Source organism: Kogia breviceps, chromosome X, assembly GCF_026419965.1.
Source record: "Kogia breviceps isolate mKogBre1 chromosome X, mKogBre1 haplotype 1, whole genome shotgun sequence".
Lineage (NCBI taxonomy): Eukaryota > Metazoa > Chordata > Mammalia > Artiodactyla > Physeteridae > Kogia > Kogia breviceps.
The window spans coordinates 93419910-93564088 of record NC_081330.1 but is presented as its reverse complement, the minus strand read 5'-3'; the positions used below and the strand labels follow the sequence as shown (position 1 = coordinate 93564088).

General features: G+C 39.2%; 2 protein-coding genes and 1 pseudogene across 2 annotated transcripts; 1 reads left to right on the top strand and 2 right to left on the bottom strand.

The window, feature by feature from the left end:
• The first annotated feature begins 31265 nt into the window (after nt 1–31265).
• ZNF157 (zinc finger protein 157) lies at nt 31266–56911 on the top strand. Its single transcript, XM_067024156.1, has 5 exons — nt 31266–31432; nt 33307–33513; nt 53919–54045; nt 54343–54438; nt 55385–56911. The coding sequence occupies exons 2-5, from the start codon at nt 33442–33444 to the stop codon at nt 56407–56409; spliced, it is 1320 nt and encodes a 439-aa protein (XP_066880257.1). The 5' UTR covers nt 31266–31432; nt 33307–33441; the 3' UTR covers nt 56410–56911.
• On the bottom strand, nt 44952–50822 carry LOC136793450 (UBX domain-containing protein 4 pseudogene; annotated as a pseudogene).
• Nucleotides 56912–75170: 18259 nt separating the features above from the next.
• On the bottom strand, nt 75171–132954 carry ZNF41 (zinc finger protein 41). Its single transcript, XM_059050579.2, is given in 6 exon segments — nt 75171–76490; nt 76492–78541; nt 86358–86453; nt 86718–86838; nt 100884–101127; nt 132782–132954. Coding segments are annotated over 5 exon segments (2415 nt in total). The 5' UTR covers nt 100956–101127; nt 132782–132954; the 3' UTR covers nt 75171–76414.
• Between the last annotated feature and the right edge of the window lie 11225 nt (nt 132955–144179).

Genomic DNA, 144179 nt, shown 5'->3' with positions numbered 1-144179 from the left:
ACACACTGCTGGTGAAAGTACAAATTGGTACAGCAACTATGGAGAACTATTTGGCATTATCTACTAAATTTTAACATATGCATACCCTGTTTCCCAGCTATTCCACTCTTAGGCATCTACCCAGCAGAAATGCATTCATATGCACACCAAAAGTCATGTAGACGAGTGTTTACGAGTGTTCTTTGTTGAAATAAGAACCTGGAAACAACACAAATGTCCGTGATGATACAATGGTTAAATTATGATATATTCACACAATGAAATACTAGACTGTGACTAAAAGAACAAACCATAGGTATATGAAACAACATGGATGAATCTCATAACATGATGTTGAGTGAAAGATGTCAGACACCAAACAGTACATCCAATACGATTCCAATTATTAAAGTTCAAGCACAGACAAAACAAACGTATGATGTAACAAGTCAGGATAGTGGTTACTTTGAGGAGGCAGGAGGATAGTGCTTGGGAAGGCACAAAGGGAGTTTCTGGGGGGTGCTGATAAGGTTCTATTTCTTTTTAAAATTTTTATTTACTTTTAAAATTTTTATTGGAGTATAGTTGATTTACAATGTTGGGTTTCAGGTGTACAACATAGTGATTCAGTTATACATATACATATCTTCATTGTTTTTCAGCTTCTTTTCCCATATAGATTATTACAAAATATTGAGTAGAGTTCCCTGTGCTATACAGTAGGTCCTTGTTGGTTATCTATTTTACATATAGTAGTGTGTGTATGTTAATCCCAAGCTCCTAATTTATCACTCCCTGCCATGTTTCCCCTTTGGTAACCATAAGTTTGGTTTTGAAAGTTGTGAGTCTGCTTCTGTTTTATAAATAAGTTCATCTGCATCATTTAAAACAATTAGATTCCACATATGAGTGATATCATGTGATCTTTGTCTTTCTCTGACTTCATTTAGTAGGATAATCTCTAGGTCCATCCGTGTTGTATAAATGGCATTATTTCATTCTTTTTTATGGCTGAGTAATATTCCATTATGTATTTGTACCACATCTTCTTATCCATTCCTCTGTCGATGGACATTTAGGTTGCTTCCATGTCTTGGCTATCATAAATAGTGCTGCAGTGAACATTGGAGTGCATGTATCTTTTCAAATTATGGTTTTCTCTGGATATGTTCCCAGGAGTGGGATTGCTGGATCATATGGTAGTTCTATTCTTAGTTTTTTAAGGAACCTCCATACTGTTCTCCATAGTGGTTGTACCAAGTTCATTCCCACCAACAATTCAAGAGGGTTCCCTTTTCTCCACACCCTCTCCAGCATTTATTGTTTGTAGATTTTTTGATGATGGCCATTCTGACCGGTGTGAGGTGATACCTCGTTGTAGTTTGTTTGTTTGTTTGTTTGTTTGTTTGCGGTACGCAGGCCTCTCACTGTTGTGGCCTCTCCCGCTGCAGAGCACAGGCTCCGGACACACAGGCTCAGTGGCCATGGCTCATGGGCCTAGCTGCTCCGCAGCACGTGGGATCTTCCCGGACCCAGGCACGAACCCATGTCCCCTGCATCGGCAGGCGGACTCTCAACCACTGTGCCACCAGGGAAGCCCTCGCTGTAGTTTTGATTTGCAATTCTCTGATAATTAGTGATGTTGAGCATCTTTTCATGTGCTTTTTGGCCATCTGTGTGTCTTCTTTGGAGAAATGTCTATTTAGATCTTCTGCCCATTTTTAGATTGGGCTGTTTGTTTTTTTGACATAGAGCTGCATGAGCTGTTTGTATATTTTGTAGATTAATCCCTTGTTGGTTGCTTCATTTGCAAATATTTTCTCCCATTCTGTGGGTTGTCTTTTCGTTTTGTTTATGGTTTCCCTTGCTGTGCAAAATTTTTAAGTTTTATTAGGTCCAATTTGTTTATTTTTATTTTTATTTTCATTACTCTAAGAGGTGGATCAAAAAAGATCTTGCTGCTATTTATGTCAAAGAATGTTCTACCTATGTTTTCCTCTAAGAATTTTATAGTGTCTGGCCTTACATTTAGGTCTTTGATCCATTTTGAGTTTATTTCTGTGTATGGTTTTAGAAAATGTTCTAATCTCATTGTTTTACATGTAGCTGTCCAGTTTTCCCAGCACCACTTATTGAAGAGACTGTCTTTTCTCCATTGTATATTCTTGCCTCCTTTTTCATAGATTAATTGACCGTAGGTGTGTAGGTTTATCTCTGGGCTTTCTATCCTGCTCCATTGATCTATATTTCTGTTTTTGTGCCAGTACTGTGCTATTTTGATGACTGTAGCTTTGAAATATAGTTTGAAGTCAGGGAGCTTGATTCCTCCAGCTCCATTTTTCTTTTTCAGGATAGCTTTGGCTACTCGGGGTATATTGTGTTTCCATACAAATTTAAAATTTTTTTGTTCTAGTTCTGTGAAAAATGCCATTGGTAAATTTGATAGGGATTGTGTTGAATCTGTAGATTGCTTTGGGTAGTATAGTCATTTTCACAATATTGATTCTTCCAATCCAAGAGCAAGGTATATCTTTCCATCAGGGTTCTATTTCTTGACCTGGGCATAATTACTTGTGTGTGTGTATTCATTTTGGAATAATCCAGTCAGCTATATGCTTAGGATGTGTGCATTTTTCTGAGGCGTATAACAATAAAGCTTCAATGAAGGTTTAAAAAAATCAATTGAAAGAATAAAACATGAATAAAATATCATGTCATGGGAAAATACACTTTATTAGTGATAACCTAACCAGACACAAGCTATCACTAATGTTAAATGAAAAAAAAAAAGCACAACCTAAAAGTTGAGAATTATGTTTTATCTAGCAGACTTATTGTGGACTATAGCCTGGCTACAGCAACTCAGATAGCTCCGAGGGACTGGTCCAAAGACGTAAATGAGGACCCAGGATATATGAGTGTTTTGCTGAAAAAAAATGTAGTTGAACATAAAATGATTACTGCAAATCACAAAAAACAGACATCTCCAGTTAATTATTTTGGTGCTTTTCTATATATGGGAAGATACAAGAGTCTGGGTTCATTAAAATCATTCCTTAGATATGTATCTCAACTGTCTAGGACCTGTTTTTCTCCATCCTGAATTCCCCTCAGGGGACACTGCGTGTGTTTGTCTGGGGGGGCCTGCAGTGGCTGATGGCTTGATGGCCACAACACCCTTTGTTTACTGAAATGGCAGGCAACATTCTTTGTCCATGCCAATCCTTCTGGGTGTCCTTTTGAATGCTTTTTCTTTGTCTTCAGGCTTTGTCCTCAATCATCATTTCTTCTCACTCCACATGCTCTGTATTGATGTCACTGTTCCCATGCCTTCAGTTGCCATGTTAACGCAGAGTGCTCTCATGTTGCTATTTCATACTTTTCTCCCTCAAGCTCAAAAGAAGCATTTCAGAAAGGGTTCCTTGGAACATGAGTCCTGCAAGATACTCTGTGGGAAGAAAACCAGGTCCATGGTCAAATGATTTTGGGAAATGCCTTTGCTCTTAGAAATTCACAATATACATTAGCATATTAAAGACTCTGTACTTGTTTAACTTTGTGTAACCAAACGTTCCCCCTAACTTCTTTTACATGGAGTCCCCGCTCTTTCATTTTTCGGTTAACATTTGCTAATGCCCTAGAGAACTATCATTTTTTTAGGGCAACTGCTTTGGGAAATGCTGACGTTAACCCATTTATCCAACTATCTGATGGATGTCTCTATTTGGATGTCACACAGATGCAACAAACTCATCTTGCTCAAAACAGATCTCATACTATCCTTCAGTTCTTAGAGGTAATCAGTCATCAGCTCCCAGGATTATATTCTTCAAATCTCACTCAACATCTCCAATCCTCACTGTTTCTACTTCAGGCCGTTATTACATTTTCTGCCTGGACTATTGCAGTAGTATCCTAAATGTCTCTCTTATCCCATTCTTTCTCTTTCCTTGAATTCATACCTCACACTGCCACCAAACTGATGTCTGAAAACATACAGTGATTATGTTATTCCCACTAGTTAAAACTGAGGATGATTTCTTCCTTTGCTTCAGTGAAAAGCTTGAATTCCATAGTGGGGCCAGCAGGGTGTGCCGTGACTGGCTCTTGCCCTGCTCTAAACCTCTGTTGTCTTCTTTCTCTTCCTCTGTACCGTGTACAGACTGCAGAAGAGGCAACAAATCATTTCCCACCCTCTGCTGCCTCTGCCTAGAAGTTCTTTTTGTTTGTTTGTTTGTTTTTTTTTTGCGGTATGCGGGCCTCTCACTGTTGTGGCCTCTCCCGTTGCGGAGCACAGGCTCTGGACGTGCAGGCTCAGCGGCCATGGCTCACGGGCCCAGCCGCTCCGCGGCACGTGGAATCTTCCTGGACCGGGGCACGAACCCACGTCCCCTGCATCGGCAGGCGGACTCTCAACCACTGCGCCACCAGGGAAGCCCTGCCTAGAAGTTCTTTATCATCCTTACAGATTAGTAGAGTCAGAACTGGGTTCCAATTCCCACTTTACACCTTACTAGCTCTGTGACCTTGCACAAGGTACTTTAACACTATGGGCCTAATTTTCCTCATCTGTAAATTGGGGATCACCATAGGCTCAGTGCTTAGCAAAACCAAACCAAACCAAACCAAACCAAAAACCCCAAAATACACTTCATACATTTTATTTTTATTTATTTTTAAAAAATATTTAATTAATTTATTTATTTGGCTGCGTCAGGTCTTAGTTTGGGCACACAGGATCTTCGTTGCTGCATGCGGGCTCTTGTTGAGGCACACGAGCTTCTCTAGTTGCACTGTGTGGGTTTCTCTCTAGTTGTGGTGCACGGGCTTCAGAGCGCACGGGATCAGTAGTTGTGGTGCACAGCCTTTGTTGCCTCGTGGCATGTGGTATCTTAGTTCCCCAACTAGGGATCAAACCCGCACCGCGTCCCCTGCATTGGAAGGCAGATTCTTAACCACTGGACCACCAGAGAAGTCCCTACTTCATACATTAACAAAAAATAAAGCTGTGACAGATTTATGTTTTAAGACCCAAGTTTTTTTAGTGGCAATTTTGAAGCATCTTTATTCAAGATTGCCTAGCAAGGTGGTATCATTTTACCTTTAGTAGTTACTATCTCTTTTACCTCTCCCAGCTATATTGAGATATAATTGACATAATAGTGTAATAACATCACATAACAATGTGTTATTTGATACATTTATAAATTGCAAAATGATTAGCAACATAGCATTAGCTACTACCACTATTCCCTTACATAATTACCATTTCTTTTTTTGTGATGAGAACATTTAAGGTGTACTCTCTTAGCAACATTCAAGTATATGATATAGTACCATTAGTGGGATACTGTATCATTAGAATCACCATGCTGTATATTAGATCCCAGAACTTGTTCATCTTATAACTGGAAGTTTGTGCCCTTTGACTAATGTCTCCCCATCTCCCCCAACCCCTGATAACCACAACTCTACTCTCTGCTTCTCTGAGTTCAACTTTTTTAGATTTCACATACAAGTGAGATCACGCGGTATTTGCTCTCTCTCTCTAAGACCCAATGTGTTGCATATAGCCTTTATTTTAACTTTGAATCTAGCATTTAACCAGTTGTTATACGCCTCAAGCTAGGCTCACCCATTACACTGCTTCTCCAGCAACCTAATCAGCAGCCCTAAGCCCACTGAGCTTCAAGCTTTTCAAGGAGGCCCAGGCCTTACAAGGGCCTCTCAGCGTGATGATGCCTTAGAGAAGGTGTGTTATGTCACCATAACACCAGTGGTTGCACTCGAGAAGAGGCCATAGTGTGGGTGCCACCATCTTGCTTGAGGGAGGAAGGATGCTGAGTGGTGCACACCAGAGCTGTGGGGACTATTTTGTTAGTTTAAAGCATCTGTCTACAAACTTCAGTCTTCAGTGAGCACTCTAGAAAATTGTCAGCTTCCCGGATGGAGCCTATGGGGATCAGGATTGTTGTGCAAAGTTTAAGAACACGCGGTCTGATTTCCTGTCACCTTACTGACATCCTCTCCTCCAACCTGTCTTCCCACTCACTTCCTTCAAGACATGTTGGCCTCCTTGCCACGTGCCCTTAATACCCAGGGGCACCCAGTAATTTCCCACCTCAAGCTTCTGTGTTTGACTTTCCCTTTGCTTGGCGCACTCTTCCTCTGGTTGCCCACGTGGCTGGCTGCACCCTCATGCTCTGCTTAAAGGTCACCTTTGCAGAGAGACCTTCCTTGACCTTCTTTCTCCAAGTCAGAAAACCACCATCCTGAATTTTAAAATGATAGCTTTTCGTGTGTGTGTGTGTGTGTGTGTGTGTGTGTGTGTGTGTGAATTTTTTTGCCCTTAATTACTTTCTGTCCACCTATTTGTTTACCTGCTTATAGCTTGTCTTTCCCACTCATATATAAGCTTTATGTGGGTAGGGATTTTTCTCTGTTCTCTTTCACTACTGTATAACCAGCTCCTAGCACACAACAAATAAAAAGGTAAAGTACTGGGGGATGGCGTGGAGTTTGTCTTCCCTGGGCCTTAGCAGAATCTTGGGGGGTTCAGAATGGGTTACTAGCCTGGAGTTACCTTCCTGCTGCTGAAGACATTCTCAAGTTCTCCCCCACTGTGCCCCCAGTGTATGTCCAGTCTCACAGATGACAAGTATCAGTGGGCAAGGACACCAAGATCATGATCCTCACCTCCTGAGACTCTTGTTTCTTCTTCAAGGTATTTATGAGGGTCCTGCGTGATGGTGGTGAATGCTGGTCATTCAGGCAGAGGCCCACCCATTCTGTCCTGGATAGGCCATGAGAAGTGTGCGTTCATGTCTAAGAGCTGAAACTTGCGTCCCTCAGGGTCCAGCATGTGAACCACAGCCAGAACAGGTTGGAGAGACCATAGGCCTGCTGGTCCTGCAGGAGTGAGGAGGGCCACCTGGGAGGCTGTGGAGGAGAGACAAGGTGGAAAGGATGGTGTGTGAAGGTGAAGGGGGATATCTGAGACCTAAGGATTTTTGTGCTCTGATACCTATGTCCCTACTATTGTTTTCCCTTCCCCTTCAGTGGGCCCCCAGCTGTCTTCCCCACACCTAACTCTCTGTGCCCACGGGTACCACGTCTCTCCCCTCAATATGCACCATCTGTCTGGGCAGACTGGAGGAGACCACTTCCCACCTCTTGTCCACCAACACCGTGTCTACCTGAGCCTGACACATGGACCCGAGGACAGGAGATGAGGGCTTGGAGCCTCATGACAAAGTTATCCAGCAGTGGGTGAGGGGCCAGCGGGAGGGGGTCAGAAGAAACGCTTCTGCGTCAGGCTGCCTTGCTCTTCACCTCAGAAGCGGGCCAGATGGACACGTGGAGGTTCAGACAGGGTCAAGAGTGACAGATGGAGACTAATTTTTACCAGTCAAGGCAAGGGTGAATCTGAAAGCAGAGTCAGCTGGGAGACTCCCCTTGGTGTGTGGGCACCCAGCCCCTTGAGGGCTGCAAGCTTGGGCTTGGTGATCAGTTTGGGGACTTAACATTGCGCCTAGGCCTGGGATTTGGGGCCTTGCTTGGAATAAAGCAGCTTAAGTCCCCAGACTGGAATTTAGCTAGAGTGAAACGCCTAGCAACAAGCCAGCCCCTTAGCTACAGCAAGGACACTGGCAATGCAGGCCTGGAACCTCCCCTTGGAATCCTTGGCAAGCAGCACTGAGGCCTAGAGATCATGGTCAGAGATGGAAAGCTTAGTGGAGAATGGGTGTCATGGAGACTGGGGCTTGCACCCAGGCCTGGCAGGGTGGGGTGAGGAATATTAGATTCAGTCACAGAGCATTTGGGGGAGAGGGAGTTCACTCACATTTGGGGTGAGTATGGCTAAAAGGAGCCACCTCTCTGAAGGGCTGACAGGAGATGGCTGTGCTCAAGAAGAGGCCTTAGTGTGGGTACCACAAGCTTGCTTGAGGTTTAGGGAAGAAGGATGCTAAACGGTGCACAGCAGAGCTATGAGTACTTCTGTGTTGGTTTAAAGCATTCGTCTACAAACTTCAGTCCTCAGTGAGTACTCTAGAACATTGTCAACTTCCCAGATGGAGCCTACGGGGATCAGGATTGTTGTGCTAAGTTTAAGAACATGGTTAACTTAAAATCTCAATGTCAGACTACACTTTCATTATCTATTAATTTATTTATTAAAATTACTGGACTGAATGTCAACATTATGACATAGTATGAGTGTGTTTCATGTTTGGTAATTGCAATCATTGTTGCTTTTGTTGTGGTCATCCATTTACAATGCTTGGTGTCAGTTTATTTATCTCCTGTAAAAATAAAATACAGCGTGTGTGTGTGTGTGTGTGTGTGTGTGTGTGTGTGTGTGTGTGAAAAAACTAGGAAAAAAAATGTTAAAAAAGAATAAATTGGATTCTTCATTCCCTTCTGGAAAAAGTGTTGGGAAATAATATTTTTTTTTTTTTTTTTTTGCGGTATGTGGGCCTCTCACTGTTGTGGCCTCTCCCATTGCGGAGCACAGGCTCCGGACGCGCAGGCCCAGCGGCCATGGCTCACGGGCTTAGTTGCTCCGCGGCATGTGGGATCTTCCCGGACCAGGGCACGAACCCGTGTCTCCTGCATCGGCAGGCGGACTCTCAACCACTGCGCCACCAGGGAAGCCCCAAGGGAAATAATATTTTTTGAGCACCCGTTAGCATCCATGGTTTGAGCAACCATGCTGGGAATTTTATATATGTTATTGCATTCATTCTTACGGGACAGGGATAAAAGAAAATATATTGAATTCTAAGAGATTGTGGGTGTTTTCCTCCCCAATTTCTAAAGAGGAAAGCTGCTGCCTTGGTTAAGGAACTACCTTTGTAGTGCAGGATCCAGGTGTTCCCAAATGAAAAGAAAATCAAGAGATGGAGAGACTCATCTACATCCTTGGCACATTGATATTTTGTGCCAAATAGTTCTTTGTTTTGGAGGCTGACCTATGCACTGTAGGATGTTTAGCAGCATCCCTGGCTCCCACTTGAGAATCACAGATATACATGTTTAAGGGTTGAGACTTGGAGGTGAGAAAGAAGCTAGACTAGAGAGGTGGTGGAGTGGGCGTTGAGGACAATTTTGGGGGGGGTAGAAAGAGAAAAAGGAGAATTTTTTGAGTCACTACTACAGACTGAGGATGAGAGAATCCCCCAAAGGATTTTTTGATAAGTTATTTATTAAGAGTGAATTTTCCCCTTTATAATTTTCTTGAAAGTTTGGATCAGGATTTGAGCTGCTCTGAACTGTGATTTTTATATGGTTGTTGTTTCTTTGAATATGATTCTGTGTTGAAACTGGACCACATGGTAGGTGTTCGTGTAGATTTTATATGGTTTACACTCATAACAGTCTTTTAAATTCACACTATCCCCATTTTTATAGATGATGCCCTAATCTCTCTGAAAGGTAAGATTTCACCTTGTACCATTCTGCCTTCCTCTTCCCTTTGCCTTCACAGAGAGGACCATGTTTCATTTTCTCAATATTTTAAAAAGAGTAGGTGAAAAAACACCTGTTTTTCCTCTTTTTAAATGATGTCATAGCTTACATTCAGAGGTCATTTAACATCTAACCATCATATGATTCAGAAAGGTATGTCTGCAAGTTTTTTATTGTTGCTATAACAAATAACTACAAATTTAGTGGCTTAAAACAATACAAACATTATCTTACAGTTCTGGAGATCCACAATCAGTCTCAGTGGGCTAAAATCAAAGCGTTGACAAGGCTGCATCCCTTCTGGAGACTCTAAGGGAGAATTCATTTCCTTGCCTTTTCCAGCTTCTAGAGGTTGTGTGCATTCTTGACTCATGACCCTGCATCACTTCAACCTCTGTTTCTTTCATCATATGTACTTTTCTCTTTGACCTGCCTGCCTCCTTCTTAATAAGGACACTTCTGATTACTTTGTGAACCCACCTGAATAATCCAGGACAATCTCTCCATTTCAAGATACTTAATCACATCTGCAAAGTCCCTTCTGCCATGTAAAATAGCGTATTTACAGGTTCCAGAGACTGGGATGTGGGCATCTTTGGGGCCATTATTCTGTCTTCCTCAGCAAGGGTGTAAGACCTCGCAGTATGTATGGTCTCATTCTGACAACGTGCTTTAATTGTTCCATCTTGACTTGATTTTTTTAAAATATGAAATTCTTAGGCTTAGCTGACATTTAATTTTCACATTAGAAAATAGATAAGGATTAATCAAATTATAATAATACTGATGGAGATGCTGATAAGAGTTTTAAATACAAACTCAAGTTCCTCTTTAATTTCATTCCTAGTATCTAGTTACTAGGCCTGTCAAGAAGAAGAAAGTTGTGGCTACAGCACATTCAGTGGTCTTCCTGAAACATACAGCATGTCTAATAGTTAAATAGGTGGGATAAATCCTCTTTCAACACATTCAAAAGTATCACCTGCCCAGCACAGTGCCTGACACAGAGTAGTGGTCCATGAATGTTGCTTAAATAATTAAAAGACCACACAGTCACATCAGGTTTTATTAATGTTGAATATGTTGGTGAGAGATGATACCAAAAGCTGTTATGTCATTTGTTATATATTTGGAGATAATGCAATTTGACCTGCACCGCCTAACTTCTGGTGAAGCTCATGGGTTGGGTATATTAGTGTTACTGTGATTTCATTTCACTTCTTCCTTGTCAATATACTCAAACCAGTTTCTCCGGGGCCTCTTCTCCTTAACTCACTTTTCTGTTGTGCTTGATGAAGTGAATAATCACAGGCTTCAAAACTTGCCTTGAACTTGGAAGTTCCGCCATGGGCTGGAGGTAGAGGATAGTGTAAGAGTTAAGAGCGTGGACTTGGCAGTCAGACTGATGATGTATTTAAATGCTACCTCTGCCATTTGCTGAGAAGCTGCAGGCCCATCCTGAGCCTCAGTTTTCTCACCTGAAAGTGATGATAATAGTGCCTGTTGAATCATAGGGTTGTGGAGAGGATTCAAGGAGAGCCATGTGAAATGCAGAGTCAGTGCCTGGCTCACAATGACCACTTAGTAAAGAAAAGCTAATATTTGTCAGATCGAATTTTTACCTACTAACCAGTAAGATTGTAAAACAGGCGTTCTGTACTTTCCTGTGTCCATGACTATTTTGAGGAGATTTTGGGGGAAGGACCTATCCCTCCTCCTGGAGGAGAGTGGGAGAGCGGATGCTTAATGGTTGTAGGATTTTTTTTTTGACGTGATCAAAATATTTTGTAACTAGATAGAGGTAGTGGTGTACAACATTGTGAATGTATTAAATGCCACTGAATTGTATACTTTAAAATGGTTAAAATGGTGAGTTTAATGGTATGTGTATTTTGCCACAATTAAAAAAAAATCTCAATGTCAGACTACACTTTTATTATTTATTTTAATTAATTAATTAATTTTTGGCTGCATTGGGTCTTTGTTGCTTTGCGTGGGCTTTCTCTAGTTGCAGTGCACGAGAGCTACTCTTCGTTGCTGTGCGTGGGATTCTCACTGTGGTGGCTTATTTTGTTGCAGAGCAAGGGCTCTAGGCATGTGGGCATCAGTAGTTATGGCACACAGGCTCGGTAGTTGTGGCTCACGGACTCCAGAGTGCAGGCTCAGGAGTTGTGGCGCAGAGGCTTAGTTGCTCTGTGGCATGTGGAATCTTCCCAGACCAGGGCTCAAACCTGTGTCCCTTGCATTGGCAGGAGGATTCTTAACCACTGCACCACCAGGGAAGTCCCAGAATGCCACAGACTCTTACTATTCTTACCCAGTTTTACTAGAATTTCTTTTTCTTTCTTTCTTTCTTTCTTTCTTTCTTTCTTTCTTTCTTTCTTTCTTTCTTTCTTTCTTTCTTTCTTTCTTTCTTTCTTCCTTCCTTCCTTCATTCCTTCCTTCCTTTCTTTTCTGCACTGTGTGGCATGCAGGATCTTAGTTCCCACATTGGAAGCATTGGAAGCACAGATTCTTAACCACTGGACCACCAGGAAAGTCCTAGATTTTCTTGAATAAATAGTTCTTCATTTGCTGTATGCTCTTAGGACAATTTGCAGAGACTTTAACTGGTTGCTTTCTTAAAAAAAATTTCACCAACTTTATTAGTTTTGTTTGGAGGGGGTCCATGGAACATCTCACTCTACCACCCTGGAACTCTCCATATATATATTTAACTGACCCAGCTTCAGTAATTGAAAGACTACTATTAACTATGAGTAATACTGTATTGCATATTTGAAAGTTGCTAAGAGAGTAGATTTTAAAAGTTCTCATCACTAGAAAAAATATCTGTAAGTACGTATGATGACAGATGTTAACTAGACTTGTGGCCATCATTTTGTAATATATACAAATATTGAATCATTGTATTGTACACCTGAAACTAATATAATGTATGTCAATTATACCTCAATAAAGTTAAAAAGAAAAAGACCATCCTTTTCCCACTGCACGATACTGTGACTGTGACCTTTGTCATAAATCAGGTGGTGAATTTAAATAAATAAATAAATAAATAAGCAAGTAAGTAAGTAAGTAAATAAATATATTTGTTCTGGACTCTCCATTTTGTTCTGTTGGTCTACCTGTTTATCCTCACACCTATGTCACATTGTCTTAGATGCTGGAGCTTTTTAACAAGGCTTGAAATCAGGTAGTGTAAGTCCTTCAACTTTTTCTTCTTTTTCCTCTTCTCCTCCTCATCTCTCAAGACTGGACTAGCTTTGGTGTTTTTACCATGCACAACTTTTAAACATTTTTATGTCATTGAATATATGTCTTTCTCTTTATGGTTTCTAGATTTTGAGTCACTGTTCAGAAAGTTATCGTCAGTCCCAGGTTATAAAGGAATTCACTGCCTTTCCTTTGTGTATGTGTATGTGTATGTGTGTGTGGTTTTATTTTATACGTTTAGATCTCTGATCCATATAGGATCTGTCTTAATATACAGTGTGAGAAATGGGTCTAGTTTAATTTTCTTTTCCACTTTACTATCTTTTGTCCTAATACCACCTATCAACTGTGTTCATCTTTTTTACCACTGATTTGAGATGACAGCTGTACCATAATTTCCCTTGTGCACTTGGGTGTGTTTCTATATTTTCTATTCAATTTCACTAGTATGTGTGCCAGTACCACATGTTTTAATTATAGAGGCTTTATAGTATGATTTAATATCTGGAAGAGTTTGTCCCTCCTCACTTTTCCTCTCCCCACCCCCAGCTTTGCTGAGATATAATTGACATATAACAGTGTATACATTTAAGGTGTACAACGTGATGATTTGGTATACGTATATATTGCAAAATTATTACCACAATAAGGTTAGCTAAGAAATCCATCACCTCACAGAGTTACCTTTTTTTTGTGGTGAGAATGTTAAGATCTACACTCTTATTAACTTTCAAGTGTTCAGTACAGTATTGTTAACTATACTCACCATGCTGCACAGTAGCTCCCCAGAACTTATTCATCTTATAACTGGAAGTTTATAGCCTTTGACCAACATGTCCCCATTTCCTCCCCAGCCCCAGGTAACCATCCTTCTACTCTCTGTTTCTCTGAGTCTGTCTTTTTTAGATTCCACATATAAGGGATATCATACAGTATTTGTCTTTCTCTGACTTATTTCACTCAGCATAATGCCCTCAAGTTCCATCCAAGTTGTCATAAACAGCAAGATTTCCTTCTTTCTCATGGCAAATATATACACACACATATATATATATATTTTCACCCTCCCTTTATTCCTTTGTCAGTGAACATTTAGGTTGTTTCCATGTCTTCACTACTGTGACTAATGCTATGGAGGTTCCTCAAGAAATTAAAAATAGAACTACCATATGATCTAGCAGTCCTGCTTCTGGGCGTATATCTGAAAGAAATGAAATCACTGTCTTGAAGAGATACCTGCACCCCATGTTCACTGCAGCATTATTCACAATACCCAAGTCATGGTTCCTTTTTTCAGGGGTTTCCTGGATACTCTTACTTCTATATTCTTTCATATTAACTTTATAATCAACCTGTTTAGCTGCAGGATGACATATGATATTTTAATTGGGATCATCTTAAATTTAATATGAACCTAAAGACAATGGAACCTTTATGATGTTACTTATTCTTTCCATTTGTTCATATCTAGTTGTATGTTTTTCAGGAGTATTTTGTAGTTTTCCTATTAAATATATGCCTAGGATTTTATTTTTTTTATTGCTGTTGTTCATTTCACCAAAAAGGATATACAGTTGGAAAATAGCCACAAGAAATATGATCATTAGCCATTAGGGGAATACAAATTGAAACCAAAATGAGAAACCAGTACACACCTATCAGAATGGCTGAAATAAAATATAGTGATAACACTAAATACTGGCAGTACATAGAAACTGGATCAGTCATATATTGCTAGTGGGAATGTAAAATGGTACAGCCTTTCTGGAAAATAGTTTGGCTGTTTCTTATAAAACTAAACATAATCCAGCAATTTCATTATTGGGCATTTATTCCAGAGAAATGAAAATTTATGTTCAACACAAAAACCTGTACATGAATGTACACAGAAGTTTTATTCAGAATATCCCCAAACTGAAAACCACCCAACTATCTTTCGACATTAAGGATGAATGTTTAAACAAACTCTGGTACATCCATACTTTGGAATATTGCTCAGCAATAAAAAGGAACAAACTACTGATACATACAACAACTTGGATGGATTTCAATGCAATTATGCTAAATGAAAAAAGACAATCTTGGGACTTCCCTGGTGGTCCAGTGGCTAAGACTCTGTAGTTCCAATGCAGGGGGCCTGGGTTTGATCCCTGGTGAGGGAACTAGATCCCATATGCTACCACCAAGAGTTTGCATGCTGCAACTGAAGATCCCATACGTAGCAACAAAGATCCTGCCTGCAGCAACTAAGACTCAGAGCAGGCAAATAAAAAAAAAAATAAATATTTTTTTAAAAAGAGAAAGAAAAAAGGCAATCTCAAAGAGTCACATACTGTATGATTATATTTATGCAATAAGCTGGAAATAACATAGAGATTAGGCGTTGCCAGGGCTTCAAGTGGTGGGGAAGGTGGATATTTATTCTGGCTATAAAGGGGTAGTACGGAGAAGCTTTGTGGGAATGGAACACTTTTCTCTCACTCGCTCTCTTTTTTTAATATTTATTTATTTTGGCTGCGCTGGGTCTTAGTTGTGGTATGCAGAATCTTTGCTGAAGCATGCGGGATCTTTAGTTGAGGTATGCAGACTCTTAGTTGCGGCATGCATGCGGGATCTATTTCCCGGACTAGGGATCGAACCTGGGCCCCCTGCAATGGGAACATGGAGTATTACCCACTGGACCACCAGGGAAGTCCCAGAACAGTTCTGTATATTGATTATGGTAGTGGTTACATGCAATAAAATTGAATGGAACTAAACACACAGATGAGTGCACTTAAAGCTGGTGAAATCTGAGTAAGCTCTGTGGATTATACCAATGTCAGTTTCCTGGTTTTGATATTGTACTATAGCTATGCAAGATGTTAGCACTTGGGGAATCTACTGAAGCATCCACAGGACCTCCCTGTACAAGTTTTGTTATCACTTCTTGGGAATCTATCATTATTTTAAAATATAAAAGCTAAAAAATCAAAATAAAATAATGGATTATAACCTATTGAATAAAATAGGAAACTATGCATCCATACCTATATGGATAAATGAATGAATAAATTGAAATTTTGATGAAGAAGGAGATATATACATAGTAACAAACTACCTCCTCACTATATACTCATTAATTACAAAAGGAAAACCAATAACTTTATAGTAGAGGAATCTGGCAGACACCATCTTAATCAAGGAATCAAAATGAACATTCTCAGTATTGATAGGGTGAAATGAAAAGGACATGGTGTTGCCTCTGTGATATTCCTATCCAAGGTACAAAATCTGAATCTAACCATGGGGAAACATCAGACAAATGCAAACTGAGAGACATTCTACAAAATAACTGGCTTGTAATCTTTAAATGTATCAAGGCCATGAAAGTCAAGGAAAGCCTGTGGAAATTGTTTCAGACTGAAAGAGATTAAAGAGACAGGATAACTAAATGCAATATGTGATTCTGAACTGGATGGACCTTTTTGCTAGAAAGGACATTATTGAGACAAGTGGTAAAACTTGAATGGGGTCTGAGGATTAGATGGTAGTAACATATTCATGGCATGTCCTGATTTTGGTGCTGTGTTTTGGTTATATAGGAGAATGTCCTCATTTGTAGGAAATACCCATTAAAGTACCCAGAAGTGATCAAGTATCGAGCCAGCAACTTAATATAAAATGGTCCAGCAAGAAAAGTTCTGTGTACTGTACTTGTAACTTTTCTAAGTTTGAGGTTTTTTTCAAAATAAAATATTTTTAAAACATCAAGCAAGATTGTCTGCAGGCATTTTTTTTTTTTTTTTTTTTTTTTTTTTTTTTTTGTGATATGCGGGCCTCTCACTGTTGTGGCCTCTCCTGTTGCGGGGCACAGGCTCCGGATGCGCAGGCTCAGCGGCCATGGCTCACGGGCCCAGCCGCTCCGCAGCATGTGGGATCTTCCCGGACCGGGGCACGAACCCGTATCCCCTGCATCGGCAGGCGGACTCCCAACCACTGCGCCACCAGGGAAGCCCCAGGCATTTTTTTAATTAGAAAAATTACCTAGTGGAATCTGTAAGATATAGCTAAATCAAAATGGGAGGAAAAATTGTTGCCTTAAAAACTTACTTAAAAAAAAAGACAATTCAAGAAGATGGGGGGAAAAAAGAAAGCAGAAGGAATAAATAGATAAAAGCATAGATGACAGTATAAAATTGAAAAAATGATACACTAAATAAATTTTCTTTTGGATAATAAATATAGATAGACTAGTTTTAACAAAGACAGTGAGTAAAAAGTACAAGAGAAATAACGAGAATTGCAAGTGATATTAAAAGAATCATAGGACATACTTTGTTCAATACCATCCAAATAAACTTGGCAATCTAAATGAAATTTGTTTTTAGGAAGATATAAATGGACAAAACTGACTCTGGGATAGAGAGAAAATCGAATACACCATTTACAATAGAACAAATAGAATGAAAATTCAAAGTTACCCTCCTAAACTGTGCAAAGGAAATCCTAGGGGAATTCTACCAGTGCTCCTTTGACTTTCCCAGAGCTTAGAAAGAAAAGGGAAAACTTTTCAATTCTTTTCATTTATTTATTTTTAATATTTATTTATTTATTTATTTGGCCGCATCAGGTCTTAGTTGCCGCAGGCGGGCTCTTAGTTGCAGCATGCAGGATCTAGTTCCCTGACCAGGGATTGAACCCGGACCCCCTGCATTGGGAGCGCAGTCTTAGCCACTGGATCACCAGGGAAGTCCCTCAATTCTTTTTAAATTGAATGTAACACTGATCCAAACTTAATAAAATTAGGGGAAAAAAGGTGGGAAGGTAACTAACTACAAATTTCATTTATGCATATCAGTTCATAAATCATACATGAAACAATGTGAAAAACACTACAGAACAAAATAATAATCCAGCATAAACAAGTGGGTTTTTTTTTCCCCTAGGGATGCCAGGAGAGTCAGATGGAAGGAAATCTATTACTGTAAATCATTATACTGATTGATATGAGGAGAAAATTGGATCTCCCAGATGTAAAACATATGTGATAAAAAAACCAATGATCAGGACTTCCCTGGTGGTGCAGTGGTTGAGAATCTGCCTGCCAATGCAGGGGACATGGGTTCGAATGCTGGTCTGGGAAGATCCCACATGCCGCGGAGCAACTAAGCCCGTGCACCACAACTACTGAACCTGCGCTCTAGAGCCCGTGAGCCACAACTACTGAGCCCACGAAGCCACAACTACTGAAGCCTGCACACTTAGAGCCCATGCTCTGCAACAAGAGAAGCCACCGCAATTAGAAGCCTGCGCGTTGAAACAAAAAGTAGCCCCGCCCCCGCTTGCCGCAACTAGAGAAAGCCTGCACAGCAGTGAAGACCCAATGCAGCCAAAGATAAATTAAAAAATAAATAAAATAAAACTCAGGGGAAAACATAGAGGTTTTTTTTAAAAAAACGCCAATGATCCTTCCAAATAAAAACTCATAATACACTAAGAATTGTTGGCTATTTCTTTAACTCGATAAAACCAATAATCAGCATCATATTAAGGGTGGGACCACAAAAGCTGTTCTATTAAAGTCAGGAAAAAGATGAAATTGGTCCCTGTCAGGACCTGACATGTCCTAGTTAGCCAATGATGGTTAAGAAATTAGAGACTGAAACTAGAGGAACAAATATTGGAGAGGAAAAAATATATAACTTTTTTGAAAAGATAGGTACCCTGCACATACCAAAACTCTGAAAATGAAGAATGTGAAAAACAATAAACGTAAAAAGCTAAAAGAAAATTTAGAATGATAATTATATAAATTTGGGGACAGGGGGTCTTGCCACGCTATTCTTTATAAAGGAAAAGATAGTCATATCTCAACTAGGAGTACTTATAATATGGCAAAAGAAGCCAAGGAAATAATAAAACTATATCAGTGACCTGACACAATTCCAATCATTCATCCCACAGATCTCTAATCACACACCCCAGAGACCCCCTTCACTAACCTCACATAGTCTCCATCACGCACCCCATAGACTCCATTACTGACCCCACAGATCTCCATAACTTGGCTTACTGAACCCCAACCCCCCATCACTAACCCAAGGGGTCATTCCTGATAAAAGCCAGTATCTAGGTGAGTTCTTGTAACAAAGACCCCTTCTGCTGCTTTTTATCTGTCCCCTTCTCTCAGTCCTCACCTATTTGCCACCATTGTGCATCCTCATTAGCAGCTATGAAGTCAGTTTCCCATGGCCAACAAGGGCGCCTTTGTGACCGCAGGGATTTTGCTCCTGGGGGCTCTTCAGCTCCCACAGGCACTCAGTGGTGCTCCCCACAGCGTTGTGTTCCCAGCAAGTGGCAGATTGGATCTGTCCCTCTGGCAGAGGAGCTGGCCTCTCTCTGGTGGCCTGTCCTTTTACCCTTGGGATGGGACAGCAGGAAGTGGGTCAGCTTTTAGGAGTTCTGGAACTGCCTCTCAGACTGTAAATTTGGAGAAATCTCTCTTCCTGTTTATATAGTTAAATATAGATATAAAAACATAACATTACATAGATTAATCACATAGATATTACATAAAGATGTGTTAGCTATGTGATTTATGTAAGGTGTAAAAATAGTTTTCATGAAAATTGTTGAAACTTGTGCTGGTTATATGACAGGTCACTGTACTTTTTAATTACCTTTTGTCCATGTTTAAGTTTCTATAATAAAATTTTTTTTTAAAAATCAATATTTTGGGACTTCCCTGGTGGTGCAGTGGTTAAGAATCTGCCTGCCAATGCAGGGGACACGGGTTCAAGCCCTGGTCTGGGAAGAACCCACATGCTGTGGAGCAACTAAGCCATGCACCACAACTACTGAGCCTGCTCTCTAGAGCGCGGGAGCTACAACTACTACTGAAACCCTTGTGCCTAGAGCCCATGCTCTGCAACAAGAGAAGTCACCACAATGAGAAGCCCGAGTACCGCATTGAAGAGTAGCCCCCCACCCCCCACTCATCACAACTAGAGAAAGCCTGCGTGCAGCAACAAAGATCCAATGCAGCCATAAATAAATAAATAAAAATCATTATTTTGAGAACTGTAATGATAATAAACATGCCTCTGTTACCCAAAGCAAATTCATGTGCTCTATGCACAGTGAGGCCAAACAAACTGAAAAGTCAGAGTTTGGAGCAGAGAAAGATTTATTACAGGGCCAAGCAAGGAGAATGGGTGGCTCATGATCAAAAAACACAAAGTCCCCAATGATTTTGGGGGAGAAGTTTTTAATAGGCAAAATTTGGGGTGAGGGCTGCAGGGTTTGTGACTTTCTTGTGATTGGTGGGTGGTGAGGTAACAGGGTGGTGCTCCAGGAATGTTGTGCTCAGCTTGAAGTTACCATCCTCCACCTGGTTGCGGACCTTAGTTCCAGAGGAAGAACTCAAAGATATTGTTATATATATTCCTTGAGCAGGAACCAGGACCCTGCTTTAATCACTGCACTATTGTTTCTTGACTGCTCCTTCTTTGTTTCTGCATTCCCTCTGTTCCCTAATTAGAAACTTGAATCTGCCCTTTGGAACTCAGGGAAGGTGTAAGAGGCTGAGTGAAGCCTATTTCCTACAAACAAGAAACTGGGGAAACGGAAAGGATTTGTACCCTGGAGGGTCCCACAGGTTCCTGCTCAGTTTCACCTCTTCTCCCTGCTTTTTAAATTGTACTTTTTAATATGTATTTTTCCCCCTTTTCATCCTTACTTTCAGTCCAACTCCAGGCACACTCCTTAAAGCATTGTGTCCTTTATGTCTAGTGACATATAGAAGTATATATTTCACCATCAGTTAATATTTGTAAGTACATAGGGTGAATTGAAACCACACAACTCAGATGGGATTTGAACCCAGCCAAAACTCAGATTGGGACTCGAACCCACTGTCTCTTAACTGAAATCACTCACCTGGTCTCAGGACTTAATCAAGCTCAGGTTCTTTATGTCTAATCAGAGAAAGAATTCAGTGAGAGGCAAAGCGATAGGTAAGAAGTGGATTTACTTAGAGAGATACACATTCCATAGACAGAATGTGGTCTGTCTCAAAAGGCAAGAACATCCACAAAATATGGGGTGGTTAGTTTTTATGGGCTGGGTAATTTCATAGGCAAATGAGTAGGAGGATTATTCCAACTATTTTGGGGAAGGGGGTGGGGATTTCCAGGATTTGGCCACCACCTACTTTTTGGCCTTTTACTGTCAGCCTTGGAACTGTCATGGTGCTGGTGGGTGTGTTATTTAGCATATGCTAATGTATTACAATGAGTGTATAATGAGGCTCAAGGTCTACTGGAGGTTGACTCTTCTGCTATCTTGGACCTAATCGGTTCTAATTAGTTTATGTTGTACCCTCAATGACTATGTCATTCTTTTAAAGGTTGTGCCTTGCCCCCTTCCCTCCTGTTTCAGAATCAGCCACTATATTTCACCATTATGCAACTAAATCCTCTTATGACCACTAAATGTCTACATCTTAAATATCTATATCTAGATATAAAAGTTATTCTATATATTTCCATATGTGCATATTCATATCTATTTTATTTATAACAAATACATTTATGTTACACACATATATGTATATATATGTGTGTGTGTATATATATATATATATATATATATATATATATATATATATAAAATTGAAACTGAGCAGAATCCTATGGGGCCCTCCTGGGCACAAAAACCTTTCTGTGTTCCCCATTTTCTCATTTGTAGGAAATAGGCTTTATTCCACCACCTCCCTTACCTTCCCTGAGTGTCAGATTGTTACCAAGGCTCTTGCTCCGTAATCATACCCCTGCCCCTCCCTCGAATGGAAACCAATTGCTCTTATCTAAGTTTCAAGAGGAAGCTGCAAAGAGAAAACAACTGGTTAGAATCAACTAGGCCCAAGATGGCAGATTTGACTTCTAGTAGGCCTTGAGCCTCACTATATGTTCATTGTAATACAATAACAGGCTAAATGACAAACCCACCAGTGCCAGGACAGTTGACAATTGCCATGACAAAAACCAGAAAAGCCCATACAAGGACTGGAAAGGAGTATTGCCTCAGTTCCTGTCCAAACCACACCCCTGTTCTCAGATAAGTCACGAATATTCCTCCCTCTTTCCAATTCCCTACCTTTTACCTCAACCCTCCTATATATATGGTGTCTCCACCCAAATTGGGTTGAGAAGTTGATTTGCAAACTAGGTTTCTGCTTCTCCATTCTTTGGCCATTGAATAAAGCTTGTGCTGTTCCAGTCTCAGCATCAGTTTCATGATTGGCTGTGCGAATCTGATCGGAAAAAGAATCTCCTGGGCCCTCTCGGCTGGGGCTAGGACTCTGGTGCGGGTCTAGTCAACCAGTTAGCTAATGAGATCCCACAGGTTAAGGGCTCCGTCCTGCAAGACTACCCTCTCCCCACCCACTTCAGTTGCCATATTGTCACCTATACTTCTGACCAGTTTCCATGAAGCAGAAATTTGATTAATTCACATAACTCAGAGAAACATTTTACTTACTAGATTACAGATTTATTATAAAAGAATATAAGCTAGGAACAGCCAGATGGAAGAGATGCATAGGGCAAGATGTCTGGGAAGGTGGGGCGGAGCTTCCATGCCCTCTCTAGGTGCACCACTCTCCCCACATCTTCACATGTTCACCAAACTGGAAGCTTTTTATTTCCCCTTCTTACCTGAAGGATAGTTTCACTAGATAAAGAATTTGCACTTGACAACTCTTTTCTCTCAGTACTTTAAAAAATATTATGCCACTGGTGAGAAATCTACTGTCATTTTTTTCAGTCTTTTTCTTTTTTGCATTTAAAAAATTGAGATATAATTGACATATAACATTGTGTAAGTTTAAGGTGTACAATGTGTTGATTTGATGTGTTTATATACTGTAGAATGATTATCACCATATATTAGCTAACACCTCTATCCTGTCACAAATTACAGTTTCTTTTTTGTGGTGAGAACAATTAAGATTTGCTCTCTAGGCAACTTTCAAGTATATGATACATTATCACTAGCTATATTCACCATGCTGTGTATTAGATCTCCTTTATTTATCTACTACTTGCAAGTTTGTACCCTTAAACAGTATCTCTCCAATTTCCCCACCCAATCTGCTGTCATTTAAATTGGTGTTCTCCTAGAGATAATGCTTTATTTCTCTCTGGCTGCTAAAAGGGAGCAGATTTTGCCACCCCAAAACATGCCTCTTTGGCATATTATTATTTATTTTTTTAATTAATTAATTAATTTAAAATTTATGTTTGGCTGTGTTGGGTCTTCGTTGCTGTGCACAGGCTTTTCTCTAGTTGCAGCGAGTGGGGGCTACTCTAGTTGTGGTGCGCGGGCTTCTCATTGCAGTAGCTTCTCTTGTTGTGGACCATGGGCTCTAGGTGCACGGGCTTCCATAGTTGTGGCACATGGGCTCAGGAGTTGTGGCTTGAGGCCTCTAGAGCGCAGGCTCAGTAGTTGTGGCACACAGGCTTAGTTGCTCTGCAGCATGTGGGATCTTCCCGGACCAGGGCTCGAACCTGTGTCCGCTGCATTGGCAGGCGGATTTGTAACCACTGAGCAAGCAGGGAAGCCCTGGCATATTATTTTAAGCTGGTTATTTTTAAAAAGACAGCAGCCCTGAGAGAAGCTCTGAAAACTGAGTAGAAGTTACCCTTTTGTAAGAAACCTTTACATTTATAAGGGAAATCTCCATTTGTTAGGTGTCTCCCTTCTGTACTAGGAAGAGAAAGATGATTTTAAATCTCTAGAACTTCTTATCAATGGAGAAGGCAACAACTTAAATGTACATAACAACCTTACCCCTGTTTACTGTGCTTTTCCTGGTCACCTCCCATAACTGACTCCCCTTCCACCCCCTCCAACATTTTCGCTGGAAGATAGTATTTAAGGTGATGGCTTTGGCCATTTCAGAGAGTTACTCAGTTTTCCTGGGTATCTCCCATGTATACAGGAGGTATACATGTTATTAAACTTTTGTTTGTTTTTCTCCTGTTAATCTGTCTTATATCAGTTTAATTATTAGACCAACCAAAGAACCTAGAGGAAAGAAGGGAAAATTAGCCCACCCCTTCACTGTTTTCAAGTTATTTTCATTGTCTTAGTTTTCAAAAGTTTAATTATGATATATACATATTTTAAAATTTATTTATTTATTTGGCTGCATTTGGGTCTTAGTTGTGGCATGTGGGATCTTTCATTGTGGTGAGTGGGCTCCAGAGCCTGCAGGCTCAGTAGTTGCAGCGAGTGGGCTCAGTAATTGTGGCACGTGGGTTTAGTTGCCCCACAACATGTGGGATCTTAGTTCCCCGACCAAGGATCAAACCCATGGCCCCTGCATTGCACGATGAATTCTTAACCACTGGACCACCAGGGAAGTCCCTCTAATTATGATATATTTTGACATGAATTTCTTTGGGTTCATCATATTGAGATTCCCTCAGCGTCTTGGATCTGTAGGTTTGTGTCTTTTGCCAAATTTGGAACATTTCATTAATTATTCAAATACTCATTTTGTCTCAGGGTCTTTCTCTTATCTTCCTGGGAATTCCATGATATGAATGCTGGGCCTTTTGTTATTGTCTTACAGGTCTATGAGACTCTGTTTAATATTTTCTGTCAATTTTCTCTCTGTTGTTCAGATTGGGTAAGTTCTATTGATCTGTATTCAAGTTTACTGATTCTACCTTCTGTCATCTCTACTCTACTAGTGAGCCCATCCAGTGAGGTTTTATTTCTGTCATTGCCCTTTTTGGTTCTATAATATCCATTTGGGGTTTTAAAAAATAACTTCTTTGCTGAGATTCTTCTCATTTTTCATTTGTTCCAAGAGAATTTTTAAAGTTTGTAATTGATTGTTGAAACATGTTTATATTGGGTGTTCTACAATCTTGTCAGATAATTTGAACATCTGAGTCATCTCCGTGTTGGCATCCGTTGATTGTCTTTTCTCATTCAAGTTGTTATTTACTTGGTTCTTGATGTGACAAATGATTTTCTATTGTATTCCAGGCTTTTGTCTATGATGTTAGGAGACTATGGGTCGGTCCTATGAAAATCTTTCATTTTAGCAGCCAGTCACCCTGTTTAGGTTTGGCATGAAAGTTTCAGCCTAATTTTGGTGCTGTGGTTCCAATGGCAGTTTAATTTTCCGAGCCTTTGTGGTGTTATTTTTATCTGCTTGGTCTATCTGGTGCCTCTGTGGCTCTCACTTGCCTTTGCTGGTGCTGCTTAAGGCTGGAAAGGATTTCTACAGGCCAGGCCTCTGGGTGTTCCTCAGTGGTAGAGGGATGTGATGAACTCTACTGACCAGTGCCTTCTGGCTGCCCAGGTGTCTCTGTGCCAGGAAGGGGAATCTCAGGTCAAAGTGGCATCCTGGGTCAGGATGATTGCTGTGGCTAGGTCCCTCTTGCTGTTTCTGCCCCTCTTGCCTGCCTGGTGACTCTGGGCAGGGGAGAGGTTTTCCAAGTCTGACTGACTGGTTGGATCCTTCTTTCTAGTTTCACCCACCAGCGTCATGTTTCCTGTTGGGAGAAGGGAATCTCAGGTCTCTTAGGCCTTCAAGGTAAAAGAAGTTTCCAGTCTGGACTTCTGCTGTGGCTGCATCTCTCCAGCAGTTTCCCCCTGCCTGGTTCTTTCAACTTGACCACCATCAATGGCATATTGCCCAGAATTGTGCCATTTGATACTGGAGACACCAGCCTCGTGTGGCTACTGAGCACTTGAAATGAGGCTAATGAGACTGAGAATTGATTTAAAATTTTATTCATTTTAATTAACTAAAAATTTAAAATAGATACTCAAATGGAAGATCGAGTGCTTCAATAAAATGCAATACAATTTTGGATTAAAAGATCTGAAATGATGTTCTGTCCCCATTGACCACAAACTGAGAGTCACAACTTTTCCCTGGCAAACCTTTCAAATACCTAGCTGCCATCTGAAAGAATAACTGTTCTAAATGTAATGTTATATATTTTGGTAATATTAGACATTTCTTCTGTTAAAAAATACTCAATTCAGTTACTGGAAAACTTTTAAAGTATGTTTGAAACAACCTGTGAATATTAATCTACATTTTATTTTTTAAAAAAGATTACTTACTTATTTATTTATTTATTTATTTGGCTGTGCCAGGTTTTAGTTGTGGCATGTGGGACCTAGTTCCCTGATCAGGGATCGAACCTGGGCCCCTTGCCTTGGGAGTATGGAGTCTTAACCACCAGACCACCAGGAAGTCCCTAATCTACATTTTCATCTGTAAATTTTATGAAGTCTACATATAAATCAAGTATTTCTGATGAAAATTTAGCATTCAAATTGAGATGTGTTGTAAATGTAAAATACACATCTGATTTCACAGGCTTACTACAACAAAAAGAATGCCAAATATCTCATTAATAATTTTAAAAATTGATTACATGTTGAAGTGATAATGTTTTGGATATGTAGTTTAAAAATATTATTAAAGTTAATTTCATTTGTTTCTTTTTCTTTAATGTGTCATCTGTCTGCAGCACCTCATGCTAAGTTTCCTCCTCCTTTTCCACCTGTGTTGGAAATTGAGGCTGATGCTCTGTTTGTTTGTTTTAGTTTGGTTTTTTGGCCACGTTGAGTGGCTTGCAGGATCTTAGTTCCCTGACCAGGAATTGAACCCAGGACACAGCAGTGAAAACACCAAGTCCTAACCGCTGGACCACCAGGGTAATCCCCAGGCTGCTGCTCTGTGTCAAAGTGATTTAGATTCTCCAGGCAGGAGTAAGAAGTTTCATTCTTTTTTTTTAACACCTTTAATGGAGTATAATTGCCTTACAATGGTGTGTTAGTTTCTGCTTTATAACAAAGTGAATCAGCTATACATATACATACAATTTGGAACAGCAAAGTTTTTTCTACATAGTAACAGAGATGTTCACATTTCATTAGTCAGGGAGACTAAAGTCTGCCTCCCACACAGAGCCATTGGCCAGCTGCACCACCTGCCCAAAGCAACCTCAAGCCTTTGCTCCCACCCACTTCCACTTCCCTCATACAGCTGTGTCATCTATCTGCACCCCCGTATGCACTGCCCCCTCCCTGCACTGGACAATGAGGACCTCACTGATTTACAGACCAGGAAGCCTCATATACCTAGGGAGGCCAGAGCCCCATTTTTACTCAGCCATTGGTTAACTGTTCCTTTTGTCTACAGCCTCTCACGTGCCACTTTGGCTGCCTTCTTTCACATGGCCGTGGGGGTTACTACCTAGCATCAGTTTACTATAGGCTGAAGAAGCTAAAGCCCAATTTCTGCAGTCATTGGCTAACTATTTGTCTGTAGCAACTCAGGCTAGACCCTGCCTCTCTCACTGGGCACATAGCAACAGGGGCTTCTCCCTAGTAACAGGCTGCTGCTTCATCCCATTGGCTACCAGAAACTAGATCCCACCTTTCCTACACAGCCATTGGCCAGTTGTGCCATCTGTCTACAACCCCTCAGACTTGGTCTAGACGAGAGAGCTCAAATTGCTGGCTTCCATTAACTCTTCCACCACCACTGCTCATATGGTAGGACCTTGAATTTGGTCTTTTGTTATCTGACCAACCATCAATGACTCTCTTGTCAAAATCTAAAATCCAGGCTCCTGTAATAACATTTCTACTACCTTTGGACCAAATTTCAACCCTATCAGTTTTACTCTAGTCTGACCTGTAATCTACAGCTCTGATAATTCTTCCACCATCAATGCCTTTCTCGTATTTTTTAGCATGCATTCAGCCTTTTATTAACTATTCCTCCATCAGTGTCTCTCTTATCTGGAGCTTGAACCCAGGCCTGTTAATTTTTCCACCAGCAGTGCATACTAGGACTGATCTCAAACTCGACATCTGTGAACCTTCCAACATTAATGACCTTAATAAAGTCCATCTGATAAAGACCACAGGGTCACATCCATAGTTGGACAGAAATGGTTTTTTTTTAAACAAGTTATTTATTTATTTATTTATTTTCGGCTGCGTTGGGTCTTCGTTGCTGCGTGTGGGCTTTCTCTAGTTGCGGCAAGCAGGGGCTACTCTTCATTGCAGTGTGCGAGCTTCACATTGCAGTAGCTTCTCTTGTGGAGCATGGGCTCTAGGTTCACGGGCTTCAGTAGTTGTGGCACGCAGGCTCAGCAGTTTTGGCTTGCGGGCTCTGGAGGGCAGGCTTGGTAGTTGTGGCACACGGGTTTAGTTGCTCCGTGGCATGTGGGATCTTCCCGGACCTGGGCTCGAACCCATGTCCCCTGCATTGGTATGTGGATTCTTAACCACTGTGCCACCAGGGGAGCCCAGAAATGGGTTTCAACTTGCTGCAGCAAGGGAGACCACACACCGTAGGAATTGTGGAGGATCTCACTTAGGGTGGCCAACTTGTTTTAGTTTTGCCTGGGACTTTCCTGATTTTAGCACTGACGTTCCCTTGTTCCAATAAACCCCTCAGTCCTGGGCAAACAGGTATGGTTGATCACCCTAGTCTCACCAAACAAAGGAAGAAATAGGATTATGGTAAGTCCCCTACATACGAACAAGTTCTGTTCTGAGAGCGCGTTTGTAAGTCCAATTTGTTCGTAAGCCCAACAAAGTTAGCCTAGGTACCCAACTAACACAATCGACTATATAGGACAGTACTGTAATAGTTTCATAATACTTTTCACACAAATAATACATAAAAAACAAACACAAAAAATAAAGAAAACATTTTTAATCTTACAGGACAGTACCTTGAAAAGTACCGTAGTACAGTACAACAGCTGGCATCTAGTGAACAGGCAAGAAGATTTACTGACTGGAGGAGGGGGAGGAGGTGGGAGATGGTAGAGCTGAAGGATCGTCAGCAACAGGAGACGGAGGGCAAGCTGAAATTTCACTCACGCCTGACGTTGATGGCACAGGTTCTGGTTCCTTGCTGGATTCAGTTCTATCTAGCCTCTTTTTTCATCATAGATGACATGGTAGCACTGGATTGCATTCTGAACGGCTGCTGCAACCTTCATGTACCATTCTACATTCGGGTCCTGTGCCTCAAAAACTAACAGTGCCTCCTCAAATAAAGAAAATTCCCTTGTCATTTCCTGCATCTTGAATCTCTTCGGTTCTTCAGCAGACCGCTGCATTTACACTTGCTTCTGGACATCCTGGGCTTGAAATAGAGATGATGTACTACTGTACTCTATACAGTATGGTACTGTAAAGTACATAAAAGCACAACCATTTATAGAGAATGCACACACATGACAATGTACACGAGACATGTAAGCTAATTTATGTGATTGGGCATGTGAACGCACGTCAACATCTTCGAAAGTTTGCAACCTGAAGGTTGTATGTAGGGGACTTACTGTACTACAGAATGTGGGGAAGAGTGGAGTTCAGTTAAAATTTAAATGAAGCAGTGTACTGATTAGCCCAAAGCAAAGTAGGTTGGTATGTAAAAGAGTCAATGTCAAGTCTGGACTGTGAGGTGGATCCAGGGTCCTTTTTACTCAGAAACTCTAAATTAAAAAAAGATGTGACATACTGTCTGCTAAGGTTTCCACTACAGATGCAAGAAAAAAGTGTCCTTATGCTTTCTGTCTGTCTGATTGTGGCAACTCAGATTGAATGGGGGAATACAGGGAAAAATTGCAACTGACAAATAACCTTGTGAACAGTAAAAGCCTCCTTTATTTCAAAGAAGAGTTTATAAGAATAGTATTGGAAAATTATTCCCCTACACCCTTGCCTTCTGATTTTACTTTTAAAAGCATAAGGGTTCAGTCTAAGCATGGGGGGGGAGGGATAGTTAGGGAGTTTGGGATTGACATGTATACGCTGCTATATTTAAAATGGATAACCAACAAGGACCTACTGTATAGCACAGGGAACTCTGCTCAATGTTATGTGGCAGCCTGGATGGGAGGGTAGTTTGGGGGAGAACGGATACATGTATATGCAAGGCTGAGTCCCTTTGCTGTGCACCTGAAACTGTCACAACATTGTTAATCGGCTATACTACAATATAAAATAAAAAGTTAGAAAAATAGATGTGACACGTTTGCTTCAGATACCCCTTATTTGAAGCTCTGAACCTTGGTTGGAAATCGAGTCTGCCTCTCTGTGTCAAAGTGACTTGGATCCTCCAGGCAAGAGTGGGACCTTTTATTCTTACTGACGTAATTTCAATTAACAAAGTTTCTGATAGTCTATAATTTTAGAGCACAAGTTTGCTGGGACTAGGGTAAGGCAAGAGAGACACTCACTTCAAAGTGCAAAATTTAAGGGGGCACCAAAAAACTCAGTAATCAAAACAAACAACGTTTTAGTGCAATATTTTCAAAAGTCAAAATACAAGAACATTGATGATTGAATCATTAATAGAGAACATGAAGCCAGATCGGAAAAATGCAACATAGGTGTTGGTAGAGTTAAGAAAGGTTCAGGTTTGAGATCAGCTCAGAGAGGCATTGATGATGGAAGTAAACAGGGTCTAGGATTTGAGAGGTTGACCAGAAGTCACAACAATAATAAGTTTTGGCAATTTATGTCGAGGTGCATGTGTTACAACAATATTCTTCTATTTGCCATTCTGTCTTTCATCCAGTTCATAAATACTGCTGGGGAGACAGAGAAAATGGGATAATCTGAGAGGTTAACATTCTAGCTCTCCAGATTGTTGAGCTGAGGTCCAGAGAAAGGAAATGAATGTCCTCAGGGTACCCAGCAATCCATACTCAAGTTTAGCCAGGTTCTACCTGCTGGGTTGGACACACCTTACGCAGGGAAAAGAGCTCTTTACCTCTTGTCAGAGTAGGCTCCCTGCAGAAGGGTATACTAGGACTAGGTTTTAAAGACTGCATACAGGAGTTCAGAGGTGAAGAACACCCAGAATTCTCTTCTTTCCCAAGAGTCAGTAGCAGCTCCTGAATTTCCATATAAGAGAGGCTAACCTGGTTGACAGCAGCTGTTGGGGGCATGTCTTGGAGATGCATTTTCATCGAAAGTGTGCTTAAAATGTTTTCTAAATATTTTTCTATTGATAATTTGCTGAAAAACATTAGTTGTCTATATCAAAGTCTAGTGTTATTATTCTTACCTACTATCATTTCAGTGGGGTAATGGAGATTGAGGGGGATTAAAGACCCCTCCATATCAGTTCAACAGTCCGTCAAAAGGAGACTGTACCACCTTGACTCCTCCCCTCTCTTCTACAGTGGTATCGCCCAGGAGGGACTTTCCCCCCCTTCCCAGTGGTATCTCCCTTGAAGATCGGGACACATCTCCCCTTCCCCCGTGGTTGGGGTTTGGCACCTCTGCTTCTGTAAACTTTGCACAAACCTATAGAACTCGGTTCCAAAGACCAGCTTCTCCAGGAAGCTTGTCTTCAGAAAGTTTCTACCCATGGACGACACCCCCCTCTGTCGCCTATGGAACAGCCCACTGTACGGAATGGATGCTATGATGGCGGCCCTCATGGTGGAACGCCTTGGCGCAGCCATGTTCCTCGCTCGGCACCGCTGCTCATGGACAAAGTCTCTGCAAATCCATAACTGCACCTTGTTCAGAGTGAGTAGACCACAGTCGCACAGATCTTGTGCGAAATTAACAGCCCCAGAAGGGGCAGGTTCAGAGGTGAGGACAGGAAACGGAAGTGGCCCTCAGAGGCTGTTTAAGTCTTGTTGGCGCGCGGCACTAAAGCGAGTGCATGAGGGTTTGTGGCGTGACAGTCATCAGTGATTTTGAGGTGATGGCTTTGTTGGCTTTTGGGAATGACAGTTTGTGGGGTCAGTTGGTGGGGAATTAAAGAGTCTGGTGAATGGGTGTGCATGCGGGTCGGGGAGGGATGGAGGCTTCTGAGGTAGTCAGTTTTTAGATTCCTTGCTGCATTTTGTTGTCAAGTCCCAATAGTGTGTGTGCGTTTAGATTTTTTCCTCAGTCTCCCCAGAGATTTGCTAATTTTATTAGCCTTTCCAAACAACCAACTTTTGGCTTTGTTGATCCTCTCTGATGTACCTTTGTTTTCTCTTTCCCTAGTTCCTGCTATCTGTGCTATTTTCTCTTTTATCTAACTTCTTAAATTGATTGTTAATTCATTAATGTTCAGGCTTTCTTTGTTAAAAGGCATTTGAAAACACGAAATTCCCTTTAAGAGTCTCTTTAGTTGCATTCCACAAAATGTTATATACACCATCTTATTATTGAGCTTTGTGTTTAATTTTTCTCTTTTATTTATTCTTTACATTACTATAATGTTTTGGGAGGGTTGACATTTTAATTAAATTTTTTTATCCAGGGGTATGGTATGTCTGTGACTATTTTATATTTGTCAATTTTTTTACTTTTAAAATTTATAGGTGCAGCTCCTTAAAGAGTTTATTTTACATATTTTATATTTTTCTTGTTATCATTACTAATGGATTTTTTTTCCGTTTTCATTTGGTCATTATTTTACAGGGAAAAAACTGCTCTTGTAATTTTATCTTGTATCCAGGCCCTTATCAAATTACCCTATGACTTCTGGTAGAGTCTGGGGTAGGTTTTCTATGTATAAAATCATATCACTGGCAAAGAAAGCTACATTTTCATTTCTTTGCAATATTTATTCTGATTATTTTGTCTTCTATTGTGTGAGCTAGAGCCAGAAAAAACAATTTTGAGTTGTATCAGACATCCCTATCTTTTTACTAATTTTAATGGCAGTTACTTCCTTATTTTACTTTTTAGCATAGTATTTCAGGGATATGTTTTGTAAATGATTTTTGTGATATTTAAGTGATTTACTTCCTCCCTAATTTTAGTTTGAGTTTTTATTAGTAATGACTGCTGAATTGTGTCAAATGATTTTTTGGTGTAAGTTAAAAGCAACATGTTTCCTCCCCCCTCTAATTTGTTGATTTAATAAATATTATTAATGTTGAATCATCTTCTGGAAAGAAGAGGCTCAGAGCTTCTCCGCAGAAGAATTTAAGAGGGATTTTTCACCCTAAAATGGTGAAATAATTAAAGTGGGGCTTCCCTGATGGCGCAGTGGTGGAGAGTCCGCCTGCCAATGCAGGGGACACGGGTTCGTGCCCTGATCCGGGAAGATCCCACGTGCCGCGGAGCGGCTGGGCCCGTGAGCCATGGCCGCTGGGCCTGTGCGTCCGGAGCCTGTGCTCCGCAACGGGAGAGACCACAGCGGTGAGAGGCCCGCGTACCACAAAAAAAAAAAAAAAAAAAAAAAAAAAAAAAAATTAAAGTGGACAGAAGAGACCCCTTTCATTAAGATTACCAGGTTTCCAGGTTTTTTGCCTCCACAGTCACTCACCAGGACCCCATGGACAAGTCCTTCCCCTGCCTACCCCATGGGGCTTCAGCACCATTCACTGCCTCGCTTCCACCTTCTCCCCAAACCCAGATCTGCCGTGAACCTGGAATTGAGGGATGAGCTGGTTGGGTAAAGTGTGAAGCACCCCCTGTGGAGCCACCCAAGAGTAATAGACTCTGAGTTCATTAATGTGACTCCAAATATCATGATTGTTTCCACAATCTAACCTCACTAATACTCAGAGTGGGAGTTGCTGAACTTTGTGGGGCAAATGTGGAATGACAGTGATGACATGGATACTGTCCTTTTAGGATTTGTTGGTGTCTCTGTGGAGCTGTTGAACTTTCCGCATATTGGAGGCTGCAGGATCTTCCATTTATTCTGACTGCAGCCCACATACAAAGGCCTCTCCAGCTTTGGAAGCTGGGCTGGTACTCAGAGTCAACATGCCAGCTAATGGGAAATCACCCCAGAGGTTTCCTGCCCTGGTTCCAGGACAAACTGGCAGATCGTTTGAAGTAAGTAAGAGGAGCCTACTTTTTCCCATTAAAAAAAAAAATTAGACAAAAATTTTTATTTTTTAGACAAATTTTAACTTTGAGATAATTGTAGATTCAAATGCAATGTACTGATGTACTGTTTACCCAGTTTCCCTCATCATAGCATCTTGCAAAATCTTGGTATTGATACAGTATCACAACCAGGATATTGACATACAGAACATTTCCTTTACCACAAGGATCTCTCATGTTGCCCTTTAATAGTCACACCCACTTCCCTCCTCCCCCTCTCCCTCCTTAACCCCTGGCAACTAATAATCTGTGCTCCAGTTCTATAATTTTGTTATTTCAAGAGTGTTATATATGTAGAATCATACAGTATGTAACCTTTTGGGACTGGCTTTTTTTACTCAGCATAATTCTCTGGAGATTCATCCAGATTGTTGCATATATGAATAGTTTGTTCCTTTTTACTGCTGAATAGCATTCCATGGTATGGATTTACCACAGTTTGCTTAACCAGTCACTAGTTGAAGGACATCTTGGTTGTTTCCAGTTTTTGACTTTTATGAATAAGGATGCTGTGATTGTTAAGATTTTTGTATCGAAGGAATGCACATGAGTGCAATTGCTGGATTGTATGCTAAGAGCATTAAAACAATTAAGTGACCTAATTTTTAGTAGTTCTAGATTTACAGAATAATTGAGATGGTAGTATTAGTGTGGTACCTTTGTTACAATTAACCAATATTGATAGTTTACAGTAAGGTTTACTCTTTGTGTTACACATTCTATGTGTTTTGACAAATACATAATGACATATATGCACCATTACAGTTCATACAGAACAGTTTCATCTGTGCTTTAGCTATTCATTCATCTTTCCTCTCCCCCTGCCTGAAACTCTGGCAACCACTCTTTTTTACTGTCTCTATAGCTTTGCCGTTTCTAAAATGTCATATAGTTGGAATCATACAGTCTGTGGCCTTTTCAGATAGGCTTCTTTCACTCAGCAATTTGCATTCAAGTTTCCTCCATGTCTTTTTATGGCTTGATAGTGAGTGATAGCTCACTTATGTTTATCATTGAATAATATTCCATTGTATGGATGTACCACAGTTTGCTTATCCATTCACCTATTGAAGGACACCTTGGTTGTTTCCAGTGTGCAGTGATTATGAATAAAGCTGCTATAAACATGTATGTACAGGTTATGGTGTAGACATAAGTTTTCCATTCATTTGGGTAAATGACTAGGAGTACAATTGTGGGTCATATGGTAAGACTTTGTAAGAAACTACCAAACTGTCTTCCACAGTTTTTCATCATTTTCATTTTCACCAGCAATGAATGAACATTCTTGTTGCTTCACATCTTTGCCAGGATTTGGTACTGTCAGTATTTTTGGATTTTAACCATTGTAATAAGTGTGTAGTGGTATCTTATTGTTGTTTTAATTTGAAATTCCATAATGAAAAATGATGTTGGACATGGTTTTACATGCTTATTTCCCATCCGTATATTTTCTTTGGTCAAGTGTCTATTCAGATCTTTTGCCCATTTTGTAATGGGGTTGATTGTTTCCTTATTGTTGATTTTTAAGAGTTCTTTGTACATTTTATTTTATTATTTTAATTTTTTAAAAAAAATTTATTTATTTATTTATTGACTGTGTTGGGTGGGTCTTAGTTGCGGCACGTGGGATCTTCCCTTGCAGTGCGTGGGTTCTCTGTTGGGGTGCATGGGCTTCCCTCTAGTTGTGGTGTGTGGGCTCCAGAGTGCATGGGCTCTGTAGTTGTGGCACACTGGCTCCAGAGCGCATGGGCTCGGTAGTTGCAGCACGTGGGCTTATTTGCCCACGTCGGCAAATAAGATCCCAGCATGTGGGATCTTAGTTCCCTGACCAGGGATCAAACTGGCGTGCCCTGAATTGTAAGATGGATTTTTAACCACTGGACCACGGGGCAAGTCCCTCTTTGTATATTTTTAAATACAAGTCATTTTATCAGATATGTGTTGTGCAAGTATTTTCTCCTGTTCTGGGCTTGTCTCTTTATTCTCTTAATAGTGTCTTTCACAGAGCAGAATTTTAAAATTTTAATAAAGTCCAACTTATCAGTTTTTCTTTCAAGTAACGTACTTTTGGTGTTATATTTTAAAACATTGGCAAACCCAAAGTCACTTAGATTTTCTCCTGTTATTTGCAGAAGTTTTCTTTCTTTCTTTTTTTATTGGCCATGCTGTGCAGCTTGTGGGATTTCAGTTCCCTGACCAAGGATTGAACCTGGGCCATAGTAGTGAAAGTATGGAATCCTAACCACTAGGCCACCAGGGAACTCCCTATTTGCAGAAGTTTTATATTTTTGCATTTTGCCTATAAGTCTAAGATGCATTTAGAGTTAATTTTTGTGAAAGTTGTCAGGACTATGTCTAGATATTTTCTTTTTGCATATGGATATCAAATTGTTTCAACACCATTTATTGAAAAGGCTGTCCTTTCTCCATTGAATCGTTTTTGTTCCTTTGTCAAAGATCAGTTGTCTATATTTGTGTGGGTCTATTTTCTGGCTCTCTATTTGTTGCTTTGATAAATTTGTCTATTTTTTACCAATACCATACTTTTATTTATTTATTTATTTTTAAATTGAGGTATAATTGACATACAATATTATATTTGTTTCAGATATACAACATAGTGATTTGATATTTGTATGTATTGTTAAATGATCACCATGATAAGTCTAGTTGACATCCATCACCATACATAGTTACAGAATTGTTTTTTCTTGTGACGAGAACTTTTAAGATTTACTCTCTTAGCAGCTTTCAGATATGCAATATAATATTATTAACTATAGTCACCATGCCTGTACATTACATCCCCATGACTTATTTATTTATTTATTTATTTATTTTTTTGTGGTACGCAGGCCTCTCACTGTTGTGGCCCCTCCCATTGCGGAGCGCAGGCTCCAGACGCACAGGCTCAGCAGCCATGGCTCATGGGCCCAGCCGCTCCGCGGCACATGGGATCTTCCCGGGCCAGGGCACGAACCCGCGTCCCCTGCATCGACAGGCGGACTCTCAACCACTGCGCCACCAGGGAAGCCCCTATTTATTTTTTAACTGGAAGTTTGTACCTTTTGACTCCCTTCACCCATTTTACCCTCTCCTCTCACCTCTGGCAACCGCCAATCTCTTCTCTATATCTATGAGTTTGTTTTTTTTGTTTGTTTTGTTTTGTTTTAGATTCCACATATAAATGAGATCATACACTATTTGTCTTTCTCTGCCTGATATATTTCACTTAGTCTAATGCCCTCAAGGTCCATCCAAGTTGTTGTAAACAGCAGGATGTCTTTCTTACTCATGGCTGAATAATATTCCATTGTGTATGTGTGTATATCTGTATCTATATCTCTATCTATCTCACATTTTCATTATCCATTCATCCATTGGATGGACACTTAGGTTGCTTCCATATCTTGCCTATTGTAAACAATGCTGCATTGAACATGGGAGTGCACATATCTTTTCAAGTTAGTATTTTCATTTTCTTCAGATAAATACTCAGAAGTGAAATTGCTGTATCATATGGTAGTTCTATTTTTAATTTTTTGAGGAGCTTCCATGCTATTTTCCATGATGGCTGCACCAATTTGCATTCTCACCAACAGTGCACAAGCGTTCTCTTTTCTCTATATCCTCACCAACAATTGTTACTTGTCATCCTTTTGATAATAGGTATTCTAACAGGTGTAAGGTGATAGCTCACTGTGGTTTTGATTCACATTTCACTGATGATTAGTGATGTTGAGCATCTTTTCATATACCTATTAGCCATTGCTATGTCTTCTTTGGAGAAATGTCTATTCAGATCCTCAGTCCATTTTTAAATTGGATTGTTTCTTGCTATTGAGCTGTATGAGTTCTTTATATATTTTGGATATTAACCCTTTATCAGATATATAATTTGCAAATATTTTCTCCCATTCAGTAGGTTGCCTTTTCATTTTGTTGATGGTTTCCTTTGCTGTGCAGAAGCATTTTAGTTTGATGTAGTCCCACTTGTTTATTTTTGCTTTTATTGCCTTTGCTTTTGGAGTCAGATCCAAAAAAATCATTGCTAGGACTGATGTCAAGGAACTTACTGCCTATGCTTTCTATGAGTTTTATGGTTTCAGCTCTTACATTCAACTCTTTAATTCATTTTGAGTTAATTTTTTATATGTGTAAGATAGTAATCCAGTTTCATTTTTTGCATGTGGCTGTCCAGTTTTCCCAACACTATTTTTTGGAGATATTGTCCTTTTCCCATTGTATATTCTTGGATCCTTTGTCATAAATTAATTGACCATATATACATGGGTTTATCTCTGGGCTCTTTATTCTGTTCTGTTGTTGTTTGTGTCTGTTTTTATGCCAATACCATACTGGTTTTTTTTTTTCACTAAATTTATTTATTTATTTTTTAATTGAAGTGTAGTTGATTTAAAATGTTGTATTAGTTTCAGTGTACAGCACAGTGATTCAGTTATATATATGTATATAATTTCTTAGATTCTTTTCCCTTATAAGTTATTACAAAATATTGAGTATAGTTCCCTGTGCTATACAGTAGGTACTTGTTGGTTATCTATTTTATGTAGATAGTAGTGTGTATATGTTAATCCCAAACTCCTAATTTATCCCTTCCCCCTTTCCCCTTTGGTAAAGAGGAGGTAACCATAAGTAACCATAAGGTAACCATAATTTTGTTTCATGTGTCTGTGAGTCTGTTTCTGTTTTGTAAATAAGTTAATTTGTATCTGTCTTTTTTTGTTTTTTGGCTGCGCCACCAGGCTTTCTTCAATCCCCACCAGGGATTGAACCCAGGCCACGGCAGTGAAAGCGGTGAATCCTAACCACTAGGCCACCAGGGAACTCCCTGTATCTTTTTTTAGATTCCACATATAAATGATATCATATGATATTTGTCTTTGTCTGGCTTACTTCACTTAGTATGATAATCTCCAGGTCCATCTGTGTTGCTGCAAATGGCATTATCTGATTCTTTTTATCTGGCTGAGTAATATTCCATTGTATATATATACTACATCTTCTTTATCCATTCTTCTGTCGATGGACATTTAGGTTGCTTCCATGTCTTGGCTATTGTAAATAGTGCTGCAATGAACATTGGTGTGCATGTAACTTTTTGAGTTATAGTTTTTCTCCCATACTGTTTTGATTACTGTAGCTTTGTAATATATAGTTGACCTTTGAACAACACAGGTTTGAACTGTGTGGATCCACTTATATGTGGATTATTTTCAATAGTAAATACTACAGTACTACACGATCTACAGTTGGTTGAATCTGTGGATACAGAGAAACTGGGGATAAGGAGGAACCAAGTATACGGTGGGCCAACTATAAGTTATACATGGACTTCCAACTGCGCAGAGGGTCAATGCCCCTAATCCCTCATTGTTCAAGGGTTTTAAATCAGATAGTGTAATGCCTCCAGCTTTGTTCTTCTTTCTCAAGATTGTTAGTGTGTTGCAGTATTTAACTTACTGCAAGAAGTGAACTTACTGCAAATAAGTAAACAACAATTTAACTTACTGCAACTTTTAGTTTTGTTAGGTTTATGCTTAAGTGTTTCATACTCCTGAGTAATTATCAATGGTTTCATATTTTTTATTTTGGAGTCCATGTTTTCATTGCTAACATATAGAAAAACACTTGGTTTTTGTATGTTTTTCTATGCTTTCTATGACCTTTTCATCTGGAAATAGGGACAGTTTAATTTCTTCCTTTTTATTCTGTATGTCTTTCATTTCCATTTCTTGCCTTGTTGTAATGGTTAGAACTTCCAGCACTATGTTGAATAACAGTCGTGAGAATAGACATCCTTTCCTTGCTCTTGGTCTTCAGTCTTTTATCATGAAGTATAATGTTAGCTGTAGTTTTGTTTTAGATGCTGTTTATCAAATTGAGGGTGTTCCTCTGTATTTCTCTTTCTATTCTGGTTTTTGCAGGAATGAGTGTTGGATTTCTTCAAGTGCTTTTTCTATATTTATTGATACAATCATGTGATTTAAAAAATCCTGTTAACATGGTGGAGTATATGGATTGATTTTTGAATATTGAACCTGTCTTGCATCCCTGGAATAAACCCTAATTGGTCATGGTATATAATTCCTTTAATATATTAATGAATTATAGTTGCTAATATTTTGTCAAGAAATTTTGCTTCTATATTCATGAGTGATATTGGTGTGTAGTTTTCTTTTTTGTACTATATTCATCCAGTTTTTTAATCAGGGAATGTGTTAGTTTCATGTGGTTGCTGCAACAAATTATCACAAACTTAGTGGCTTAAAATAGCAGAAATTGGGCTTCCCTGGTGGCGCAGTGGTTGAGAATCCGCCTGCCGATGCAGGGGATACGGGTTCGTGCCCCGGTCCGGGAAGATCCCACATGCTGCGGAGCAGCTGGGCCCGTGAGCCATGGCCGCTGAGCCTGCACATCCGGAGCCTGTGCCCTGCAACGGGAGAGGCCACAACAGTGAGAGGCCCGCATACCACAAAAAAAAAAAAAAAAAAATAGCAGAAATTTATTCTCTCATAGTTCTAAAGGCCAGAAATCAAAATAAGCATCACTGGGCCAAAATCAAGGTGTTGACAGGGCTTTACTCCCTGCAGAGGCTCCGGGGGAGAATCTGTTTCTTGCCTCTTCCAGCTTTTGGAGGCTGCAGCTATTCCTTGGATTGTGACTTCATCCCTTCATTCTTCATGGCCAGCATCTTCAAATATCTCTCTACTGTCTTCATATCACTGCCTCTGTGTGCATCAAATCTTCTTTTGCCTCCCTCTTTTAAGAATACATGTGATCACATTTAGAACCCACGTGGATAACATAAGATACTCTCCTTATCAGAAGATCCTTAATCACATCTGCAAAGACCTTTTTATTTTTGCCATGTAAGGTGATATTCATAGATTCCAAGGATTAGGATGTGGATATCTTTTGGGGGCCCCCTTTCACCTATCCTAGGAAAATACTAGCTTCATAGAATGAGTTTGAAAGAATTACCTCCTCTTCTGTTTGCTGTAAGAGATTATATAATTGTGTTAATTCTTCGTTAAACGTTTGGTAAAATTCTCCAGGGAAACCATCTGGCCAGAGATATCTTTTTTTTGGGTGAGTTTTATTTTTTATTTTAAAAAACTTTTATTGGCATATAGTTGATTTAAAATGTTGTGTTAGTTTCTGCTGTACAGCAAAGTGAATCAGTTATACATATACATGTATCCATTCTTTTTAGATTCTTTTATGAGTTTTAAATTATGGATACATTTTCCTTAATAGTACAGGGCTACTTAAATTATCTATTTCATATTGGATGACTTGTGGTCATTTGTGTTTTTTGAAGAATTGGTTCATTTCATCTAAGTTATAAGTGTAGAATTGTTCATAGTAATTTCTCTTTTGATGTCTGCTGGGTCTGTAGTGATATTCTTTGTTTCATTCCTGATATTGGTAATTTGTGTCCTCTCTCTTTTTTTTGGTCAGTCTTATTAAAAGTTTATCAATTTTATTGATATTTTCAAAGAACCAGCTCTTCATTTAATCAATTTTTATCTATTGTTTTTCTGCTCAGCTTCATTAATTTCTGTTCTTTTCTATTATTTTCTTCCCTCTGTGTGCTCTATGTTTATTTTGGTCTTTTTTTTTCTTTATTTTTAAATTGAAATATAATTGGCATATAACATTATGTAAGTTTAAAGTGACAATGTGTTAGGAGTTCCCTGGTGGCCTAGTGGTTAGGATTCCAGGCTTTCACTGCTGCAGCCTGGGTTCAGTCCCTGATGGGGGAGCTGAGATCCTGCAAGCTGCCCTGTGCAGCAAAAAAAAAACAAGTGACAATGTGTTGACTTGATACATTTATATACTATAATATGATTACCCGTGTAGCATTAGCAAACACCTCAATCACATCACATAATTATCATTTCTTTTTTGTGGCAGTAACAGTTAAGATCTAGTCTCTTAGCAACTTTGTATAATACAGTATTGTTGACTATAATTGCGATTCTGTTCATTAGTTCTCTTGGACTTATTTATCTACTAGTTCCAAGTTTGTATTCTTAACTTATCCTCAATATGGTCTTTTTTCTAGGTTTTTGGTGTGGGACCTTAAATATTTGATTTGAGACTTTCCTCTTTCAAATGTATGCATTTAGTGCTGTATATTTTCCTCTCAGCAATGCTTTAGATGTTTTCCACAAATTGTAAATATGTATGTTTTTCATTTTCATTCAGTTCAATGTATTTTTTGGATTTCCTTTGAGACTTCCTCTTTGAACCATGGATTATTTAGAAGTGTGTTGTTTCATTTCTAAGTGTATGGAAATTTTCTTGTTATCTTTCTGTTATTGATTTCTAGTTTGATTCCAGTGTAGTCAGAAAAAATACCTTGTATAATTTCAATTCTTCTAAAATTGTTGGGGTTTGTTTTATGGCCCAATATATACTATGTGTTCCATGGACACTTGAAAGAAATGTGTATTCTGCTGTTGTTGGGTGGTGTGTTATGTAAGTGTCAGTTAGATCCTGTTGAGTCATTGTGTTGTTGAGAATGCTCATTTTCTGTTTAGCTGTTCTGTAAATTGTTGAGAGAAGGGGTGTTGAAGTTTCCAACTATAATTTGTCTACTTTCAGTTTTATCAGCTTTTGCTTCTGTGTTTGCTGCATACACATTTAGAATTGCTTTGTTTTTCTTGATGGATTGACTTTTTAATCATTATATATCTCTCTTTGTGTCTGATAATTTTTTTTCTAAATTCTAATTTATCTGATATTAATATAGCTACTCATGCTTCTAGCTTTATTGAGGTATAGTGGACAATACTTCTGCTTTCTTTTAATTAATGTTTGCATGATATATCTTTTTCCATACTTTTTCCTTCAACTGCCTATATTGCTATATTTGAAGTGACTTTCTTTTAGATACTATACAGTTGAGTCATGTTTTTAATCCTTTCTATGAGTCTCTGTCTTTTACTTGGTGTAGTTAGACCATTCACATTTAATGAAATTAATGATATGTTAGGCCTACATTTACTATTTTTCTTTTCTGTTTGTTCTCTCTGCTTTGTCTTCTGTTTTATTTTTCCCTGTCTTCCTATCAGTTTCTTGAGCATATTTTAGAATTCCATTTTGATTTACACATAGTGTTTTTGAGTGTATTTCTTTGTGTAGCTCATTTAATGGTTGCTCTCGATATTACATTATATACACATAACTTATCATTGTCTATTGCTATCATCATTTTGACAGTTTGAGTGAAATGTAGAAACCTTGCCTCCCTTTAATCCCCTTTGCAGTTTCCTGTTTATCATTGTCTTAAATATCTTGTCTACATACATTTAGAACCAGATCAGTGTTAAAATTTTTTCCTTTAATTGTCAAACATAATTTAAAAACTCCAGAGGGGAAGGAAAGTCTATTGCACTTACCCACATTTTCATTTATTGTATTCTTTCTTACTTTGTGGTGTTCCAAGATTCTATATTTTATCTTTCATTTTCTGTGTAGGGAATTTCCTTTAGCCATTCTTTTAAGGTAAGTCTGCTGGTGACAAATTCTATTAGTTTTCCTTCATTTGAGAATGTCTTTATTTCTCCTTCATTCCTGAAGGATATTTTCATTAGATATAGGATTCTGTCTTGACAGTTCTTTTCTTTCAGCGCTTGAAAAATGTTATGCTACCTCCTATGGCATCTGTGGTTTCTGATGTGAAATCTTCTGTCATTCACATTGTTTTGTAAGGTGTTGTTTCTCTCTCATGGCTTTCAGTGCATATATTTTATTTTATTTTTATTATTATTATTTTTTTGCAGAACGCGGGCCTCTCACTGTTGTGGCCTCTCCCGTTGTGTAGCACAGGCTCTGGACGCGCAGGCTCAGTGGCCATGGCCCACGGGCCTAGCTGCTCCACAGCATGTGGGATCTTCCCGGACCGGGGCACGAACCCATGTCCCCTGCATCGGCAGGTGGATTCTTAACCACTGTGCCACCAGGGAAGCCCGGGAAATTGAACTTTTGTGTTACAGGAGAGGGTTCACTAAATTGTAAGGAATTCAGTGGATGACAGTGAAAAATCTTCCTTTTCACAATAAACGGTAATACTGTTTGGAGGCTGATGATTCTGGGCAATGCATGGCAACTTTTTCCTGATCAGTGCTCTACCCCTCTCCAGCTCTTCCTTCCCAGATATTCCAAAAAAGAGTTAGAGATGGCCACATCTCCAGCCAGTTTTTATTTGTTCATTTATTTACTTATTAATTTTGTTTTCCTGTGGTTTTTAGGGAGCTTCTAAGTATAAATAGACAAATATTAGGATAAAAGGACGGGAAATAAAAAGAATAAGATATCAAAATAAGTTTTAGAATGTAGGCATGTTGGTCAACAATCCTACACAATTAGAAACTTCAAAGTCTAGATTTATCTCTGATATTCTGGGACTACATAACAGAGTTAGAAGTCCAATCAAACACATGAATTTCAATGCCCCCACAGAGAAATCGATAATTCCTCTATAGCAAAGATTTCCTGATACTTGAGAGTTAAGAAATCTTTTGATGGATCTTCATATGGATGATGGAAACAGTATCTTCAATTACAACTTTGTCATAAATGCTATTACAGGACTCATATGGCTCTTTCTCTTTTTGAAATTTTTTTTCATTCAGTGTTTAAGTAAGATTAAAACCTATAAGATTTTGCTTACAGTTAATGAGTGATAAGAGAAAGGGTGAACATAAATTATCCTCTGGGTAATTAAAATGCATCTGACCCAAAGTCAAGTTACTCAGTGATATACCAGTTACTTTGTGTGGGCTTAAGAGTTTTTGACCAAAATACTTCTAAACAAAACATGCCATCTGAGAGCATAGGGATACTGGGTACATAAAATACTACATACGAAAGTTGATGGAAGGTAGTTGTGTCAGACCGTTAGATACTTTTTTTTACAATTTAAGTATAGTTGATTTACAATGTTGTGTTAGTTTCTGGTGTACAGCAAAGTGATTCGGTTATATATATATTATATATATTATATATATATGCTTTTTCATTATAGGTTACTACAAGATATTGAATATAGTTCCCTTTGCTATACAGTAGGACCTTATTTATCTATTTTATATATAAGACCTTTAGATTCTTTAGGCTTCTAACAGTTGGTTGCCATATGCAGGGACTTTGCAACCAGTTCGGCGTTATTTTCTCTCTTGACTTTTCTGAGTTAGACAGTTTTAACTCACACCCACTAAGCAGGATTAAAGAGACACTTTAAAATAAAGATTAGTTGGAAAACATAAAGCAATCCTACATCCCAGTAGAATTTTAGTTGAATTAAATTGAAAGAGAAATGCAATGATTATTGCACGTATTGTTCTTGTCTACGTCTGTTGAGTAGAATTTGCATTCCAAGTGTTTTCATCTTCACCATCATTGAGTCCTTAATCTGTCTCCCTTCCTTTTTGAAGTCTTCCCCATGCTTTTCTGACACTCCTTTCTGGCTGGTTCTCTTTTTTTCTGAGTTGCTAGATGGTGCACAATTTGAGAGTTCTGATGATGTTGTTATCAAAGAAGTCTGTGCAGGAGGAGCATTACCAAATAAGAAATTGCTAATCAATGTCCAGATGATGTGGCATGGATAAAGTACCATCCCCAACAGTGTCCAAATGTCTCCACTGGAAGAGTGCACCATGGATGTAGTTGGTCTTTCTGCCTGTGCAGTAAACTGCCATGCTTTTTCTCAAGGAGCATCCAGAGGGAACTGATTTATAAAGGAAGAACCATCAAGAAGACAGAATTGAATTATTACAATAATGTTTCTTTCTCTAGCATAAGAATTCCTCTTGAATTCCACTTTTGCCTGTTGTCAGCAACATTCCATTCATGATGCCCAAAGATATCAAGAGAGTTCCGCTTTTTGCAATTCAGACATAGCTTACTATTTTTCAGGCCCTTAAACAAGTATGGCCTTCTTTTGGGTCATTTTATAGAGAGGAGCTAGAAATGTTTGCAGATGTGGACGATGCATCCTGCAAAATCCACGTAACCCGATCATGGGCTGTGTTTCTTCTTAGTACCAAAGGTAGGCAACAACAGTTCATTTTTTGTTGCCTGTGGAATGTCATGTGTGGCTCCTGCCAAGGGTGTTCCTAAGAATTTCACCATTTGAGTGGGCCCTTAGATTTTTGTTGGATTTATCAACTAGCTTCTGTTGATCTTATGTGTCACTATTGCATTTAAGTCAGTCCTAGCTCGATCTTCAGTTTCCAATATTATGATATCATCAATGTAGTACATTATTATACTTGGGACCTGCATTAAGTCTAAATCCCTTCTAACCAAATTATGACAGTTGAATTATGACAGCTGTTGAATTCAAATAACATTTTGGCAGTACAGTAAATGTAAATTAGGATCTTTCCCACATGAAAGCAAACTGTAGTTGACTCTTCCTATATTGAGATAGGGAAAAAAGCATTTGCAGGATCAGTCACTGAGAACCAGTCTCTTTAGCTTCCTGTATTTTTCCACTGTTGAAACCATATCAGGAAGTACTGATACTATTAGGTGATACTAATTTATTTAAGCCTTGATAATCTGCTGTTAGTCTCCCTGAGCCATCCGCCCTTTTCATGGGCCACTCAGGGCTATTCTAAGAGAATTTGATGGACCAGCACTCCAGCTTCTAACATGTCATTAATTAAAATGGTAACATTTTTTGTCCACCACATTTTCTACACTGCTTCAAAATAAAACTTGTATGAGCTTGGGCAATTATAAAAATTCTCATTTATCATGTGCAATTAATACTGGCCAAGGGATGAACTTATATTCCTCTTGTTTTACAATACTACATAGGAGAAGTATTCCCCAGTCAGACATAAATATCCATCTCAGGAATACATTTAGATGAAGGAGGTGTACTTCACATAAAGTCTATTCAAATATTCCCATTTTCATGCAGATTTTCACCTTAATTCCATCAACTGTTGCATCCCTATATCCTTTTAATCTAACTGTGACCCCGGTTAGGACTTGACCAACAGATTTTGGAATCACAGTGCGTAATTCTTCCATGTCAAAGAGTCCCAGAAAACTTTCTTCTCTGCCCTCTGGCCATTTACCCACATATGTACATATGGCCTTTGGGTACTCAGCTGGGTGTTGAGCCTGGCTGGAGACTAAGATAAACCTTGAGTCCATACTGATAGTAAATGTATGAACGAGGGAGAAAGGAAAGCTCTTCCTTAAGGTCTAATGGCAACTAGTAATGTGGAAAGAATGATGGAGTTAGAAAAATAATCTTTTGCAACCATTCTAGTTAGTAATAATTAAGCCAAGCAAGAATCATTGATGGATGCCAAAGCTATTGGATGAAAGTTTAATGAGGAACAACACATTTACATAGTTTCAAGGTATGTTCCTACACATTGCTCATTAATTACATAGGGAAAATTGGTAACTTTACAATGGAGAAACCTGACAGACACTACCTTAACTAAATGATCAGAAACATAAAAAATTTACTTTGAAGAGTCCTCATAATCTCATCTTCTGGAGATAAACAGTCTTAACAGTTCAGTAAATATCCCTCATGAATTCTGAAGTTTTTCTGGATATGACTGTCTGATTGATTGTTCCAGAGACATTTGTTGAGAAGAGTATCCTTTCCCAACTGAATATTCTTTTTTTAACATCTTTATTGGAGTGTAATTGCTTTACAATGTTGTATTAGTTTCTCCTATATAACAAAGTGAATCAGCAATACGTATACATATATCCCCATATCTCCTCCCTCTTGCGTCTCCCTCCTACCCTCCCTATCCCACCCCTCTAGGTGGTCACAAAGCACCGAGCTGATCTCCCTGTGCGATGTGACTGCTTCCCACTAGCTATCTATTTTACATTTGGTAGTGTATATATGTCAGTGCTACTCTCTCACTTCATCCCACCTTACCCTTCCCCCTCCCCGTGTCCTCAAGTCTATTCTCTACGTCTGTGTCTTTATTCCTGTCCTGCCCCTAGGTTCTTCAGAACCTTTTTTTTTTTAGATTCCATATATATGTGTTAGCATACAGTATTTGTTTTTCTCTTTCTGACTTACTTCACTCTGTATGACAGTCCCTAGGTCCATGCACCTCACTACAAATAACTCAGTTTCATTTCTTTTTATTGCTGAGTAATAGTCCATTGTATATATTTGCCACATCTTCTTTATCCATTCATCTGTCGATGGACACTTAGGTTGCTTCCATGTCCTGGCTACTGTAAATAGTGCTGCAATGAACATTGTGGTACATGACTCTTTTTGAATTATGGTTTTCTCAGGGTATGTGCCCAGTAGTGGGATTGCTGGGTCGTATGGTAGTTCTATTTTTAGTTTTTTAAGGAACCTCCATACTGTTCTCCATAGTGGCTGTATCAATATACATTCCCACCAACAGTGCAGGAGGGTTCCCTTTTCTCCACACCCTCCCCAGCATTTATTGTTTGTAGATCTTTTGATGATGGCCATTCTGACTGGTGTGAGGTGATATCTCATTGTAGTTTTGATTTGCATTTCTCTAATGATTAGTGATGCTGAGCATCCTTTCATATGGTTGTTGGCCATCTGTGTGTCTTCTTTGGATAAATGTCTATTTAGGTCTTCTGCCCATTTTTGGATTGGGTTGTTTGTTTTTTTGATATTGAGCTGCATGAGTTGTTTGTATATTTTGGAGATTAATCCTTTGTCAGTTGCTTCATTTGCAAATATTTTCTCCCATTCTGAGGGTTGTCTTTTCATCTTGTTTATGGTTTACTTTGCTGTGCAAAAGATTTGAAGTTTCATTAGGTCCCATTTATTTATTTTTGTTTTTATTTCCATTTCTCTAGGAGGTCCCCACTGAATATTCTTGACACCTTTGTCAGACATCAATTGATCATATATGTGTGAATCTATTTCTAAACTCTATTTTGTCTCATGGATATCTTTTTTAAAAAATTATTTATTTATTTTGGCTGCACCAGCTCTTAGTTGCAGAATGAGGGATCTTCGTTCTGGCATGCAGGATCTTTTTTTTTTTTTTAGTTGTGGCATGCGGACTTAGTTGCAGCATGCATGCGGGATCTAGTTCCCCAACCAGGAATTGAACCTGGGCCCCCTGCATTGGGAGCATGAAGTCTTACCCACTGGACCACCAGGGAAGTCCCTCTCATGTATATCTTTACAAAAATACTACACTGTTTTGAAAACTGTAGCTTTATAAGCCTTGAAATGAGGTAATGTAAGTCCTCTAAATTTTTTCTTCTTGTTCAAAATTGCTCTGGCTAAGTCTTTTGGTTTTATTTCTATGTTAATTTTAGAATCAGCTTGTCCATTTTTAGTTCTTAAATTTCTTTATTGATTGTGATCAATGTTGCTTGTAATATTTCAATTTTAAGGAATTTACCGAGATTGTTTTCTTTGTGCCCTAGTATGTGATCAAGTTTTGTGAATGTTTCATGTATACCTGAGAAAAAGTATATTCTGTATGATCTGGGTATAGTGTTTCTTTCTTTTGTTCTTCTCTCTCCCTTCCTCCTTCCCTGCCCCCCTCCCTTCTTCCCCCCCCTCCCTCCCTCTGTTTCTCTCTTTCTTTAAAAGTCTCCCATTAGAGAAAGCTTCTATTTCTTCTTGTATCTCTATAGTTTTCAGCTTATGTAGGCTTTTGCTGTGTTACTTTGTGCATAGATATTTATAAATATCTTTATTGTTATATCTTCATTGTGAGCAGGGCTTGTAACATTATGAAGTATCCTACTTTATCTTATATAATTCCTTTTGGAATTCTACTCTGTCTGGTATCAGGATTTCAATCTCTGCTTTTATATTGTTTTCATTTGGTAAATCTTTGCCCATCTTTTTAACTTTAGCCTTTTTGAAAGACCATTTTAAGCATGTCTCTTGTATACAGCATTGTGTTGGGTTCTGCTTTACAAGGCAATGTGAAAACCTTTTTCTTTTAATAGATGAAGTAAGCCCATTCACATTTATTTGTATTACTGTTTGGTAATATAAATAATACAAATATGTTCTCAGTTCTCTCATTTTATCTTATGATGTAATTACTGTGTGTATTTGTTATATTTACTGTGTTTCTTTTTCTATTGAGTGTTTCCTCTAAACTTTTTTTGGTAGTTAGGAAGACTTGTATTTTTATGCTGGTGGTTACCTTTGTGTTAATACTTTTTATAGTATTCTTAGTCAACCCTTTTATCTTTCTTTTTATTTACATATTTATTTATAAAATTATATATATTTAAGGTGTACAGCATGATGATTTGATATACATATGCAAAGTGAAATGATTCCTACAGTTAAGGTAATTAACATATCATCTCCTTACATAGTTACCATTTTTGTGTGTGATGAGTACACCTGAAATTTACTCTCTTAGTATATTTCCATTGTTCAATACAGTGTTAAGTATAGTCATCATGCTTGTATATTAGATCTCTAGACTTTATTTATCCTACATACATGTAACTTTATACTCTTTGACCAACATCTCTCCTCACTTCCCCCATACCCTTGGTAACCACCATTCTACTCTTTGCTTCTGAGTTTGACTTTTCAATTTTTTTTTTTAGATTCCACATATTAGTGAGATCATACAGTATTTGTCTTTCTGTCTGACTTATTTCACTTAGCATAATGTCCTCCAGGTTCATCCATGTTGTTGCAAATGGCAGGATTTCCTTCTTTCTCATGGCTGAATACTACTCCACTACATATATACCAGATCTTTTTTATCCATTCATCCACTGATGGACACTTAGGTTATTTCCATGTACTGGCTATTGCAGATAATGTCACAATGAACATGGGAGTGCAGATACCTATTCGGGATAGTGATTTCATTTCCTTTGGATATATACCCAGAAGCAGGACTGCTGGATCATACAGTAGTTCTAGTTTTAATTACTTGAGTAATTTTCACATTGTTTTCCATAATAGCTTTACCAATTTACCTTTTTAAAATTAATCTTTTACCATCTAATTTGTCTCTCATCTGTTACCTATACAGCAGTAAATGATCTTATTCAGTTTCCCCCTTTTTCTTTTTCTTCTCCTCCCATATTTTAGTTGTATTTTTTCTACTTTGTCAGAACACTTAATGTTTATATATTATCCTTCAACCCATGACCCCAGCCTTATTTTAGTCTTAGCTTTACCGTTAAATATATGAAATGCTTACTGTCAGTCCTTTTGCCAGAATCTTCCCATTCATTGTTTTTGGTTGAAGCTCATTGTTTAGTATAGTGCTATCCAGTAATACTTCCTTTGGTGATGGGAATGTTCTGTATCTGTGCTGTCCAGTACTGTCCAGTACTGTAACCAACCACATGTGGCTACTGAGCACTGGAAATGTGCCTAGTGTGACTGAGGAACTGAATTTTAAATTTTATTCCATTTTAATTCATCAAAATTTAAACTCAAATAGCCACATGTGGTTAGTGGCTACCATATTAAACAGTGCAGCTCTAGCACATTCCTTAGGATGGGCACACATATTCTGGCCTATTCAGAACTTTTTCTGACAGCCTTGATACTTGAAGGGTATCTTGGCTGGATATAATTTCCTTTATTTGTACTTTCTTTCCTTAAGTTTCTTGAATGTGCTGTTCTACTATAGCCTTGCTTTCTATGTTTTTTTTTAGAAATTGATGCTGATCTAATTATTTTGCCTGGAGGCCCTGAGGAATATTTTTCTTTGCCTTTAAATTCTAATAGCTTTAATTAGGATATATCTCAGAGTTGATTGTTCCAAGTCAATTTTACTTGGTACCCAGTGGGCCCTTTGATTGTGTTGAGGTTTGTTTTATGATCCAGGATATGGTCTAACTTGGTGAATATTCCATGTGTACTTAAAGAAACAGTTAATCTCAGTTTTTGAGTGAAATGTTCTACAATTCATTGGATGATTAGTGGTGTTCAGTTTTTCTGTATCCTTGTTGGTTTTCACTCATCACTAAGAGAGGTGATGAAAGTTGGCAGCCATATTTGTGGATTGTCCCATTTCTTCTTTCAGTTTTGCTTCATGTATTTCGAAGCTATATTGTTAGGGCAATCTCCCCCACACCCCTGTTCCCAGGGCTTCCCCATCTTGGTCCTCTACCTGGACAGTTGGGGCTTTCATCTCTATCCTGGCACTCACTTTCTGCAACTAGGTTTGCCCTTGAGGCCAAGTGGTGAGAGGTTAGGAAAAAGGCAATCGGGATCCTTCCCATACCCTTCAGACCACTATTCCTCTGGCCAAAGAAGAGGATTCCTCTCCCTTAGAGTTTGAGGGGCCTGCTGCTGCAAGGTTACATCTTTGGCACTGGGATTTACTTTGGGACAGGACTGCATGAGAAAGAAAAGAGGCTTTCTCTCATTTTCGCTGTCTCACAAGAGCCCCTACCACCCCCTTTTAGTCTTCATGTCATATTGGTGTACCTGCTGACTCTGTATTTGATACCTCTCTCAAGCTCTGTGTTCTCTTAGCCACCCAGTTTATTCTGGTGGCTTCAGCTAGTGCTGAAATGCTACTGCCTCTCCATCCTTCGTCTATCCTAGCCTCCTCTCACAGATCCAGCATCATATATGCACCTTCCAGCTGGACAACTCTATAAGTATGTGACATAAACACTCCAGCTCAGGTCTAAGATCTTTCTAAATTTCCCCTTCTGCCAACCCACTGTCTTTCTTGTTTTGCTAATCTCAATATTGTGGCACCAGCCTCAACCCAGCTGTTCATGCTTTTATCCTGGGAGTAATATTCTCTCCTTTTCTCCTACTTGACAGTACTCCTGTATAACTTATAAATCTAACTATATTGTGAGAAGGTCAGAAAATATTCTGATCATATAAAGAGTCAAGTATTTTGGAGATTGATGATCTATAGAAAAAAAAAAGTGAAAATCCCTCCACTGTCTGCCCCTGAATATCTCTATAGCCCTTTATCTCATGACAGCCCAAAGCACTGTTTTCCTGTCACACTGTGCTATTTGTAGTTCTCTAACTCACCATATGTGTTTCATGTCTTCTTGCCTTTTCTCATACTACTGCCCCATATTCGTGAGGGAGATTATATTCTTGTTTAAGGATTCAAAGCTCTACCTCCCCAATAACACAAGGTGGAATCTTATTCCATCCCTTGTGAAAGCCCATTGTACCCTGTACACATGTCCAGCACAGCTCCTGTAACATCTCATCGCAGGTGTGTGCTCACATATAGGCATACCTCTGAAATATTGGAGGTTTGGTTCCAGACCACTGCAATAAAGAAAATATTGCAAATAAAGTGAGACACATGAATTTTTTGGTTTCCCGGTGCATATAAAAGTTACATTGACATTATACTGTAGTCTATTAAGTGTGCAATAACATTATGTTTAAAAAAACCAATGTACATACGTTAATTTAAAAATACTTTGTTGCTTAGAAATGCTAACCATCCTCTGACAATGCGGAGTTGCCACAAACTTTCAACTTGTAAAAAACGTGATATCTGTGAAGCACAATAAAGTGAAGCACAGTAAAACACAGCATGCCTGTGCAAGTCTCCTTATTGGGGTATGAGCTACTTGAGAGCAGGCACTCTATCTTTGTTTCTCGGGCAATTGGGACAGGTCCAGGCACAGAGTGTTAACTCAGTAGTCAGTGGTCTTTTCTCCATGAATTGAAAAATTAATACACTAGCAGGAGTGTTCTGTGTTTTCCTCCCCCAAAGTATAGTATCAAGCAAGACAGGGTCAGGTTTCCAGTGCCAGCCAAAAATTGTCACTTGCTATCTGCTGCTACAAGGATGAAGTCACTAGCCACTGCAGTCGCTGACTTTCAACATACCCTGAAAGGAGTTCAGGGTGGAGATCAGGAATGAGGCACTCTGTGCTCTGGGAAAAACTGGCAGAGCAGGCCTTCAGATAGTTAGATATTTTCAGGAGAAAATTTTCTGAACTCAATTTCTTGCATCTTCTCATATCTAGCAAAGCACTAAAACCACTAATGGAGACATCTGCTCCTTCTGACTAGCAGCAACCTTCTACCAAGATGTGTGCTTAATTGCATGTACCCCTTTCACCCAAATCACATATATACTGACCTCCCCCCTTGCCTCTTCAGAGCAGTTCCTCAGAGCTATCTGAGAGGCTGTCTCCTGAGCTATAGTCCTCATTTTGCCCCAAATAAAACTAAACTCACAACTCTCAAGTTGTGTTTTTTTTTCAGTTGACACCATTGTAGCTTTTTCTAGTCAACTGTCAAAAGTGCTCTATTGAAAGAATTAGTTCCCACACATCTTTTCCATGTGTCCCATTCTGATCACTGCAGATTGTTGTTACAGGGATCTGTGTCATTTGAAGACGTGGCTGTGGATTTTACACGACAGGAGTGGTACAGACTGGACCCTGCCCAGAGGACCATGCACAAGGATGTGATGCTGGAGAACTACAGCAACCTGGCGTCTGTGGGTGAGGATTATTGTCCATGTAACTCCTGGTAGCATGTGTTTCCTTTCTTGGTTGCTTGCTGTAAACTGGGCAGCCTTTGCAGAGTTCAGTGATACTTTAGTTCTAGATTCAAGGGGTCACAGATGATTTATCAGTTTGGGGCACCAGGAAGAGTGTGTGTGTTCTTACTTCCCCCAATGAAAGGTTTCAATGGGCGCCCTTCCTTGTGCAGCTCATGAAGATGCACTTTTCTCCTCCATCAGAGGCCCTAAAGCTCAGACAACTTGGCCCACGTCCTGTGCCATTTCCCATTAACAGGCCTCTGCGTGGCCAAACCAGAGATGATCTTCAAGTTGGAGCGAGGGGAAGAACTGTGGATATTAGAGGAGGAATCCTCAGGCCATGGTTACCCAGGTGAGTGAGCAAAAACTAGGCATATGGAAAATAGGGGAAATAAGAGCTCAGGAATTCAGGTCAAAGGTTAAGTTTGGGCCATGTTTTTCAGGAATCTCTTTTCAGAGGTCCTTGCTCTTTGAAAATGACCGGAGAAAAAAAGAGAAAAAAAGGTCTATATGCTTTAGATACCTAAATCCTATATCCCAATATCATGCTCACACTTAAGTACTCTCTCCTATTTTATCTCAATTTTTGTAGTCATTTACCACTCTTATCTTTCCCTGCCTGCCTCAGCTTAGACATTTATTCTTAGCTAGTCTGTCTCTCTTTAGTATTCTCAATTGCCTTCCTTCTCTCCATTGCCTTGGATGCCTTCTGTTGTCAAGCAATCATTCATACATTCATTTAGTCATCTACCAAATCTTAAATAAGGTCAACTATATGCTGGTCACATTCTAGGTGTGGGGATCCAGTAGTGAATAAAGTAATATCTCTGTTCTCCTGGAGCTTGCAGTCTAATAAGGGAAAGAAACCAGAAACAAACAAATACACGGTGTTTGGTGGTGAAAAGAAAATCAATTCAAGATAAGAAGAATAGACAGTGATGGAGTTTGTGCTTTTGGGGAATGTGGTCAGAGAAGACTCTTTGGGGAAGTTAACATTAGTGCACCAACATCAGTGAGGTGAGAGAGACAGAGCCATGTGGAATTTTAGTATTCTGAGCAGAGGGAACAGTAAGTGCCAAGCCTAGTCTGAGCAATATATCATAGGAACAGCAAAGATGCTGGTGTGGCTTAAGGGTGGGTGGTGAGAGTGTTAAGAGGTGATATCAGAGAGTTAGCTGGGGGCTAAGTTATGTAGAATTTTTATAGGCTTTGTTAAGCATTTTAATTTTACACTGTGACAAGGGAAAGCCTATGTTGGGTTTTGAGTGAGAATGATATGATCTGATTTGTTTTTAAAGGCTCTCTCTCACTGCTGTGTGCCAACAATTCTGTTGGGAGTAATGCCCTCAGTCATGATAATGACGTTCAGCATCAGAAGATTCAAACTTTGGATCAAACTGTTCAATATGGGAAAGCCTTCTACAAGAGAACAGGCTTTGCTGGACATAAAAGAACACACACAGGAGAGAAAAACTTTGAATGTCATGAATGTGGGAAAACTTACTGCAGGAAATCAAATCTTATTGAACATCTGAGAATACACACAGGCGAGAGACCCTATAAATGTGGTGAATGTGCAAAAACCTTTAGTGCAAGATCATACCTCATTGCTCATCAGAAAACTCACACAGGGGAGAAGCCCTTTGAATGTAATGAATGTGGAAAATCTTTTGGCAGGAAGTCACAACTCATTCTGCATCGGAGAACACACACAGGAGAGAGACCCTATGAATGCACTGAGTGTGGGAAAACCTTTTCTGAGAAGGCAACCCTCATGATTCATCAGAGAACTCACACAGGGGAGAAACCCTATGAATGTGGCGAATGTGGGAAAACATTTCGCGTTAAGATATCCCTTACTCAACACCAGAGAACTCACACAGGGGAGAAACCCTATGAATGTGGTGATTGTGGGAAAAACTTTCGTGCAAAAAAATCCCTAAACCAACATCAAAGAATTCACACAGGAGAGAAACCCTATAAATGTGGTGAATGTGGGAAATTCTTCAGAATGAAGATGACTCTCAATAATCACCAGAGAACTCATACAGGTGAAAAACCCTATCAGTGTAACGAATGTGGGAAATCTTTCAGGGTGCACTCATCTCTCGGAATACATCAGCGAATTCACACAGGAGAGAAACCTTATGAATGTAATAAATGCGGTAATGCCTTCTATGTCAAAGCACGCCTCATTGAACATCAGAGAATGCATTCAGGAGAGAAACCCTATGAATGTAGTGAATGTGGAAAAATCTTCAGTATGAAGAAATCCCTGTGTCAACATCGGAGAACTCACGTAGGAGAGAAACTTGATGAATGAGGTGAATGCAGAAATGCCTTCTATGTGCAAGTATGCCTCATTGACACAGGAGAGAGACCCTTTGAATGTCAAGAATGTGGGAAAGCCTTCTGTCAGAAAGCACACCTCAGAGAACATCAGAGAACTCACTTAGGCCAGCCCTTGCCTTGTACTATGGAGAAAGCTTCTCTAAGAAGATTCCCCTCACCATTTGACCAAGCCCTTTCTGCCATCTGATTACTGGTGCACACAGAGTGCACTTGTAACAATTTGGCTCTTACATTGGTGTGAAAATTGTCCTGATCGCCTTAGGGAGTGGCTCATTGATGTTTTAATTTCATTTGGATTTCCCTAATTAGTGGTGAGGTTGAACATTGGCTTACCTGTTGACTGGCCATTTGTTTTATTTCGTCTGTGCAATGACTGTTCATATCCTTTGCTCATTGTTTTCTAATGGGCTGTTTATCTTTTACTTCTTGGTTTAAATGTTGTATTTCTTGTTTTTTTTAATATATGAAAGTATAAAAATCATTTTTCAGTCATGTGTGTTGCAAATATCTCCTGTGACTGGTTCTTTAATTTTTTTAACTCTTTTTTTCTGCCGAGGTTTTATGTTTTCATATTATTGGTTTCAAGGTGATAATATTCTCCTATACTTTCCTCTAAAGTGAAGGTTTCACTTTCAACATTTAGAATTTTAATCTACCCTAATTTTTTTCTGTGTAATATGAAGTCTACAATGTATAATGCTGTATTTCTTTTAAATACTTTACATCAGTGGTATCACACTATTTTTAAACTTATGCAACTTGCTTTTTTTCACGAAATGTTACATTTCCAAGATCTATACATGTTGATAAATATATTTATTTCTCTCCATTCCCCTAGTGAAAGACAATTGTATAGTTTTTGTGTTTAGTGTTTACATCTAGAAGTGGAAATGATGGGTCTGGGGTGTAGACAGTATGCCAGTTATTAATCTATTGTGCTTCAGCTCCAAACCTACCCTTCTATACTGGGCTTTGTGATGCTGGGGCCATGACTCTACAGAACACATTTCTGTCTTGCCAGCTGCTATTCCCTGTTGGGTCTTACCAGTAAGAGATACTAAATGTAAATATTGAGCCTGCGGAAGGAAGAAGGGACTTGCTCCTTTTTTCCTTCTGGTTGGCTCCCTGTTCATCTGAGTGTCAGCCCAGCATTGCTTCTTCACTTGGGCAGCAGCAGTTCCTCATGATAGCAGCAGTTTAATCTAGTTTGCACTTTTCCAGCACTAACAGCTTTAGGGTACCCCACCCCCTCAGAGACCTGGCAGCATCTGGCTGGTGCCACCTCCTTAGAGGTATGAATCCCAGTCACATGAGACCCCACTTCCAACCTTCTATTTTCAATAATTCCAACTTCTTCCCTTGTTACCCTAGGCCAGCTGCTTTCTGCAGTTGCTACCTCCATGATAATTTTAATGTTCTCTTTTTGTCTTTTAAGTTATGTGGTTAACAACTTCATCAGTAGTTAAAAATTCATTATAAGTTCTCTCTGTTAAAATAATCAGTATGGTTTCTGTCTCCTAACTGGGTTCTGATTGATATAGAAGTTTTTCAACTTGACTAAATTTTAAAGTTAAAAAAATTGCACTAATTTACACTCTCATGAGCAGTTTTAGAAAAAGTTTACATTTTCCCACATATTCACCAGGACTTATCTTTTTTTAAAAAATTGTTGCTGATCTGAATGGTATAAAATGGCTTAAGCCCTCCCATCCATGAATATGGTTTGTCTTTTTATTTAACTCACCTTTTTTATTTTAAATAGTATTGTATGGTTTTCTCTAAGAAATTGTCTTTGAAAGTTAATCTTTTAATAGAAAATTTGCTCATATACATGTATATACATATATATTTTAAAATATTATGTATTATGGGGTATATATATATTTATATGTAATATATATATCTATATATGTATATAAGTGTGTGTGTATACATGTGTGTGTATGTCTCCCCAGAAAACATTTTTTATATATTCATTTTATTTTACCCACATATTTACCACTTTGGTTGCTCTTCATTCTTTTCTGCATTTCCTCCAGGATCATTTTATTCTTTGCCTGAAAAATATCCTTTAGAGTTTTCTTTAGTGGAGGTCTATTAATGATAAACCTCTCAACCTTGTGAATATTTTCTCTTGCACTTTTTTGATAAGCAAAAGTGAATCCTTTACCTTTAATACTTGGTAGCACTATGCCATAGTAAATTGATGCTAAATTAAATACTTTTTTTTTGCTTTTTTCCCTGAGTGTTCCATAATGATTATGACAACCCAGGATATTTGAATCAATCACCAGATGCCCCCCAATACAGCATACACTTGAATATACATATTACACTTTCTTCACTTTGTATATAGCATGCCCTCATCCTCATTTACTAATTATTAAGTTTATCAAGATGATATCTCATCAGTTCTTCCAATCTTCATCTCATCCATTAAAAAATTAAATTTGATGTTTTAAAATTATTATTATTATAGAAAATGTCAAAAATAAAAGTAATCTATAGTGACAGAAAGCAGATCAGTGATTGCCTCTGGGGTAGGAATTAATTCCTATGAGGTAGGAGGGAGCTTCCCAGGGTGATGGAACTATTCTGTATCTTGACTGGAGTGGGTGTTAATGGGGATACACAAGGTCATCAAATGAGTAAACTTAAGATTTGTGCATTTTATTCTACGTAAATTATATCTCAATTAAAAATTTAAAACAACAATAAAGAGTTCCATGTTCCCATATCAGGAGTCAAATGTGGGCTGCTTGGGAGAAAACCAAGAATCTTGACCACTAGATCAGATGAAAGACACTGGCAATGGGAGACTTGGTCCTCCCAAGGCTTTAGAAATGGTTTTGCTCCATGAAAATGACTTTTACTAAGGCCTCATGATGGGTTGTGCTGGCCTTCCATTAGCTACCATCACCTATGTGGTGATCCCTACTGGCCAATACTACTGTGTGTATTTGGCTCCCAATAGCCTGAGCACAGTCTCTCCTAATCCTCCATTAGCATTAGCTACCATGATGTAGTTCTTAGCCCCATCACATGTCTGCACAGTGTCTACTAACACCCACTCCATTAGCTTATAGCAGTTCTTATCACCACCTTTAGTCAAGAGCACAGTGTCTGCTGACCTTCTATTAGCTCACAATAGCTTGTCTTCCCACACTTTTTATTCCAGCAGAGTCTGCTGACCCCCTTTAGCTCATAGCATCATGTCCCGCCACCCCTTTTAGCTGCCATTACAATTTTTACTGACCTTTGCTCACAGCATAGTGTCTTTTCACTCCTTTAGCCTCCAGCTTAGTGACTGATATTCAATTAGCTCAGTATCATGTCTTTTTGCCCTCTTTTAGACTCAACATGGTGACTGCTGACCTCCCATTAGCTCCCAGCGATGTGTCATCACCTTCCTTTATACCTAATGCAGTGGCTGTTGACCCCATGTTGGCTCTCACCACTTTGTTCATTCCCCATTGGCCACTGTACAGTGTATTTAATCCAATGAGTTCTAATTGCAGTATCTGCTCATCCTACATTAGACACCCTCACTATGTCTGCTGGTTTTTTATTAGCCATGAGTACAGTGTCTTTGACCCCCATGAACCCACAACACAGCACAGTTGCACCAATATTTATCTGCTGTTCCCCAATTAGCCACTAATATGATGACTTTGATCCTCTTGAGCCCCAGCACAATGTCTGCAGAACTCATATGACCTGTCACTCTATCTTCTGATACCCCATTTACCAAGTTCCAAGTTTTTTACCTGAGGACCCCTAAATAGCCTCCATCACTATGTCATCCGACCTTACATTATAGCCTATTAGTGTATCTGCTGACCATATGTTAATGTCTTCTGACTTGTCAGACACCCACACAGAGTATGACCTCCTTGAGGACCCATTACCATGTTTTTTGTCCTTACAGTAGCTGAATACCTGTGTCTGCTGCTGAGTCCCTCTCCCTCGCCTTTAACCACGAGTATTGTGTCTTTGACCCCTTGAGGCCTGAGTAGAGTTTGCTGACCTCACATTAGCTCTGATCCCAGTGTCTGTTGATCCTCCATTAGGCAGCAGTACTGTTTCTTCACTATGCATGAGGCTCCAGCAATGTATTTGCTGATTCCAAATTAGCCACAAGATCAGAGACTAACCTCCATGAGCTTCTGGCACAGTATCTGCTGATTCCACAGTAGTCTCATCTTGCTGACCGCCCATTAGCAATGACTACCATGTCTTTGAGCTTCATAAGTCCCAGTCGCAGTGTTGCTGACCCTGCATTAACCATCATCACTGTGCCTGTTGATCCCCCATTAGCCACTAATACAGTGTCTGAATGCAATGATGTCCCAGTACAGTGCATGCTGACCATACATTAGAGCCCATCACCATGTTTGCTAACCCTATACTGGCCTCAACACTGAGACTACTGACTACCAGCTACTAGTTTAGAGCCTTTGCCTCATGTTTTTCAATCACAGTATCTGCTACTGATCCTATATTAATTAGTGTCATCACTGTGTCTTCTAATCTTGGTCATGAGTAGAGTGTCTTTGATCTTCATAAAAAATCTGACTAGTATCTGCTGATCCCACATTAGTACTTTATTACCCTGCTGATTAGCCATTAGCCATCACTAAAGTGATTTTTGTCTCCACCCCAGCATCAGCCCATTTGCTGCCCCTATCCCTGTGGATGCAGGTTACTCATCCTCTAATACAATGTATTGACCTTATGAGCCCCAGCATAATGCCTGGGACTCATTAGCGCCTACCATGCATTAGAGCCCTTCATGGTTTCTGATGATCTTCTATTGGTCGCCAGTACAGTGTCTTTGACTCCCATGAGTCTCCCCCTGCTGGTGCTGTATTAGCTCCCATGATTGTTGAATTCCCACTAGTCATTAATATACTATATTTGATCCCTGTGATTACTCCCCACAGTTTCTGATGACCCTCTATTAGGACCAGTCATTGTTCCCTGATTTCTGTAAATTGGTTTGGTGGCTGTTTCAGTCGCTATAATTGTCCCTTGGACTCTGGTGGTTCCCCAGTCCTGCAGACTGCTTTTTTATTTTTCCTTTCCTAGCACTTCAGAGACTCTTCTTTGATGTTTTTGGCCTGATCCTCTGGATCTAGGCCCTGTTGCTCTCGCTCTTTTGTAGCCCCTCTGACTGTCTTCCAAATACAAGGACTGTTTTGTGGTCTCTTCAGAAGTTTGATGATCCCTCTGTTCCTCAGGTCCAGACACTATCCCCTTGTCCCGTTAGCTGTTTCCTGGTTTCTCTGGCTGTGCCCTCAGCTTGAGATTGTTCCCTTATCTGCCTAGCTGTCTCCTAGGTATTTCTAGCTGTTGCATGACATTTAGGGATGTTTTCTTCTTCCATTTGCCTGTTCTAGAGTCTCTCTGGTTGTCCTCTAACTACAAGGACTGTTTTCTGGTCCTTTGGCCTTTTGATAATTTCTCTGACTGTTCACATCACTGCCATGACTGTTTCCTGGTCCCTATGGCTGTTTTCTAGTGTCCGGGGATGTTTCCTCAGCCCTGACCTATTGTCTGGAACCACAGACTGTTCCTACTGCTTCTGGCAGTTTCCCAATACATGGAATAGGTTACTTTACCCTCCTTGATGTTACCTCAATCCTGGGTATGTTCACATGTCTTATTGCTTATTTTCTGCTTTTGCCAAGTGTTTCTCAACACCAAGGACTGTTGTATACACTGGATGTGGCCGCAGGCATTAAACAGCAATTGGGAGTTGCAGGCTCCAGAGGGAGCACCTTCCAGATGGATCCCTTTAGCTGTGGCTGCTATGGAGAAGCAGACCCTACAGAGAGGCTATTTAGTTCAGAGTCCTGGTGTGAGTCACTACATTTCTTCCCATTACCCTTCTAGAAAATCCATTAAGGTGAGTAAAATGAGTTACCTCGCACCCGCACATTCCATGTGTCTGTGTGTGAATCTCTGCTTGGAAAAGAATCTCTGATGGCTGAGAGGAAGTACGAGGGGTTGGCAGTCCTGTGAGGTGTGCAGCATGGGGTCCAGCTCCATGGGTAGCCTGGGGGCTGGCCCTACCCTCACCCAACCCTCAGTACTTCTCCCTGAAAAAAATGGGTCTCACAGTCCCTACCCAGAATCCTTCTGAGGTCTGTGATAGGGTTGGAAGATGATTTATCGGTGTATTCACCCCTTGGATATTTTTTCTGATCAAAACACAAAACTCTCATAATAATAACTTCATGTGTAATATTACTAACAGTGACAACAGCTAAACAGGCAATGTAGTGTAATGATGAAGAACATGAACACTGAAGCCAAATCTGTTTTCAAATCCTAGGCCTTAATGGTTTCTTAGCTATGACACCAAAAGCACGTACTATAAAACAAAAAGGTAATAAATTGGGTTTCATCAAAATTAAAAATTTGTGTGTGGTAAACAGTACTGTCAAGAAAGTAAAATGTCAACCCATAGAATGGGAAAAATATTTGCAAATCATATATCTGATAAGGGATGTGTATCTCAGATATATAAAGGACTTGTATAACCCAGTAATAAAAAAATAACCCAACTTAAAAATGGGCAAAGGATCTGAATAGATATTTCTCCAAATGAGGTATATGAATGACCTAAGCACATGAAAAGCTGCACAGCATCATTAGGCATTAGGGAAATGGAAATCAAAACCACAATGAGATACTTCACAACCACTAGTAGGCTAGAATAAAAAAGATAGACAATAGCAAGTGTTGATGAGGATGCAGAAAAATTGGATTCATCTTGCATTGCTAATGGGATGTAAAGTGATGCAGCTGTTTTGGAAGAAAGTTTGGAAGTTTCTTAAAATGTTAAACATAGAGTTACCATATGATCTAGGAATTCTACTCCTGGGTATCCACCCAAGAGAAAATAAAACATATATCCATACAAAAACGTACACACAAATGTTCACAGCAGCATTATTCAGAGTAGTCCCAAAGTGGAAACAACCCAAATATCCATCAACTAATGAATGGATGATCAAAATGTGGCATATCCATACAATAAAATATTCAGTAATAAAAAGGGATGATGTACCGATACATGCTACAAAATGGATGAACTTTGAAAACATGTTACTTGAAAGAAGCCAGTCACAAAAGGACCACATATTGTATGATTTCATTTGTATGAAATGTCCAGAATAGGTAAAACTATGGAGTCAGAAAGTAGATTAGTTGTTACCTAGGGCTGGGGTTGGGGGAGGTGGGAGAAGTGGAGGGTGACTGCTAATGGGTTTCTTTTTGGGATGATGAAAATATTCTAAAATTCTATTGTGATGGTTGCACAACTTTGTGAATATACTAAAATTAATTGTCATATTAAATGGGTAAATTTTATTGTATGTGGATTGCATCTCAATACAGTTTTAAGAAATATTATAAAAATAAAAAATATATTAACTAAGTATTTCTTAATTTGATTCCTTATAATATTTTTTAAAGAAAAACAATTAATTAGTTCCCACTTACAACTGATAAAGAAATCCTGCCTTTTCCTAGCTCTCTGTCCTTGGGGAAATCATATTACTTCTCTATGCCTGTTTCTACATCTGTAAAATGGGGATAAAAATAATGCCTAACTCATATGGGCAATGTGAATATTAAATGACATTATATATGTGAAGTGCTTAAAACAGTGCTAGGCATATAGCTCTCTGTACTAGTTATTATTAGTAATAGTAAGGTAAATATATTTTATAACAGTAGTGATAGATCTTAGTAATGACTATTTACATTATTGCAAATATTGTTTTATTAGGAATGATAATGTATAATATTGGAAATGTATAATATTAGTAGTAATAATTGCATGCCCTCTGGCATCTTTAATTTAACTCATGATTTTGACAAACTCAAATATTACAAATATTTAATATACTCATTTGTAATGTTTTTCTTATGGTGATGCTCATACACTAATTTCTAGTGTACAAATCCCCCCCACTGAAAAATACCAACATTTTCAAAGACTTCTGAGGACAGCCACCCCCCAAGTGATAATGTTCCTGCTTCTATTTCCAAGTGAGGTCACATTCTGAAATGGTGGGGGTTATGTATCTTTTTGGAGGACACAATTCAACCCATATCAATTCTCCATTATGCAGTCCTCACTGTGGACAAATCCCCATGTTTATAAATCTCTACTGTTGCCAAGAACAGATGACAAATCCCCAAACCCTGTGTAAATAATTCCCTTGAAAAGTACCCTCTCTTCATTGTGGCATATCCCCTCTTTCACAAATACCCAGCTGGCAAATACTGTATTAGTTTTCTATCGTTTTGTAATGAATTACCACAAACTTAACAGCTTCAAGCAACACCCATTTATTTATTTTTTATTTATTTTTTTATTTTTTTAATTTTTTTATTTTTTGCGGTATGCGGGCCTCTCACTGTTGTGGCCTCTCCCGTTGCGGAGCACAGGCTCCGGTCGCACAGGCTCAGCGGCCATGGCTCACGGGCTTAGTTGCTCCGCGGCATGTGGGATCTTCCCGGACCAGGGCACGAACCCGTGTCTCCTGCATCGGCAGGCGGATTCTCAACCACTGCGCCACCAGGGAAGCCCTGCAACACCCATTTATGATCTCACAGGTCAGAAGTCCAAGTAAGCTTGACTGGGTTCTCTGCTTAATGGTCTCACAAAACCAAAGTCAAAGTGTTGGCCACACTGGACTCTTCTATGGAGGCTCTTAGGAAAAATCCATTTCAATCTTATTCATGTTATTGGCACAACGTAGTTCCTTGCAGTTGTAGTACTGAAGTTCCCATTTCTTTGTTGGCTGTCGGCCAGTGGTGGTTGCTCTCTGCTTCTAAAGGCCAACTGCATGCCTCACAATGTGGGCCTCTTTGTCTTCGAAGTCAATTAGGATGTGCCAAATGCTTCTCATGCTTCCAATTTCTCCAGCATCCTCTTTTGTCACCAGCAGGAGAAAACTGCATTTCTGAAGGGCTAAGGTACTTAACTAGATTAGGCTCACCTGGATAATCTCCCTATTTTATGGCAAACTGATTAGTAACCTTAATTACATTTGCAATTAATTTGCTACATAATGTAATATAATCATGGAATTATATCTCATTACATTCACAGGTTACACGCACAATCAAGAGGAGATGTTTATATAAGGCCTCCTGCAATCACTTTTGCACTATCTTCGTATTCACAAATATTCCACTGGCATATCTCCATTGACAATCCCCAATGGCAAATCTCCCTTCTCATAAATATCTACTCACTGGAAAATCTTTCATTCCTTAACATGTTGGGGAAAAAAAACACCCCATTCCAAAAAAAATACCCTTAAAATATCTCCACTCATGACCCCTCTTGACAAATCTCACTGAGAAATAAAAACTATTGATATATCACCAGTCTGCCACTGAAAAATATTATGCATAAACACCCACTGGCATCTTTCTTATTTATAACCCCTGTTGAAAAATCTCTTTTTATAAATAACCTCAATAATGCATACTCCATTGTTGTTTGTCCATTGAAAAGTCTTTATAAACACCCAGCTGATGGTGTAACCTATTTATAACCTTTGATGACAATGTGCCTTGTTTTTAAACACTTGACTATTGGCATATATCCTATTGCCCAGCTCATTTAAAAAATATACCCATTATAAATACCCTTGTTGACATATACCCCATTGACAATATCTGTTGTATGTCTCTCCATTCATATACACCTATCAATGTATCCCTAAGTGATAGCTCCACATTTACCAGGATCTATATTCATAAAAACCTCTCCCCCTCAACCAGGTATTACTCTATTGTTGATCACTGGTGACAAATCTCTTTATTCTTAAATACTCACCAAAGTCATATCACTCATTGACAACCCAATATACAAATCTTCTGATGTGCAAATACCTGCCCATTGGAATTTTTTTACATTAAAAATCCCAGTTGAACATACATTTTCACCTACTGGAGAATATCTCATTGACAGCCTACATTGACATATCTCCCCTTTCTTAAATACTTCTCAATATATCCCACACTGATGAGTACTTAATAGATAAAAGTTCCTTATTTATAGATACAGGTTCATTGGCATACTTGTCTCAAACCCAGGTTACAATATTCCTCATTCATAAAAATCACAACAACTGGAATATATCTCTTACTGATGATCTCCATGGACAAATCTCCACATTTATAAATTCCTGCCTGTGACTTCTTCTAGCCAAGATGGAGCCCCAGGGCCTGGATTTACCCTCATGCCAGGAACAAACGGAACAAAAACCAGACAAAGCACACTGAGAAAAAAAAATGCGTAGTTGTGGCACACAGGCTCAGTAGTTGTGGCTTGCAGGCTCTAGAACGCAGGCTCAGTAGTTGTGGCACACAGGCTTAGCTGCTCCGTGGCATGTGGGATCTTCCTGGATCAGGGCTCAAACTTGTGTGCCCTGCGTTGGTAGGCGGATTCTTAACCGCTGCGCCACCAGGGAAACCCGGGAAATATTTTAAAAGACCCAATTACACGATTTCCACTTCTGGGAGAATGGAGCAGATGAACTTTTCCCTATTCCTCTTGCTAAGTACAATAAAAAATTTTGGAAATGATATTTATAAAACAAACATAAGCTGACTCAGAAAGGTGGAGTGAAGGAGGCAAGCTGGCTAAGGACCTCAGGACCCAAAAGAAAAGAGCACATTGGGAGTTCCCTGGTGGCCTAGTGGTTAGGACTTGGTGTTTCACTGTCATGACCTGGGTTCAATCCCTGGTCAGGGAATTGAGATCCCACAGCTGTGTGGCACGGGGGTGGGGGGCAGTGAAGAACATTGGTTCCATGGGTTTTCTTTTTGCCTCATATATCTGACAATAGTGGAGAACCTGTCAACCTAGAAATGCCAATGGGCCCAGACAAGAGAAAAGACCCTACAAAAGCCAGTTCTGTCTAGTAAAAGAACCAGGGAATGGGCAGCTTAACAATATGGTAAACTTTCAGAAAATAGTTGCTTTACTGCATCCCGACAGTATAGAAAAAAAATGTGGCCCAAACTCCCATCCATGCTAATAATTGTCAAGTGAAAAGCTTATATTTTCACCCTGAACAGACTGTAAAAGTCATGCCAAACCCCTGCCGATGTGGTGTCAGAAAAAATCGACTATGAAGCCAGGACTTTTGTCTCCACTGGGTGATAATGAGCCCTCACCTATATGATGTCAGTGGAAACCATACAGGGAGCCTAGACTTCCTTTCTCACATATCAGCATCAAGGCTGATATGTGAGAAAGGCCTCCCTTTTCCCCTAGGGTGGTGTCATTGGAGGCCATGTGGAAAACAGTAGGGAGGCACTGCTACCCCTTCCAGCCAGGGAAATAGTGAAGTCCTACTTGGTTGTGGAACTACCAGTCTTGCCCAGCAGTAGCAAGGAGCCTCCCAACTCTGTTATTAACAGAGGCTGAGTGGGGAAACTAGACTTCTCCCCATAGCTGGCATTAACAAACTGGCACCCTCCACTCCTTTTCCCTGCTGGAGTGGTGTCAGAAAAAGCCAGGTTAGAAAGAAGGTTTAGGGAATTCACTGGTGGTCCAGTGGTTAGGACTGAGAACTTTTACTGCCGTGGGCCTGAGTTCAATCCCTGGTTGGAGAACTAAGATCCCACAAGCCCTGTGGTGCAGCCACAAATAAGAACCAGGATCTTACAACATAATATCGAAAATGTTCATCTTCCTTTGTTTTTTTTTTTTTTTGGCTGTGCAGCTTGTGGGATTTTAGTTCCCTGACCAGGGGTTCAACCCAGACCATGGCAGTGAGAAAGTAAAGTCCTAACCACTGGACGACCAGGGAATTCCATGAAAATGTTCATCTTTCAATTGAAAATCACTTGTCACACCAAGAATCAGGAATACATGTGAACACCAAGATGACAGAGATGTTAGAATTATCTGACAAAGATTTTAAAGTAGCCATAATAAAAATGCTTCAATGATCAATTATGAATACACTTGAAACAGATGACAAAATAGAGTCACAGAAAAGAAATAGAAGGTCTCAGCAAAGATATAGAGGATATAAATAAAAACCAAATGGAAATTTAGAACTGAAAAATAGAATAACCATAATAAAAACTCAAAAGATGAGCTCAGTGGAGAAACAGATGAAGAAATCAATGAGTTGGAAGACAGAATAACAGAAATTACCCAGTTTGAACAACAGAGAAAATAAAATTTTTAAATGAATGGGGGACTTCTCTGGTGGAGCAGTGGTTAAGACTCCATACTCTCAATGCAGGGGGCCCGGGTTCTATCTCTGGTCAGGGAACTAGATCCCACATGTATGTACAACCAAGAGTTTGCATGCCACAACTAAGGAGCCTGCATGCCACAACTAAGGAGTCCACCTGCTGCAACTAAGATCTGGTGCAACCAAATAAATAAAGAAACAATTTTTTTTTAATGAATGGATCCTCAGGGACTTGTGGGATTATAACAAAAATATTTAATAGTCCTGGAGGAGAGGAGAAATAGGGCATGACTGAAGAACTACTCAAAGAAATAATTGCTGAAGACTTCCTAAATTTGGTAAAAGACAAACCTACAGATTCAAGAAGCTGAGTGTTTATCTGGGAATGTGTTTATTCTTCCTTCATTTTTAAAAGATATTTTTGCTGGATATGAGATTCTTGGTTGGTAGGTTTTTTCTTTCAGTACTTTGGATATGTCATTCCATTGCCTTCTGACCTCTGTTGTTTTTGAAGAGAAGTCAGTTGTGAATGTTATTGGGGTTCTCTTCTATATGATGAGTCATTTTTCTCTTGCTGTTTTCAAGATTTTCTCTTTGTAGTTGTCCTTCTGCATTTTTATTATGATGAGTCTGGGTAATGATGTTTTTGAATTTATCCTGCTTGGAGTTTGTTGAGCTCTTGGATGTGTAGATTAATGTTTTTCAGCAAATTGGGAGAGGCTACAAATGGGTCCTGACAGGAATAGACACTCTGAACTGAGCTGTGCATACCTGGAGGGAGATGCAAATGCTCAGAGTACTATAAAATGACCAGAACAGAAGATATTGTACCAATTTGGACCACCGAGTTACATTTTTCCGACCAAGGAACACACTTTACAACTGTATTAGTCTTCTTGGGCTACCATAACAAGATACAACAGACTGGGTGACTTAAACAACAGAAATTTATTTCTTCACAGTCTGGAGAATGAGAGTCCAAACTCAAGCTGCCAGTAGGGTTGGTTTCTGGTGAGACCTCTCTTCCCAATTTATAGATGATCACCTTCTCACTGTGTCCTCACATGGCATTTTCTCTGTGCATGTACACCACTGGTGTTGCTTCCTCTTTTTATAAGGACATTAGTCCTTTTGGATTAGGGCTGTACCCTTATGACCTCATTTAACTTTAATTACCTCCTCGAAGGACCCATCTCCAAATATAACCACATTGAGGGTTAGGGCTTCTAAATATAAATTTTGAGGGAACACAATTCAGTCCACAATAACAATCTATAGTGTCCAACAATGAGCAAAGAGATATCCTAGGAGTAGTGCTTTGATAGAGACTTAGAACAGGCAACTGAAATATTTGTTGTCTAAAACTGGGGGAGATAAGGACATGCAGGGCTGACTTACACGTCTTCACAGTGTGTGCTCACACTCAACATGAGGGTGGCCAAGAGAGGTTCTCCAATAGATTCCTTCACTTTTCAGAAGAATCTGGGGAAGAGGAGGTAGGAGAAGATGCTGGTATGACTATACAGTTTCCTCCTACAACACTTCAATGTTCTTTTATTCCTACCTGATTCAGTGGTCCCAGGACCAGGGCTGCAATTGCAGGGGCCAGAAGCAGGGATGATTCCTAGGCAAGAAATTTTAATTGTACTTTCAAACTTTTGCATCAGAATTCCTAAAGGCATAACATGATTGATAGACTGTGCCTTCACCCAAATTGGCAAACTTGGGGTTGACAGTGAATACAGCTGTATTACCTAGTGGTTGAGATAGACCACTAGTTCTGTACTTGTGATGATACCCTATATAAATGGGAGTGGACTGAAGGGGAAGCATTTGCTAGACTGGTATTGCTGCTGGCAATCTGGACCAGCACAGTGGCTGAACCTATTGTCCCTTCCAAAGGTGGTAAAGTTTGGGTCAAATTCAATGATAAATGGAGAGAAGAAGGAATATAGCTGAGAGTAAAAGAATGAATAAATAGGTTATGCAACAAGGGAAATCCATTACATTGGTGCCCAAAAGGCTCAGATTAAGAGGTGATATTGTCTCTTAACTCAATTAAACCAAATGCCAGAAAGAATGAAGCCATATGTTGCCAAGACTACTCCTACTTTTGGAACCTAAGAAGGTCAAATAGAAGTCTGCAAACCTGAGTGATATTGTTCTGGGAGATGAATGTGCCAGTATCTTTTGAGTATTTTATTTTGGAAAGAACACTTAACAAGACATCTACTCTCTTGACAAATTTTAAATGTACAGTATATTATGTTGACTATAGGTACGGTGTTGTATGCAGATTACATCTACTATCATGTTATAATATGGTGTAACACTGCCATTGTTGCTAAGACTATATTTATATTGATGGTCAAATACATGGGGAGGGCTTCCCTGGTGGCGCAGTGGTTGAGAATCCGCCTGCCGATGCAGGGGACACGGGTTCGTGCCCTGGTCCGGGAAGATCCCACATGCCGCGGAGCAACTAAGCCCGTGAGCCATGGCCGCTGAGCCTGTGCGTCCGGAGCCTGTGCTCCGCAACGGGAGAGGCCACAACAGTGAGAGGCCCGCATACCGCAAAAAAAAAAAAAAAAAAAAAAAAAAAACCATGGGGAAATTGAGTTAAAGACTTTTCAGGATATAACACTGATGGAAAATGACTAGCTTGAGGAAGAATTGGATTTAGCTAACCATCAGCTAATCTCTATGCTAAATAGTTCCACACAAGTTTATCATAAGGTATAAATAGAGGTAGATCAGAGAGGAAGAGTAATCAAATTGATACCAAATATGAAAATGCATGTAATGGCTTTACAGGATGGATTTGAATTATTGAAACTGAGGGTGAACCCTTGAACTTGCAATTGGTGTTAGAAGTGAGGGCAGTCTTGTGTGGGGACTGTTCCAACTTCTGCCCAAGATAAGCATACAAACATCAACTGCTTTTCTATATACTAATAATTAACAATAAGTAATTGAAACGAAAAATGAATACTACACAATAAAGTGGAAATAAGACAACACCAAGTAAAATAGCATCAAAATGTGAAATAGTTAGGGAATAATTTGTCAGATGTGAAAGACCTGTACACTGAAAATTACAAAATATTGTTGAGAGAAATTAAACGGAGAGATATACCGTATTTATGGGTCAGAAAACTCAATACTGTTAACATTTCAATTCTCCCCAAATTGATCTATAGATTCAAACCAACCTCAATAAAAATCACAGCAGCTTTTTTTGTTGTTGAAATGAACAAACTTATTCTACAATTTATATGGGAATGTAAAGGACATAGAATAGCCAAAACAACTCTGAAAAAGAAACTTTATTGAGGTATAATTTAGGATCCATATTTAAGTTGTACAGTTCAATGACCTTTTTTTTTTTAAAAAGTTTATTCTTAAATGTACAACAGGCTCCAAGACACCACTTCATTCTAGATATGGGTGGCAACAGATGTTATGGCAGGGAACCCAGATGTTTAAACAGGAATGGAATTAAGGATCACCTCAATGACCTTTATTAAATTTACCTAGTTGTGCAACCATCATCACAATCAAGTTCTATAACATTTTAATCACCCCAATAAGATTCCTTGTACTAATTAAGTTAATGACGATTCCCATTCTCACACCCAGACAACCACTAATCTACAGATCTCTGTAAATTTTACTTTTGCGGACATTTCATATAAATACAATAGGCAAATACAATATTAGATCCTTTGTGTCTCACTTCTTTCACTTAGCATATTTTTGAAGTTCATCCATAGTGAACAGTTCATGCTGTAGTATTTATTAGTATTTGTTCTTTTTTATTGCTGAATATACCACATTTTATTTATCTACTTGCTGGCTGATGGACATTTGGATTGTCTCCACTTTTTGTCTTGTATGAATAATGCTGTTATGAATATTCGAGTGTAAGTGTTTGCATGAAAACATTACATATCTTTTGGGTAGATAATATGAATGGTAGTACTGGGTCCTCTGGTAAATTTACAATCAACTTTTTAAGAAACTGCCAAATTTCTCCAAAATGGCTATACCATTTTAATGCAGTCATATCAGAAATGTAGGAAAGTTCCTGATTCTCCATATCCTTGCCAACATTTGTTATAATTGCTTTTTTAAATTTTAGCCGTTTTAGTAAATATAAAGTGGTATTTCATTGTGGTTTTAGTTAGAAATTCTCTAATGACTAATGATGTTGGGCATCTCTTCACGTGCTTATTTGTGTATATTTTTTGGTGAAATATCTCTTCAAATCTTCAGCCTAATTTTAAACTGGGTTGCTTGTCCTCTTTTTATTGAGTTGTAAGTGTTCTGTATATATTCTGGATACAAGTCCTTTATCAAGTAAATGATTTACAAGTGTTTTCTCCCTGTCTGTGCTTTGTCTTTTCATTTTCTTAATGGTACCTTTTGAAGTTTAAACATTTTTCATTTTGATGAAGTCTAATTTATCATTTTTTCTTTATGGATCATGCTCTTGGTGCCTTACTTAAGAATTCCTTGCCTAGCACAAGGTCATAGAGATTTTTCTCCTATGTTTTTTGCTAAAACTTTTATAGTTTTAGCTTTTATATTTACATATCCAATCCATTTTTTGTTAAGTTTTAGTATGGCGTGAAGTAAGATTTAAATTCATCTTTTTGCAAGTGGATATGTAATTATTCTTGCACCAAATGTTGAAAAGACTTTTCTTTCCCCAATGAATTGCCTTCACACTTTTGTAAAAAGTATTTTTACCGTAAGTATCAGGGTTTATTCCTAGACTCTCTGTTCTGTTCCATTGATCTATGTCTCTATCTCCATGCCAGTACCATACTGTCTTGATTACTGTAGTTTTATAGTTTTGAAATTGGGATGTTACTGTCCTTCCACTTTGCTTTTTGGCAATTTCCTGTTTGCTAATCTTGGTCTTTTCTATTTCTATATAAATATTATGATTAGCTTATCAATTTCTGGGGAACAAAGTCTGCTGGAAATTTGATAAAGTTGTATTTAATTTGTAGATCATGTGATTTTTCTTCATTACCTTGTATATATAATATGGTAGATTGCGTTGACTGATTTTTGAATGTTGAAGCAGCCTTATATCACTGGAATAAATCCCACTTGGTCATGATGCATAATCCTTTTATTTGTTGCTGGATTCATTTTGCTAATATTTTGTTGAAGATTTTTACATCTATGTTCATGAGGAATGTTGGTCTGTAGTTTTATTTTCTTGTGGTGTGTTTGTATGGCTTAAGTATCAGGGTGATACTGGCCTCATAGAGTTGGGGAGTGTTCCTTCCTCCTCTATTTTCTGAAAGATTTTGTGGAGTGTTGGTATTATTTCTCCTCAAATGTTTAATGCAATTAACCAGTTAAACCATCAACCTTTGGGCATTTTTGTGTGGAAAGATTTAAAGTTACTAATTGCTTACTATTGCTGGTGAGATGTAAAATGGTACAGTCACATGAGAGCCATGCCTGGGTTTCAGATCTGAGATATCAGTCAACTGTCTTGGGAAGATGGTGGGATTGCAGGATAAGGAAATAAAAATTAAATCACACTGAGATATCACTATACATCCACCATAACGGCTCCAGTAAAAATGATGGAAAATACCAAGTGTTGACAAGGATGTGGAGCAAATAGAACTCATATACTGTGCTGGTGGGAGTGTACATTGGCGAAGCCACTTTGGAAAACTAGTTTTATAAACTAGCTGAGAATGGACACCATATAGCCTGGCAGTTCAACTCCTAGATATATACCTAACAGAAGTTCATAAATATGTCCACCAATAGATAGGTACTAAAGTATTTATAGTAGCACTATTCCCAATAGCCCCAAGCTGCAAACAACACAAAAGCCCATTAACAATAGAATGGATAAATATATTGTACAGTATTCACAGAATGGAATATAACATGACAATAAGAATGAATTATCCATAACTGCATTTAACAATATGGACAAATATCATATTTACAATGTGAATGAAAGAAGATAGACACTTAAAGAGTATATTACCAAAATATGAAATATAATTGTTTGACTCAATTTATATAAAATACCAAGAAGACAAAGCTATTTAAGTCAGGGTAGTGTTTACCTGGCAGGGTAGGTGGACAGTAAGGCCTGGAAGGGAGCACAGGGTGTTTTTCTGGGGTGCTGGTCATGTTCTGTTTCTTGATCAGTGTTCAGTTTGTGAGAACTCATTAAGCTTTATGTTTATGATATATGCATTTTCTGTATGCATTATACTTTAATAAAAAGGTTTAAAAACCAAATAAAATTACATGCTAGAAAGAAAGCCCCTTTCTTATTAGTATTGCAAAAACGTTTAATTGAAATCAAAAAAGCGTTTATATATCAGTGCTTTAAAAAAAAGCAGTGTTCTTTCTAGAGAAGTCTTCCAGTTATTCAACTATAATAAACTATAATCATATCTTAGGCTAAAAAACTACAATGCAACATGACTTTATCCCATAGCAATCTACACAAAATTACTCTTAATATGCATGTAGAAAATGAATATATCAAATTAACTAAATTGGAAGAAGAACCACCAAAGTTTTATGTATTGAAATCCAATTTCTTTTATTTATTTTTTGCGGTACACAGGCCTCTCACTGTTGTGGCCTCTCCCGTTGCAGAGCTCAGGCTCTGGACACGCAGGCTCAGCGGCCATGGCTCACGTGCCTAGCCGCTGCACGGCATGTGGGATCTTCCCAGACCGGGGCATGAACCCGTGTCCCCTGCATCAGCAGGCGGACTCTCAACCACTGCACCACCAGGGAAGCCCTGAAATTTCTTAACCATTGTTTTTCAAACAGAAATCCCAGAGAAAGCAGAAGCTTCAGTGGATGAGATGGAAAGTCCAGAGTGCTGTGGCTCAGTTTCATTGTCTTAGGGTCAGTTACTAAGGGGATAAGAAGTTTATGGTCTGCAGCTTACATAAATGATAGCTTTTGGGGTACAGGTTAGAAGGTATGCCTACCATTTTCGAGTGCGAATCACCTGCTGCCACAGCATAGAATTAATGAGGGAACAATTTCCACCTTTAGGTGTGTGTAACATTTAATAACTCTATTCCTGTAACATAGGTTAGAGCTATGCTTAATTTGCCAATGCATAAAGTCAGACTTTAAGTTTAAAAATTCTATTTAATTTTTTAAAAATATACCATGGTGACTTCTGAAAGGGAAGAGAAAGAACAGTTCCTCAGGGCAATATTTTCTGTGTCTTAAATGTCAATGATAACAAAAACTTCTGGCTTCTACTCAGAGATCTATTATACATTCCCAAATTGGTTTTTGCCTGTACTTCAGTGCCCCAGAGGTGTTAGAACAATGAATACTCTTCTCCCCACCCTAGAAATTTGAAAAAAATTATTGGCCAGTATTGAGGACTTTTACATCCCAAGGTATGAAGGACAAATCAGTGCTGAATTTATAAAGCCCTTTATCCAAAAAGTGAAACACAGGAGATTACAAGTCATCTCCTGGGGTCTCTATTTCTACCATTTGCAGGAAATTGAGAGTACCTATGTGAATCATAAAACCAAAGAGGGCTATTGCTCAAATGCTTTATCAAAGTGTCTCCCTATGCATATAATTGCATATCAACTTGTATTCCACCTGACTGAAGGATACTTGGCTTTGTTTGCCTTCTGTTCACTTAGGCTGTTTGTAGTTTGTCATATCTACTCCCCCTGCACAATGATTGATGTATCAGGCACTCCTCGTCTCTCCACTATGAGACAGCTGATGCATATCCAGTTGTGATTTCCAGCTGAAGGCATTTTCAGTCACTGGCTTTATAGAGTTTTTCTCCACTATGAGTTTTCTGGTGTTTAATGAGATTTGACCTGTCAGTGAAGGCCTTCTGACATTCTGTACAAGCATAAGGTTTCTTCCCTGTATGAATTATCTGATGCAAACTTAGTGTTGCTTTCTGGATGAAAGCCTTCCCACATTTACTGCATTCATAGTGTCTCTCTCCAGTATGAGATTTCTGATGGATAGTGAGGCGTGACTTCCAGGTGAAGGATTTTCCACAGTCACTGCATTTATAGGGTTTCTCTCTAGTATGGATTTTCTGGTGTGTTATGAGATTTGACCTGTCAGTGAAGGCCTTTCCACATTCAGCACATATATTGGGTTTCTCTCCTGTGTGAATTTTCTGATGCACCCGGAGTTGTGACTTCTTCGTGAAGCATTTCCCACAGTCACTGCATTCATAAGGCTTCTCGCCAGTATGAATTCTATGATGTGCAATGAAGTGTGATTTCTGGATGAAGGCCTTCCCACATTCAGGACAAGCATAGGGTTTCTCTCCTGTATGGATTCTCTGATGCACACTGAGTGTTGATTTCTGGATAAAGGCTTTCCCACATTCATTGCATTCATAGTGTCTCTCTCCAATATGAGATTTCTGATGTATTTTGAGGCGTGACTTCCATATGAAGGCCTTTCCACAGCCATTGCATTTATAGGGTTTCTCTCCAGTATGAGTTTTCTGGTGTTTAATGAGATTTGACTGATCACTGAAAGCCTTTCCACATTCGGCACACATATACGGTTTCTCTCCAGTATGAGTTTTCTGATGTGTAGTGAGATTTGTCCTATGAGTAAAGACCTTTCCACATTCTGTACATATATAAGGTTTTTCTCCTGTATGAATTCTTTGATGCACATGGAGTTGTGATTTCTTAATGAACGATTTCCCACAGTCACTGCATTCGTAAGGTTTCTCTCCAGTATGAATTCTCTGATGTGTATTGAAATGGGATTTCTGGATGAAGGCCTTCCCACATTCAGTGCACACATAAGGTTTCTCTCCTGTGTGAATTCTTTGATGCATCCTGAGTGCTGATTTTCTTGTGAAGGCTTTCCCGCATTCACCGCATGCATAGTGTTTCTCTCCAGTATGAGTTTTCTGATGTATATTGAGGTCAGAATTCTGGGAGAAGCCTCTTCCACATTCACTGCATTCATAAGGTTTTTCTCCTGTATGAATTCTCATATGTCTAAAGAGATATGATCTGTGGAAAAAGGCTTTTCCACATTCACTGCATTTATAGGGTTTCTGCCCAGTATGAATTTTCTGATGTGTAATGAGGTTTGACCTGAGTGTAAAGGCCTTCCCACATTGAGTACATATAAAAGGTTTCTCTCTTGTGTAAACACTTTGAGGTACCTCAGTTTGCGGCTTCTGAGTGAAGATGTTCTCACACTTGGTGCATTCATGGGATTTTTCTCCAGCATGAATTCTCTGATGCTCAAAAAGATGTGACTTTTGGGTGAACGTCTGTACGTATTGAGTACACACATAAAGTTTCTCTTCAGTATGAATTTTCTGACGGTGGGTGAGAACTTGTTTGTGGCCAAGATGTTTTTCACATTGATTATGTTCACAGGAGTTTGCTCCTGTATTAGCATTCTCATTCTTAGTAGAGGAAGAGCTATGGGCAAAATTGTTACCATTTCTAAAAATCTTATCAAAGTTCTTTGTTGCATTGATTTTATTATGATTATGTAAGTTTAAAGTATGCTTCAAACTCTTTCCAAATGTGTCATAGTTATGGAGTCTTTTAATGGAAGGAACAAGCCTGGTACTCACGTGAATTATTTTTTCAATGTTTTCACATTCATAGCCCCTCTCCTTAATCAATACTTTCACATGACTTAAAGGGTTATTTTGGTTTTCTTGATATCTCTCTAGCCGGTCATTATCTTGCCACAGTTCTTCTAAAATGGAACACAATGAATCTTTTCCTATGGACTGACCAAATTTCTCACAGTGTAATGAAACTTCTTCAGAAATTCTCTGTTGTTGCATTTGCCCATTATCCTCATCTAAAAATAAAGAGAAAAAAATGAAAATGACTCCAGAACAATTATCATAGAATAGAGGGTACATGGAGTTTGATCAGGATGAACAGAGAAATGGAAGAGTCCTTATGATAATAATGAAAATAGTAGTAATGTAGTAATATGAAATTCTTCTAGAACACTTACTCTCTGCAAAACAATTATATACCATTTATGATGCACCAGGCACTTCCAAGTGCTTTACACAAATAGCTCATTTAATCTTCACTAAACCCTAAGAGGTAGCTATCATTATCATTCATGTTTCATAGATGAGAAAACAGAAGCACAGAGAAGTTATGTAACTTGCTGAAGATCAAATAGCTAAATAAATAAGAGATGGGATTTGAAACTGGGAATCCATATCCACTATGTAGGAAGTCAGGACAGTGAGTAGAGTAACCAGAAGAAGAAACTGAAGTCTGTTAAAGGTAAGCCTGCATGGAAGAAATATTTCAGAATGTATGTCCTTATTACATATTAGGTCTAAAACATTAATAATCTCTCTGCTTCCTTTTGCTTTTCCCTCTGAACCATTATGAGCATCTACATTAAATTTATAGTCCTCAAATACCAATTCCTCTATATCTCTAGGAAAAATATATGCTTTCAACAAGTGTCAAATAGGAGAGGGCAAACCATCTATGGCAGAAACTGCAAACCATCCACCAAAATCTATTCACCTCTTCTTTTATAGTAATAGAATATAGCTGGGCATTAAGTTTACCAGTCTCACTTTGTCCTCACCAGTGGAATATGAGCAGAAGTGATATGTACCAATCCTAGGCCAGGCTTTAAGACAGTGGGAAAATCTCCCCCATTCCCCCTTCCCCAGCCCAGAGGACTCAACAATGACCCAACATCAACCACCCAGCTGACAACAATACTCTAGGAGATGGCAGAGCAATAACTTGGAACATCGTCCTTGAATGACCCAACAAGATCAGAGTTGATTTGTTGAATGCAACCATTCACCTGAGAATGCTTATGTAAGAGAGGATACAGTTATATTAAGCTTGTTGCTTTGCTCCTCTGTGCATATTCAAAAAGTATTGTCCTTGATATCAGCTCTAATTTTAGTACACCTCTAGGGAGGTTATATCTGCTATGAATGTATAAAGCAGACACAGTACCACTCATATTGATACTAAATTTGGCACAGTTTTGTGTTATAACAGAGAGAATTAACACACAAAGCCTGAAATTATTAACATTTCATGCAATTATCTTCCCTTTCCAAATATAATCTATGGTCTTTTGAATTCCTCTGATCAGATATTTGAAGGATCCTTCTGAAAGAGAGAAAAATATCCTCCTCTGCGTATCTCCCCAAATTCAATAAATTTAAGTTTACTAAATATTTTCCATGCTTGGCTCAGAAAACTGAAGAATAAGTGTTACAGTTATCAATTTTTTGCCTTTCAACCCCCAATTCACCCTTCCTTGCCCGCTCTACAAAAATGGATCTGAGTCTTTTTTCCTTTGGCATCTGGCATGATGTTGAACCTTGCCAATACAGGGTGATGGGGAAACACTGGAGGAAGGGGTTTTGCTTCCTGGTTCTAGTGAGCTCACTCAGCAGGCTCCTCCAGCAAGGGCAGCTTGTATATTACCAGCCTTCAGCAGTGTGGTGGCTTCAGCAGCATCTGGCTCCTAATGCACAGGCAGCTTCTCAGGCACCCAGATCTTGCAGTGCAGGTCATTTCTTTAGCACCCAGCTCCTGCGACTCATATGGCTTCCCAAGGACCCAGCTTCTGCAGTGCAGTGCGGCCAGCAGCACCCAGCACCCAGCAGTTTACCCTGGCACCCCTCTCAGATGACTTGTAGTGGAATATTTCCAATGAGACACTTCCCTATGATCAGCTTTTTCTGGAACCGCAGAGGGTAGATTTCCAGTAAGTTCAACCAGTGTGGCATGACAGCTGCCACGCCATGAGCCATGGATATGCCCTCCCTATAAGGTCTGGATTCATCCCTGGGAAGCAGGGGAGGCACTTCCTTGGGTGTTCCTTCACAGCCTTAGAGATACCTTCCCACACTAATTTGCTATTCCTTTATGCTTTATTAGAGTTCTCTTTATTTTTACTTGTTACCTCAATCCCACAATAGCTAATAATTATTTTTTAAAAAATATATATTTATTTATTTTTGGCTGCATTGGGTCTTCATTGCTGCACGTGGGCTTTCTCTAGTTGCAGCGAGCGGGGGCTACTCTTTGTTGCGATGCGTGGGCTTCTCATTGCAGTGGCACTAATAATTCTTTGTTAAACTTTCCATGTTCAAATTAGTATGTGGTTTCTCTCTCCTGATTAGGTCCCAAGTTACACAATAATAAACAGGCTGTTTTTTTACAGTGTAAGAATGGATCTTTTAAAAAATTCTTTTCCATTATGGTTTATCACAGGATATTGAATATTGTTCCCTGTGCTATACAGTTAGACCTTGTTGTTTATTCATTCTATATATAATAGTTTGCATCTGTTAATCCCAAACTCCCAGTCCACCCCTCCCCCACTTGGTAACCACAAGTATGTTCTCTATGTCTGTGAATCTGAAAAATGGGCTCTTAATTCTGGGGGCTTTCTAAAAAGGTAGAGGTAAAACCTTAGTTACCACATAGTCTAAAATCCTATGTTTTTCTGTGAGTTCCTGTGGGATGGAGGATGAGGAAAAAGAAAGAGCCATATATTCTGGAGTAAGTAAGAGCCATTTCATGAAATAGTGAAATCTGATCACAAGGTGAAAATGTATCATCTAAATAGAGCACAGAATAAAGAGTCAGATAAGGGGAACACCATCAAATATGGCAGACATCAAGAAAACATTAAAAATGCACAGCAAAGGAAACAATCAACAAAATGAAAAGGCAACCTATGGAATGGGAGAAGATATTTACAAATCATATATCTGATAAGGAGTTAATATGCAAAATATATAAAGAACACATACAGCTCAATAGCAAAAAACAAACCAATTAAAAATGGGCAGAAGAATTGAACAGTTTCCCAAAGAAGACATACAAATGGCAAACAGGTACATGAAAAGGTGCTTGATATCAGTAATCCTCAGGGAAATGCAAGTCAAAACCACAACGAGATATCACCTCACACCTGTTAGAATGGCTTTCCTCAACAAGACAAGAGATAACAAATGCTTATGAGGGTGTGGAGAAAAGGGAACACTTGTGCGCTGTGGTGGGAGTGTAAATTGGTGCTGCTACTATGGAAAACAGTATGGAGTTTCCTAAAAAAATTCAAAAGAGACCTATCATATGATCCACCAATTCCACTTCTGGGTATATATCCAAAGGAATTGAAATCAGGATCTCTTACAGATATCTGCACTCCCATGTTCATTGCAGCATTATTCACAATAGCAAGATACGAAAACAACCCGTGTCCATCCACACTGAATGGATAGAGATGTGGTATATATATACAATGGAATATTATTCAGCCATGAGAAAGAAGGACATTGTGCCATTTGCTACAACTTGTCTGAACGTTGAGGGCATCATGCTAAGTGAAATAAGTCAGAGAAAGACAAATACTGCATGGTATTATCACTTGTATGTGGAATCTAAGAAAGCCAAACTCAGAGAAACAGAGAGTAGAGTGGTGGTTCCTGGGGACTGGAGCATGGAGGGAATGGAGAGCTATTGGTCAAAGGGTACAAACTTCCAGTTATAAGATGAACAAGTTCTGGGAATCTAATGTGCAGCATGGTGACTATAGATAATAATACTGTGTCACATACTTGAATGTTGCCTAGAGAGTAGACCTTAAATATTCTCACCACAAAAAAGAAATGGTAACTATGTGATGGGATGGAGGTGTTGGCTAATACTATGGTGGTAATCAGTTTGCAATATATAAATTATCAAATCATTTATATATTTGGATTGGAAGAGTTGATAATATTAAGATGTTAATTCTCTCCAAACTGACTTATAGATTCAATGTAATCACAATCAAAATTCACTTTCATAGAAATTGAAAAATTGACTGTAAAATTCAAATGGATACACAAAGTACTTAGAATAGCCAAAACAATTTGAAAGAGAAGAACAAAGTTGGAGGACTAATATGACATGATTTCAAATTTATTACATAGCTACAGTAATCAAGACAGTGTGGGAATGGTGTAAAGATACATGCATAGATCAATGGAACAGAATGAAGAGTCCAGAAAAAGACCCACATACATATGACAACTGATCTTCAATAAAGATGCAAAGGCAATTCAGTTGAGAGGAGGATAGCTTTTTTAAAAAAATAAATGATGCTGAAATGATTGGATAGCCATGTGCAGAAACGAACAAACACAAAACTCTGATCCATACTTTAAATCCCATATAAAAATTAATGCAAAATGCATCACAGAACTAAATGTAAGACCTAATTTTGGGGGGGACCTTGGATTAGGTAAAGATTTCTTAGATACAACACCAAAAGCACCATCCATAAAATAAGAAAAAAGATAAATTAGACTTTGTCAAAATTTTAAATGCCTTGTGAAAGACACTGATAAGCAAATAAAAAAATTCGCAAAACACATATCTGATAAATAACTTGTGTCCATAATATATAATGAACTTTCAAAACTCAACAATAAGAAAACAATGTTCCCTATAGAAAATTGGGCAAAAGATTTGTACAAACACTTCACCAAAGAAGATATATAGATGTCAAATATTAGATATTATGGAAATGCCAATTAAAACCACAGTAAGATACAACTATCTTACTATTAGAATGGCTAAAAGTTTTTAAAATGGACAATTCCAAGTGCTGGTGAGAATGCAGATCAACTGGAACTCTCATACATAGCTGGTTAGAATTTAAAATTGTATAGCCACTTTGGAAAAGTTTGGCAGTTTCTAATAAAGTTAAACATATACTTACCATACAGCCCAGCAATCTGACTCCTAGGTATTTACCCAAGTGAATGAAATCTTATCATCACACAAAATATGGAAACAAATATATAAACATAGCACCTTTATTCATAAACACCCAAACTGGAAACCATCCAAATATCCTTCAGCTGGTGAATGGATAAACTGTGATACATCCATACTATGGAATACTACTCAGCAATTAAAAAGGGACAAACTATGGAAAACACAACAATAGGAATGAGTTTTGAATGCTTTATGCTAAGTGAAAGAAGCCAGGCTCAAAAAGCTTCATACTGTATGATTCCATTTATATGACATTCTGGCAAAGGCAAAACTATATAGACAGAAAATACATCAGTATTTTCCAGGTCTGAAAGTGGTGGGAAGAAGTGACAATAAAGGGACCTGAGGTAATTTTTGTTCTATATCTTGATTGTGGTGGTGGTTAAATGACTGTATGCATTTGTCAAAACTCATAGAATTATTATTATTATTATTTTGGCCACACCACGTGGCTTACGGGATTTTTGTTCCCCATCCAGGGATCAAACCCAGGCCCCGGCAGTGAAAGCGCTGGGTCCTAACCACTGGACCACCAGGGAATTCACCAAGACTCATAGAACTATCAACATAAATAAAGCTCATAGAATCATAAAATATGTTAAAAATGAACTTGAGCATAGGTTATACAAAATATACAGATACACATTCGAATTGGAAATACATGGCCATGTTGTTTGCCTCTCTGAATGAAGAGTTTAATTGTCACATGCTAAGTCATGGGGAATAATTGTAGGTTTTTTCATAAAGCTAATGTCAAGATAAATAGAACATTTTAGGCAATGAAATTTATCGTTAGCTTTTGAAGTGAACTAATAAAAAAGAATGGAATCAGCAAATACAATCAGTAATACAAAAATTATAATCCAGGCATAAGAAAATATGGAGCTGGTTTTGGGTGATATTACTGGGAACTAAGAAGATGAACTGAGAACTGAAAATGATACTCTCAGAAATGGAAAAGCAGTAGGAACTGTAGAGTGATTAACTTAATAAATGACAGAAAGATTTAAGAAACACTGACAAATGTGAGAAAAGTTGTAAGGTGAGAAGGGTTTCTGATACATGAGGTAATGATTCCAATTTCTGATGTAGTGAGGAGCAAGAGAAACATCTCAATGGAACTTTCTGGGTAGCTAAATGTAGTACTAAAGTACCAGGGAAGAACAGACTGGAGATGTCAAAAACAGTCATCAGAATTTCAGGATGGATGAATCCTTGCATGTATATGAAGAAAAGACTGGTGAACAGTAGACAGGGTCTGTAGGGCAACCTCATTTATGGGGATAATGAGGAGAAGGCTGGAAAAGGGGGCAAATAATAAATTGGATGCAAATCAGTACGAAACAGACAGGAAACAAATCAAAACTAGGGAAACATGAGCAAGGTCACTCATAGGAGAGAAACTCAAAGAGACCACAACAGGTCAATAATGAAATGCTCAAAATAGGTATTGGAGACATGAGAAATAAAAAATGAGATACTACTTTATACCCATAGTTGGCCCCAAAATGAGAAACTCTGGTAATACTAATTGTTGGCAGAAACTCGAGGAAAGCAAGAACCCTGTGCCCTATTGCTGGGAGAGTAGATTAGTGCAGCCAATTCAAGAAGAATATGGTGGTGCTCAAATTCAATATGAGAATATGCAATGATCAGGCAAACCCTCTCTTCTATATACATCCCTGAGAAATTCTCACACTCTGTAAGAGAACATCTGTGTAGAAATTTATTGTAGGGTTGTTTGTCTTAAATGGGAGTTAACGAAAACCTAGGTTCCACCACTGAGTGTATGGTTCAATAAGATGTGGTGCTAGCACACTGTGCAATACTATGCAGCAATTTGAAGGAATGAAGCCAGATGAGCACTGCAATATGGACAGACCTTAGGGGTGAGTAAAAAAAGGAAACATAATTAAGACATGTAGCACAGGGACTTGCCTGGTGGTCCAGTGGTAAAGAACCTTCCTTCCAATGCAGGGGATATGGGTTCGATCCCTGGTCAGGGAACTAAGATCCCACATGCCCATGGAGCAACTAAGCCCACACACCACAACTACTGAGCCTGTGTGCCCTGGACCCCATGTGCCACACTAGAGAGAGAAAACCCAAACGCCACAACTAGAGAGAAGCCCACGAGCCACAGCTAGAAAGAAGCATGAGCGCCACAACAAAGAGACTGTGGGCCATAAAGAAACATCCTGCATGCCTCAATGAAGATCCTGTGTGCTGCAACTAACACCCAACACAGCCAAAAAGGTAAGGAAAATAAATAAATTTTTAAAATGTATAAACAAAATGTTTAAGAAAAAGACATGTAGCACAATATAATTTATATATACTAAAAATACATACTTATAAACCAATACTTCAGGTTTTAAGAGAATATCATGCAAATTCCAAGATCAAACACATTAGATCTGTTGCCTGTGGGAGGAGGCATAAGGGATGGATATGAGGAATTGGAATAAAAGGGAAGGAAATTAAAAATACCTAATGTACAAGGAAAGAACCTAAGATAAGGGGGTGGGAGTGAAGCAGGAAGAATAAAAAGTCCCTAGGTAAGATAGGGTAGTATGTATGTGATCCAGGGTACAGAGATTAGAGACAGCTTTCTTGTCAAAAAGCCAAGCAAAGAAGACAATGGGTATCGGCAAGGGTCATACTTGGAGAAAGCATTCAAATATTGGAGGGGCTCTGTCAACTCTCTCCAAGCAACTCCAAACGCTTCGAGTCTTCAAGATAGGATATCTTCAGAGCCTTTCAAAGGCATCAGCCTCTTCTGGAGAAACTGAGATCTATTTCCATGTCCCCCATCTGCCTAGGTCACACTCACTCACCTGAGCAGCTCTGATGTGGGGTTTCCTCTTCCAACGTCCATGGCCCCTCTCCTTGCTCCAACTTGAAGATGACCTCTGGTTTGGGAACTTGGTACCCTGTTAACAGGACATGATACAGGATTGGGTCCAGCTAATTGGGTTTAGGGGCCTTTCAATGACACTTCCATTTGCTCTTCATAAAGTAATCCCATTTCACTGGGAGTAGAGTAATAATCACAGACGTGAAAAAGGACTGAAGAATCTTGGGCAAATCAAGGATGACACCATTACACAGTTCAGATGCCCCAGAGCATTCAGCAGCTGAGAATGGAAACAGCCTCTCTGAGTCCCCTGGCAGGTGCATAGGGTGGCTGTGCTTACCCACTGAGCGCAGGTGGCTATAGTTCTCCAGTGTCACATCCCGGTACAGGAGCCTCTGAGCAGGGTCCAAGTGCTGCCACTCCTCCCTGCTGAAGTCCACAGTCACATCCTCAAATGACACCTGTAACAACATAGTCCTGTTCAAGGTGACATGGTCAGCGCTGAAGGATGGAGGGAAGAGTAATAGGAAGTTGTTTTTAATGACTTACCATAATGTATCATGTAGGGTTTTCACCCAGCGCCCAGTTTTGTATTTTATTTTGTGAGAGAAAAACACATTGAAGTATCTGGACATTCACTGTGTATTAAATACATTCATTTATTCATTCAGTCCCTCTTTTTTCAAAAATGAGGATTAAAATAGGCTCTCTTTAAGTCCTTGAGTTAATGTAGGAACTACATACAATACATTTACTGGTTGATTATGTGCCAGGCAATGGTAATATAGAATTGACTAAAATGTAAGACAACTTGGACAACCAACATAAGAAGACACAAAGGGGGCTAAAAGGCATTTGGAAGAAATGTACTGGGGGAAAGGCAAAACAATAAAGCCTTTAAAAGATAACATAGAAAAAACATAGTAGAGATGAATATCTTCATCATCTTGGATTATGAAAATAATTCTCAAACAGGATGCAAAAAGCATTAACCATAAAGAAAAAGATTGATGTCTGTCTCCAATGAAGTTTAAAACTTCTATTCATTTAAAAGACAGCATTATAAGAGAAAAAAGAAAAGCCACCAAACAGAAGATATCTGCAACACATTACTGACAAAGGGCTCATATCTAGAGAATGTAAAGAACCCTTACAAACCAATTTTTTTAAAAATGAGAGAGATCACCAGTAGAAAAGTGGGCAAAATGTCTGAACAGGTATTTTACAAAAGAGGAAATCCAAGGCATTAATAAACACAAAAAGGGATTAACTTCCTTAGTAGCCAGGGAATGCACATTCAAACCATAATGAGTTACCATTATACAACCCCTACAATGTCTTCAATGAAAAACACTGGCAATATCAAGGATGTGGAGAAAAAGGTACCCTTGTACACTGTTGTTGGGAATGTAAATTGGTGCAGCACCGTGGTAAACAGTTCCTCAAAACACTAAAAACAGAACTACCATATGATTCAGCAATTCCACCCCTGGGTATATATCCAAAGAAAATGGAAATGCTAATTTGAAAAGATACATGCACCCTACTGTTCAAAGCAGCACTATTTACAATAGCCGAGACATGGAAGCAGCCTAAATGTCAACCAACAGATGAATGGATAAAGAAGATGTATATATATACAATAGAATACTACTCAGCCATAAAAAGAATGGAATTCTGCCATTTGCAACAACATGGGTGGACTTGGAGGGTATTATGCTAAGTGAAATAAGTCAGATGGAGAAAGCCAAATACTATATGATATCACTTATATGTGGAATCTAAAAAATAAAACAAACTACTGAATATAACAAAAAACAGGAACAGACTCACAGACATAGAGAACAAACTAGTGGTTACCAGTGGGGAGAGGAAAGGGGCGAGGGGCAAGGTAGGAGTAGGGGATTAAGAGGTACAAACTACTATGTATAAGATAAATAAGCAACAAGGATATATTGTACAGCACAGGGAATATAGCCAATATTTTATAATAACTATAAATGGAGTATAATCTTTAGAAACTGTGAATCACTATGTTGTACACTTGAAACTTATATAAATCAACTATACCTCAATAAAAAAGTTTTTTGAAAAATGGCAATATGAAGTGTTGAAGAGAACATGGTGCAATGAAAACTCTCATATGTCTAATGGAGCTGTAAATTGGACGACCATATTGGAAAACCTTTTGGCTTTACCTGGTAATGCTGAAACATGCATACACAAGGACACAGTGATTCCATCCATGGAAATATGCTCAATTGGAATATGTGCTCATGTGCAACAAGAGGCATGTTCAAGAGTATTTACAGCAGCATTATTCAAGATGTGTGTAATATTTCATGAGAAAAAAGTTTAAAATTAACAGTAATTTAAAAAATCAGTGTTCAGCATAACAGTATCTACTATCTTTGTGGAAAAATGTGAAGTATATTTTCTTAGTTGCTTTTATTTGCATAATCTATAAGCATATACCACCCATCCACCCACCCACCCACCAACTAATCCAGACTGGTTTCTTGGTTAGGGAAATCTGTGGGACTGGGGGAAAGAACTATGTGAATGTATTACCTATCAAAAAATTAAGTTTAAAAGTTACCCATGGGTTCAAGATGGAATAGATACAATTCTCCCTATTTCTCCTGCTAAGTAGCTACAAACCCTGGACATTATATATTTAAAAAAAGATAAGAAGACTGTCAGTTGGAGAGGAGGCTAACTGGTTAGGGACCTTGGAACCTGAGGAGTGACACAGCAGTGATTTCCCTGAATTTTCTTTCCACCCCATATATCTTGGACTGGGTGGTGGAGAAGCTGGCAATGCAGAATGCCAACTGGTGCAGATAAAAACAGTCCCAGGAAAGCCTGCTATCTCTAGCCAAAGTACCAGGAAAGGGCCAATGTAGCAAGAGAGACAAATTTAGATAATTACTGCCCTACTCCAGCCAAGCATCACAGAAAAAAGCTGCAGCTCCCATCCCAATTCTCATCAGCAAAGGCTGAGTAGGGAGCCTAGGTCTTCATCCCTGCCTGGGGATAATGAGGCCTCTCCCACACAGTGTCAATTTAGGCTATGTGGGGATCTTGAACTTCTACCTCCAACACAGTAATGAGGTACCTTTTTGTCTCCCCACCAGGGTGGTGTCAGAGGTGGTCTGGTGGGGAGCATGAAATTCCACCTCCACCCAGGATCAACAAGGTGCTTGTCCCCTCTGGGGTGTCAAAGGAGGCTAATTAGGGACCTGAACTTCCACCTCCACCTGGCAATAAGAAGGATATTCTCCTTTTTTTAGCAGAGCAGTGTTGGAGGGAGACTGCTAAACACAAGATTTAAACAATATCCAGAGTCTCAGAATTCCCAAAATATCCAGGACATAACTGAAAATCAGGCATCACATGAAGAAGTAAGAAAATCTTAATTGGAATGAGAAAAGGCAATCAACTGACACTGAGATGGCACAGATGTTAGAATTATCAAGGATTTTTTTTTTTTTTTTTTTTTTTTTTGCGATATGCGGACCTCTCACTGTTGTGGCCTCTCCCGTTGTGGAGCACAGGCTCCGGACGCGCAGGCTCAGCGGCCATGGCTCACGGGCCCAGCCACTCTGCAGCATGTGGGATCTTCCCGGACCGGGGCACAAACCCGTGTCCCCTGCATCGGCAGGCGGATTCTCAACCACTGCACCACCAGGGAAGCCCTATCAAGGATTTTAAAGCAGCCATTATAAAAATGCTTCAGGGATTTCCCTGGTGGCACAGTGGTTAAGACTCCACACTCCCAATGCAGGGGGCCTGGGTTTGATCGCTGGTCAGGGAACTAGATCTCACATGCATGCCACAACTAAGAGTTCACATGCCACAACTAAGGAGCATGTGAACTTCAACAAAGGAGCTCACCTGCTGCAACTAAGACCTGGAGCAACCAAACAAATAAATAAATATATTTTTAAAAAGTCTGGCTATGCATTAGAGTCATCAGGGGAACATTTTGTCCCTGTGCTAACAGTACTTTGTTATTATTTTAAAAAGATGCTTCAATATACTTAAATGCAAAAACAGAAAGCCTCAGAAAAAAAGATATAAAGAAGAACAGAATGGAAATTTTAGAACTGAAAAATAGAATAACTAAAATTTTAATATCATTGGAAGAGCTCAACAGCAGAATAGAGAGGACAGAGGAAAGAATTAGAGAACTTGATGATAGAACAATAGAAATGATCCAATCTGAACAACAGAAAGAAAATTGACTGGAAAAAAATGAGCAGAGCCTTAGGGACCTCTGAGACTATAATAAAAGATCTGGCATTCATGTCACCAGAGTGCCAGAAAGAGAGGAGAAAGTGTGGGTCTGAAAAGTATTTGAAGAAATTATAGCTGAAAATTTCTCAAATTTGGCAAGAGATATCAACTTAGAGTTACAAGAAGCTGAGCAAACCCCAAAAGGATAAACCAAAGAAATTATATGAAGACACATTATAGTCAAACTTCAGAAAACTAAAGACAAAGAAAAAATCTTGAAATCAGCAAGAGAGAAATGACCCCTTACCTATAGGGGTAAAACAATTAAAGTGACAGCAGATTTCTCACCCAAAACCATGGTGGAGAGAAGGAAGTGACACAACATTTTTCAAGTGCTGAAAGAAAAGAACTGTCAACCCTGAATTCCATATCTGGCAAAATTATCCTTAAGAAATGAAATGGCCATAGCCATTAAGTACATGAAAAGATGCTTAACATCATTAATTATCTGGGAAATGAAAATCAAAACTACAATGAGATACTATCTCACACTCACTAGGATGGCTAGAATCAAAAAGTCAGATAATAACAAGTGCTGATGAGGATTTGGAAAAATTGGAAACTTCATACATACACTGCTGGTGGGAATGTAAATGGGTACAGCTGCTTTAGAAAACAGTCTGGCAGTTCCTCAAGTTATTAAACATAGAGTTATCATTTGACCTAGCAATTCCACTCCTAGGTGTATATATATACTTGAGATAAATGAAAATATATATCTGCATAAAAACATGTACACATGTTTATAGCAGCATTACTTATAATAGCCAAAAGGTGGAAACAACCCAAATGTACATCAGCTGACAAATGAATAAACAAAATGGGATACACCTGCGCAGTGGAATATTATTCAGCCACAAAAAGGAAGGAAATACTGATACATGTTACTACATGTACATGCTATACTTCTTCCCTATCTATTTGCCTACCTACATATATACCTGCTGACCTATTATGGACTGGTGACTTCCTACTTTATTCAGTGGGTTATAACCTATTACTATCATTATTTCTTTTGCTACTCAAATTGTCCCAGGTTTGGCCAGAGGGAGTTCCTTAAAAACATTATGCTGAGTGAAAGAAGCCAGACAAAAAGATCACATGTTATGTGATTCCATTCATGTGAAATGTCCAGAATAGTAAAGTCTATAGAGACAGAAAGCATATTAATGTTTGCTTAGGGTTGGAGGAGGCAGGGAGGTGAGGTGGGGCAGAGTGATGGCTTAAGGGTATGGGGTTTCTTTTTGAGGTGATGAAAATGTTCTAAAATTGATTGTAGTGATGGTTGCACATATCCATAAACATACAAAAAACATTGAATTGGACACTATTTTTAAAATAAATTTAATTATTTATTTTTATATTTGGCTGCGTTGGGTCTTTGTTGGTGCACACGAGCTTTCTCTTGCTGTGGAGCATAGGCTCTAGGCACGTGGGCTTCAGTAGTTGTGGCACACAGGCTCAGTAGTTGTGGCTCATGGGCTCTAGAGCGCAGGCTCAGTGGTTGTGGTGCATGTTGCTCTGTGGCATGTGGGATCTTCCTGGACCAGGGCTTGAACCTATGTCCCCTGCATTGGCAGGCAGATTTTTAACCACTGCACCACCAGGGAAGTCCCTGAATTGGACACTTTAAATGGGTAAACTATGGTATGTGAATTATATCTAAATAAAGCTGTTACTAAGAAAGAAGAAATGAAGGGGAAATCAAGGTATTCTCAGAAGAAGAACTAAGAAAATCTGTTGTCAGCAGACCTACCCTAAAAGAATGGCTTAAAGGAAGTTCTCTAAACAGAAAGGAGATGGTAAAAGAAGTCTTGGAACATCAGGAAAGAAGAAAAATGGAAAGAGAAATAATATGGGTAAATACAATAGACTTTCCTTTTCCTCTTGAGTTTTCCAAATTATATTTGAAGGTCAAAGTAAAAAGTATAACATTTTACTTTTACATATAACATGATGTGGATCTCCATGTATGTAGAGGAAATATTTAAGACAATTGTAATTGGTGAGGGTAAAGGGACTTAAAGGGAGCTAAGTTTTCTACACTTCACTCTAACTGGTAAAACGTCAACACCAGTAGAGACCTATGTGCTGATGGAATAGTTCTGTATCTGGATTATTGTACAGGAATCTACACATGTGTAAAATGGCAGAGAATGACACGCACACCGCAGAAATGTCAATTTCCTGTTTGTGATCATTGTACTCTAGTGATGCAGGATGTAATCATTAGGGGAAACTGGGTAAAGAATTACATGAGACCTCTCTGTACCATCTTTTCAACTTCCTATAAATTTATAATTATTTCCAAATAAAAAGTTTTAACAAACTACTAAATTATCCTCAGAAAGATTGGAGTAGGGGACACAGCAAAAAAGATCAAGATGCTATTAAAAAGGAGCACTCACAGGAGTTCCCTGGTGGTCTAATGGTTAGGATTTGGCACTTTCACTGCTGTGGCCAGGGTTCAATCCCTGTTCGGGGAGCTGAGACCCAGCAAGCCGTGCAGCACAGCCAAAAAAAAAAAAAAAAGAAAAAAGAAAAAAAGTGGGGGGCATTCACTTCTTTCCTCTATATCTGCCTACCTATGTACCTACCTACCTATTATAGGGTCTGGTCACTTCCTACTTTATTCAGTAGATGATAATCTATTACTATTATGATTTCTTTTGCTACTCAAATTGTCCCAGATTTGACCAGAGGGAGCTCCTTCAAAGTGGCTCCTGTGTCATTTTGACATGTTCCCATCTTTTGAGTGCTTCATTACTTCCCAGCACAATGAGTTCTTCCAGAATCATTTTTTACTTTCTCTGTTCCAACCCTGGAGTCAGTCATATCTCCAAGAAGCTCTATTTCCTATTATTGACAAATGGTAAATCAAGGTGTGCTCATTGTGCCTGGCATGCAATTGTCATTTCAGCAGTCAGAGAAAGGAATGTTTTTCCTTACAGGAGAATGCCAACTAATCAACATAGAAGAAATGATGGAATTAGAAAAACACCATTAGGGAAATAGCACCGTAATTAATTGTTACAGGCAAGAATCATCACTAGACGCTACAATCAGTGGACAAAAGCATGAGAAATAGTCTCAATGTATACATAGTCTCAATGTATCTCCCCACAACCTAGTTGTCAATTACAAAGAGAAATATAGTAACTTTACAGTACCTGACAGATGCCATCTTAGCCAGGTGATCAAAGTTAACATTATCAATAAAGGACAAGTTGGTATTGAATTCTTGCCAACATGAGGCACTGAGAACACAGCATCATTTCTGTGATATTTGACAAAAATGAAAAACCTGAATCTAATTATGAGGAAGCAGGAAAAAAACCCAAATTTAGGGACATTCTTCCAAATGGTGTCATGAAAGTCAAGGAAAGGCTAAGGAACTGTTTCAGATTAAAGGGTAAAGGAACATGACAACTAAACATAATACATGAGCTTGGATTGGATCCTGGATCGGGGGAAATGCTCTAAAGGATGTTATTGTGACAACTGGGAAAATTATTTACAAATTGTATGTTAGTGAAACCAAGCAGGACCCTGTGGGGCTCCTGGGCATGGAAGCCTTTCTGTCCCCTGTCCTTTTTTTTTTTTTTTAAGATTTTTGTCTTTATTTATTTATTTATTTATTTGCCTATGCTGCATGGCTTGTGGGATCTCAGTTCCACAACCAGGGATTGAACCTGGGCCCCAGCAGTGAAAGCCTGGACTCCTAACCACTGGACCACCAGGGAACTCCCTGTCTGCCATTCCTTGTTTGTAGGGAATAGATTCCAGCCTCCATGACCTTCCCTGACTTCCAAAGGGCAGATTTGAACAGTTTCTAATCAGGTAAGGGAGAGGATGCAGAGACAAGGGAGAAGCAGCCAAGAAACAATAGTGCAGCCTTGGGGCAGGGTCCTGGTTCCTCCTCAAGGGATACACATAATATCTTTGAGCTCTTTACAGAACTAAAACCCCCAACAAATGGAAGGTGTTAGCATTCTTCATTCCAGAGAAGACCACATGAGGCCAGATTAAAGGAACCAGAGAAGCTCATCAAGAGACTACCTGAGACCAGATTAAAGAAGTGCAGGCCCTGCACATACTCTAATCCTTATCAGAAAGCCTGCCCTTGAACCATTGCTATAAAACGCCTCATCAAATCCTCCTGGGTTGGGACATACAGTTTTTGGGGGCAGGGGCCTACTATGTCCCCATTTGTCTGGCAAAGCAATAAAGCTACTCTTCTCTACTTCACCCAAAACTCTGTCTCTGAGATTTGATTTGGCACTGGTGCACAGAGGCCGAGTTTTTGGCCTCATTAGGTAATTAGATAATACACATCAAATATTAGATAGTACTAGATCAATTTCTTGATTTTGATAATGGTACTGTGATTATGTGAGAATGTCCTTGTTCTTAAGAGATACACATTAAGTATTTAAGGGTAAAGGGGAATTATATCTGCAAATTACTCTCAAGTGGTTCAGGAAATAAAGTTTTAAATATATCTGTGTGTATACACATACATACATACATACATATATACACAAATTGAGAAGAGAAAGCAAATGTGACAAAATGTTAACAATTAGTGGTTTGGGGTGAAGGGCAAAAGAATCAAACGTTTCAAAAGAATTAATGCTTTAGAACTCTTAGTAGAAAATATAGGTAAATATTTGTTTAGGCCTTGGGGTAGGTGAGGATTTCCTAAACAACACAAAAAATGCACTAAGTATCAAAGACAAGATCTAGTGATTCAACTGTGAGGAAATGAGGAACCTTTATTCATTGAAAGAACTTTGTTCTTTGGGGGCCCTTATTAGTGAGTGTTCAGGGGCACAGAGCAGTCATGGAACTCACAGTACCTGCTCCACCACCAGCAGCTCCAGGGGCAGATCCGCAAGCACTGGGCAGTGCCCAGCACTTCTTCATCCATCAGCTCTCCTGAGCACAGCCCCAAGGGTTGCTGAGAGCAGGACCTCCATCTGAGCCTCTAGCAGCATGTCTTACCTACTCCCCTTCACTGCGCAAGGGCACTCACCCAGGGAAAGCCCTGGGGTCAGGCTTGAGGGGAGCTCTCATTCTGCCTGCCTATCCTCCTGATCCTTGCTCTCTTGCCAGTGACTCTAGGACAGACCGGCAGGTGTGTAGGTGACACAGGGGAGGAGCCTCAGGTGGCGGGGAGGAGTGGCTATTTGCCAACCAGTATGGGAAACTTAAAATATTCTATCATTTGGCACTGGTAAACATTTTTAAAAACTTTTTATTTTTAACGTTTTTAAAAACTGAAGCAGGTTTCCCTGGGGGCACAGTGGTTAAGAATCTTCCTGCCAAGGCAAGGGACATGGGTTCGAGCCCTGATCTGGGGAGATCCCACATGCCACAGAGCAACTAAGCCCATGCACCACAACTACTGAGCCTGTGCTCTAGAGCCTGTGAGCCACAACTACTGAGCCCATGTGCTGAGAGCCCGTGCACCACAACGAAGAGTAGCCCCCACTTGCTGCAACTAGAGAAAGCCCACGCACAGCAATGAAGACCCAACACAGCCAAAAACAAATAAATTAATTAATTAAAAAATAAAAATAAAAAATAAAATAAAACTTGAAACATAGTTTACAATATTGTGTTAGTTTCAGATGTACAGCAAAGTGATTCATATATATATATATATATATATATATATATACTTTTTCAGACATTGTTAAATATTTTAACAACTCTGACAGCCCAAGCTAGTGGACAAAAGACCACCCTCATCTCTCCCTCCCTGGGAGTCACACAGGGAAAGGGTACAAAGACCATGCCAGGCACAGATGCCCCTCTGATCCCTTTCCCCACCAAAACAGACACTTTGGACTCCACCCTTGCTGGGTAGGCTTATGTGATGTGATGGAGAGGGATTTTGGAGCTAGTGATTTGGATACAAAGTTGCTAATACAGAACCACCCAGATTCTAGCCTCAGCAGCCACATACAAAAAGGTTTGGTTTTATGGCCCATTTCTACCATGGAGGATGGCCTGTGTCTCTGCCACCACCTGGACGCTTACAAGGACTCCCTCATCCTAGGTGAGGATCCCCACTCCAGCTCTTGACGGCTCGCCAGTGAACCACACAGCAATGTCTCAGTCCCCAAACATTCTGCACTCTCACCCCAAGGGAACACTGTGCTGCCAGGATTGGCCACTCACTGCCCATTCTGTCCCTGGCCATCTTCTCTGTCCTGCAGAGAAGGACCCTGCAGCCGGCTTGGGGCTCAGTCCCCAAGGGCTGCTCTCACTCCTGCCCCAGCACACTTCTCCATCACCTCCTGTGATATGACCCTGCCCTTCTAAACCCTATCCCAGCCTAGCAGGAGGGCTCCCAGGGCACTTAGTAGGCTGCCTGAAAGTATGCAGTGTAGCCCACTGTGCCCTCGCCTGGGGCTGGGGGTGCCCTAGTCTTTCCTGCTCCCATGCTCCTCCTTCTAGCTTTCCCTGCTTACCCTACCCACTCCTGTCCCCTAACTTCTCCTTGCTCCCTCTCCTGGTTCTTGTTCCCTCTGCATGGTCCCCATCTGACTCTTCCTTCGTCCCTCTGCTTACTGTTCCTTCTAAATGTTTCTTGTTATTTCTGACTGTCCCCTGGTCTGTTTCCTGATGCCTCTTTTATTGCTTCCTCTGATTGTCCCTTGTTCCATTGTTCCATGCCTCCTGTTTCTTCTTCCCTCTGACTGATCCCTGATGCCTCTGACTGTCCTGTGTTCCCTTTGACAGCTATTCCTCTAGCTGATCCTTAGTCTGTGGCACCATTCTGGTTGCGCCCTAGTCCATCTGGCTGCTCCCTGGTCCTGATGAGGCTTTCTCATTCCTTCTAATTGACACAGACTGACTGCCCTTTGACTCCTCTGACTTCTTTGTAGACCCAATTCTTCCCTGCTCCTTGGGCAGTCCTGGAATGCATTTCTAATATGCTCTCATCTTGTGCTCTGCATCTGGTCCATGGACCACTCTCTGTAAAGTGCTGGTCTACCTGGTTCCTAGCCTAGGCTCTTTATCATCAACATATACTATTTCTGTGTGTTTTGTGCCACAGCTGGGTTCTGTACTTTCACCTTCTCCATCACTTGCATTACATCTGACTTTTGACCGGCTCCTTTGGCTGTTTCATGGGCAGGGTGACCAACTGTCCCAGTTTGCCTAGGACTTTCCCTGTTGTAGCAGTGAAGTTCCACATCCTATGAAGCCCCTATTGCCCTCTCTCAGGGAACTCTGGATGCTCCCCAGACTCTCTCTGGCTTCTGCAACTCTCCCTTAACCTCAGTGCTCACTACATGGGGCCTCTGGCTTCGGGAATGGATACTATGCCTTCCAGCTGTTCTCTAGTCCCTCTAGTTGTTCCCAGGTCAGACAGGCTGCTATCCAAACCAGATATATCTTTGATGTCCACTTTTCTGTTCCCTCTGGCTCCTCTCCAAGCTCAGCGACTGTCCCTTGTTGCCTCTGGTGCCCTTGGCTACTCCTCATCCTCAGAGGCCCTTTTGCCTCTCCAACTGTCCCATGGGTCTGTCCCTTTCCTGCCCCCCCAACCTGTTCTACAGCCTCAGCAGCTGGTCCCTGCTTCCTCTGGCTGCTGCCTATCCCAGGCTCATCTTTTCCATTTCCCATTTCTGTTCCCCAGTATCTCTGCCTTTCTCCATCCCCTCAGATTCTCCTCCGACCCCTGGTACCTCTTGAAGTGGTTTGTCTGACAGGCTCTTACCCGGTACACCCAATCTTTTTGCTTTTTCCTTTTAGCTGAGTCTTCTGTTTCCTTGTCCCTCTGGATGGTCCCTGTCCCCTCTGGTTGATATCTTGTTCCTCTATTTCCTGGTTCCTCCTCCCATTTTGAGATCCTTCTAATTGTTCTCATATCCTCTGGCTCTTCCTTGCTCCACACTATTAACACTTCTCCAGCCCCAACTACTGTTTCTTGGCCTCTCTGCTGCTCCGTGGCCTCTGGCTCTTGTTTCCCATTTCCTCTGTTTATTCCACTGATTTCCCACCTGTCCCCTGGGCCCCTTGGCTAGGCTCTATTTCCAGTAAGTGCAACATGGTCCCTCCAGCTGTTCCCTGTGGCTATTCCTCATCCCTCTTGTTTCTCTTACTGATCCGTCTGCCTGTTTTCCATCTTCAGCCACTATTTCTTAGCCCAACTGCCTGTTCCTCACCCCTGGGGACATTTTTATTGGTTCCTTGGTATCTCTGCCCATTCCCTGCTCTCTGACATCTAATGACAAAACTAAGAACCTAACAAATAAATACATGAATAAATAATATTTACCAGGGTCTTGGTCATTTCCATCTCTTCTTGCAAATGGGCAGAGGTCTATGGTTGGGAAGGAAGACATGAGTGGAGAAATGTGCCTTGCAGAGGTCAGAATCATTCGTCTAGAAATTTCCACACATTGGCTGGGCAAGAGGTCATGTGCAGAAGGACTGGGGAGGACCACATTGTTGTGGCCCCAACCTGTGGGTCTGTGACTGATATGATGGAGAAGAGCCTGGACAAGGACAATTTTCCAAGAGTGGAAGTGCCCTACTGTTAGGCAGCAATTCGTTTATCATTCAATGTCCCTATACCTTTGACTCAAAATATAATTTCAGTGACTTGGGCAAAAAGATTTAAGTGTAAGAATTTCACCATAGCAGTTTTCATCACAACAGAAAACCTGGAACACCCTAAATTCACATATAGTGGATTGGCTAAATTAAATATAGTTTATCCAAAGATGTAAAGCTATGCATCATGTGTGTGTGAAGAAATATATTTACTGCCTAGAAAATTATATTAAACTGCCAAGTTAAAAAGGAGACAACCAGGGCTTCCCTGGTGGTGCAGTGGTTGAGAGTCCGCCTGCCAACGCAGGGGACACGGGTTCGTGGCCCGGTCCGGGAAGATCCCACATGCCGCGGAGCGGCTGGGCCCATGAGCCATGGCCGCTGAGCCTGCACGTCCGGAGCCTGTGTTCCACAACGGGAGAGGCCACAACAGTGAGAGGCCCGCGTACCGCAAAAAAAAAAAAAAAAAAAAGGAGACAACCAAGTACTATGATTTCATTTTTTAACTTGAGTTATATAATGTATATGTGTGTTGTATGTATGTACACCCACAGCCCCACATGTATACTCACATACACGCACATACAAAGGAAAAAAAAAACTGTAAGGAACCATAGCTAAATGTTAACAATAATTAACTTTGGCTAATGCTGGAATTATAAGTAATGTTTTATTCTCTTGTATTTGCTTACCTATATTTTCTAACATTATATTGTGAAATAATGAAATTATGAAATAGTAAACATCAAAATAATTTTCTAAAGTTTAATATTATCCTAATGACCACATGACCCTGAACCCCTGTGACAATGAGCCTGTCCCCAGAGGTGACAGCATCCACAGGACAGTCGGAAAGAGGGAGCTGTGGGGCAAGGTCTGGCTCCCTCATCATCGTCCTCTGTTTACAGAATCTCAAGGGGAACTTTTAGTGGGAAACTTGGTCTTGGCTATTGTGTGGTGAGGGTGGAAGACACGGTCAGGAGACCAGGTTCCAGTCCACTGCTGTCACTCCCAATCCCAGAGGCCTGGGCAAGTCATGTGCCTTCTCAGGCCACTTTACTCATCTCTGAGAGGAGGAGGAAGAAGCAGAAGGGCCCTAGAGACTGTGGTCACCCTACTACCCTGCCATTCTCTAAGTTCCAAAGAAAAGGGATTTTTCTGCCCTAGATCAGGATAGAGGAGAAATCAGCAAATCCCCAAAGATCAGGGGAAAGCAGGCTCTGGTAGGGATCAGCTGAGTGTGTGCACAGGGCCAGTGAGGACTGAAGGGCCTGTGCTGGGCGTCAGGGGGTAGCGTCTCCCTGGCTGGGGCCGGTGGTCACGCCCACCCAGACCTCGCTCGCCTGCAGGGAGCTGCCTCCCGCTCCTCTAGGGTGTGGGGCTGACCCTCCCATCCCACCCTTCCTCCATCGGCTGCATCACATTTTCCACTGAAACAGGAAGGGCTCTGCATGTGGGACACCAGCCACGTGGTGCTCACATAGCAGGAGGATGGTGACCTGTCTCAGGGACACCAAGTCTGGAATTTGCCCCTCCTGTGACACACTTGCCCCTGCCCTGAGTCCCTAGTGACAGGTCGGGGCCATCTCCTCACTGAATAAACTCTTGCCCCTTGAGCCCTGTCCCTCCTCACCTCACACACACTGCCATGTCCCTCTGCAGCCAGGGCTGGGGACCACTGGGGAGAGCTCCGGTTGGCTGGCATTGTCCCGCTGAGCCTCAACCTTCAGGCTCTCCTGGTGACAACTCCGCTCTTCCCGGTACCCTGAGGCCAGGCGGGTCCGTGGACTCAACCAGAGCTTCTGGGGCTGGAAGGAAGATCCTGCAGCCTTCACTACGGGGTCTGGCCCAGGGACTCCGCAGAGACTCCGAGAAACCTGAAAAGACAGTGTCCACATGGTCAGTCATTCAGCATTCACCCCATAAATGCTTCCTGGGGGCACCAAAGTACAGTTTACAGCACTGGATACTGTGGAAGAGAAAAGTTCAGTAATCAACACCAAGTATTAGCATACAATATGGAAAAAAAACTCATGAAATTTGGTGTAAAACGAATGAGAGTTTGACTTCCAGCTCTTTTACATTCTAGCTGGAATCTGGGGAAGCCACTTTAGTCTGAGTTTCCTCACCTTAAAACTGATGAAAACACCCATCTCATAGGGCTGTTAGAGTTAAATGACATGATGCTTCAAAAGCACTCCTATTTGGCACGAGGAACACACTCCATTGATATTAAATATTGCTGTTATTATAAGGTGCAAGGAATGTTTAATTCAGTACCTCATTTAATTTTCACATTCATCCTACGAACTAGGTATTACTTTTGCTATTATTCCCATTTACCATCAGATAGAGCTGTTCATAAATATTAAGAAATTTGCCCCAAGATCTCTTAGATTAGGTGGAAGGACAGGGATTCAAACCCAGGTCTGCCTAGCTCCAAAGTACATTTTCTTAACTACTGTGCCATATGGTATTCTATACGTGGAAGAATCACAATAAATGTTATTTCTGTTTCTTGCTGCCTTTAAAGTGCTCTGGCTGAAGGATGACATGTCACATGTAATAAACCAAGCATCTGTATAGTTCAGTGTACATTCTGGGCAACTTATAGAGCCCACCCACCCTCTTCTGCCAAAGGTGAAAACATAAACTCTTTGTCCCCTCTCTCTCAATTCCCATCTGGCCCTGAAAGTCAGCTTGTCTGCACAGTCTCCTAAATCGGTAACCTACACTGCTTGACAAAACTGTGTCCCAAATGGTGCCATCAACTGGTTTCCATAGGTTCCTCAAATAATCACCAACACAGGCAACACAACCTCAATAGAAAATCAACTATTAATCTGCTCAATGCCCCCTGGATCCAAACCTGACCTCCTATAGGACCCCATAACTCACAGCCCATATGTAGAGTCAATGACTACCATAAACCCCTCAAATATAGACCTTCCGGTCCATCACGTACTAACTCACACAGTCCTGCAATTACCGATGTCTACAGGTCCCAATCAATGACTCCTATAGGGCTCCTAAAACTGTCTCCCAAAGACTTAAAATCCCAGGCTTGCAATCAATCTTTCACCACCTCAGTGTCCCAATCAATAACTCTCATGGACTGACTGATGACTTCAGATACTTTAGATGACTTCAGACTCTTATAAAACCTCAAGAATTTCTACAGAGGTCTCAATCACTCACCAACATATGTCTCTAATTATGTTTCTTCAAGGATTTCCCAAGATTATCACTCACTGACCCAACATGAATAGAATCTATAGGCCCTGGATTATCTAATCCTATTGGACTTTAAATCCGTGATGCCCCCCCCCCCCCCAGAAATCCTCCCAATCCTTTACTCCCAGAGGAACCAAATCAACTCCAAATCTGGTTTGGTATTGAATTTAAAGAATAAAAAGAAAACTTAAAATGCTTCCAGGCAGAAACAACATGTTATTTACAATGGAAAGGGATCACAACGGCACTAGATTTATTTGCAACAATAGGAGCCATATTAGAAGAGAACATCTATAAATTATTGAATGGGACTGCAATCCAACTATTTTAAACCCACTCTAGCTGAATACCATGCTTCTGTTAGAGCAAAAGACAATTTTAGACATACAAGCACTTATAACATTATATGCCAATATTAGAATCTCAGGAGAATACTCAAGGGGATAGTCTAACCAATTGTAAATTCAATAGTAACAGAAACCTCAAAATTGGAGGAAAGTTATAACTGAGTAAAGAAAAATGTATGTAATTGGGCATCTGGAACAAATAAGATTATTACTATTAATAAGTGGAAAAAATTTTAATACCCTGGGGGAGTTTACTGAGTGAAATGAGGAGGAGGAAAATTATGCATCTTTTACTAGATGCACATAATATTACAACATTATTTGGATTTAGAAATAGAGAAAATATAGACAATCACATTTGTAAGGAAGGTGAAGGCAACTACTAGCAGAAATTGATAAAGATAAAACTCCAAACTATAATTCCAAAATAATAAGAAATTAGAGGGGAATTAAGAGAAACATAACCAAACCAGCAAAAAAAAAGGGGGGGGGGAGGAGAAAGTGAGGAAATATCAACCACGTAAAATAAATAGTAAACATAAGATAATAGGAGGCATGAAATCAAATATATTAGAATTCAACTAAATTGAATGAGCTGAATTCTGATGTAAAAGATAAAGACTATGGGACTGGGTTAAAAAAATACAGTTGCCACACATCTAAAACAAAAAGACAAAGATGTGAAATGAAGCACTGGACAGAAGTATGCCATGTTATTTGCTACTCTTTCCATTATGGTCAGCATTAGTTATGCCTTGTTAGGAAATCGTTGCCTACCTCAGGGTCATAAAGATGTTTAATGTTTTCTTCTAAAAGTTTTACTGATTTATCTTTCACATTTATATCTAAAGTCTTCCCAGGAAGGATTTGGTGTGTGGTATGTGTTAGGGTCAAGATTCATTTCTTCCATATTGGTATCAAGATGATCCAGTACCACTTATTAAAAAGATTACCCTTTTTCCAGGTCGCCTTGTGACCATATATGTGGGAGTCCATTCCCAAACTCTGTATTTCCATTGGTTTATTTGTCTATTCTTGGACCAGTACTACACTGTCTTAATTAATGTGCTTCATATTAAGCTTTGATATCTGGTAGAGTAAACGCTTATTAAGTTGGATTGCATTAAAAGTAAGGACCTCTGTTCATGAGAAGACAAAATTAAGAGCATAAAGGCAAATCCCACAGTGGGATAAGATAATTGCAATACCTGTATCTGACAAACAACTCATATCTCAAATATACTAAGAATTCCTAGAAATCAATAAGAATGATAGAAGAAGAACACAAGGATCAGACACTTCACAAAAGAAGATATCCAAATGGCAAATAAGCATAGGAAAATATGCTCAAATTCATAAGTTAGCAAGAAAATATAAGCTACAGATACTCCTCCACATCCACCAGAAATGGCTTAAATGAAAAGGATTGAAAATAACCAAGAGCTGGCTAGGTTGTAGAGCAACTGAAACTCATAAATTGTTTTTTAGGAGCATAAAATACTACAAACACTTTGGAAAACTGTTTGGTAGTATTTGTTACAGCTGAACATATGCTTTATATCCTATGACCCAGCTATTCCATCGAAGCATTTACTCAAGATAAATGCGAACATATGTTTACCAAAAGACAGGTATGATGATGGTCACAGTGGCTTTATTCAAAACTGAAAAGTATGCAAATGCCCATCAGCATTAGAATGGATAAACAACTTGTCCTTTATTAATACAAGGAATTAATATCCAGCAACGAGAATCAACAACTGCTATACACAACATGCACAAATCTCATCTCATGAACATTATATTGGCCAAAGAAGCCAGACCTGAAAGAGCAATGAATCAATACTGTATGATTACATTTCTATAAATTTCAAAAACATGTAAAACTAATCCATATTGTTAAAAGTTAGGATATTGAAACCCCTTGGAAGGAAGTTAGTGATTGGAAAGGAACACAGGAGGGCTTCTTGAGTGTTAGGAATGTTTTATTTCTTGATCTAGGTGGCTGGTTGTGCAGGTTTGTTCAGTCTGTTAAAATATCATCAAGCTAAACATGCATAATGTGTGCACTTTTCTGTATTATAATTCAATAAAGATTTTAAAAATATATAATACACCAGACAAATGCAAGAAAATGAAAGTAGGTCTAGAAATATAATTATTGAGGTGGAAATTAAGGTCCAAGGTGCTCAATAGATTAACAAAAAGGGGGTCTCTTTTAATATAAATTATACAATAAAGAAGTGATAACTTGCATAAACCTTTAGGGTCATTCAACATATACAAGTAAAACCAGCACAAATGCATGGAACCACGTGAAGTCTTAAAAATCATAATTATGGGGACTTCCTCTTCTGGAGATGAAGTAGATACAATTTTATCTATTCTTCCTGCTAAATACAAATGAAAACTCTGGACATTATCTAGAAAACATAGGAAAACTCTGAAAGAAGAAGGCAGACTGGCTAAGGATCCTGAGACCTAAAAAAAATGACATGGCAGTGAGTTCTTTGGTTTATCCCTTAGCCTCATATAGCCTAGACTAGGTGCTGGAGAAGCTACAACCCAGAAAGGACAACGGGTACAGACAAAAACTGCCCCAAGAAAAAAAAAAGGGCTTCCCTGGTGACACAGTGGTTGGGAGTCCGCCTGCTGATGCAGGGGACATGGGTTTGTGCCCCGGTCCGGGAGGATCCCACGTGCCATGGCGTGGCTGGGCCTGTGAGCCATGGCCGCTGAGCCTGCGCGTCCAGAGCCTGTGCTCTGCAACGGGAGAGACCACAGCAGTGAGAGGCCCGCATACTGCAAAAAAAACCCAAAAACAAAAAAACAAAAAACTGCCCCAAGAAAGCCTGTTCTCTCTAGTCAAAGGACCAGGAAAGGGGCAGTCTAGCAAGATAGAAAACTTTCAGACAATGATGGCTCTACTCAAGCCAAACACAGAAAACACTGCAGCCCCAGCCCCACAACTAACAGCAAGGCCAAGTGGATCCAAGCCTAGACTTCTATCCTTGTCAGACTGTAAGAAGTCACCCCCAGGCCCCAGGCCCCCTGCCAGAGTGGTGTCAGAGAAAGCCTAATAGGGTGCTGTATCTTTCTTTCCTTGCTGGGAAATAACAGCTGCCTTCTCCTCCCCTACCTGTTGGTAACTGTGGATATCACAGGAAGCAGTGACAAAGTGCCTACCCCCTCCCAGGCAGGGTGGTATCAGCAGAAGCCTAGTGGGGAGCTGGAACCCCCACCCTCACTGAACAATAACAAGGAGCCCCCTGGCAAAAAAAGAGGGAAAGTGAGAACCTGGACTTCCACCCCACATGTCAAGAACAAATGTCACCTGTGATGTGACATTTCTCTTCACCAAACAGAGCTCTGTCAAAGAAAGACTGATAAAACATAAGAATCAAATAAATTCTAGAGCCTCATAATATAATACCCAAAATGTCCTGGACATACTAAAAAAAATCAAGTGTCATTAGAGAAATGCAAATCAAAACTAAAATGAGGTATCACCTCACACCAGTCAGAATGGCCATCATCAAAAAGTCTACAAACAATAAATGCTGGAGAGGGTGTGGAGAAAAGGAACCCTCCTACACTGTTGGTGGGAATGTAAATCGGTACAGCTACTATGGAGAACAGTACGGAGGTTCCTTAAAAAACTAAAAATAGAACTATCATATGACCCAGCAATCCCACTACTGGTCATATACCCTGGGAAAACCATAATTCAAAAAGACACATGCACCCCAATGTTCATTGCAGCACTATTTACAATAGCCAATGGAAGCAACCTAAATGCCCATTGACAGATGAATCGATAAAGAAGATGTGGTACATATATATACAATGGAATATTACTCAGCCATAAAAAAGAATAAAATAATGTCATTTGCAACAACATGGATGGACCTAGAGATTATCATACTAAGTGAAGTAAGTCAGACAAAGAAAGACAAATAACATATGATATCACATATATGGAATCTAAAAATTAATTCCAATGAATCTGTATACAAAACAGAAACAGATTCACAGACATAGAAAACACACTTATGGTTACGAAAGGGGAAAGGCGGGGGGGAGGGATAAATTAGGAGTTTGGGATTAACATATACACACTAGTATACATAAAATAGATAATCAACAAGGACCTACTGTATAGCACAGGGAACTCTACTGAATACTCTGTAATAACCTATATGGGAAAAGAATCTGAAAAAGAGTAGGCATATGTAAATTATAACTGAATCACTTTGCTGTACAGCTGAAATTAACACAACATTGTAAATCAACTATACTCCAATATAAAATTTTAAAAAAAATTAAAAAGAAAGAAAAACTTCAAAGCTAAGAAAAGGGGAAGAATACATATGTGCTTCACTTGTGTTCAGAAAAAAAAATCAGGTGTCATACTAAGAACCAGGAAAATCTCAACTTGAATGAGAAAAGACAATGAGGATGGCGGAAGAGTAAGACGTGGAGATCACCTTTCTCCTCACAAATAGATCAGAAATACATCTACATGTGGAAAAACTCCTACAGAACACCTACTGAACACTGGCAGAAGACCTCAGAACTCCCAAAAGGCAAGAAACTCCCCCATGTACCTGAGGGCAAAAGAAAAAAGAAAAAACAGAGACAAAAGAATAGGGACGGGACCTGCACCAGTGGGAGGGAGCTGTGAAGGAGGAAAGGTTTCCACACACTAGGAAGCCCCTTGCGGGCAGAGACTGCGGGTGGCAGAGGGGGTAAGCTTCAGAGCCACAGAGGAGAGCACAGCAACAGGGGTGCAGAGGGCAAAGCAGAGAGATTCTTGCACAGAGGATCGGTGCCAACCAGCACTCACCAGCCCGAGAGGCTTGTCTGCTCACCTGCCGGGGTGGGAGGGGGCTGGGAGCTGAGGCTCGGGCTCCGGTTGGATCGCAGGGAGAGGACTGGGGTTGGCTGCATGAACACAGCCTGAAGGGGGCTAGTGCGCCACAGCCAGCCAGGAGGGAGTCCAGGAAAAAGTCTGGAGCTGCAGAAGAGGCAAGAGACTTTTTCTTGCCTCTTTGTTTCCTGGTGCACAAGGAGAGGGGATTAAGAGTACTGCCTTAAAGAGCTCCAGAGACGTGCATGAGATGCTAAGGCTGCTGCTGCTGCCACCAAGAAGCCTGTGTGCAAGCACAGGTCACTCTCCACACCTCCCCTCCCAGGAGCCTGTGCAGCCCACCACTGCCAGGGTCCCGTGATCCAGGGACAACTTCCCTGGGAGAACACACAGCGCGCCTCAGGCTGGTGCAACGTCACGCTGGCCTCTGCCACCGCAGGCTCGCCCTGCATCCATACCCCTCCCTCCCCCTGGCCTGAGTGAGCCAGAGCCCCCGAATCAGCTGCTTCTTTAACCCCATCCTGTCTGAGCGAAGAACAGACGCCCTCAGGCGACCTACACACAGAGGCGGGGCCAAATCCAAAGCTGAACCCCAGGAGCTGTGCAAACAAAGAAGAGAAAGGGAAATCTCTCCCAGCAATCTCAGGAGCAGTGGATTAAATCACCACAATCAACTGGATGTACCCTGCATCTGTGGAATACCTGAATAGACAGGGAATCATCCCAAATTGAGGAGGTGGACTTTGGGAGCAACAATATATATATATTTTTCTCTTTTCCTCTTTTTGTGAGTGCGTATGTGTATGCTTCTGTGTGATTTTGTCTGTAGAGCTTTGCTATTACAATTTGTCTTGGGTTCTATCTGTCTGTTTTTGTTTGTTTTTTTTAAGTATACTTTATAGCACTTGTTATCATTGGTGAATTTGTTTTTTGGTTTGGTTGCTCTCTTCTTTCTTTCTTTTTTTAATTACTTAAAATTTTTTTAATAATTATTTTTTATTTTAATAACTTTATTTTTCCTTTCTTTCTTTCTTTCTTTTCCTTCCTTCCTTCCTTCCTTCCTTCCTTCCTTCCTTCCTTCCTTCCTTCCTTCCTTCCTTCCTTCCTTCCTTCCTTCCTTCCTTCCTTCCTTCCTTCCTTCCTTCCTTCCTTCCTTCCTTCCTTCCTTCCTTCCTTCCTTCCTTCCACCTTTTATTATGAGCCATGGGGATGACAGGTTCTTGGTGCTCCAGCCACGCATCAGGGCTGTGCCTCTGAGGTGGGAGAACCAACTTCAGGACATTGGTCACCAGAGATCTCACAGCTCCATGTAATATCAAACAGTGAAAATCTCCTAGAGAATTCCATCTCAACCAAGACCCAGCTCCAATCAACAACCAGCAAGCTACAGTGGTGGACACCCTATGCCAAATGACTAGCAAGACAGGAACACAGCCTAACCCATTACCAGACAGGATGCCTAAAATCATAGTAAGGTCACAGACACCCCAAAACACACCACCAAACGTGGACCTGCCCACCAGAAAGACAAGACCCAGCCTCATCCACCAGAACACAGGCACTAGTCCCCTCCACCAGGAAGCCTACACAACCCACTGAACAAACCTTAGCACTGGGGGCAGAAACCAAAAACAATGGTAACTACAAACCTGCAGATTGCAAAAAGGAGACACCAAACACAGTAAGTTAAGCAAAATGAGAAGACAGAGAAACACACAGCAGATGAAGGAGCAAGGTAAAAACCCAGCAGACCTAACAAATGAAGAGGAAATAGGCAGTCTACCTGAAAAAGAATTCAGAATAATGATAGTAAAGATGATCCAGAATCTTGGAAACAGAATGGAGAAAATACAAAAAACGTTTAACAAGAACCTAGAAGAACTAAAGAGCAAACAAACAGTGATGAACAATACAATAAATGAAATTAAAAATTCTCTAGAAAGGATCAATAGCTAATTGAGGTAGAACAATGGATAAGTGACCTGGAAGATAAAATAGTGGAAATAAACTGCTGCAGAGCAGAATAAAGAAAAAAGAATGAAAAGAATTGAGGACAGTCTCTGAGACCTCTGGGACAACATTAAACACACCAACATTCGAAATATAGGGGTCTCAGAAGAAGAAGAGAAAAAGAAAGGGACTGAGAAAATATTTGAAGAGATTATAGATGAAAATTTCCCTAATATGGGAAAAGAAAGAGTTAATCAAGTCCAGGAAGCACAGAGAGTCCCATATAGGATAAATACAAAGAGAAACACGCCAAGACACATATTAGTCAAACTATCAAAAATTAAATACAAAGAAAAATTAAAAGCAGCAAGGGAAAAACAACAAATAACGTACAAAGGAATCCCCATGGTTAACAGCTGATCTTTCAGCAGGAACTTTGCAAGACAGAAGGGAGTGGCAGGACATATTTAAAGTGATGAAAAGGAAAAACCTATAACCAAGATTACTCTACTCAGCAAGGATCTCATTCAGATTTGACAGAGAAATTAAAACCTTTACAGACAAGCAAAAGATAAGAGAATTCAGCACCACCAAACCAGTTTTACAACAAATGCTAAAGGAACTTCTTTAGGCAGGAAACACAAGAAAAGGAAAAGACCGACAATAACAAACCCCAAACATTAAGAAAATGGTAATAGGAACACACATATCAATAACTACCTTAAATGTAAATGGATAAATGCTCCAACCAAAAGACATAGACTGGCTGAATGGATACAAAAACAAGATCCATACACATGCTGTCTACAAGAGACCCACTTCAGATCTAGGGACACGTACAGACTGAAAGTGAGGAGATGGAAAAAGATTTTCCACGCAAATGGAAATCAAAAGAAAGCTGGAGTAGCAATTCTCATATCAGAAAAAAATAGACTTTAAAATAAAGACTAGTACAAGAGACAAAGAAGGACACTACATAATGATAAAGGGATCAATCCAAGAAGAAAATATAACAGTTGTAACTACTTATGCACCCGACATAGGAGAACCTCAATACATAACGCAAATACTAACAGCCATAAAAGGGGAAATCGACAGTAACACAACCATAGTAGGGGACTTTAACACCCCACTTTCACCAATGGACAGATCATCCAAAATGAAAATAAATAAGGAAACACAAGCTTTAAATGATGCATTAAACAAGATGGACTTAACTGATATTTATAGGACATTCCATCCCAAAACAACAGAATACACTTTCTTCTCAAGTGCTCATGGAACATTCTCCAGGATAGATCATATCTTGCGTCACAAATCAAGCCTTGGGAAATTTAAGAAAACTGAAATCATATGAAGTATCTTTTCTGACCACAACGCTGTGAGACTAGATATCAATTACAGGGAAAAATATGTAAAAAATACAAACACATGGAGGCTAAACAATACACTACTTAATAACCAAGAGATCACTGAAGAAATCAAAGAGGAAATCAAAAAATACCTAGAAACAAATGACAATGAAAACACAAAGACCCATAACCTATGGGATGCAGCGCAAGCGGTTCTAAGAGGGAAGTTTATAGAAATACAATCCTACCTTAAGAAACAAGAAATATCTCAAATAAACAACCTGACCTTACATCTGAAGCAATTAGAGAAAGAAGAACAAAAAAACCCCAAAGTTAGCAGAAGGCAAGAAATCATGAAGATCAGATCAGAAATAAATGAAAAAGAAATGAAGGAAATGATAGCAAAGATCAATAAAATTAAAAGCTGGTACTTTGAGAAGATTAAAAAAAATTGATAAACCATTAGCCAGACTCATTGAGAAAAAAAGGGAGAAGACTCAAATCAATAGAATTAGAAATGAAAAAGGAGAAGGAACAACTGACACTGCAGAAATACAAAGGATCATGAGAAATTACTACAAGCAACTATATGCCAATAAAATTGACAACCTGGAAGAAATGGACAAATTCTCAGAAATGCACAGCCTTCCAAGACTGAAGCAGGAAGAAATAGAAAATATGAACAGACCAATCACAAGCACTGTAATTGAAACTGTGATTAAAAATCTTCCAACAAACAAAAGCCCAGGACCAGATGGCTTCACAAGCGAATTCTATCAAACATTTAGAGAAGAGCGAACACCTATCCTTCTCAAACTTTTCCAAAAGATAGCAGAGGGAGGAACACTCCCAAACTCATTCTACGAGGCCACCATCACCCTGATACCAAAACCAGACAAAGATGTCACAAAGAAAGAAAACTACAGGCCAATATCACTGATGAACATAGATGCAAAAACCCTCAACAAAATAATAGCAAACAGAATCCAACAGCACATTAAAAGGATCATACACCATGATCAAGTGGGGTTTATCCCATGAATGCAAGGATTCTTTAGTATACACATATCAACCAATGTGATACACCATATTCACAAATTGAAAGAGAAAAACCATATGATCATCTCAATAGATGCAGAGAAAGCTTTTGACAAAATTCAAGACCCATTTATGATAAAAACTCTCCAGAAAGTAGGCATATAGGGAACTTACCTCAACATAATAAAGGCCATATATGACAAACCCACAGCCAGCATTGTTCTCAATGGTGAGAAACTGAAACCATTTCCACTAAGATCAGGAAGAAGACAAAGTTGCCCACTCTCACCACTATTATCCAACATAGTTTTGGAAGTTTTAGCCACAGCAATCAGAGAAGAAAAAGAAATAAAAGGAATCCAAATTGGAAAAGAAGAAGTAAAGCTGTCACTGTTTGTAGATGACATGATAGTATACATAGAGAATCCTAAAGATGCTATCAAAAAACTACTAGAGCTAATCAATGAATTTGGTGAAGTAGCAGGATACAAAATTAATGCACAGAAATCTCTTGCATTCCTGTACACTAATGATGAAAAATCTTAAAGTGAAATTAAGAAAACACTCCCATTTACCACTGCAACAAAAAGAATAAAATACCTACCTACCTGAGACAAAAGAACTTCATGCAGAAAATTATGAGACACTGATGAAAGAAATTAAAGATGATACAAACAGATGGAGAAACATACCATGTACCTGGATCAGAAAAATCAACATTGTGAAAATGACTATCCTACCAAAAGCAATCTACAGATTCAGTGCAATCCCTGTCAAACTACCACTGGCATTTTTTACAGAACTAGAACAAACAATTTCACAATTTGTATGGAAACACAAAAGACCCCGAATAGCCAAAGCAATCTTGAGGACGAAAAATGGAGCTGGAGGAATCAGGCTCCCTGACTTCAGACTATACTACAAAGCTACAGTAATCAAGACAGTATGGTACTGGCAGAAAAACAGGAATATAGATAAATGGAACAGGGTAGAAAGCCCAGAGATAAACCCACGCACATATGGTCATCTTATCTTTGATAAAGCAGGCAAGAATATACAATGGAGAAAAAAGACAGCCTCTTCAATAAGTGGTGCAGGGAAAACTGGACAGCTACATGTTAAAGAATGAAATTAGAACACTCCCTAACATGATACACAAAAATAAACTCTAAATGGATAAAGACCTAAATGTAAGGCCATACACTATCAAACTCTTAGAGGAGAACATAGGCAGAACACTCTATGACATAAATTACAGCAAGATCCTTTTTGACCCACCTCCTAGAAAAATGGAAAAAAAACCCCAAATAAACAAATGGGACCTAATGAAACTTCAAAGTTTTTGCACAGCAAAGGAAACCATAAACAAGACGAAAAGACAACCCTCAGAATGGGAGAAAATATTTGCAAATGAAGCAACTGACAAGGGATTGATCTCCAAAATATACAAGCAGCTCATGCAGCTCAATATCAAAAAAACAAACAACCCAATCCAAAAATAGGCAGAAGACCTAAATAGACATTTCTCCAAAGAAGATATACAGATTGACAACAAACACATGAAAGAATGCTCAACATCATTAATCATTAGAGAAATTCAAATCAAAACTACAATGATATCATCTCACACCAGTCAGAATGGCCATCATCAAAAACTCTACAAACAGTAAATGCTAGAGAGGGTGTGGAGAAAATGGAACCCTCTTGCACTGTTGGTGGGAATGTAAATTGATACAGCCACTATGAAGAACAGTATGGAGGTTCCTTAAAAAACTAAAAATAGAACTGCCATATGACTGTTGGTGGGAATATAAACTGATACAGCCACTATGGAGAACAGTATGGAGGTTCCTTAAAAAACTAAAAATAGGGCTTCCCTGGTGGCGCAGTGGTTGAGAGTCAGCCTTCCATGCAGAGGACACGGGTTCGTGCCCCGGTCCGGGAAGATCCCACATGCCGCGGAGCAGCTGGGCCTGTGAGCCATGGCCGCTGAGCCTGCGTGTCCGGAGCCTGTGCTCTGCAACGGGAGAGGCCACAATAGTGAGAGGCCCGCGTACCACAAAAAAAAAAAAAAAAACCCACTAAAAATAGAACTACCATAAGACCCAGCAATCCCACTACTGGCATATACCCTGAGAAAACCATAATTCAAAAAGTGTCATGTACCACAATGTTCATTGTAGCTCTATTTACAATAGCCAGGAAATGGAAGCAACCTAAGTGTCCATCAACAGAGGAATGGATAAAGAAGATGTGGCACATATATACAATGGAACATTACTCAGCCATAAAAGGAAATGAAATTGAGTTATTTGTAGGGAGGTGGATGGACCTAGAGTCTGTCATACAGAGTGAAGTAAGTCAGAAAGAGAAAAACAAATAGTTTATGCTAACACATATATATAGAATCTAAAAAAAAAAAAAGGTCATGAAGAACCTAGGGGCAAGATGGGAATAAAGACATAGACCTACTAGAGAATGGACTTGAGGACATGGGGAGGGGGAAGGGTAAGCTGGCACAGAGTGAGAGAGTGGCATGGACATATATACACTACCAAAACATAAAACCGATAGCTAGTGGGAAGTGGCCACATAGCACAGAGAGATCAGCTCGGTGCTTTGTGACCACCTAGAGGCGTGGGATAGGGAGGGTGGGAGGGAGGGAGATGCAAGAGGGAAGAGATATGGGGATATATTTGTACGTATAACTGATTCACTTTGTTATAAAGCAGAAACTAACACACCATTGTAAAGCATTTATACTCCAATAAAGATGTTAAAAATAATAATAAAATAAAAAAAGAGAAAAGACAATGAACAGATGCCCACATTGAGATAATAATGATGTTGGAATTATCTGACAAGGATTTTAGAGCAGTCATCATAAAAATGCTTCATTGTGCAATTATGAAAAAACACAACACAAATGAGACAATAGAAAATCCCAGCAAAGAAATAGAGGATGTAAAGAAGAACTAAATGGAAATTTTAGAACTAAAAAATATAGTAACTGAAATTTAAAAACTCAGTGGATGGACTCAATGACAGAATGGAGAGGACAAAATAAACAGTGTACTTGAAGACAGAATAGAAACAAACCAATCTGAACAACTACAGAGAGAAAATTAACTGGAAAGAAAATGAAGACAGCTGAGGGACATGTGAGACTATAACAAAATATTTGACATTCAAATCATTGGTGTCTAAGAGGAGAGGAAAGCATATGGGGCTGAAAAAGTATTTGAAGAAGTAATGGCTGAGAATATTGCAAATTTGGCAAAAGACATCAACTTACATATTCTAGAAGCTGAATGAAACACAAACAGGATAAAACAACAGCAACAAACAACAATAAGAAAAATCCACGCCAAGACACAACATTGTCAAACTAATGAAAACTAAAGAGAAAGAAAAAATCCTGAAAGCAGCTGGAGAGAAATGATGCATTATCTACAAAAGAAAAACAATTTGAACGATAGCAAATTTCTCATTGGAAACCAGAAGGAAGTGGTACATTTTCCAAATGCTGAACTTTAAGCCCAGGATCCTATCTCCACTGAAAATATCCTTCAGGAATGAAGAAGACATCAAGACATTCTCAGATAAAGGAAAACTAAGAGAATTTTTTGCCAGCAGACCTACCATAAAAGAATGGCTAAAGGAAGTTCCTTAAACAGAAAGGAAATTCTAAAGGAAGAAAACTTGGAACATCAGTAAGGAAGAAAGGATACAGAAAGAGCAAATATATAGGTATATACTTTCCTTCTCCTAAGTTTTCTAAATTATGTTTGACAGTTGAAGCAAAAATTATAACACTATCTATTATGGTGCTCAATGCATGTAAAGGAAATATTTAAACATGGGAAGATAAAGGGACATAAGGTAATTAAGGTTCCACACTTCCCTGGAAGTGATAAAATGATATCAGTAGATTTTGATAAGTTGTGTTTATATTACATGATACATAGAACATCCAGTAAAAAAGCTATATAAAGTGACCCCCCTGATAACACTATGAATAATCAAAATAGAATTCTTTAAAATGTTCAAATACTCCAAAGAAGGGCAGGAAAAAGAAAAGAGAAAAACAAAAATAGGATTGGATTTACTGGATAGAGTAGACTTCAGAATAAAGAAAATTACCAGGGACAGATAGGGACATTGCATAATGATGAAAGGGTCAATCTACCAAGAAGATATAGCAATCCTGAATGTATATCCACCAAGCAGCTGAACGGCAAAATATGTGAAGAAAATTTTGATAGAACTGAAAGGAGAAATAGACAAATTCACAAGTATAGTTGGAAACTTCAATGCCCTTCCTTCAACAATTGATAGAACAACTTGACAGAAAATCAGCAAGGTTATAAAAGAAATCAAGAGCACCATCAACCAACAGGATCTAAGCAACATTTATAGAGCATTCTACCCAACAATAGCAGAATACACATTCTTTTCAAGTGCCCGTGGAACATATACCATATAGACCATATCCTAGATCATACAACAAACCTCAACAAATGTAAAAAAGCTGTGACGATGTGAGAGAGTGGCAGGGATATATACACACTACCAAATGTAAATTAGATAGCTAGTGGGAAGCTGCAGCATAGCACAGGGAGTTCACCTCTGAGCTTTGTGACCACCTAGAGGGGTGGGATAGGGAGGGTGGGAGGGAGGGTGACACAAGAGGGAAGAGATATGGGAACATATGTATATGTATAACTGATTACTTTGTTGTAAAGGAGAAACTAACACACTATTGTAAAACAGTTATACTCAAATAAATGTTATTAAAAAAAAGTTTATATCATATGTAGTGTTCTCTAACCACAATGGAATCAAACTAGTAATTAATAACAAAAAGACAGGAGAATCTCCAAACGGTTGGAAACTTAACAACATACATCAAAATAATCCAAGAATCAAAGAGGAAGTCTCAAGGGAAATTTTAAAAATATATTGAACTGAACAAAAATGAAAATACAACATATCAAAATTTGTGGGATACCATTATGTTGTGAAAGGCAGTCTTGTGCATGCAGTCTTTCAACTCCCACTTGTCCATATAAGAATGGGCCTTGGGCCTGGAACACTTCCTTACCAAGAGATAAAGAGCCCACCAGCCTGTGTTGGGCTTATCGCCTTGTGTGGGAATATCTTTCCCTATTTCAGACTCAATGTGTGCTATTTTGTTCTGTTGAAGCTTGTACATCAGTGACCCCTAGGCATACCCCCAGGTTTCAATTTTTCAGCCTCCATGGGGGAGGGGTGGGAGTCCTTCCTCTGTGGCATGAGAGAGGTGTGAGGAGTATCTTACTTTAGTTTATATTCCTTTGCTAACTAATGAAGTTGAGCATCTTTTCCAATGCTAATTTGCCATTTGGCTGATGGAGGACCCACTAGCCATGAGGAACTGATGCACACTACTGAAACTGATCTTGCTCTGTCTCTTCTCTGTGTGAGTAAAGTGCTGTTCCATCCAGTGCTTGACTGTGTTGTGCTTTCCTTGGTAACACTGATACCAAGATGCCGTTGGCAGAAGTGTTCAGAGTCCTCCCCTGGGATTGATAACCAGTGTACAAGCTAAAGCAGTGTTGTGAGGAAAATTTATAGCACTAAATGTATACATTTGAAAGGAGAAAAAGCCTTAAATCAATAATCTAAACTCATTTCAAAACACTAAAAAAGAAGGGCAATGTAAACCCACAGCCAGCAGAAAAAAGGAAATAATAAAAGTAGAAGCAGAGATCAATGAAATTGAAAACAGGGAAACAATAGAGAAAACCAATTAAACAAAGAGCTGGTTCTCCAAAAAAAAAAGAACAATAAAATAAACATACCTCTAGTAAGACTGACAAAGGAAAAATCAAAGAAGACACAAATGACTAATATCAAAAATGAAATAGGGGATATCATTACAGACCCTGCAGACATCAAAAGAATAATTTAAAAAATATAATGAACAACTTTACACACATAAATTTGACAACTTAGATGAAATGGTCTAATTCCTCAAAAAGTACAAACTACCACAACTCTTCCAATATGAAATAGTTCACTTGAATAGCTTCATAATTGTTAAGGAAATTGAATTTGCAATTTAAAAAATAACTGAAATAGAAGTCTCTAGGCCCAAATGGTTTCAATGGAGATTTCCACAAACTTTTCAAAAAGAATTAACACCAACTCCACACTATCTTACCCAGAAAATAGAAAAGGGAATTCTTCCTAACTCATTCCATAAAACCTGATAGCAATACTAGACAAAGAGTACAAAAATACATTACTGATGTGCTAATGTTTTCCTGTTGGGTTTATATGTAGTTTGCACAGCAAATTTTGCACATTTTATCATCACCTGTATTTGAAAATAGGATGTGTCTTGATGAATTATCTCCTTATCTAACCCTACCCCAAATAAAGTCCAACAAAAGAAAACTGGAGACCTTCATGAACATAGATGCAAAAATTCTAAACAAAATATCAGCAAATATAATTCAACAATATATAAAAAGAATTATACACCATGACCAAGTGGAGTTTATTCCAAGAACACAAGACTAGTTCAATATTTGAAAATCAATGTAATCCACCATATTATCAGCTTAAACAAGAAAAATCATACGATTATATCAATTGATGCAGAAAAAGGTTTTGACAAAATCCAACACCCATTCATGATAAAAACTCTCAGAAAACATGAAATAGAGGGAAACTTTGTCAACTAGATTTTTTAAAATCTACAAAAACACCTCCACAAAACACAAAAACTACAAAAAACATCATACTCAATAGTCAGAGACTGAATGCTTGCCCCCTAAGTTCAGGAACAAGGCATGACATCAACTATCACCACTCTTATTCAACACAGTAATAAAAGTTCTATCCAGTGCAATGAGGCAAGAAAACCAAATAAAAGCCATACAAGTAGAAAAAGAAGAAATAAAATGGTCCCTATTTGCAGATGATATGATGGTCTACACAGAAAATCCCAAGGAACCTACACAAAAACTTCTAGAAGTAATAAGTGGCTTCAGCAAGGTTACAGTTACAAGAACAACACACAAAAATCAGTTGCATTTTCTTGTAATGGCTTGCAGAATCATAAGGTGTCCCCAGAGTCTGTTTGTCAATGTGTTCTGAAGGAAACCTGGGACACAGCCAAATGCAAGCAAGGTCATCCTCAGACAGAAATATTCCTAAAGAAGAGTGCAAAATAATCGCACTGGAACGAAACTACATGAAATCATGGTGAAGTACTAGGAGGATGGTATTCCATGTGGAGTATGTTATAATTAAATAATTTTAATTAATTTATTTATTATATGTCTTCTTTCAAAATCGATTTAAGAAGACTGCTTGTAATCTAAAATAGGGGAAATGGACAGAGTCTATGTTTTTGTTAAAGTTGATGCAGAACTTTCAATGTAAACAGCCATTGTATCTGGTGGATATGACTTTTCTAACAATATAAAGACATACTCTGTCCTGGAAACAAACAAAAAAGCAGGTGTATTTTTACACACTGCAAATGAACATAATGAAACAAGTTAAAAATACAATACTTTAGGGATTTCCCTGGCAGTCCAGCAGTTAAGACTCCACATTTCCACTGCAGGGGGCACGGGTTCAATCCCTGGTCTGGGAACTAAGATCCCGCAGCGAAAAAAAAAACAAACCAAAACCAAAACCAAAACATAAAACAATACTTTATATCACTCAGAAAATGAAATATTTAGGTGTAAATGTAACAAAACATGTAGAGGGCTCATATGCTGAAAACTACAAAATGTTGACGAAAGAAATCAACAAAGATCTAAATAAATGGACAGAGATACTGTGTTTATGGCTTGGTAGCCTCAACTTAGTAAAAATACCAATTTTCCACAAGTTGATATATGACTTAATATAATTTCTATCAAAATCTCAGCAAGAATTTTTGTAGATATAGGCAAAATTATTCTAAAATCTATGCAGAAAGACAGTGGATCTAGAATAGCTAAAACAATTCTGACAAAGAATAAAGTGGGAGAAATAAATCTACCTGATTTCAATACTTTTAATTTAACTATAGGAATCAAGACAATGTGGTATAGATGAAGGGATAGGCACATATATTAACGGAACAGAATAGAGGACCCAGAAACAAGCATAGTCAACTATTTTTTTTACAAAGGTACAAAAACAATTCAATGTCTTTTCAACAAATGGTGCTAGAGTAATAGGAGACTCATAAGCAAAAAACAAACAAACAAAAATGAAACAAAAACCAAAAATGAATCTTATTCTAAATATCACACTTTATAAAAAATTAACCCAAAATGGATCATAGATTTATATGTAAAACGTAAAACTATAAAACTGTTGGAAGACAACAGAAGAGAAAATCATCAGGACTTAGGGCTTAATGAAGAGTTCTTAGATATGACACCAAAAACATAATCTTTTAAAAGAAAAAATAGATAAATTTGACTTCATCAAAATTAAAAATTGTGACTCTACAAAAGACACTCTTAAGAGGCTGAAACGACAAGCTGCAGACTGAGAGAAAATATTCACAAACCCCTTATTTGACAAAAGATTCATATCTATAACATAATAAGAACTCTCAAAATTCAACATTGAAGAAACAAACAACCCAATTAGAAAACAGGCAAAAGGCATGAAGAGACATTTCACCAAAAAGAATATATGGAGGGCAAATAAGCACATGAGAATATGTTCAACATCCACAGACAAGCATATTCTAACATCTATATGGAAAGGCACAGCCCCTAGAATAGCTAAACCAGTCTTGAAGAAGAATAAAGTGGGAGAATCTCTCTAATAGATATTAAAGCTTAATGCATGGGTACAGTAATTAAGATTGTGGTTCTGGCAGAGGAACAGACACAGATCAATGGAACGGAATAGAGGATCCAGAAATAGTCCCATGTAAGTATGGCCAACTGATATTTTTACAAAGATGCAAAACAAATCAATGGTGCTAGAACAACTGTACATTCAGGACAAAAGGAACCTCAACCTAAACCTCACTTCTTACACAAAAATTAACTCAAAATGGATCACAGACTTAAATGTAAAATGTAAAACTATAAAATTTTTAGAAGAAACATAGGAGAAAATCTTAAGGATTTAGGGCTAGACAGAGTGTGGTATGATAAGCAATATATATTTGGGTTTTGTTCCTGGCACAGATAGATCTCTTAAAAGCCCTGAGATTTCTTAAGTGATAGGAGTGATAAGAGCATCTTTCGTTAGTTTGTTATTCCTTAGAAGCCCCTTCCAACATGCCTGAGTTTATGCTGATGAAGGGACTCTTGGTGGGTTCTTAGATAACTTTAGGGTGGGGGCTGGTTGCCAAAGGAACCAATCATTTGGTTATAGGGCTTGATTAGAGGGTTGAAACTTTCAGTCCCACTCCCCCCCCCCACCTCCCTCCTAGGGAGGGGGAGAGGAGCTGGAGATTGAGTTCAATCACCAATGGCCAATGATTTAATCAATGGTTTCTACATGATGGAGCCTCCATATAAACCCCTCCAGAAAAATCCCTAAATGATGAGGTTTGGAGAGCTTCCAGGTTGAACACAGATGTGCTGGGAGGAAGGCATGTCCAGAGAGGGCATGGAAGCTCTGTGCCTCTCCCCCCATACCTTGCCCTGTGTATCTCTTCCATCTGGCTGTTCCTGAGTTGTATCCTTTATAATAAACTGGTAAACATAGTGTTTTCCTGATCTCTGTGAGGTATTCTAGCAAATTATTGAACCTGAAGAAGAGGTCCTGGGAACCCCCAATTTATAGCCGGTAAATCAGAAGTATGGGTGGCCTGGGACTTGCAGTGACTGGCATCTGAAGTGGGGGCAGTCTTGTGGGATTGAGCCCTTTAACTTATGGGATCTGATGCTAACTCCAGGTAGGTAGTGTCAAAATTGAATTGAATTGTTGGACATTCAGTTGCTGTCAGAGAATCAGAGAATGACAAAGTTTTTAGATGGACACCAAAAGCATAATCCATAAAAGGAAACACTGATAAACCGGGTCTTGCCAAAAATTTAAAAACTTTTGCTCTGAAGAAGACCAAAGGATGGAAAGGATGAAGAGGATGAAAAGCCAAGCTACTGACTGGGAAAAATACTTGAAGACAACATATCTGACAAAAGACTGGTTTCTAGAATATGTAAAGAACTCTCAAAACTGAGCAGTAAAATCATCCAAACAATTCAATTAGAAAATAGGCAAAATGCATGAGCAAACATTTCACCAAAGAGGATATACAGATGGCAAATAAGCATATGAAAAGGGGTTCCATATTATTTCCCAGGGAAATGAAAATGAAAAATACAACGAGATATCACTATACATATGTCAGAATGACTAAAATAAAAAACAGTGACAACACAAAATGCTGATGAGGTTGCAGAAAAACTTTATCTCTCCTACACTGCTGGTGGGAAACGGTTTGGTAGTTTCTTATAAAACTAAGCATGCAATTACCATACGGCCCAGCAATAGTACTCTTGAGCATTTATCCCAGAGACATGAAAGCTTATGTTTACACAAAAAATCTGTACATGAATGTTCATAGCAGCTTTACTGGTAATAGCTCAAAACTGGAATCAGTCCAGATGTCCTTCAACAAGTGACTGGTTAAACAAACTGTGGTACATCCACCCCAAGGAGTGCTATTCAACAAGAAAAAGGAATGAACTGTTGATACTCACGCTACTTGGATGGTTTTTAAGAACATGATGCTAAGTGAAAAAAGCCAACCTCAAAAGTTTATATACTGTATGATTTGATTAATATAACAATTTTGAAATGAAAAATTTTAGACATGGAGCACAGGTTAGTAGTTTCCAAGGGTAGTGGAGACAGGAGGGAAATAAGTGTGGTTATAAAAGGGCAACACTAGGGATCCTTGTGATGTTGGATCTGTTCAGTATTTTGACTATGGTGATGGATACACAAACCTACACAGGTGATAAAATTGTATAAAACTTGGTACATGCATATACACATACATGTATGAGTAAAACTGGGGAAATCTGGATAAGATGGTTGAATTGTATCAAGGTCAAAATTCTGGTTGGCATATTATACTTTAATTTTGTAAAATGTCACCATTGGAGGAAATTGGGCAAAGTGCACAGGGATCACTGTATTATTTCTTACAACTGCATGTGAATCTATATCTCAAAATATATTTTAAGTAAAAAAAATATTAAAGGATGTTCAATGTCAATGTTTAAAAAGATGTTCAAAGCTTTTGTACAGTAAAGGAAACCATCGACAAAATGAAAAGACAACCTACTGAATGGGAGAAAATATTTGCAAATGAGGTGACTGATAAAAGTATTAATATCCAACATATATAAACAGCTCATACAACTCAACATCAAAAAAACAAAAAAAAAAACAATTAAAAAATGAGCAGAAGAACTGAACAGACATTTTTCCAAAGAAGAAATGCAGATGTCCAACAGGCACATGAAAAGATGCTCAACATCACTAATCATCAGGGAAATGCAAATCAAAACCACAATGAGATATCACCTCACACCTGTCAGAAGAGCTATTATCAAAAAGTCTACAAAAAACAAATGTTGGCAAGTTTGTGGAGAAAAAGGAACCCTTGTACACTGTTGGTGGGAATGTAAACTGGTGTAGCCACTGTGGAAAATGGTATGGAGGTTTCTCAGAAAACTAAAAATAGAACTACCATATGACCCAGCAATTCCACTCCTGGATATATATCTGAAAAAAACAAAAATACTAATTTGAAAAGATACATAAACCCCAATGTTCATAGCAGCACTATTCACAATAGCTAAAACATGGAAACCACCTGTGTCCATCAACAGATGAATATATATATATATATATATATATATATATATATATATATATATATACACACAATGGAATACAACTCAGCCATAAAAAATAATGAAATTTTGCCATTGCAGCAACATGGATGAACTTGGAGGGCATTATGCTAAGTGAAATAAGTCAAATAGAGAAAGATAAATACTGTATGATATTGCTTATATGTGGAATCTAAAAAATACAATGAACTGGTGAATAAAACAAAAAAGCAGTGGACTCACAGATATAGAGAACAAACTAGTGGTTACCAGTGTGGGGAAGAGGGGCAATATAGGGGTCTGAGAGTGGAAGGTACAAACTATTGGGTGTAAGATAGGCTCAAAGGTGTATTGTACAACACGGGGAATATAGCCTATATTTCGTAATAACTGTAAGTGGAAAGTAAACTTTTAAAAGTGTGTAAAAATAAAAAAAAAATTTTAAGATGTTCAATGTCATTAGCCATTAAGGAAATGCAAATTAAGACAATGATGATATAATCACTGCACACCTATTACAACAGCTAAAAATGTTTTAAATAGCAACAATACCAAATTCTAGAGAAAATGCAGAAAAATGATCTCTCATATGTTGTCAGTGGGAATGTAAAGTGGTACAGACACTCTGGAAAACAGTTTGGCAGTTTCTTTAAAAAAGTGACCCAGCAACTGCACTTCTCGGCATTCATTCTAGAGAAATGAAATCTTACATGTACGCAAAAATCTGTACAATTGTTCATAGCAATTTTATTTGTAATAGCTCCAAACTGGGGACAACCAAAATGTCCCGCAGTAGGTGAATAGTTAAACAAACTGTAGTACATCTATAATATGGAATACTACTCAGCAATAAAAAGAAATGAACTATCATTACGATAGTTGTAAGGATGGTTTTCAAGGACATTATGCTGAGTAAAAAAAAAGACAATCTCAAAGGCCACATACTGTATTGTTCCATTTATGTAACATTCTCAAAATAACAAAATTATAGAGATGGAAAACAGATTATTGGTGGCCAAAGGTTAGGGATGACGGTGGGGGTGAAAAGTACAAAAAGGGTAATAGCTCTGTATCTTGATTGTGGTGGTCGTTACATGAATCTACACACATGGAAAAATGACAAGGAATTAGGCACATACATTGTACCAATGTTAAATTTTTATACTGTATTATGATTTTATAAGATATAACTATTGGGGGGAACTGGGTAAAGGGTACATGGGATTTCTCTGTCTTATGTTTTCAACTTCGTATGAATCTATAATTATTTCATAATAAAGAGTTTTTAAAAATCACAATTATGCTGGGAAATTTTATTATAATATAATGGGTCAAGTAGACCAAAAAAAGAAGTAAAGAGGATTTGAAAAATATAATCAGTGCTAGATTTAATTCTTTCCAATTAATATACTCTTCTTTTAGACTCATGGCACAGTTAAAAAAACTTTTTAAATTGTGTAACTTGGACTCAAATAAAAAAATGTTGATATTTCTTAAAAATTAGAGTTTTGGCAGGCTATATTGACAACAATCCTACAAAAATCAGAAATATAGAATCAAAATTGCTAAGAGACTATGTCTTAAACATCCTCACCACAGAAAAGAAATGATAATTATGTGACAGGATGGAGGTGTTAACTAAAGCTACTGTGGTAATCATGTTGTAATTTATAAATTTATAAACATATCAAATCAAAACACTGTATACCTTAAACTTACACAATGTTATATGACAATTATATTTCAATAAAAAATACAGAATTAAAAGATAACCAAATGACCAAAACTAGTTTGCAGTTAAGAAATAGTCTTTACAGATACAAACTACTACACATAAAATAGATAATAAGAATTTACTGCATAGCACAGGCAACTATATACAATATCTTGTAATAACCTATAATGGAAAATAATCTGAAAAAATATATATATAACTGAAAAACTTTGTTGTACACCTGAAACTAACACAACATTGTAAATCAACTATACTTCAATTTAAAAAAAGAAAGAAAGAAATATTCTCTAAGTAGAGTGATGGTTACTAGGGGCTGGGGGGTGGGGGAAATGGGGACATGTTGGTCAAAGGGTACAAACTTCCAGTTATAAGATAAACAAGTTCTGAAAATCTAAGGTACAACATGGAGATTATTGCTAATGATATAGTATCATATACTCGAATATTGTCTAGAGAGTAGATCTTAAATGTTCTTATCACACACACACACAAAGTGGTAATTATGTGACATGATGGAAGTGTTATCTAACACTATGGTGATAATCATTTCGCAATATACAAATGTATCGAATCAACACACTGTACACCTTAAACTTATACAATGTTGTATGTCAAGTATGTCTCAATAAAGCTGGGGGAAAAAGAAATAGTCTCTAAACATGGCAGGATTGGGACTTCACTGGAAGTCCAGTGGTTAAGACTCTGAGTTTCCATTGCAGGGGGCGCGGGTTCGATCCCTGGTCAGTGAACTAAGATCTCACATGCCACATGGTGCAGCCAATAAATAATTAAACAAATAGACAAACATGGCAGAATTGAAGATAAATTCAATAATAAAATTATAAACTTCATACCTAATTTTGAGACATGGCTAAAGTTATATTTAAGGGATATTTTAGCCTAAAATGTTTTTAATATTTAAAAAGAAAAGCCAAAGATAAATGAATTAAGTGCTAAACTTAAGAAATTAGAAAAAGAAAATAAAATATTCATGAGAAACCTGATAAAGGTAAAAGAGAAGGAAATATACGTGTACACACACACACACTCACATATCACACATATATTCACACAGTTTTAGGAATGAAAAAGGAACTACTACCACAGATGTGGAAGTGACCAGAATAATTTAAGCATTATGTGCAGCTCTATGAAAATATAAAATCCCTAGCAAACATAAACCACCAAAATTAAAACCCCCTAAAGAAGAAATGTGTAAAGACCAGTAATTAGAGAAAATAAAATAATTAAAATTTACCATTTTAAAAGGCACCAGTTCTAAGTGTGTTTATAGCTGAACTTTAAAAAGAAGATAATTTCTATGCCATTTTAACATATAAAAAGATAGAAATCTCCTGAATTCCTTTTAAAAACTGCCATAACCTTAATACCAACCCATGTTAAATATAGTACAAAAAAAAAAAAGAAAAAAGAAAACTATAAGCAATTTTCTTATAGTGGCAAAAATTTTAAATAAAATATTACTAATTCAAATCCAAATGTATTTTATAAGAAAAATTCCCCTTGACCAAACAGAATTCTTCCAGGAAGGCAAAGATGCGGCCACATTACACGTCAATGTAATTCATTACAACAACCAATTAAAGAGAATAATAACAAAAGGCTGTTAATATCAAAAAGCATCTGACACAATTCAGGAGTTATTCCTAATAAAAATACAAATTAAAATAAGAACATTAAAGAACTGTGTAAATATTACAACTACCCCCAAAATCACCAGAAAACATTATGCTAAAAAAATGCCCAGATAAAAAGACTTTAATATCATTAAAATGGCAATATCCCCCTAAATGTTGTACAGGTTCAACACAATCCCTATCAAAATCCCAGGGGCATTTTTGCAGAGGGTAATGAGCTCATCCTGAAATTCAGATAGAAATGCAAGGAACCTGAATAGTCAAAACACTGAATAAGAACATAGTTGGAGGACACACATTTCTCTATTTCAAAACTTGCTACAAAGCTACATAAATCAACACAGCATGGTACTGGCATAAAGGAGGCATACAGATGAGTGAAATAGAATTGAGAGTTCATAAATAAGCCTTTACACTCATGTTCAGTTGAGTTTAGATAAGGGTTTCAATACAATTCAATGGGGAAAGGAACATCTATGACATCAAAAGCACAAGCAACTGGGACAAAGTGAAAGAGTGTCATGGACATATATACACTATCAAATGTAAAACTGATAGCTAGTGGGAAGCAGCCAAATAGCATAGGGAGACCAGCTCGGTGCTTTGTGTCCACCTAGAGGGGTGGGATAGGGAGGGTGGGAGGGAGACGCAAGAGGGAGGGGATATGGGGATATATGTATATGTATAGCTGATTCACTTTGTTATACAGCATAAACTAACACAATAATGTAAAGCAATTATACGCCAATAAAGATGTTTTTTAAAAAGCACAAGCAACAATAACAAAAATAGATAAATTAGACTTCATAAAAATTAAAAACTTTTGTGCTACAAGGTCACCACCAAGAAAGTGAAAAGACACCCATAAAATGGGAGAAAATATATGCAAATCACATATCTGACCAGGGACTTGTGTACAGAATATATAAAGGATGCTTACAACTCAATGATACAAAGACAAATAATCCAGTTAAAAAATAGGCAAAGAATTTGAACCAATATTTCTCCAGAGAAGACATACAAATGGTCAATTAAACACATTGTCTTAGTGTGTTCAGGCTGCTGTAATGAACTACAATAAACTGGGTGGCTTAAACAGCAAACATTTATTTCTTACAGTTCTGGAGGCTGGGAAATCCAAGCTCAAATGTCAGCAGATTGGGTGTCTGGTGAGAACCTGCCTCCCGATTCATAGATGGCTATCTTCTTGTTGTGTCCTCACATGGCAAAAGGTGGAAGGGGGCTCTCTGAGGTTTCTTTTATAAGGGTACTAATCCCATTCATGAGGGCTTCACCCTCATGACCTAATCACCTCCAAAAGGCCTCACCTCCTTATACCATCACACCGTGGGTTAGGATTTCAACATAGAATGGGAGGGACACATAAACATTTAGTCCATTGCAAACATGAAAAGTTGCTCAACATTCATTAGGGAAATAGAAATCAAAACCACAATGAGATACCACTTCACACCCACTAAGATGGCTAGAATAAAAAAAAAAGACTTGTTAAGTGTTGATGAGGATATGACACATTGGAACCTTCATATATTGCTGTGGGATGTAAAATGCCAAAACCAGTTTGGCAGTTCTTCAAAGGTACCATATGATCTAGCAATTCCACTTCCGAGAGAAACGAAAACATACATCCACACAAAAACTTGTACACAAATGTTCACATCAACATTATTCATAGTAACCAAAAAGTGAAAACAACCCAAATGTCCATCAGCTGATGAATGGATAAACAAACTGTGGTATATCCATACAAAGGAATATTATTCAGTAATAAAGAATGAAGTACTGATACAAGCTATAGCACAGATGAATCTTAAAAACATGCTAAGTGAAAGAAGATAGTCACCAAAGATCATATATTGTTTGATTCCATGTTTATGAAAGGTCTAGAATAGGCAAATTTATAGAAACAGAAAGTAAATTAGTGGCTGTCTGCAGCTGGAGGTATGGGGTGGGAATGAGGAATGAGTACAATGTTTCCTTTTGGGGTGATGAAATGTTCTAAAATTGGATTATGACAGTGGTTTGCACAACTCCTTGAATATACTAACAACCATTGAATTGTAAGCTTTAAATGGTGAAGTTTATGGTAGGTGAATTATATCAATAAAGCTGTTAGGAAAAAAAAGATCATGTAGCTAGTAAGTGGCCATGCAGGATTTCAAACCCAGTATCTGGAAAGGTGAAGGTATTCAACAAATGTTTGTTGAATGAATGAATGAATACCCTTCACTTTCAAATTAGCAACAAGATAGGGATACCCTCTATCAAGTATCACTCAACATTGTTCTGAAAGCTCTAGCTAATACAATAGGAGAAGATGAAGTAATCAGAATAAATATTTGAAAGGAAGAGAGAGTATCATTGTTAATTGGATGTGACATATTATATCTAGGAAAACTAAGAGACCATAAAAGGCAACTAGAATTCACATGAGAATGTGATAACTGGATTGGATAAGAAATAAAATGCAAAAAAGAAATAAAAATTTTAAAATTTATGTATTATTTCCATGGAAATAGAGAAATGTGCTATTCACTGTGATGATATCAAATTTAGAATATTTAAGAATGAACTTTTCAAAAAAGGTTCTGAATCTATAAGAAGAAAATTATAAAATATAGTTTTAATCATTGCTTTTGAAGTGAAATAAAATGTTTTAAACATTTATGTGGAAGAATAAATGCTAAAAAAGATTGAAGAAAACAACCAAAAAAAAAAAGGAACAGTGAGGGGATTAGCACTATTCAATATTAAAAGTATTTCTAAAGTCAAAACCATTTTTTGAAAGGGAGTAGATACATATATCAGAAGAAAAAATAGAGTTCAGAAATAGAACGATATACATTTGGGAATTTATGTGACAAAAGTGGCATTTAACTGAGTTAGAAAAGGGTATTTATTTAATGATTGGTGCTGGCAAATTTTCTATCCAAATGAAAGACAGAGACTTTGATCTCATCTCACACCACACACCAGAATTTTCCAGTTGGATTACAATTTAACTTTAAAACAATAAAAATTTAAATTTAAGGCATGTATTTATTTAAGCACAAAGCAGGGAGAACCCACTAGGCAAGACATGATATTCAGAACTTATTAAGGAAGAATTACCTAATCAGATAATTTTTTTTCTAATTATATGTGAATACACCTTTCAAAAATCAAGATACAAAGAAAGATAAAGGGAAAAAATTACAATAAATGACAGAAGGTTAATATCCACAAATTAGTAAGATAAACTACATAAAGGAAAAAAAGAGCAAAGGATATGAAAATTTTTAAAAATACATTTTAAAGGCCAATAAATATGAGAAGATATTCAGCCACCAGTTGTCAGGAAAATGCACATCAAGGTAAGCTACATACTGCTGTGTTTGGCCCTCAGAATGGCAGAAATTAAAAAGTGCAGCAACATTCAGTGTGGTAGATGATTTTGGAAAAGAGCCCTTTTATATGTTGCTGGTGGGAGTTGCAATTTTACAAAAGTTTTGGACTTAAATTTCAGTACATACCATCCACTTCAAGGAACATCCATTCCTGCACCTAATAATCACTCAGATGACAGTCTCTGGCTATAATTTAGAAATCAATAAAAAAAATTACAACTTTTTGGGAAATCAAAATCTCATATCTAAATAACTAAGGGATCAGAGAGAAAACCACAACAAAAATTAGAAAACATTATTAATAAACTATGGTGGAAATGTTACATATCAACACTTGTGACATGGAGCTAAAGTGTTCTTAGAGAAAAATTCATGAACTTAATGCTTATACTGTAAAAGAAAATGGTAGAATATTAATGAGATAAGCATTCAATTTAGGAATTTAAAAATAAGAATAAAAGAAAAAACCCAAAGAAAAGAAATAATGAAATCAAGGGCAGAAACTAATGACACAGAAAACAAAGATACAGGAGGAAGAAAAAAATCAAAGGTAGGTTTTTGAAACAATCCCATCTCAATCCTAAGACCACCCACAGAGCTCCATCACTCACACCACAGAAGCCTTGACCATCCACCCAATAAACCCCATCATATACCTCATAGACTCTGCAGCACTCAGCCCACGGCCCTCATCACTCACCTCAAAAATTCTCCATCACTCACTCACTCATTCACTCCATTACTCACTCCACAGGCTCTCCATCATTCACTCCACAGACCACCCATTACTCTCCTCAAAGACCCTCATCACTTACCCCACTGAACTCCCATCATTCATCTCACAGACCCCTCCATCACTTACCCCGCTAACCCCCTACGACACCCCACAGAACCCCCATCCTTCGCCGCACAGGAACTCCAGCACTAACCCCAAAGAGCACACATCACACCTCTGAGACTGTAGCACTCACACCACAGTCCCCATTCCTTACTGCACTTAACGCCTGATCACTCACCCCACAAACCTCCATCGCTTATCCCACAGACCCAGTCACTTACTCCACATACCCCATCAGTGGCCTCCGAGGATCCTCATCACTCACCCCACAGACTCCTCATCGCTCACCTCACCGATGCTTCCTGCTCACCCTATAGACCCTGCATCACTATGACCTCACAGACCCCCTAATACTCACCCCACAGACTACCTATTACTTTCCCCACTGCCCCCACCATTCACCCACAAACCCCTATCACTCTACGCACCTCCTCATAAATGACTCCAGAGAAGCCCCATCACTCACCCCACAGAGTACCATCACTGAGCCCGAAAGCCATGTCGTAGCACCCCCATAATTATGTCAACGTTCTACTGGCCCTAAATCGCCGCCTCTGTTAAACTCAGTCCCGGAGCCAGAAGTATTGAAACTGCCTCTGCGGGACTCCCACGTTTCTGGACTTCGCACTGCACATGCTCAGTGTCGGCGCAGAAGCGGCCGTTAGCCCCCAATTACACTGGGTGCACTCACAAGGTGTCAGTGCGTGTGCGTGTCTGTGTGTGTCGGAGGAGAGGCGGGCTTTCCGATTTTCTTTAGTGACTTTGTCAGGCCACTAACATGGCTGTCCCCTTGGGAGTGTCTCTCCGGGAGTCGCCATCTTGGGAGAGTGGGCATCTCTGCTGCGCCGGAGCCAGCGGTCCCCCGCCAGACCTTCCCCGGTGGGGCTTCCCGGGAGCCGATCGGGCCCAGCAGATCCGGCTGCGGATCCTGGACTCCTCCCTCCTGCGCCGCATGCTCCACCATTACCCCGAGGCGCGGGCCTGGAGCCTTCCCTTCTCTGCGCTCGGGGCCCCGCCCTCAAGCTGTATCCCCGGGGAGTCGCGGCATCTTCGCGCGTTGCAACCCCCCTTGCGCCTCTCCCCCATCCTAGCTAGAAAGACACCTCCAAGGCACCAGCCCAGACACTGGCCGGACCCCGCCCCAGCCCCCGCTCCACTTCTCGGGGTGCGGAACGGCCCCCGATCGGCGCAGGCGGCTCGCGGCGGCAGGGCCCGGGGCGCCGCTACGTGCCCACCTGACGGCGCCTCTGTCCACCCGTCGGCTGGGGGCATCGCCCGGCTCTGGCTGTCACCGACCCTGGGTAGTTGCCACGGGGGGAATAGTACGTGTCAGATTTAGGCCAGGAAGCGGAAGTCGCCCGCAGCGAGAGTTTAACCAGTCTGGGCGCAGGGAGCTGAGGTGATTGAGCGCCAGAAACCAAGCATCTGTGCAGGGAGCCATTGAGCTGGGCGGGGGGAGGGGGGTCTTGTGACATCAGTGGTGGGGCATGTCATCCAATTTTTTAAAAACTCGAGTAATCAGCCTTCCCAGTTTCCTTATAGAAGCATGAAGTTTAAACTTCTTTTCTAAAGATCCAAGTTTTGATTTGTTGCATTTTCATTAGTGTTCAGTTTCAAGTGCTAATTTGTAATTTTCGCCCCTTTGACCCAATAATTATTTAGAAGTCCAGTGTTGAACATGCAAAAATTCTCTGAGACTCAAATGTCAAGGGAATGGTGACTTTATTCAGGCTGCTGCGACAAGAACTGCCCTGCACAGTGTCTCCTGGAGCATGGAGAGTTTTATATGGGATAGGAATTTTATAGAAGGAAACAAAAGCAGCCAAGTGCCAGCTGCAAGTTAGGTGGGCTTTGGTCCGCAGGTGGAATGCTGCTGAAGGGAGCTGTTTTTGATTTGGCCCATCTCATTCTTTTGTATTCTGTTCTCATACTTAATGATTAAAGAAGGAACTTAGAGGGAGTGCGAAAATTTTACAGTTCCTAACACCATTTTTCATTTCCTCAAACACAAAGTTAATCTCGATGTTAGTGATTTCTAACTTAATTGCACTGTGATCTGAGAATGTTGTCTGAATGATGTTGAGTCGAAATTTGTTGAAATTTGCCTTAAGGTTCAAGTACAGGCCCAATTTTCAAAAATGTTTCATCTCTTGATTGAAAAAACCATATATTTTCCAGTTAGTTGGGTTTAGCGTATATGTTTATTGGTTTAAGCTTGTTAGTTGGGCTGTTTAAAATGTGTATATTGTTCCTCTTTGCTATACACCTGAAACTAACACAACACTGTAAATCAACTCTACTCCAATAAAAATTTTTTTAATGTGTATATCATTCCTGATGATTTTCTTCTGCTTGCTCCCTGAGTTACTGAGAGAGATTTCCCACTGTATTGATAAGTCAGGGTTTCATTTCACCAGTCAATTTTTGCTTCCTATATTTTCAAGTTTTATTATTAAATACAAGTAAGGCTATTGTGTTGTTGAATAGATACAGCCAAATAACTTGCCCAAAAGATTTTTAACATCTCCTACTCCCACCAGCAAAATATGAGTCCATCAAAGCAAATCTTCTCTAGCACTGAATGTTGATACTCTAATTTTTGCCAGTCAGAGGGCTAATTTAACTGCTTTAATTTGCATTTTCCTGACTACTTGTGCAACTGAAGATCTTTTTCTGTTTGTTGACCATTTAGATTTTCTCTTCTGCAAATCTTCATATCCTTTGTCTAATTTTCTTTGGAATGATTTGTCTTTTTCTTATCAATTTGTAGGAGCTCTTTGTACACTAGGGATATTATTAAGTCTTTGTTAGTTAGTGGCATTGCAATATTTTTCCCCTAACTCTTTTTGCCCTTTGCATTTGTAGTTGTCCTTTGATCTGTAATTAGAAAAATGTATTCTTTCATCAAAAATAAGTTTTCTTTTCTGGCTTCTGTATTTCCTGTCTTGTATGGTCCCCCTTCCCCATTCCAGGTAGTCCTAAAAAGATAGTCTTAACATTTATTTCATTTTTATTGTTTTAAATTTTTCTACTTTAACCTTTAATCTAGTTGAAACTTATTCTGGTATATGGTATGAGATCAAGGTCAAGCTTCACTGTTGCTGCATCAAATAAAAACAAATCTAGAATTAGATAGGGAGAGACTAATTAGAAAGAAAGACTATTGCAATCGGGAGAAAATTCCCATCTCAGAAATCTGCAAGCATCTCAAAACCAAACAGAAGAAGGTTTTTGGCTTATAGATAGGGTAAGGAGAAGGCAAGCCAAGATAAGTAGAATCTGTGGAGGAGAAGCTGCACAAGCAGGGAAATGACCAGTGGGGTCTGATGGGAGAGTGCCCACTGTGGTCAGCTGATTCCCAGGACAAGCTGACAAGAGGGGCACATTCCACATTTTTTGTACTTGCTCAGGCTTGGTGGCAAGCACAGTTCAGGAACCTGTAGGAAGGAGAGAAGCTTGGCTAAATTTTGGCTAACAAGCATTTTGTTGAGATTAATCAATGTTTATAAGGAAAAGAATGAGAATTTGGAGGGTCTGTGTCTGGCCATGTCACAGGTAAACAAGGGGCGTCTATGAGTCCAAAGTCATATAGGGAAGGGAGGTTCTTTGCAGTAAGCAAAGAGTAACACACTAGAACACAAAAGAGTAAGGGAGGATTTCCCTGGTGGCTCAGTGGTTAAGAGTCCGCCTGACAATGCAGGGAACACAGGTTCAATCCCTGGTCCAGGAAGGTCCCACACATGCCATGGAGCAACTAAGCCTGTGCGCCACACCTACCGAGCCTGTTCTCTAGAGCCTGCGAGCTACAACTACTGAGCCTGAGTGCCACAACTACTGAAGCCCGCGTGCCTAGAGCCCGTGCTCCGCAACAAGAGGAGCCACCACAATGAGAAGCCCGCGCACTGCAACGAAGAGTAGCCCCCGCTTGCCGCAACTAGAGAAAGCCCGCGCACAGCAACGAAGACCCAACGCAGCCAAAACTAAATAAATTGGGGGAAAAAAAGAGTAAGGGAATTTCTTAACCTTCACTATTTACCAGAATCACAGGGTTCAGGTAAAATCCAACATTATCAGCTGGCACGGTTTTTGGAAGTTACTGCCCTATAGGCACTGAATTAAATGTCACTTCTGTCATATAAAGTCACAAATATATTTAGCTTGATCTGAACTCTATTGTGTCTCTATAATCTATATGATTTCAAAGGATTTTTGTTCTTGCAGATCTATTTTTCTAGGAACTCTGAAGTTCCTAGAATCATTTTATGAAGTTTCAAAATGAATGCTGTGCACCCCACAAAACCCTCCACAAAACAAAACTATTGTTATTCTGATTGGAATCATATTATTGGGTAACCCAAATGAACTTTTTGGCCAATCCAATATATTAATAGTTTGGAGAGAGTTAATGCCCTTTATTATAATAAGCCTTTGTATCTAGGGATTCGATCTGTCTCTGATTATGTCTTGTATTATATGCTTCAATGATATTTCATAGTTTTCTTCTTATAAGTCCATCACCTTTTTGGTTAAATTGATTCTTAGATATTTATAATATTGTTATTGTTAAGACTTATTTTTGCTAATCCTGTCTGCTAACTGCTAGTATAGTAAGAAAAGACCTATTTTTAAATTTTTATCTTATATTCAGCTCCTTATCAAAACTCCCTACCAATTCTGGTAGCTTCTTAGTATAGTCTCTTAGGTTTTCTAATTGTACAATCATATTAGATTTAGTTAATATTCTCTTTTATCTGCTATTTGATGTCATTAGTTCTTTTTCCACTGAATTAGCTATCCAATATGGTAGCCACTAAGCTTACATGGCTATTTAAACTTAAATTTATTAAAGCTACATAAAATTTAAAATTCAGTTTCTTAGTCACCTAGCCCCATTTCAAGTGCTCAATGGCAGCAAAAGGCTAGTTGCTACTGTATTAGGCAGCTCTGTCTATATAGAACACGTCATCATTGTGGAAGGTTGTATCAGACAATGCTGAGATAGAACCTTCAAAATAATGTTGAGGGCTTCCCTGGTGGCGCACTGGTTGAGAGTCCACCTGCCGATGCAGGGGACGCGGGTTCGTGCCCCGGTCTGGGAAGATCCCACATGCCGCGGAGCGGCTGGGCCCGTGAGCCATGGCCACTGAGCCTGCGCGTCCGGAGCCTGTGCTCCGCAAAGGGAGAGGCCACAACAGTGAGAGGCCCACGTACCGCAAAAAAAAAAAAAAAAAAAAAAAAGAGTAATAGATGTGATAGAGAGCATCCCTATGGTGTTGTCACTTTTAATGGAAGTCATTTTATCATTTTACCATTTAGTATAAAGTTTTCTGGCAATTTTTGGAAAAAGGTGTTGTCAATTTTAAGTAGTTTCCTTCTATTTCTATTTTGAGTTTTTATTATTAATAAATGGCTAATGAATTGTATCACATACTTTTTTATACCAATTAATAGTGTTACATGGTTTTTCTAAAGTGCTGGTGTAGGGCTTCCCTGGTGGCGCAGTGGTTGAGAGTCCGCCTGCCGATGCAGGGGACACGGGTACGTGCCCCGGTCCGGGAAGATCCCACATGCCGCGGAGCGACTGGGCCTGTGAGCCATGGCCGCTGAGCCTGCGCGTCCGGAGCCTGTGCTCCGCAACGGGAGAGGCCACAGCGGTGAGAGGCCCGCGTACCGCAAAAAAATAAATAAAAATAAATAATAATAAAGTGCTGGTGTAATGAAGTATATTGATTGATTTACAAATATTAAGTCATACTAGCATTCCTGGAATCATCTTCATGGTTATGGTGTATTTTTTTTCTCAAGACATAGCTGGATTTATTTGATATGTGGATATTTTATTTAGAAAAGTTTAGCCATATTCATGAAATATTGTCTCTAGTTATCTTCTTTTTCGAGCAATATATTTCAGTTTGGGTATTAAAATTATTATCTTTTAAAAAATAAATTGGGAAACTTACATCTTTCTCTACGAACTGGACTCTATAGACCCATTTAGTCCTGATTTATTTTGGAAAGTGTTTCTTAATTTTCAACTGGTTAAGATGTTATGGTAATATTTAATTTATTTCTGTTTTTGTTGGCTCTTATCAGAGAATGTGATCTGCCAAAGTCCTACTTTTAAAAAATATATCAATCATTTCTCTGAGGCAAAGTTAGACAATTGAATATTTTTTAATGTTGCAGGGACATAGGAGTAGAGTCTGCTTGTAAGATACATATTTCTTTTTATGTCTTTTAAATGTAACTTATTGATTATAATTTTCAGATCTTTCTTACCTTTAATTATTTTTGTTAGCTTGATCTATCATATTCTGAATGAGGTATAACCTCCCACTATAAATTATTAATTTAAAATTTATAAATTATGGATTCTTAACCGTGGTGGTTAAGAATCAGTCTTGCAACGCAGGGGACGCCGGTTCGATCCCTGGTCGGGTAACTAAAATCCCACATGCCGCGGGGCAACTAAGCCCGCGCACTGTAACTACTGAGCCGATGCAGCCAAAAAATAAATAAAATAAATAAAATTTTGTTCCTTTTCTATGAATTTTTTCTGGTGTTATTGGTGTTTGTATAAATGTTTATACATATTGTATCTTCATCTAATGTATACTTTATTATTACATAATGTCTCTTTTAAAAAATCTGTTGGGGGCTTCCCTGATGGCGCAGTGGTTGAGAGTCCGCCTGTCGATGCAGGGAACACGGGTTTGTGCCCCGGTCCGGGAAGATCCCGCGTGCCGCAGAGCGGCTGGGCCCGTGAGCCGTGGCCGCTGAGCCTGCGCGTCCGGAGCCTGTGCTCCGCAATGGGAGAGGCCACAACGGTGAGAGGCCCGCATACCACACACACACACAAACACACAAAAATCTGTTGAATGCTTTTGGCCTTGGAGTTTAACCTGATAATTATATCACCTGGCCTCCTTTATTCTGCTTGCATTTACCTGGTGTATCTTTACATAGTGTTTAGTTTTGCCTCTTTATTTCAAATGTACATTTAAGAAACAATGCATAACTCTTGTTTTGTAACAGTATTTCACAGTCTTGTATAGGAGAACCCAATCGATTTCATTTGTTAATGACGTGCTCAATTTTGTGTCTCCAATCAGACTGTTTCCCTTTTCTACTTTGTTGTTGATACTCCTTTTCAATTTCCTTACATTTGCTGTCCCGTCTCTGTCAAGTTTCTGTTCATTCTTCTTCCTCTCCTAGTAATTTGGAAGTTCAACTCTGCTTATCAATTCTGCTGGTGATTATCCTTCTATTACTTATAAACATGATTCAATTTTTCTCTATTGGTCCATGACACACACACACACACACACACACACACACACACACAGATGCGTTACTTTCATTGACTCCTAATTTCTTAGGAGAATGTACCACTTAGAATGTTTTTACTTCTTCACTCGACCCTCACCCCAAATTTCTGTTCTTTTCTGAGATGATTTTTTAAAAATTAGAATGGATGCTGGGAATATGGTGGCAGCTGAGCAGTTTTTAAATCTCTCATCATGCCAACATGCAAACAGCAACCAGATAACAGCATCAAAACCCATACATAATATTCACAACAAAACTAGGGGACACAGTAACCCCAGCATGGTAGATTTTCTGCAGGTATGACTGCCAACAATATTTCCATCCCCGTTAGTGCTTGCCACTCCTCCCATTGAGATATGGAGTATATATTTTCATTCTTTGTGTCTGGGCTGGCCTTATGTTCCGTTTCACCAGTAAAATGCAGTAGAAATGACATTCTGGGGTTTCTGAGTGTAGGCATTAAGAGGCTTTGAACTTCTGCTTTAGTGAGAGGGGAACCTAGACACCCTGTAAAAAAGTCCTTTCTGAAGACCAAGGCTCTGAGACACCATTTAAAAAAAGAGTCCATGTGCATAAGAACTGAGGCCCCAACTGAAAATTAGCACCAAAGTCCCAATCATGTGTTGAAAGCATCTTGGATCCTCCAATCCCATTCTAGCTGCCTCAGACATCATATGGGAAAGAAATGGAGCCATCCCCACTGAGCCCTGCCCAAGTTTTTGACCGATAGAATCGTGAGCAATAAAATGGTTATTATTTTAAGCCACTAAGTTTTGGTGAAGTTTAGTTCCACAGCAATAAATAGCCAAAATATCCATGAATTTCAAAGTACGTGTGGGTGAGGACAGGTCACCAGTAGCCACAAGAACTGCATGGTAGAGTTATCTGTGTAGGAAAAAGCAGAGGGAATTAAGGGGCATTTGACAGGCCTGAGAATAGAAGAATGCCAAAACAGTCAACAGGGATGGTATGCCAACTTGAATTCAGCAGCTGAAACTGAGAGGCGTTTTACCCTATCCGGTAACAAGTGAATGTAAGGGGTCTGCAGTAAAGTCCGAGGGGGCTGGAGCAGCCTAATTCCTGTGAACTCTTAAGACTGACTGTGCTTGGGGGTCCCCAAGACCACCCTCAGGTTCAATGATTCACCAGAAGAACTCAGAGAACTTAGCAGAGTGGTCATACTCATTGTTATAGTTTATTACAATGAAAGGATAGAGATTTAAATCAGCAATGGAAAAGAGCACATGGGGCAGAGTCCAGGAGGGACCAGAAGCAAGCTTCCAATTCTCCTCTCCCAGAGGAGTCATCTAGCCAGTGCTTAATTCTCCCAACAGGATGTGGAGTAACACACAGAAATATTGCCAACCAGGGAAGCTCACCTGAGTCTTGGTGTCAGAGTTTTTATCTGGAGTCAAATCACATGGGCAGAGCTGACCTTACTTACTCGGTCCCTCCAAGTTCGAGCTGATTCTGGATGGCCCAAGACCTCCACCATAAATTATAGTTTTAGAGTAAACTCTATGGCATGGCTCATGGACTCAGGTAAACAAAGATATTCTTAACAGGCGGGCTATGCCAAGGGCTTTGAGGTTGTCTACCAGGAGCTGGGCAAGGGCCAAACCTTTCTTTGGGACATGCAAGATTTGGACAACCCAGACCTGCTGAGTTAATCCTTTATTGTACATTGATCCACTAGGGCTCTCTTCCAGGATAGGGATCTACACTGAGGAGAAACTTCTGAAGGTAAAATCAAAATTGAACAGGTTAGGACAATAGAGAGTAAGTGTATTCATTTCCTATGGCTGCTGTAACAAATTGCCTCAAACTTGGTGGTTTAAAACAACAGTAACTTATTCTCTCACAGTTCTGGAGGTAAGTAGTCTGAAATCAGCATCACGGCCAAAATCAAGGTTTCGGCAAGGTCCTGCTCTATCCACAGGTTGCCAGCATTCCTCACCTCTTCTGAGCCTTCACCAGCAGTGCTTTCAGCATCTATATTTCAACCATCAGTCTGTTTTAGGCAATCGAGGCTTTTTCTGTCATGTTCCTTAACATTCTTCCCGCCTCTACATATTATTCAACTACACTATTCCAAAGCTACTTCCACATTTTTAGATATTTGTTACAGCAACACCCCTCTTCTGTTACCAAACTCTGCATTAGTTTCCTATTGCTGCTGGAACAAATTACCACAAACTTAGTGGCTTAAAACAACAGAAATTTATTCTCTCACAGTTTGGGTGGCCAGAATTCCCAAATCAGTATCACTGGGCCAAGACCAAGGCGTTGGCAGGGTCGTGCTCCCTCTGGAAGCTTTAAGGGAGAATCCATTCCTTGCCTCTTCCAGCTTCTGGTGGCTGCTGGCACTCCTTGGCTTATGGCCCCATCACTCCATTCTCTGCCTCCATGGTCATATTTCCTTCTTTTCAAATTGTGTGATCTCCCTTTGCCTCCCTTATAAGATACTTGTCATAAGGCCCACCTGGAGAATACAGGATAATTTCATCTCAAAATCCTTAATCACATCTGCAAAGTCCTTTTTTTTTGCCATATGGTAACATTCACAGGTTTCAGGGATTAGGACATGGATTTCTTTTAGGGAGCAATTATTCAGTCTACCTCAATAAGGAAAGAGAATGTCCAGGTAAAAGTAAGGGAATAGAGTCAAGAAATCTCAGAAACAAGTTGCCATAATCTTTAGCACTATGCAAAAACAACAGAAGAGGGAGCTCTGACATTTGAGAAGCTATCCTGAACCCCACCTCCTTCCAAAAGTTCAGGAAAACTAATTTCTTATAGAGAAGAGCAACAAAAATGTACAGAAGGCAAATCCCATACAATGTTGCTATAAGGATAAAAGAATAAGTGGTAGAATATCAACCTTAGAGACAATGAAAGCATGATTGAAACTCATGCTTACAGAACACATCAAAGCTATAGCCAGCATTTTTTCTTTGCCTCACCTCTTGTGAGCCCCAACCAGGGATTGAACCCAGGCCCTCGGCAGTGAGTGCACAGCCCAAACCACTGGACTGCCAGGGAATTCCCGAGCCAGCGATTTTTAAAAAAATTTTATTTATTTTTGGCTGCATTGGGTCTTCGTTGCTGTGTGCAGGCTTTCTCTAGTTGAGGTGAACAGGGGTTACTCTTCGTTGCAGTACTCAGGCTTCTCATTGTGGCGGCTTCTCTTGTTGCTGAGCACAGGTTCTTGGCACGTGGGCTCGAGTGCAGGCTCCGTAGTTGTGGCACACAGGCTTCGTTGCTCCGCGGCATGTGGGATCTTCCCAGACCAGGGATCGAAGCCGTGTCCCCTGCACTGGCAGCTGTATTCTTAACCCCTGCACCACCAGGGAAGTCCAAGCCAGTTATTTTGAACAGGCTCAAAGACATTAAGAAAATAGGGCAAGGCAATAAAAGAATAGCATAAATAAGTACTAGAAAAATTCAGAAATAACATGATGGATCTCAGGAAATATTTGGAGAAAAAAGAAAAAGTCATTTCAGAATAGAAGATTAAACTATAAGGAACATGAAGCAAATAAACATAACACATGATGGCTTAAGGGAAACAGAAGGCAAAAAGGAGGAAAATGTTTCTTTAAAAAAGAAAGAAAGAAAGGAAAGAAAGAAGGAATGAAAGAAAAAAGATTTGAGAACAAGTGACAAACATTGAAGGTAGAAAAAGAAGATCCGATTCATATACCATAGAAGTCCCTGAAAAAGAAAACCAGACGAAGGGAACAAAACAAATACTAAAAACTATAGTTCTGGAAAACTTCCTAGAATAATTTTTAAAAAGTTAAAACTGCATACTAAGAGAGAACATCAGACTTCCTTCTGCTTCTGGCCAAGATGGAGTAACAGGGACCAGATTTACCATCCCATCTGAAACAACTAAAATAATGAGAAAAAGTGTATGAAACAATGGTCTTCAAGACATTGGACATCTGGCAATGAAGAACAGTGATCCTTGAGAAAGGGGAAACAAATGAAGTGAGCTCTACAAATGCCTCAGCCTGGATAGAGTTTCCAGTCATGACACTGACAGGGGGAATTCAGGCAGAGCCCAGTACTCTCCCTGAGTTAAGGAGATGGACCTGGGAGTTCAAGGAGACCAAGGAAGCTAGAGTTCACAAGTCAGCTCACTGGAGAGAAGAGAGCTACATAGAGATGAAAAGAGCTCCAGAGATCTGCAGAGGGTCCCGCTTGAGTTTTCAACTAAATACTCCTCAGCTCATGGATATGAGGAAATTACACAAGGCTGGGTAAAGAACCACCAGAAGGGATTAGCGAGAATAATCCTTGGAGTTCACAGAGGACTGGGAATAGTTCCTGATCTCACCAGATAGAATGGAAAACCTCATAATTCACAGGGAATCAAGTAGAGTACTTAGAAGTTCAGTAGTGGGGACAAAATTCGCTCTAGACTAGATGTTGCTCTGGCCCTGCCTAATAAAGCTTAAAAGCAAGACCTGAAAAAAATCCAACTATTCCCAGATAAATTAACTGTGTCCCAGAATAAACCTTAACAATATATATATTTTTTCAGTACGCGGGCCTCTCACTGTTGGGGCCTCTCCCATTGTGGAGCACAGGGTCCGGACGCGCAGGCTCAGTGGCCATGGCTCACTGGCCCAGCTGCTCTGCGGCATATGGGATCGTCCCGGACCGGGACACGAACCCGTATCCCCTGCATCGGCAGGCAGACTCTCAATCACTGCACCACCAGGGAAGCCCCCTTAACAATATTTATAAGAATACAAAAATATCCAGCCCCAAGCAAGGTAAAATTCACAATGTCTTTCATCCAGTAAAAAAATAACCAGGCATGGGGAATTCCCTGGTGGTCCAGTGGTTAGGGCTCCAGACTCCCACTGCAAGGGGCACAGGTTCGATCCCTGGTTTGGGAGCTAAGATCCCGCATGCCACATGGCCAAAAGTAAATAAATAAATAAATACAAATTATTTTTAAAAATAATGAGGCATGCAGTGAACCAGGCAAACATAGGACACATGATTTGGAGAAAAATAAATCAAATTGACACAGAAATGACACAGATTATGAATCAGTAGTGAAGAACATTAAAACAGTCATTATAACTCTATTCCAATGTTCAAAATCCTAGATTATGCATATTAAGTAGAGACATGGAAGTTTTTTTTTCTTTTTTAAATCATGTTCTGGTGGGATTTATTCTAAGAATGCAAGGTCAGTTACACATCCAAAGTCCAATTAATATAATATAATTCACCATATTAACAGAATAAAGAATGAAAACCATGATCTATCAAAAGATATATTCA

Excerpts from the sequence above, each read along its gene's own strand:
- ZNF157 (XM_067024156.1), top strand. The coding sequence starts at position 33,442 with ATGCCAGCTAATGGGAAATCACCCCAGAGGTTTCCTGCCCTGGTTCCA. Across the intron at positions 33,514-53,918 it reads AAACTGGCAGATCGTTTGAA|GGATCTGTGTCATTTGAAGA; the intron begins GTAAGTAAGAGG and ends TTGTTGTTACAG. Across the intron at positions 54,046-54,342 it reads CAGCAACCTGGCGTCTGTGG|GCCTCTGCGTGGCCAAACCA; the intron begins GTGAGGATTATT and ends TCCCATTAACAG.